We start from the raw sequence: 121896 nt of genomic DNA, 5'->3' as shown, positions 1-121896 counted from the left end.
CTTATATCACCATCTATGTCTCTTGGGTGCAGAAGCTGCTTACATGTCTGTTTGTGTGGCCCTGATTTACATGTGGTAGCTTGCTTACCCAGAGAAAGGTACTGAAGATTGAATTGGATGCAGTTTGGCTGTGGCTCAATAGAGGGAGTCGAGGAGCCGAGAGAGGCTCTCTTCTCAGCACAGGAACGTGTCTGGTGAAGTGTGCGCGCACCGGGCCCCAGCCAGCCAGGAGGAGGAGGGGCGGGATGGGGGTGGTTGCCTCTAGCTGCTCCACCCTCACTTTGTGTCAGCAGGTAGAGAGCGTGATTGCAGTCCCAGGGGAGGGAGTCAGAGCTAGAACACCAGTTACAAACCACAGGCTTCCTCCTCTAGGGAGCTGATCCAGAATTGTCTTTCTGGAAGGGAAGCACTCGAATCCTTCCGAACTTTCCAAGTCTATCCATGATGCAGAGACATTGCCCTCTGGGATTTTCTATGTTCCTGGTAGTGAATTGTTGCTGATGTATTTGCTACTTTGCTTCTTTTCTCTTTCAAGATTTGATCATTTTTATATGCTGTTCGGGGAGAAAAAGGACTTTTGTTAGAAAAGAGATTTCAGAGATGGTTTTGGATCCTCTAGAAGTGTTTTTAGAGTTCTTGGGGACAGTAGCTCTAACCTTGGAGTAAGTTTCTGCCTTTGACCTGCATGGATTATTTTTTCGGGCTGCGGAATTTCTCGGCACCTAGCTGCAGTGTGGGGCACTTGGTTTGGTTGCAGAGTAAGAAGGTGGAAGAATGAGCTGTACTTGGTTAAGCAGTTGAAACCTTTTTTTTTGAGCAGGATCTATAAAAGCATAATTGAATTTGTTTCACCCCCGTGGATTCCAGTGGGCCTGACAGCACAACAGGTTTGCAGATTTCTTTCGAAATTCTTTTTTTTTTCTCCCTCTGCCTCAGCGAAAGAAAAGAATCTATATCACAGGTTCATGTTCCATTGCTTGGCTTTTCAGCACTTATTCTGAAGACTTAATAAGATTTTTTAACTTGACCTCTGAACACAGTGGGCTTTGTGGTTGAAGTGCATTTGTATTTACTTAAGGGTGCACATTTTGAAATCTTAGAATAAGACTTTGTTTGTACAAAGACCCAGATTCTCAAGTGTGCCTAGAAATAGCACAGATCTACTCTACTCAGGTTTATTTTTACTTTTTCAGGGTGTTCTACTTAGAGCTTGTAGACTAATCACCTCCTTACTCCCCCTTTTATTCCCCACCCCCTCAAGGAATTTGAAAGCGTGTTAGGAATAGTCCTTTGTTTTACTTATGAACCTAGAAAATTACAGATTATAAGATCTGGATAATAAAGTAGTTTCCAAAAGCATCTCATGGGAAATCAAAGTGCTTGGCATTCTCAAGCAGGAGCATAAAAGCTGGAATCCCTAAGAGAGAAGGGAAAATAAAGATAGAAATATGAATGTCAACTGGGAAAAATAATTGGAAAGCCAACCTTTTCAAATATTCTTCTAATTATGAAAGTTGGAAAAGCTTGTGATGCTCAGGTTTATCCTGTGACTATGTGAAGACATATAAATTCGCACCTAGTTTACAGGCAAATCTAGGTAGAAAATCTAAAAATCGTAGTATATTTAAGTTCATGAAAAGTATTGTGAGTTCAGTGGGCCTGGAACTTTGGCTACAATGAAATACAGTTTAATGTTGAAACTTTTATGAATACATGTTGTAGCATCTTTGGACATCTCTCAAGGTGTGGCCTGAAATATTATTTCCTCTCCTTCCCCATTTTTTAAGAAAAAATTCTCCTGTGATCTTTAGTCTTTTACCGTTGACGAATTTTGTGGCTTTAAAGGACCATCTCTTCGTTTTCTGAGCTGGAGTTTTTCACTCTCACCTTTGATGCATGGCCTTAGTCGTTTACTTTGCCTTGTTTTGTTCATTAACATTGGGTTTAGTGGCTCGAGAACTTGATGCATATGGAAGACCAGCACCAAGTGGTCTGACATAATTAAAATTCAGGATGTGACATTCACCCTCAAGCAAAATTGAAAATTCCAAAGAGAAGCGGCAATATCTTTACTAATCATAGTGAAGATGGGAGAAAATGACATACCTGAAGCAGAAGTAGGCTGAAAATACCTTCTTCCCTGCCAGATCAGGAATACCACCTGTTCTTGGGAATATACTTTAGAGAAAGGAAGGGCCAAAACCACGACTCAGCTTTCTGGAACTGAAGCATAAGTTTCTTCTCCTCCGTTTGTCTGGATCTAGGAACCTGTGTTCGGTGTTAGCTAGTGGAAGCAGTATGTATGGCCGAAGTGCATTGCTGCAGCTGGTAGCATGAGTGGTGGCCACCAGCTACAGCTGGCTGCCCTCTGGCCCTGGCTGCTGATGGCTACCCTGCAGGCAGGCTTTGGACGCACAGGACTGGTCCTGGCAGCAGCAGTGGAGTCTGAAAGATCAGCTGAGCAGAAAGCTATTATCAGAGTGATCCCCTTGAAAATGGACCCCACAGGAAAACTGAATCTCACTTTGGAAGGTGTGTTTGCTGGTGTTGCTGACATAACTCCAGCAGAAGGAAAATTAATGCAGGTAAGGATGACTTTATTATTTTTCACTTTCCATCTGTTTGAAATATGCCTTTCTTCTTTTGTCTGCCAAACCAAATTCCATACAAGGGCTCTGCTGCTTAGCTTTCTGTTTGTTTCATCTTGTTAAGCATATTACCTTATTGGCCTTCTAAAGCAAATTCTTATTTTAAACTAGAGAAGAAACATATAAATCCTGTATTTTGTAAGATCATCTGCTTATTTTTAACTCTCGTACTACACTGCATTACATAATAAGACCTTTCTTTGCAAGTGATATATTCTGGACACTATTTTTTTTATAGATGAAATATATGGACTTGTATTTAATTAACTCGAGGATTGTACTTTACATCATGTTTAGATTTGAAGTGAGCACCGAGGAGGTTGATTTTAATGGTCCGTAGCACCCTGAAATTCTAGAATGTCCTTGGAACAGATTTGATCAGTGTGTCACTTTTAAAATTCAGTCAAGCTTGAATGCTACGGCTGGCCTTATACCACGTGTGGCACCCTATTGCTAAACCCAAAATGGAGAGGGCTAGATTACAAAATGGACACAAGGTGTAAACTTGCCTCCTGATCACTTTGGTCTTGTCTACACATAATTTTATTATTTTCAAAAATTTTAAATTTAACATCTGTTTTTTATTGACCCACAAAGTTTTTCAGACACAGTTTCTTAGGCTTTCAGGTTGTGAATTTTGCCTATAACTCATTCATAGCCTACTCTTTATGTGTTTAGTGTATGAACTGACTGAGGCCATAGCATTTCATAGATGACTTGCTCATTCCCCATGGTGAAGATAGAGCCTTGAGGGTTCTACCTTTTTCATGTGGCATTCTAGTATCTTACTCTATAAAATTATGTTGCTTATTGATTAAAATTCATTTTATAAAAGGACATTTCTTGCTGTAGCTCTTAGTCACAGGTGAAAAATGTTAAATATCATTCATCTCAGCATCTAAGCTCAGATTTTTATTTTGTGACATAAACAGAACCAAAATATTGTATGAATTTTAATTTTTGTCCACTGAGAGGAAAAAGATGAGAAAATTTAACAAATTATAGAACTCTCTTTGCCAAACACGGATTTTTACATATATGACTTAGTGGCTCTTCATGATCACTTCTTAGGCAATGTTTTGAAGCTGGGATAAGTGAAGTGGAAGAAGAATTGGGTGAAAAGGAAGGCTCTGCTATTTAGAAAAATAAACAGGCAAAAAGAGTATATCTGGAAAAAATAGTGTAAGAATTTTTGGATAAGAGTCTATTCACTTAATTTGAACTTTAGGATAGAATTAGGAATATTTAAAAGTTGAAACCATAAATCATTTTGAATACAACAATTGGAAAGGAAACTTCCATCCTGACCTTGCCTAGTTTATACCTTGAGGCATGAGGTACGTGCTCCATTGTAATTTTTTGCCCTAAGTAATTTTACTATAGAACCATATTCTGGAGGCTCTGAGGTCTTTGGGAACCATGCTAAGCTTTGTGTCTTATTAATGTCCTGTGGCAGCATGTTCAATGGGTTAATTATATGCTGCATAAAATAGTGTCTTTTATTTTAAATGTTTTGTCTTCTATTATCATAAAACTCCACATAAAGTTTCTGTGTATTCATAAAGGAAAAGGTATATAAGAGATACTAGCTGGCATTCTCTGCCATTTATTACCTTGTCAGTCTGTATCATATCTTCTCTTATTTTGCCCTTTTTCTCACTCTGGTAAGTGTTGCTTAATCTTTTTTTTTTTTTTTTAACCTATTAACTTTGAATCTATCAGTGTACTTTAAGTATTGATTCTTTACTTTGTGAAGAGGGAATTTCATTGTATCTATTATTTAGCAAGGCCTTTCCAGGCTTTCCAATAGATAGTTTGCATCATTGGCAATTTTCAGTCTTTCTTCACCTTTTCTCTCCATACAAGCTTCTTCTAGGTCATTAATAAATTTGTACACTAGCCTAGTATTAATCTCTGGAGACTTTCAGTATTGGTCCTGGTTTATTTTCTATTAATCAATTTTTAATTTACAGTAATTACTAAATTTTCTTAATAACCTCTTATGAGAGACTCTATTTAAAAAAAACAAAAAACTTTTGGCTGCTTTGTCTCAGTTCATTTTTATCCACTATTTGATTAACTCTTTCAAAGAAGTCTAGCATGTTAGGGACACATGGTTTACACTTCTAGAATCCATGCTGTTTGTTCCTTATCAGATTACACTGCAACACAGGTTTACTCAACTGTGGTTAACCAAGCCTTCCACTCAACTGAAGTTCTGTTTAAATGTCCTAGAGCTGTGCTTTGCTGCACTTTAGCTTTCTTGATGGATATCTGTCCCCTGGTGTCACAGAACTAAAGGCAATCTTCTCTGTTGGCTTTGCAGAATTTTGGATAATTCTGTGTATCCTTCTACCTATGAATTATTCTAGCTGCCTGTTAAGTTTGATTATCTTCAAAGATGCAATCAGGTCTTTGTAAAATTGGGCATGCTATGCATTGGGAAATGTAAAGTTATGAGAACAGCGATTTAAAAAAATCATAATGACCTTGTTGTGGTTTCTGGAATTTCCAGAGAGTTTCAGAAAATCTGACATTTCTTTACACTTTGTTCAACTATTTCAGGGTATGTACTTTTTCATAAGGACCAAATTAACTGGATTTTCATTTGTATTACAATTTTAATTTTCCATAGACAAAGAGAAACATCCTATGACAATGTGCCCCGAATTTGCTTAATAATAAAATAGGCCATAGAAGTGTCTCTAAAATAATTTTGCTTGTCTCAGCTTCATCTGATGGCTGTATATACAAGGCCAGGCCTTGGTGAATTTTTGTCCTGATTCTTATTCCTCACTCCTTGTACTTAGGTTTCTCTTTACCAACAGTTACATCCATTGTACAAGATATGTTCAGAGTCTTAAATTATAATATTCTCTTTAAAGTACTAGAAGAAAGTCAAAATAGAAGAGGAAATGTTGCCTTGGCTGTATTCCTTTCATTTCTCAAGTCTTCTCTTTTCCATTTCAAAACTCCCCATCTTAGCCCTGACCAAATTATATTTCTTTCCTTTCTATTTTGCCCAAGAGCTGCTTCTTTGCACTACCATATCATTTCAAATCCCTGTGTGGCTTTGCCATTGTCTTTAAAGTGTCTACTTCTTAGGTTTCCCCTACATTTGCCAAAATCCTGTCTCTCCCTCTCCTCTGATTTCTTTCTACTTTTTAAATCTTTGTTTCCCATTGAATTTTTATATTTAGGATAACCTTCCACCACTATTCTGCCTCAGTATTTCCCTAACTAGCCCTCAAAAATCCATGTCCAAAAATTTTTTTTGTAATTATGAGTAATGATGGATGTTAACTAAGCTTATTGTGGTGATCATTTCACTATATATATAGTATATATATATCAAATCATGTTATATACCTAAAACTACTACAGTGTTATATGTCAATTATATCTCAATAAGAAAAAAAAGAGAGAATGTGGGAGACACACACAAAAAAATCCATGTCAAGGAAACTTTCAGGGATCTCCTAATTACTTGGCAGTGACTGATAAAGAGGACTAAATGATAGTGATTTTACTATTATTCTTACTATTTTGACTGTTCATTTGACTAATTCTTCTTCTCCTGGTTTATACCATTGTAGAAGGAAAATGAGCTGGAGCTTATGCATTGTCTCATTGTCCAGTTTTCTGGTTTGTTTACCTCTTATCAACATTTGTTTATATTATTTCTAAGTGATATTGTTGCTACCACTTCTAAAAATGATTACAGTCCTATTTTCTTTCTCAATTCTTGTTCTTTATTAATAAATGTTACTTAGAGGGACAACTCAAATTAATCTTCCTTCTTCTCAAAGCAAAAGAGCAAGAGGATCTTTGCGTAGCGCAGGAGAGGTCACCGATTCTTTAACTATCACACTCTTCCTGCTCAGCTGGTTGTCCTGGATTTTCTTAGACTCCAGGTTAAAGTTATGATCAAGATTAGAATGTGCTGCCCTGAGGCTTCAGACCTACAATGGGAGCTGTGGTAGTGCAGCGTTTGGCCAGTAGCAGTGAACACCTCCTGGACAAATTCCCCCTTGCACAGTGTCTCTGCTTGCCCCTTCATTTACCTATTAGTCAACACATAGTTATCCCATCTTTCCATTTTCACTTTATTTGTAGTCAGGGCCTGAAATTAATTATTTCGGGAGGAAGAGAAAACTTTATAATTAAAGTGTTGGCCAAAGCCAGAGAGACAATGCTTTATAGCAAACTGCAGTTGACAAAGTGACTACACTGTGACTAAAGGGACTTGACTTTGAGCTTTGACTCTGCCACTAAGTAGTTGGGTGATTTGGGACAAAATAGTTTTTTACCTTTCTAGGCTTTAGATTTCCCATCTGTAAAACTGAACTTGTGCTATGCACTTCACACGTATTAACTCATTGAATCCTTGTAATACCTTCATGAGAGAAATACAGTACTTTTTTTTTTTAAGATTAGGGCAGATGTTTTTTAATTGAAGTATAGTTAATGTACAATATTATATAAGTTACAAGTATACAATATAGTGATTCACAATTTTTGAAGGTTATACTCCATTTATAGTTATTATAAAATATTGGCTATATTCCCTGTGTTGTACAATATATCCTTGTAGCTTATTTTATAATACATAGCAGTTTGTACCTCTTAATCCCCTACCCCTATTCTGCCCCTCCCCCCTTCCCTCTCCCCACTGGTAGCCACTAGTTTGTTCTCTGTATCTGTGAGTCTGCTTCTTTTTTTTTTGTTATATTCACTAGTTTGTTGTATTTTTTAGATTCCACATATAAGTGATATCATACAGTAGAAATACAGTACTTTTATTTTTACATATTATAGGTAAAGAAACTGAGGCTCAAAGTGAGGCTCAAAGCTATTTTCCAAGATCTAATAGTAGGGGGCATAGCTGGAACTTGAACCCCAGAGCTCATGCTTTTCTAACTCTAAAATTCTGTACAGGGACTTCCCTGGTGGTCTAGTGGTTAAGACTTTGCCTTCCAACGAAGTTGGTGTGGGTTTGATCCCTGGTCGGGGAGCTAAGATCCCACATGCCTCGTGGCCAAAAAAACCAGAACATAAAACAGAAGCAATATTGTAATAAATTCAATAAAGACTTTAAAAAAATAAAATTCTGTACATCTACAAATGCCAAAGATGAACAAAACACCAGTGTAGGCTTTGTCTAAATGATGAATTTATTTCCAGAATAGAAAGGAATGAAACTGATGAGTACTATTCTCTGCAATTGATCCAAACTATATAATATATAGTTAACTTCTAATAATCTGCTAACTTCTAATAATCTCTGTTTCTTCTGTTTCTCTCATTTGTGTTTCATTTACGAAGATATTTACAAATCAGAATGTTTATTTACTTAGTATTTCCCTTTGAGTGGAACAACTTTCATTACCTTTCTTTTCATTTTATAACAGTCTGTGGTAAGTTATCTTATATGGGAACCTGAAATAATAAACTTTGAAATAGTATGCATCTAACTGTCATAGTATGCATCTAACTGTTAGAGTTCCTTGGAAGCAGAGATTTCAAAGATTTTGTGATTTTGCTTTGAGGCCAGCCTTTAAAAGAAGTATAAATATTCAAGGTACAGTCAACCCTTGGTTATTTATGTTAATGGCGGTGCAGAAAATTCAGCTAATTTATAATTGACTTTGGAATGTAGTCAGAAGTACACAATCAGATGTAAATCCTCTGTGCACACAAGCAATCTTAGGTGCTTGCCTTCTACGATCCCAGCTCAGAGCCTTCTTGATATGGCTTTGTTGTTAGAAGCATGGCACCCAGAAGAGAGGAGGAAGCTGCAGAATATTTTTAATGATAATTTTTCAAGTTAAGGAGATATCTCATTTATATAAAAGTACCTATCAGACAAATTTGTATATATAATAGTTCCATACTTCATGTGGAAATCCAGCAAAATTGTTGTAAGTTCAAATTCATTAATCTCTGTGGTTAATAGGAGGTAATGAATGAGCTGTGCCCTTGGTTATTGCCCCTATCAGGCTATTTAGTGTCCTTTGAGCTGATTCTAGGGGTATGCATTTCCTTGGTTTTTGTGGTAAACTCTGTGTGTGTGTGTGTGTGTGTGTGTGTGTGTTGTGTTGTAATTTTCTTTATCTACAAATTAGCCATAGTTAGCTTTTTATACAGTTTTAAAGATATCCCTGGGGCTCAAGGTTTTGTTTTTGTTTTTAATAAAAAGGCTTTACATTTCATTCACTGGAAAGTGTTTATTGGAACTTTTGTGTGCTTTTTTTCCCCTCCTCTTAACTCCCTTCAAATTACAAAGTACAGCAGAGGAAAAAGATGTTATAAATGAGCAATGTACTATTATAAATGTTCTGTCAGGAACCAGAATTGGTAGCAGGGTATTGTCAGAGAAGTGTGTGATGATGATGTTCCATCGAATTTATGTAGCAATGTTCTTCCAAGAAGCTTAAAATGATTCACAAATACTTGCAAACCAAATACAGGTGATACTCCATTTTATAGGAAAGGAAACTTAATGGGAGAGAGAAAGCAAGTTAATTATCTTAGAAGAAAGTTGCATAGAGATGGACCCAGTGTGCTTTGCAGGAGATAGACTAGTAATCCACTTTTTAAGTTATCCAAGGATGTGGATTTCTCAGGGAAATCCTCAAAAGCTAAAATATTGTCAGTGGCTGAGATATCCTCTATTTGGACCAATGTTGCTCAGTTTGACAATTCAGTTTAAAAGCTATTGGTGAAGCAGTTTGCCAACTTTATGTCTCAAAAAGCCCTCTGAGCTAACTTTCTGACCTGCATTCATTGTTCTTTTGAGAATTGTTAGAGAACAAGCCAGGGTCTTTACAGTGACCTATAACGCCCTTCAGGATCTGGCCTGGCACCTGCACCTTTTACCTCCTCTCCCCTCACTCTACTCCAGTCACCCTGACCTCCTTGCTGTCCTTCAGTTAAACCAAGACTATTACCACCTCAGGGCCTTTCCACTTACTAGTCCCACTTATACCCTGGGTATTTTCTTCTCTCAGTCTCAAATGTCAACCCCGTGTCAAATATACCTTCTCAGTGAGGCCTTCTTAGACCATCCAATTCCGAAGGACCCTTCCTATTCCCCCTAGGGCTCATATTCTCCTTCCCTGCTTTATTTTTCTTTATAAACTTACTGCCATGTGACATACTTTTATAGTTGTCTGCCTCCCCTCAGTAGACTATGAGCTCTGTGAAAGCAGGGATTTTGTCTCTTTAGTTCAGAGCTTTTTGGGAATAGGGCTTTAGTATTACTTAGATAGTGCCTTTGACACAGTAGGTACTCAATAAATATTTATAGAATGAATATAAGGAACATTATGGTGGTGCTGAGTGGCTGTGATAGGTTGGACATAACTCTAGGATGAAGCAGATTTATTTATATCTCATCACATTTTTTAAAGTATATTGTGAAGTCAATTATTTTGAGTGCTTTGGGTTTGATAGAGCATGCTGTATTCCTTTCTTTCTCTGACTTACTGACAGCATAGTGTCTCCTTGATTGTCATTTTCAAATTGTAAATATGGCTATAATCAATATGTTTGAGGCGCTCCTTTACCGAGCACTTAATTAGTTTAATAACTAGCCCAACCCCTACTTTTTAGAAAATTCTAAAGACGCAGACATAGAGAATGGACTTGAGGACACAGGGATGGGGAAGGGTAAGCTGGGACGAAGTGAGAGAGTGGCATGGACATATATACACTACCAAATGTAAAATAGACAGCTAGTGGGAAGCAGCCACGTAGCACAGGGAGATCAGCTTGGTGCTTTGTGTCCACCAAGAAGGGTGGGATAGGGAGGGTGGGAGGGAGAAGCAAGAGGGAGGAGATATGGGGATATATGTATATGCTGATTCACTTTGTTATACAGCAGAAACTAACACACCATTGCAAAGCAATTATACTCCAATAAAGATGTTAAAAAACAAAGAAAATTCTGATTTTCCAAGAAAAATGGATTGGGGTACCGATTTAAAATCTGTGATTATAAGATATTAGCATGTATCCAAAGGACCTCACCTTCTTAGTCCTTAGGCCTGTGATTCCCAATTCTAATTTTGAGATACCCTAACACAGTGGTTTTCAATCTTTTTTTTTCCATTCTTTTTTCCCCTAAACTATTTGGTGGGGCGGGGGGGGGGGGGTGGTCACTGGCCCCTTTGAGAATGTGCTGAACGTTATTGACCATATGTACTTAATGTACAATTTTGCATAAAATCTCAGTGAGTTGAGAGAATCTCTGAGACACATGTAGGAATCTAAGGACTCCAGATTAAGAGCTGTTATCCTAGAATAATCCCAATTATTTCAAGAAATGAAACCAAATTCTCAAAACTAATTTACCCTCAGTTTACTTAATTTAAAAAGTATGTGTGTACATTACTAGAAGTCAAACAGACAACAATATTACAGTGCAATTACAAGAAGGTTAGCCTGACCTTAGATGACCTTAGATATAAAAATTGGTATCTGACAAAGCTCTGCTTATATATAGTGTAGTAAAGGGATTGTGCTCTCCAAATATTAGGTGAAACTGCATCAACTCAAGAAATGCTTACAGCCCTTCATCATGGTGGTTTCACTGAAAGGCCCACAAGAATAAAAGATATTTTCCTAATTTGTTTTGACGTAAGTAGAACAATTGTGGCTTTATGTGTTTATATGGTTACTGAAGTCAGAGAACAGAGGCTGTAAAATGAGCTAACTTTGGTTACTTTCCATCAGTTTGTCTTCTGTCCTTTAGACTCCATTGCTTCTCCTAAGGTGTAGGAGTCCTTGGGCCCTTCAACTTCTATTTGCTATAATAGAAAACTTTGAATCTCTTTTAAAAAGTTTATTGTTTGTTTTTAAATAACAGATAAGCTACTTTACATACTCTTATTTTTATCTGGGTTTTAAACATTAGAGTTCATTTTGTTTTGTTTGATACTTTTTAATATATTAGAGTTTGTGTTTAAATTGCATATTCAAAAACATCAAAATAATCAAAGTGATTTAAATTAGGGTTTTTAAAATTGTAAACACAATGTATCACATTTTTCCTGGATAATAATTAGATTATTTAGATACTCTGATCCCTAAATCTAAAGCAGTGGTCCTTGTTCAAGATGGCAGCGTAACTATCTTCAAGACCCCTGTTCGTTTTTTAAAAATTTAGAGTACTTCTGTTATGATGGAAATCAACCATATACTACTGTAATTTTAAATAGCATATTCAGTTATCATGTACCTATCAATTTTGTGCATGCTATTATATCAAAAGGGTACTATTGTGCATATATAAATATATGATAATTGAGAAGCACTGTTGCTATTGTTATTTCTGTAGAATAATTTGGATGAGACTGAAGGCCTTATGTTTTATGCCTACTGATCTTGCTATTTCCTAAAAAATGATTACAGATTTCCATTCTTTTTTCACCTAAACTATTTTCTACAGTCTTATGAATTATCCACTCTTAAAAAGAAATCTTTTACATGGTTCAGGTTTCATGTTCTTTCACTTTTATATCTTCTACTTAGAATCATATTGGTTATCTGACTTTAAGAATCTTGTGGCCAAGTTCTTTTTAATTTTGTGAAGGACTTTATTGGCCTTTTACTGGAATTAGGTCCTCTTCAGTTTTCCATACCTGGGGTAAAATATAGTTTTGGGTGGGAGGGCAGAGGCACAGGCTATTCCGTTTGTAAAATATAATCATCAAGTTTCAAGCTAGGAAAAACACCTAATCCAATCATTTCATTTTACAGATGAAGAAGTAAACTCAGAGAGATTAGTGGTTTGCCAGTCAAAGAACTGCCAATCTACTACCATATCTTACTGGCCAGCATTTTTAGCAAACCTTATTTATTTATTTTAAATTTTTTTTGGTCATTGCAGGAAGATTAAAAAGATGTTGGCAGAGATTTTCCCCCTGAACATTCCATTAAGAAGATATGGAGTGCCGTAGGGTCTCTCTCCTCTTTGATCCCTAGTCAACTAGAAGGCATACTTTAAAACAAAGGAACAAACAAAAAAATACCTTGCTGCAATTTAGCATTACTTTACATGGTGCATATGCATAAAGTAATTTACGCCATAGACTCACTGCACCAGGTGGCCTTTTGTCCTGGATTGTCTCCTCAAAGCAACAGAGGCTCTTTATAAAGTCTAGGCCAGGAAACTTACCGAGATTGGGGGGTGCACTGGAGTCTCTCCATGTCTTATACTGTGGGTCTCCTACTGTGTACCAAATGCTGTGGCAGGTCCTGTGGGAATACAAAGAACAGCATCCTAGCCTAGTCCAACTGAGGAGATATACCTTCAACAGCGGAAATCAGTATGTGATGAATGCCAAACAAGAAGTGCAGGCATAAATGCATTAGAGTGCCAATTTTCATTTTCTCAGGAGTCATTCAAATGACTGTGGTGATTCTGTCTCAAGATCCCCTATGACTGAAGAAAAAATAAACAAAAACCGTAAAATTTTAACCCAGGCAACTTCAAGGAGCTTAAATCTAGAGGACAACTACAACCCAAACAGTCATACCTTCTAATTTTCACTTTTATCCGTTAAGTATAGGTTATAATATTGCCTGTAAAAATATTCCTGTATGTATAATACTCATCAGTAGCATTTTCTGTAGAAGTCCAAATAACTAAACACCATGGCTTTCTTTTGAAATTGCAAACTGACTTTCTAAAATGTACGAGAAGTTTCTGTTAAGTTGTAGTAAAATTAAAACAGAAAATTTAGCTTTAAACAGAGTTGAACACATTGGGAGTTCTGTTTGAATTGATAATCTAACTGGCTTGTTTTAATTCTTTGTAAACTGCATAAAGGAAGAAATAAATACTAAGACTATGTAGAAGGTGAAAAGTATTTGAATATCTTCTCTATTTAGAAAACTTACTTCAGTACCAAGGTTTTTATTATTATTATTATTATTGACTTTAGTCATTATTATCTGTTGTTCCCATTCTCTTGGGTTGGTTATAGTATAATATGAGGGCTATAGAGACCAACTCAAGAAGAATATACCTGTCTGCTATGACAAAAACATTAGATTATTACCTGCTGTGAAGTTAGTAAACTGTATGGTATACGTCACATATTTTTATTGTCATTGGACATTATTTGAAATTTAGTTGTCTCCCTTTGGATATATGAAAAGTCCATAGGTGCCTCATGACCATTTAAAAGGTAAAAGCAAGTCACTTAACCTTTCATCTGTTGGGGTAGGGTTGGTGGGGTAAGTAAATGATCTTTAAGTTCCTTTCCAGCTGTAGACATTTAGAGGTTATACTTATTTCAGAAATAGACTTATTATACAAAAGGGACATGTAACTTGCTTATTTATTTCTTTTCCCTGAGATAAAATTGATTTGGTAGGTGGTACAAAAAATCTGGCCAAATTCCTTCAAGTCACACAACAAATTAGTAGGAAAACTAAGCACCAGACTCAGTTGCACTTCTAGTCCTTTGGTCCTATACTATGTTTACATTCGATTAACACACACAAAAAGGACTTTTTCTCTGGAGTTTTATATTTTAAAATATGTGTAGTGGATTGAGGACCCTTATTCTAAATCCTTCATCAAGGCTGTCCGTCCCAGTGACCAAACTGCACTGACTTCCATCACGAACCTACGTCTAAGTGACTCTGAGCCTTTGGAAAGGCTTGAAGAAGCGAGAGGTAACCTAGAGCTGTAGTAGTAGAAGGAGGAGGATGAATCTGGTCCTAAAATAATTTGTAAAGTTGAATTATGAGAAATAAGTTGAATAGTTACGTTAGAACTAAGATTTCAGAAAAGCTGATAGGTGTTCATGTGTGGAGTTGAGGGTTAGAGCTTCAGTAAGTAAGCATCTGGAGGCATCTGGGAAGAGTGGAAATGGGGCCATCTGATTAGTAACTGTGCCTTGTTATTAAACCGTGACTTTCTGCATTGTGTATCCCCAGAGTTGGAAAACTTCCGCTGGCAAAAAAAAAGAGAAGGGCTGCCGTGCTGTTGCTGAGGGCCATACAGTTAGACACAAAAGCGCCTTCTTAGAGGCCTGCAGCAGAGGCAGCTTGTACAGGCAGGCCCATTCCTCTCAAAGACTGGGAATCAGATTCTTTCCCCAGGGGGTTTCCAACTAGTTTGCACTTCAGAAAAATCTTTTCTTTCTCCTGCTGTTCACGCCCTGCAAAGAATTTTCTTCCAACCAAAGAAATTGTTTTATAATCAAAGATCCTTGTCCTTAGTTGTTGGACATCAAAGAAAGTTTGGAGGAGACTGGGGGATTATGTGAGTGCCTAGAATTTATTTTGAATGCAAACTTGCAACATTAGCAAGTCCCCCAAAGAATATACTTATTTCAGAGCTGGGAGAGAGCCTAATATAACTAAGTCTCTATTTTTCCTTGGTTGCATATACCCCAGTAAGATACAAATGAGTTGAGCAGCTCTATCTGGACTTAACTCCTGTTATGTTTGGTTCTTGAGGTTCTTACCAAGGGAAGAGGTACCTGTACTCCACCTACCCTTTTAAAACCTGATATTAGGGAACATCAAAATCTATTGAAACAAACAAAAAACCTCTTTTTTAACCTTCAATACTTCAACTCTTGGGAATTTGGGGCTTCTCCCAGGGCAGTTGATAATATATAACCAATGTTGGGAACCACATTCCCTACATTCCCTACTGTCTCCGAGGTGCTGTTGGTGTCATTTTCTCCCACAAAGGAAACCCTCAGCACCCTGAGGGCCTGAACTCAGGTCTTGGCAGGTAAATGAAGGAGGAACTTACTTCTGGATTTAAACTGTTTGGTTGAGTCAGGCGTAAAAAGGCACAACCATGTTAAGTACCAGCTTCATAGTCTTATCTCTTGGGCCTGAATAGCAAGAATTTATCAGTTAGGGAGAATTAAGACTGTAACTTCAAAAAATTATTTTCTGGGTAAGAACAATGATTCACTTGATATTTTGGTTCTTGCACTTCGGGACATTTATAGGGCCTTGTTCTCAGATTATGGCTCCTTCTTAAATATCCTTCTCTGAATCCACGAATTTTTTCAAGTTTTTCTGGAATCCATTTATACATTAACTTTCCTTCCTAGGGCAGACTAACAACAACAAAAACAAGAATTAGGAAAAATAAAGTGATGGATAGGGCAGATTTAGGCAGAATTATGCCCTGGGCAAAGAACATTCTTGTTATTTTGATCTTGGCTCTGTGGTTATGAACAGAAAAGAGTATGTGCTCTAGAAGACTTCCAATCTCTTTCTATCCCTTCATAGCAACCACAAAGTAGTGGTTGGAAATACAATTCCAGGAACACCAAAAATGCTCATAGTTTCAATAGTGGCAGCTACAGCGCCCCCGCAAGGATTCTCTGAGTACTCTTCCTCGGAGCCTTCCTGTGGTGTCCTTGCGGTTAGGAGCCTACATCATCAATCACAAAGGCTGGTCCTGAAGACAAACCTGGTAAAAATGTCAGTTCTCTGTCCTTGCCACCAGAAACAATCCTTTATATTTGACCGTGTTCTGAACTAACACGCTATAGTTTTTTTAGAGAAATACAGTCTCTTTGATGGACTCATCAACGGGTGATGCTCACAAAACTTTAAGTGCACTTGTTTATAGTGCTAGGAAAGTAAGTCAGGATCGTGTGGGGTAGGCAGGATTTGCCAAAGGTTTTTATTCCACTCAGTAGTACTAACTTGCCTGTGCTACTCCTATGCAAATATTAGATTGTAATTTTCAGGTTTTTTAAACACTAAGAGTATATGGAGAAAATTCACTGAAATGTAAGCGTGTCCCTTTAACTTATATACGGGAATAAATAGGAACTTGAACTATAAGGGAAGAGCACAACCTGAAACTGACCTTTCATTCTAGTCATCTCCTTTCTCCTGAGTTGGTGTATGCTTGAACCAAATTAACATTATTAAAGAAAATGCCCTAGTTTTTCAAGCAAGAGCAATCTTCAAGGTATGGAACAGGATTTGGCATTTTGCTTCCATTTTTATTGTTTTGTTTTCTAAAGGGAATTTTGAATTGGAGCCTGTCTGGCAGGATTCCATACTTCTACCAAACCACCTGTCCTGACAGAGACAATGGAATCCAAAGTCAAGTTCTTTATGACTGCACCTGCCTTGTAAGTGCTGCCAGAAGATCTGATTTTCTCCTGTTGCCAGCCTCTACCCTGAAACTATAGTAGTTGGCACCCGAACAGTGGGTGCATACAACCCAAATTGGGACTTGGATGTCCCAATTCAGTACTAGTTCAGTACTAGTACTAGTTCTCCCATTGACTTTTTTTTTTTTTAATTTATAAATTTATTTATTTATTTATTTTTGGCTGCCTTGGGTCTTTGTTGCTGCACGCGGGCTTTCTCTAGTTGCGGTGCACGGACTTCTCATTGCAGTGGCTTCTCTTGTTGCAGAGCGTGGGCTCTAGGCCCACGGGCTTCAGTAGTTGTGGCATGCAGGCTCAGTAGTTGTGGCTCGTGGGCCCTAGAGAGCAGGCTCAGTAGTGGTGGCGCATGGGCTTAGTTGCTCCATGGCATGTGAGATCTTCACAGACCAGGGCTCGAACCCGTGTCCCCTGCATTGGCAGGCGGATTCTTAACCACTGTGCCACCAGGGAAACCCTCCCATTGACTTCAAAGATAGCCTTTTGCATCGCATTCAGTGATTATTTTACTATTTATCAAATGGAGGAGATGAAACTTTCTGGTCCACTTGGTTATCAAGATTTTTGTGATACCCTGTTAATGATGATGAATCATTTGGTATTTTATTATTTGGAAATTGTCCTGTGCAGTTATGCACCTAGTATGCATGAAGGAGAGCATGATCTACCTAAAGGAGATCAGGAGCACGTCTCTGAAGTCAGAACACCAGGCAGCGTTTCCAGGAGTGAGAAGCCACCGTTGTTCCTCCTTCTTTTTCCTTTTCCCAGAAATGTAAGTTACCCTATGGGCTACCAGTTGAATGCTCTCTGATTAGGCAGCTGTTGTGGAAGCAGTCTAACTTCCTGGATGAGGACTTTTCTCCTTTTGAATTATCAGAGTGTTTCTTGGGTTCCCTTAGGGTAGAGTTACTTCATTATCTTCTAACTTTATGTATAGCTGGAGGCCTTCTGGCCTAAGCACATAATTTTTATCACCAATCAGGTAATTGAAGATAATATGCCCACCAAATAGTGCTCTCTGTACAGTATCCACATATGATGATATGATAATAAGGCACAAAATGCATTCTAAAATGAGTGGCAGCATCCTACAGTGAAAAGAGCTCTCAGTAGTCCTGTGTTTCAGTCTCAGCTCTGATCCTTCTTAGCTTTGTGACCTTAAGGAAAATTGCTTAACCTCTTTGAGTCTGTGTCCTCATGAGTAAAATGGGGATAATAGTAATAAATAGCCTGCCTACCTGAAATGAAATAATGTATGAGAACTGTCTTTGAAAATTGCAAACGTAAGGTAGTATTGTTATTAATGGTAATTGGACTTGAGCTCTTTCTTTTTTTTTTTTTTTAAATATTTTTTTTGATGTGGACCACTTTTAATGTCTTTATTGAATTTGTTACAATATTGCTTCTGTTTTATGTTTTGGTTTTTTGGCCACGAGGCATGTGGGATCTTAGCTCCCCGACCAGGGTTAAAACCCGCACCCCTGCATTGGAAGGCGAAGTCTTAACCACTGGATGGCCAGGAAAGTCCCTTACGCTCTTTCTTTTTTATTTATTTATTTATTTGTTTGTTTGTTTACGGCTGTGTTGGGTCTTCGTTGCTGCATATGGGCTTTCTCTAGTTGCAGTGAGCGGGGGCTACTCTTCGTTTCAGTGAGCCGACTTCTCATTGCGGTGGCTTCTCTTGTTGCGGAGCATGGGCTCTGGGCGCGTGGGCTCAGTAGTTGTGGCTCGCTGGCTCTAAAGCCTGGGCTCAGTAGTTGTGGCACACGGACTTAGTTGCTCTGCGGCATGTGGAATCTTCCCAGACCAGGGCTCAAAACCATGTCCCCTCCAGTGGCAGGCAGATTCTTAACCACTGTACCACCAGGGAAGTCCCAAGCTCTTTCTTATTCACCTAATTACTGTAAGAAATATTATTAGGTTTGAGGGTTGTTGATTTAGGCTCAGTTAACCTGTTTGAATTCAATTTGGCATTATCCTAAAATAACTAAGCAAGGCTATTTGTTTTTTTATGTAGCTAAGAAGACAAAGCTTTAGATTAAAAATTTTGTGGGCCAAAAAAGCTGATTAAATTAACCATAATGTAATAACAGGTAGCCTTGGTGACTTAGAGAATGACTAACAGTGTAGAGGTTCTAGGGTGGGAACTTAAGTTCTGTAACTGCCTTGTTTGTGCTGTGGTGAATCACTTGCCCTCCCTGGACCTTTGCACATTGGTAAGCCCATTACCTTCCTTCCATGGTCAATGAGGTAATAATCACCGACACAGCGCAAAACAGCTACTTTCTAAGTTTTTACTTCTCAGAGTCAGAGGGATCCTAGAGCCATGTTACACATCACTTTTACATTTTCATTTTTTGAAATTTTGGAGTGTTTCTTTAATGGCTGCTACTCTGAAACAATTGCTCAGAATGCTGAAGCTTCAGCTGTCCAGCTTTGCAGCAATTTTCCAAGGGCTAGAAGGGAAGGAGTTCGGGATTATCAGGGAAACTAATTCACCCAGTTCATTATACTTGTATTGTGCTGGTCTCAACATGTTGTTCTTTGAAGCTCAGCAGATGAGGTTCTGTAGCCTGCTTGGAAATTATCCCACAAGTCCCCGAGACTCCCAGTTCCCCATCTGAGAAGTATTAGATCAAAATGAGAATAAATAGTTTCAGTCATAGCACCTATCAAATATTTGTGGCCTGGGAATCATTTTCAGGTAAAGATCATCATTGAGTCATCTCAGGGACTAATATTATGCTGTATGGAAAATCTGTATTCCATACTGTAACTTTACCAATTTGAAGCCTTCCCCCAAAAAAGGTAAATAATGGGATAAAGGTAATTATGGGTTTTCTCATCTTTTCTACTTACCTGTTCCCTGTTATGATTAAACACACATAGCTTATAACTCTTTTAGAAACAAACTCAATTACCATTATTATCCTTTCAACACTTGCGTGGTATTATAATCCATTTCAGTCACAGTGGGACATAGTGGGAGTCAGGAGGCAAGTGCGTATGGGGGAAGATGGAGAGAGGCAAATGTTTTCCCTTCTATTGGTTTTGGGAAACATCCTTCTTCTCTGAAGGTACTTCTTGGGGAAAACTATTTTCTTCTCAAGGCCTAATAAAAATTAGTGAGAGATGTCTGCAAAGCATTTGAAGCTCTTTGAAATAAAGACATGGATAAACATTCAGTATCACTGTCATTATCATTAAAAAGGAAAGCCCAGCATGTGATGTTTTGGGTCACTTCCAGCGGTCTTGTTTGATGTTCTTAGTTCCTTTTTTGACCTTTACCTCTTGATATCTTTATACATTTATTGAGGCTGTTGGACAAAGTCTTGAGATCCTAAGCAATATGGTGTTAAGAATGAATGACTGCTAGCCTCCATTTTTCATGGATGGAATGCCTGAAAATGTGTTTAAAATGAACAGATGAGGTTTCTATCTTTGGATACCTGTTGTTCAAGTTTGGCAATGTTGGTGGCAAACTTAATTTAGTATCTGATCATTTGATTTTTTTTTTTTCCAATTCTATTCCCTACCTTGGAACCAGAGTTTTAAAGGAAATTTTTCATTAAATAGAATAAATGCCAAATTAACTAGGATTTTTTTCTGTACTGTGCTTATGAATTAGAGATAAATTGAAAGAATGAAGCAGATATAAAGGATCTAAAAAACAAATACTGTAAGAACTTCTGGAAATAATATAGGTACTTCCTGGGGACACGATAAGTTCCAGCTTCTTGTACATCAGAATGTAAATTATTTCATGCTAAAAATGACCATAATGATATCCTTGTAGTGTTGCAAGATACCAAAGATACTAAATAAAGGCTAAGTTATGTTCAGTATAATGTATTTAAGTGATAGTGTGTACCAATACATTTTACTTATGTGCACCTTGGCCTGCAGGATCTTAGTTCCCCAACCAGGGATTAAACCTGGGCCCCGGCTGTGAAAGCGCCGAGTCCTAACCACGGACCACCAGGGAATTCCCAGTACCAATACATTTTAGAAAGGGTTTCAATAGTACAGATTGAATTTAAAAGGACTTCCTTCTGGTCTTTGGAAGTCTGAATAAATCACAACGTTTTATTTTGTGCCTTCTATATTCAAGGACTTGTGCTAATCAGAATATCCTGTCCCCTGACTGGCAGTTCTATTTGAGAATTGAGTAGAATTATCACTCTTTTTTTTTTTTTTTTTGAGTTTGTGGGGTTACTGTGCTGTTTTGTAAAAAAAAAAAAGTGGGCACATTCTTCATAACTCTAGTTAATGAATTGTTTATTTGTTTTAGATTTTAAATGCTTATCCTACAGTCAAATTTGCTCATACACACATATATTTTTCCCCTCTAGGTTTTCAATTGAGTTTGTTTTTTTCAGTTCCTACCCCAATTTCAGCATCTATACGTAGACACACAGATTTTTTAATTTCTCAGCTTAGATGTCACCAAATAAATGTAAAGTAGGAAAAAAAATTGAAATTTTCCATCAGAACCAAAGGAACTCAACAGAAATTGAAGATGAGGGTGGTATATATCATGTTAACCATGAATAGAAAATTATTTGACATTAACATCATGTTTAGCTTTATGCAAAAGCAACCACCCTGAAACTACTATGGTAATGTATATGTTTGTATGATATACACATAAACACTCATTTTCAGTCCTTTAGGGGAAACTACTTCCTTTAAGCAAACCTTGGATCAATCTCTGAAAACAGCTGCCTTTGGAGACCCTTAAGCCAAATTAATTATCTGGCCTTTGAAATTTTGCCTATTGCGAGGACGGTCACATGCAAAATGCATAACTTTAGGACAGTCCCCCCTCTGTATTCTCTTCCCAGAAGCTTCCTCTTCCACTTATAATTTTAGTTAATATCACTTAGCAGAAAAAAATTAGGTCTGATCTCTTCACAAACTTTCTGTTTCAGACTTGTCTCAAATTTAGCATGTTGGAGCTGAGTTTCTTCTCTTTTGTGTTCTGCTCACTCATCTCACCTCAGTTGTGTTGGCTGTCTCTCTCCTTAAGAATTTTAACCTACATGATGTTCCTTCTGTTTTCTTTCTCTCATTTTCATTTTGGGACCACCAAAAAAATCTGTGCCCACTGTCAGATAAAATGCCTCTTCTCACTATGAAAGGTTACCACTTTTGTATCCTCCATATTACGTTGGTCTTATTCAGTTGGGATTTTGATGACCAGGTCTGTTCCCTTCTATGTCATGTACTGCACCAGGTTCACTGTATGTGTTCAGTGAATGCCATCAAATAGCCATCATTTCATTGAACAAGTTGGTGTGTTGCTGCCATTGTTCATCTGTTTTCTGCAGGCTGCATTAACAGGCAACTGCATGCCAGATTACATGCTGACAGCTGTGTCTTCCCATCAGAAAATGATCCTTTTTCCCTGCCTATCAAACGAAAGCTTAGTTTTTAGAGAAAATTACAAAATACAGAAAATGAAAGAGAAGAACTGAAATCACAGCATCTGCGGTTTTCTCTATCCTTCATGGTAAGGCAGCTTCCTAGACGATTTTATTGTAATATGTTGATGAAATGTTTATAGTCATCCCTTTGCAGTTTGTTTAGAAAGTAGTTTCTAAGCAGCAGTTCCTGCATCATCTAGAAAACTTTTAGCTAGAGAAACCACATTTCTTTTCTTTCTCAAGCTGCAAAACCAGTCTCATCTTTTTATTTTTTGAGTTTAACACTTGGTCTTTATGGTGAGAGACTAGTTACATGATCTTCCTTGCAAAAGGATGTTTCTCAGATTTTTGTGTTTTATAGCTTTCTGATTTCACTGCCATGGTCGATTTACTTATCAGGGAACTGTGACTATGTAGAAGTTCAAGTGTACACTGTAATAAACTGTCCCTCAAAAGGAGAAATAATTTCATAGCTGTTGCTATGATAGTAGGTTTGGATGCATCTTACCATGGATCCAGACCTCTGAAATAACTGAGTCATGTGTATGTTTAAAGCTAGGGAACTTACTATCACGTATTGCCTCACATTGACAATACCCTTTCCATAATCTTTGGATAGGTAGGTCATGCCCTGACAGACTATTTGGTTCCCTCAGAGCCATTACTTTATATTTTTCCCCAAAGGAATTTCAGTTCCTGTTTAATATTTGCTAGTTTTACTAGGTACTGAGGCAGAGAGGTAGTAGTAGTATTCTCATGAAGAAGGAAATCAGTGTTTCTTATCTATTTTCCATATATTGTCAGTCTGTCCAAACAAACCTACTATATGGAAACCTGATAAGGAACATTGTTTTCCTCTTGCTATACTTGCCTGCTCAGCACCGTGCCCCACTTTGGAGAACCCTGTGGTAGAGTTTCAGCTCTCTAGATAAGGTGGAATATCTGTAAAATAGCTGAACCGTTGAGCCTCCATAGATTTTCAAAACCCTGAAGGCGAGAGGAATTGGGAAGATGAAAGGGGGCCATTTCCTCAAAGAGTCCTAAAGTTCAAAGATGCAGCTGGGGTTCCATGGAACCAGTGCATCTGGAGCGGCCCAGTTACTGGGGAGGTGACTGTTGCACTGTAGCCTTCCTGTTGTTACCCTCTAAGGTATTCATCTAGGTGGCCCTGGCCCTTCCACTGTGAATCATCTCCTCAAGTCCTTCTCTCCTTTTGTTGGCTGCTTTGAACTTCTTGTGTATTAATCTCCTTTACGAAGTAAGGGCTCTAAGCAGGGGATAGTAAACACTCTAGGTAGACTTTCACCTGTGCTGTGTGAGAAGGATTTTTGAACTGTCGTGTTCTGCATATTTCAAAACTGCAAAAGAACTCTAAGTTCTTGCTCACTTGATTTCTTCTGTTTCTCTAATAACTTTGTAAATGATTTCTCTCCATTTGTATAATATCCGATGCATTATTTTTCTTCATTCTAGCTGATGTCAAGTCTTTGATAACCATCAATACAGAGAGGCTAGAGACATGTTTTCTTCTCTCTTGAAGCTATTTTTCTAGAAGTGTTTGGGGCTAGATTCTAAGGGATTGTCTGGAGTTTCTTCATAAAATTCACCATCAATTGAGAGGATATACTTTTGTCGTGTTACCTCTCAAGGTTACTACTGACTCATATTCTTTCTACAATTTCAGTGCAACCAAGATTTCGATTTGTATTTTAAAAGTCAAAATGAACTCTAATCTTTCCCTAGGAGAGAAGGGTATCCCCAGTAGGTAGGAGCAACCCAACAATATCCAATTGTGTTTCTATTCAAGGCCTGGTGCCAGTAAATGCACATGGGTTGTGGTCTTGTAGAAAATGTAAAACGTTACAATGAATCTCAAAAATCAAATCAGTCAGTTTCCTGACCTACACTGTAATCAAAATAGTAATGTCAAGTTTATCTCCACCTCAAGGTAGGTAGTCTGAAGAATAGTCTTTGAACATGAAGGCCTGTCCTCCACTACACAGGGCGGGTCACTCGTTGCTCCATAATAGCAACATTACCAGCAAGTTAGGACAGAAGAAGAAAACAGCCATAGCCAACAGAAGCAGCAAAGGAATTCAAGGAAACACAATGTAATAATGATTTCATATATATACGTGTATATATATATGTATATATAATATTGTTATAATATTATACATGGAAAAAAGAGCACGAATTGCATCCACTGTCCCCAAATTTTCTCGTGAGAGCATTTTGTGATAAGTTTTATGTTGTCTGTTCCCTCAGTGTCAGACCACGTATGGAAATAAAAAACCCATATAACCCCTCCTTAGATTTTGAAGACAGGTATTCCTCTTTGAGAGAGTTGTAGTAATGATAATAGGTTTGGGGTGAATGGGCAACTATCATATATTGGCTTTAGACTTCTAGGTCTTAGTTGCCATTTATTCTACTTTCAAATGTATTCAGAGGCCAACAGGTACTTAATAAAGAAATAGGGACTTCCCTGGTGGCGCAGTAGTTAAGAATCCGCCTGCCAATGCAGGGGACACGGGTTCAGGCCCTGGTCCGGGAAGATCCCACATGCAGCGGAGCAACTAAGCCCGTGAGCCACAACTACTGAGCCTACACTCTAGAGCCCGCAAACCACAACTACTGAGCCCTCGAGCCACAACTACTGAGCCCACGTGCCACAACTCCTGAAGCCCGTGCGCCTAGAGCCTGTGCTCCGCAACAAGAGAAGCCACTGCAGTAAGAAGCCTATGCACCGCAACGAAGAGTAGCCCCTGCTCACCGCAACTAGAGAAAGCCCTCACGCAGCAACGAAGACCCAACACAGCCATAAATAAATTAAAAAAAAAAAAAAAAGTCAAGGGGCTTCCCTGGTGGAGCAGTGGTTAAGAATCCGCCTGCCAATGCAGGAGACACAGGTTTGAGCCCTGGTCCGGGAAGATCCCACATGCCGCAGAGCAACTAAGCCCGTGCGCCACAACTACCGAGCCTGTGCTCTAGAGCCTGCGAGCCACAACTACTGAGCCCACGTGCCACAACTACTGAAGCTCATGCACCTAGAGCCTGTGCTCCGCAACAAAAGAAGCCACCACAATGAGAAGTCCGTGCAACACAACTAGAGAAAGCCCGCGCGCAGCAGCGAAGACCCAACGCAGCCAAAAATAAATAAATAAATAAATTTATTTATAATAAAAAAAGAAATAGTCAAAACTTCTACTCTCTTCCTTTGGAATCCATAAGTTAACATATAATTAAATAATAATTAGACTCAATGTTCCCTGGTTTGAGTGCTCTTTAATATATGCTGACCCCAGAAATCTTTTCTGGCATTATTGGTGTTAAGTCTATTTCTCTATCGTAAGCTAGCTGGTTTCCCATTGTATTTTATGATTAATACTCATATTGAAACTCATACGTACTTGTGTGAAAAACATTTTGATAATGTTCAAACAGACGCCAGTCTCTTGGGAGTCACCCTAATAACGAGGGTCACCCTTAGCTCCCCCTAACTTTATTTACTATCATTTTTGAAGTCTCTCATTCTATCTTAGTCTCTAGGTGATGTTCTTTTTCAAGTTGTACATTGCTCTCAGAAAACAACAATATATTGTCCTCCCTCCTCTGCGTGCTACCCCATAATAATAAATCCAGCCTTATAGATCTTCTGTCTTCGAGGCTTCTGTATCGTGTGGTAGTGCAGATTTCTGCTTCATCTCAAGGCCTTGTTTCCCTACGGCATTATCCTCTAGCTGTCAGCTGTACACCTCCTAAACTGCTTAGAAAAGAATCTGTTTCTCCTGGCCCCAGAGCTGACCTTGACCCTTTCCCAGTCCTGAGCACTCCTGGAAACTCAGCCCCCTCAGTACCTAATTCATGTCTGATACTCTTAACTTTCTTGCTCTGGCCTCAGGAGAGAGAGCACATTCTGAACACTCCTGCTTTTGTGTCGGCATCTCTGTGAGGTGATTTGGAAGGACTCCAACCAGGCATGGAAGGGCTCTTTGATAATATCTGATGGGTGGGTAACAAATTCGGGCACCTAGCCAAGACACACATTGCCTGTAATCGTTAACTCAGTCTGTAAACAGTTCAAACGGCACTGAGAGGCCGTCAGTTATTATATTAGAAGAAGCCTTTCATCTCTCTTGCTTAGCAGCCAGGCGTCCAGCACCGGCCCCCACTGGGGCCACTGGAGCCACGGTGCTCTGTGCACAGCCACCGAGGCCTAAGCCACACCGGGATGGACAGTGGAACCTGCTCCAGTGACTGCCTTTCAAACTTTCAGCATTGGAGCAATAACTAAATCATTCATTTCCTTTTGTTCCGCACCTGGAAGATGCTGGAAGGAAAAAAAAAGAAGAAAACCCAACAAACCTTGACCAGGAATAAATAGTGGGGAAGGAATTATATCACCTGGGATCGGAAATTTCATTTTTCAGCTCAATTTTCCTACCCACATTCATGTTTTGAAAGCTTTACAGCCTAACCATTCACCTTTTTGTTGTCCCTTTACTCCAAATTGATTTTAAGATTGGTCCTCAGTGTACCTCATGCCTCCAACTAGCTTTAAAGTTATTCAGTATTACTAGACCCTAAGTGCAAGACACAATGCTGAGCCCAAAGGAACGTAAAGATTACAAACATTCCTGCCCTCAAGGTACTTACTAATTGAGACTTTTAAGATAATACCAGGCATATACTAGAGATAAGTACCACCATGAGCATTTATAAGTGCCAAATATGGTATACACTGAGTTTCTACTGGAGTTCACAGCAGTGTGGACAAGGCTGATCAGGGAAACTCCTTTCCAATTCTGTGAGAAAACTTTTTTCAGTAACTTTTTAAAAAATTGACCTCTTTTCCTTCATGTTTCTCATCCATTGTCTTTTGCCTTTTTCATTCAATTGCTAATTTTGCTAGGCACATACTGAGTGTTCTAGGTGTTTGGTGAATGAAATCAGTAAGTCTCTTTTAGAATTATTCTGGTAAGTAGAATTTTGCAGAGGTGGAGATATGGACCTGTCTTTCCTTTGAGCGTTCTGGTACCAGAAGATGGTGCAGGAAAACCAAGCACAACTTATTCTAAGCATCTTAATTGCAGAGGACCCTTTATTGACGAATATATTTTAAGTTGTTCAGATTAGTTTTAAGGCTACTATTGCTGAAGTGGTTTATTCCACATAGCACTGGAGCAAAATTTAGATTAGGCTGTAGTTTTAAATAAACAAGTGAAATAAAATCCTATACTCACCATAATCAAGGTGAGCATCAAAGCCCCAGGTTATGCCCCTTACACCAGAATCCTAAGTATAAAGGAGCTAGATTCTTTTCCTCTACAAAGCAATATCTTAACACTTGCCCCACTTCCTTCAACTGAAGGAAAATGATAGAGCCATAAGACATTCTTCCAGAAAAAGAAAAGGGGTTTTGAGGGGTGAGAGGGAGCTGTCTTATATAATTAACTTGACTGGGGTCCTCATGACTTATGAGAAAGCTCTGATCTCATGCCTCTTATTTTCTTTGTTTCGTTTTCCATTTTGCTCAGCTTTCTGGGTCAGTTTTCATCCCCTTTTCATATTTTGGATTTGGGGTTTGCCTCTGTCCTACCATCCAAGTTTTCTGTGCTGATTCTGAATGTAGCTTTGGAAGAGCATGGATAAAATAAAAAAGAAGGCATGGCTTGAGGGTGTGCAAGCTTGAACTCCATCCTGTGTTCTGCTTCTGATTTACCAGTCTGCTGAGGATGAACTCCACTAAATCCTTTCTTTTACCTAGGATGACAATACTTTCCCATACTTCATAGAAAAAAGCAGCTCAATCTTAAAGAAAGAAATGAAATCCTTTAGAAGAAAAGAGGCACTAGAGCAAACAAAATCAAGTTTTTTTACCAATTGCTCAGCATTGTTATTTGTTCATGGTAAACATAGTGGTTATTTGAAAGGATGTGTTAAATCACATTTATACAGTAGAATTGCAGAAGTGCAGAATTTAGAAGGTACTTATACAAGGAAGCTTTGAGGCATGCTATCTGATCCACTCAATTCAATGCCTTGGTTCATTCTGAGGTCGTTTACAGGTTTAATATGATGGAGAATAATAGAGGAAGCCCCTGCTCTTCCACCTGAATATAGCCTGTCTTTTGGGAAATGATCAGTCTTAAATTCTGGCTCCCCACCCTCATTCCTTTCCTTGTACCTGTTAGTAAGGAAGCTGCCTACAATTATTTTGGTCCCTCTAGATCAATGGTTCACAAATTTTAATGTGTATCAGAATCAGTTTTAGAAAGCTTCCTAAGACACAGATTGCTGGGCCCTGTCCCCAGAGTTTCTGATACAGTGTGACTGAGGTGAGCCCTGAATATTTGAATTTTTAACAAATTCCCAGGTGATGTTGATGTAGCTGGGTCTTTGGGACCACATTTTGAGATCCAGTGCTTGAGGTTACTGCCTACTTTATAACCATGATGACTTTAACAGGTACCGACCATCTTCACAGGGCCAGAGCATCCAACTTGTTTTGAAGTGACTGAGGCTTTACTGTCTGAAAGTGGACAGTTAGGTACAAGAGATTTTGTCCTACTTGCAGGGATTAAATGGCCAGAAGGCTAGGTCATCTACCTACAGGCACCTGGCAAATGGCTTACGAACTCTTTTAAGCAGCAGGTAGCAGGTAGCAGGTGGGAGCTCGCTTTTGGAAAACCTATTAGCTGGGCTACAGAACTAATAATATGACATAAGGAGAGTAAAACCAATGCTTTTGATTAGTTTCTGTGTCATCCTCAAAGAGAAGATCCAAGGTTGCCTTGCCTTTAGGAATTCTCATTTTTCTTCCTTCCACTTCCCTGAACTACAGAACCTCTTAGGTTGTACATTAGATCATTTTAGCAGCTAAGTGATTCGAGTTTCACTCTAGTGTAGCAGCCTGCACAGCTCCTTCCCTTCTGGGTTTATTGCAGTGGGACCTGCTCAAGTGAACCAACAGCCACAAACTCTACTTTTAATAGGATTCATTTATGCAGCCATTTTAACCTTAAGTATTTTCATGCATCAAACTTAACATTTAATGTGTTACATCAATAGTACTATATCTGAAGATATAAACAGTGTTTGGCAAATCTGTAGCTCCAGCCCTGTCTTTTCACTCAAACTCCAATTCTTATTTCAAATTGCCTATAGGATTTAAATGTTCATCTTGAATTCGGCCTTCCCAAGACTGAATTAAATTTTCCCTGCTCAAAATTAACATCTTTTTCCTATATTCCTCTTTTGGTTGATGCAACATTTCCCCCCAGTTCTCCAGGTTTAGAAACTTTAACTCCTTCATCCCTATAGTTCAATCTGTCAGCAAGTACTTTCAACACTTCCTTCATAATTTCTGTGATTCATCCCTTTGCCTTTTAACTGTTACCACCAGAGTTCACGCTCTCATCATGCCAGTAATAGGTTACTGGAACAGCTCTCGTATTGGTTTTCCTACCCCCAGTTTTCCTTTCATTCCACTGTAGTTTTTACTCTGATACTATATTGTTCTGCTTAAAATACTGTTTTGATCATGAGCTCCCCTTGCTTCGGAATTTAGGATGATTCCTTTTTCACAGATGGCCAAAAAGGTCTAACTCCTATCCTGTCATTCAGTGGCCTTCACAGGTACACCCTACCTCAGCTATCCAAACTATCTCTGCAGATCTGTTTTTTAGTCATACAAGTCATGTACCTTGAAGACTTGAGAAAAACTGGTCAGGAACCCCACTTTTCCTCTCACTTGGGCCCTTGTTTTTTTCTCAGGGCTGTAGCTGGGAAGTTCCCCAAATCCATTTGACAGATGCGAATGGACCAGATCCTGCTTATTTTACTTACGTAGTTATTTTTCTCCTATTCGAAGGGCTGGCTTAAGATCTGTCTCCTCCGCAAAGCCCACAGGACCTATTGGCTGTACCACACCATGTGACACTCGATAATAAATCATTTTTTACCACCATTTAGTTTGTGTATATGTGTGTATTATCTCCCCAATAAAACTGTGACTCCTGGGAAGGACCTAACACAATTTTGGGAGGGAGATAGGTGTTTACAAATACTTGCCAACTAAGAGGCCGTATTTCAGGCCCATTCTGAAGTGCCCATGGGGAAAATCTCCATGAGTCCCCATCTAGCCTCCTACTCAATAGTGACATCGCGTGACTCTCTATATCTTGACAAGGAACATTGGGGAGCTATTGATCTTCCCTGTTATAAAGGGTTTTGGGGGAAATTGTAGCAGTTGCTATATTTTAGGGAGAAAGATGGCTCCAGAAACAGGCTTGATAATGTCCAGGCTAAGAATAAACTCAGTGACAGACAGCAACTCCGCTAGTTAGGTATTTGGCTAGGAAGGGAGTTCAGCATCTGAAACGTTTCGGGTGGGTGTGGGCTTAGCAATTAGATATGCTGCTACTTTCTGAGGTAAGCCTACCTAAGGGCAAAAGCATGGCCCGATGACTGGGGGCCCGATGACTCCTGCACTGTAAGAACTCATTTATAGGCATCTGCCCAGAGGTACCCACCCGAGCAGACACTAAGAAGAAGCAAAGGAAAGTGCCCAGGACCTCAGTGTAGTCACTGTGTCAACAGCAATATCAGATAAGGTGGGTTTTTTATGTGGGGGGGGGGGTGGTGAGGGGAAGAGCTGATGCACCTGTGGTTAGTGATTCAGAAACTTGGTGCCACATTATATGGCATCGTGAAGCCACCTTATGTTCCAGCCACCCCATGGTGGCTGATGTTTTATAATTACCTATTTACTAACTGAGCCAAGAGGAAATGGACTGGATGAAAGCCAGAGTAAGGTATAGTTATCTCTTAGCTGAGCCACATTCGAAACCTATGAAGCCAAATGGCTCTTTGGGACTCCTTTCTATACCAGTGGAGCGATTGTCATTGTCAACCTAAGAGTGTTTGCTTTTTATAGGTATCACACATTTTTGCTTGCCTCTTCCTAAAACAAATGTATGTTTTCATTTAAATGTATTCAAATGAGCCCCTATGGCTCACACGGGTTGCCAAATTATGATATCTCAAGCAGGAACAGGGTCCAGACAATTCCTGTTGGCTGAACTAGGACTGAACTTAATCCTAGACTGACTCAGCTTCTCTGTTAAAGTTGTTTGGAATTCTGATATCCCGCCAGAGATTGTTTCTAAAGAGTTCTCAGTGTGAAGTATGAATCACAGATGAATGGAGTCTCGGGAGACCAAAAGCTCAAGCTCAAGTAATAATTCAATACACATTTATTGATTGCCTGTTATGTTAGGGGACTGGGTTATGTGGGATATAAAGAAACCCCTTGACCTCAATGTAGTAGATGAGAATATAAAGCAGAAGATGAAAAGTGCCTTACAATAAATACAAACAAGTTGATTGGGATATTTCAGTTGAAGAAGAGATTCTTCATGAAAGAGGTGGCGTATAAACTTGTCCTTGAAAGATAAGTAGGATGTTTTAAAGTGACAGGATAGGAGTAAGAGGCATTCCAAGAGAATGTAAGAGAATAGTGAGTAATACAGTTTGGTTGGACAAGTAGTATAGTATATTTAGGAGGGAAATGGAGATAAAGCTGAAAAGGGAGAGGGGAAGAGAAAGGAATTAGTACTTTTTGAGTGCCTACTATGTGCAGGAATGGCTGGTACTTTAATTGCGTTTATTTCATTTAATCTGTACAATGATTTTCTTGGGTGGGTGGTGGTACCCTCATTTTTTTACCCATAAGGAAACCAAGACTCAAGAGGTTAGGCCACCCTTCAAAGTCACACACATCTTGTACGTGACAGAGTTGAAATGTGAAACCAAGTTGTCTGATTCCAAAGCCCTGATTTGATAGGCTGAGTTTGAGTTTTAATTCAGAAGGCAGTGGAGAGTCATGGTATTTGAACAGGACAGTGATATGATCAGTGCTATCTTTAGGAGATTGTTCTTGCAGAGATATACAGAGATTTAGAATAGTGAGAGATTGGAGGCTAGTTAGAAGCCTATTGTAATTGTTCAGACTCCAGAGACATAGAGAAGGTTGGTTTCCAAATATGAGTTTAAGTGATTGGATACAGGGAGGAGGAATCATAATGACTCTGAGATGCTCAGGCTAGATCTCTAGGAAAATGATGTCCCCATTAACAAAAATGGGTAAGGTAAGAGGGCTTATTGGTTTAGGGTAGAGTAGAAGATGAAGATGGTCTATAGGTTTGCAATATTTGAGTTTGAGGTACCAGTAAGATGACAAAGAAATAATGTCCAATAGGCCTTTTGAAGTGCAGGAGAATTTGACTTTGGAGACAAATTTGGGAATTATCATCAAAGATATTGGGGTGATAAGAATACCAGAGAGAAATAATAGAAATCAGAGAATACGTCTTTATATTTAAATGAGAGGAAGAAGAGAAGAAAAAGAAAGAGGCAACAGATGAGGGACAGTCAGAGAAGTAGCATTATGTCATGAACCGCAGGTGAGGAGGGTGTCAAGAATGGGTATTCAACAAATCAGAAGGAATTTAGGAATATTTGTCTTCCTTTAGCCTCAGTCCCTTTTCTTAGGAAACAACTGGCACCATTAAGTTCAGATATGTCCTTTTTTTTTTCCCCCCTGCTTTTAACTCTGTTATGGAGGAAATCAGGAAATCAAGAGAACTGTCTGTTAGAAATGTGTTTGGTGGTCACATTTTTTAATTTAAGCTAGTGAAAGCTCTCAATTTTTGTGCTAGCAAAATAAAGTAAAAATTTTCAAGTCTTGCGCTAAATCATTGGAGGTTTAGTTCCCAAGGAGGCTCTTATAATTTTGGTGCTTCTGTTCTTTGACTCTGTGATTCTTCCTGTGGTCCATGCAGTCTCCTTTCATTATATTTAGTACATGAAATCCACGCCCAGAATTCAGGATTCCTGGTTGCAAGCCCAATATGCATTGCGTTGTTTCTTCAACCTAATGTGTGATATGGGTGGTACTAATAAAGGAGAATAAAATAGCTAATGAAGGATTATAAAGCACTTTGCTAATATAAACTGCAACATCAAAGCTGAATAGTAGTCTTAATTTAGGGTGAAGGGTTCCATTAGCAGAGTAAAAATAAAAAGGACAAAGGGTAGTGTTGCTTTGTACCTTGATAACAGTGTACAAATCAAAAGTGCTGCTATTGATCCTTATTGCCCTGTGAACTCTCAACCCAGGAATTTGGCTCCTCTCCCTAACTCTCTAAGTACTTCCCTCACCCACTAAGTCTGATGATGACACCTCCCTGAATCTCCTGACAAATGCAAACAGGAACTTCTATTCAGCAGAACTAACTTGGTAACTGAGAAGATTCCTCTTCCATTTATCAGCACTTTGATTATCTTTTGGTATCTCTTACCATCTGCGCTTAGCAAGAAAAATAAAGGGGTTTGGGCAATTAGGAAGTAACAAAGAACAAGTCAAGGGATGTTTGGAATATTTGAGCATACAGTCACATTTGGCGTGAGGTAGCCTCCCTACGGTCCTACTCAGGGCAGAGTGAGCTGGCGAGCTGATCAGGCTGCCGGGGAACCTGAAACAAAGGCAAGGGGATGATATCAAATGGCCCCTCAACTGAAGTCTTTAAATTCTGGGCTTCAGACACATCAACTTTTTAGGGTATAAAGCATGGAGAAAAGAAATATAATTCATCACTCACTCCACTAAAGGTAAGTTAAAAGAACACACTCAGAAAAAGCATGGAATACTGTTGGGAGTAAATCAGCTCTGAATTGTTCCGTGCAGATCACTGGTCCAAGTCCTCATAACATCTTGGTAGGGACTGAAGTTCACCTGAGACACTCAGCCAACACTATGGCCTAAAGCCAGTGGGGAGCAAGACTTTCTTTGAGTCAATTCTATAGGGATGATAAATAAATAAAATTGTTTTAATAGTCTCTAAATGACTCCTGCCCTGAAGGAGCTCCCCATCAGATCTAGGAGATAGACTAAAGGACCCAAAGTGACAAGAGAGCACTTCCAAAGCGACATAGCAAGAGTAAGTTAGTCTACCCGTTCATTCCATGTTCTCCTAGTATGTATGTGCTGTGCTTTGTGAATTTGCATTCCCCATGTCTTGTTTCACAGATGGTCTTAGGACTGTTTTACATGAGTGGGTGTATGCATGACTATAGATCTACTGTTAGATTCTAGTCTCTTGAGAGCAGGAGCTATTCCCTTTTTTTTTTGGCAGGGAAATGTGTTATGGATTATGCTCGACTCTGCACATTGATACTGAGGAAAGACAACAAATAAGAGTATCTGGGGATGGGTTATTAAGTAGGAAGTTCCTCCTAAAATAAGTGAGTTTTGTTCAGGGTTGTGGAGAAGATTTAGGCGTCATGTAAAAGGGAAGGAAGAGACCTCTCCCTTGCTAAGAGGTCAAAACACTATAAAGCTGACTTTAAAACTTATAGGGAATATACAGGTTTCTGAAGAGAAAGCAGAAATCTGAAAATATTCATATCCTGATCAAATAACAAGGCAACCACCAAACTTATTTATCTCAGATCTGTTCATTAAAACAGATAAGTCAACATGCATATTTTTCTTAACATCTACCATGTACTAAGGGATGAATAGTACCTAGTCCCTGACTTGAAGGAGCTCAGGATCTACTTTACAGGAAGGAGGAAAGGACTAGTGTTTTGTTGAACATCTATTAAGAACCAGGCGTTCTCCTGCAGGAAATGGGTAAGAGAGTGGGTCACAGTGGAACACTGAAACAACTAACTGTAAAAGGTAAGTGGCATCTAAGGCTTTTGAATATATCACTTTAAGAGACTATATGGGGGAAAGCATTTAATTTGGGGGACTGAAGGCTGGTGAGAGGATTAGAAAAGGACCCAGTTCGGGCTGGGCTGGGAGGTCAAGGGCAAAAAGGGGTGGGGAGCTGTAGGAGTTAGATCTTGGAGTCTCTGGCTCACAGGGGAAGGGGAGGTGCCACTTTTATCTCTGTAGAGCCAAGGAGATAGGGGAAAGGTTCATAGGAAGAGAAAGTAAAAGGAATATAGCAGCGAACCAAACTAGCTTCCCATCTTATACACTTCCTGTAAAAGATTTCTTAAGAGCAAAGACAGTGTTTTTCTGGTCTCATTCTCTTTAATGCCTAGAACTCTGCCATAGGAGGCCACTTCGATGTCTTACTTTTTAGTTCCTAGGAGCTCAAGAGTTGCTGCTATTAGGAATTGCTAAAGTATTCAGAGGATGGAAATAGCAATGGCACAAATGCCAAGATATCCAGGCACCATCCACAGAGAGCCAGTGAAATGCTGAGCCCAAAATGGTAGTACCTCCTAGGTTCTCACAACACCAACTCTTACTTTTTCTTTTATCCCCTGCCTAGAAGGCTGCACCATGGGTGGGAATAAAAATCTACTCTCCTGTTGCATCCAGGCAGCTGCCAGCAGTCTGTTTGCCTTGTTCTTTGCTGGCAAATCATTAAACAGCCCCCCCAAAGCAGGCCTCTTCCCCAGGGCCACCCCATGGACAGGGGTTCAGACCTGTGGTCAAAGGGCTGTCAGCAGTCAGGCTGGAGCCCTTGGGCCGTCTCCAGCACAAGCCTCCCCTGACAGTTGCCTCTTCCGAACAGAAGCCTCCTTGGCCTGATCTCAAACCCCAGTGGCTTTTGAGGAGACACTCTGGGCATCTGTGTTGGCTGTGGCTTGAATCATTTTGTCCTCCTCCTCCTGATGTAATTTCTAAGTGCAACTATCCCTGTATTTCCTCCGTTGTTTCTGTATTGAAGCACAGGCCCATGCTCCATATTTTTTTCCACTTTGCAATGTAAATGGAATAGTATGTTACTGCCCAGGAGCTGGGGATTGTGATCAGCCAAGCAAACTCTATAGCTTCACCCCATCCCCACTCACAATGTGACGGTTAAAACCTGGGCATCGATTTGGTTGCGCTGGCCCATTTGGATACAGTGTCTGCCCTCCAAGGGCTTCTGAGCCAGTCGTGGAAGACAGCAGTATGGAGCCGAGTTTGCAGGGCAACTTGAAATCCCTACAGCCTCTGAGCAGGAGACTAGGCCAGAAAGACATGGAATGCGTGTGTGAAACCACCAGGTTAATGTAGCCATTTCACACTCTTGCACTGAAATCACCAAACTTAGCAATGCTTGAGTAGCTCTGCTGATAGTCCTGATACACCTCTGGCATATTTAAGTGAAAAATCTGATTTCCTCAAGTTTCATTTCTTTGGTCTTTTTCACAAGGACTGTCTGGTTTTAGTCTTTGGCCTTTTCAGCATTAAAATCTGAACCTAAATAATTACTTAAAAACAAACAGTCCCTGCTTCCAGCAGGTTTCTAAATTCCTACCATCTCTGGCATGAGTTTGGCTAGAACAAGAATAACAAAATAATAAAGCAAACTGTGTCAAGGCTGTTTGCAAACAGCACATTGGGTTAAATGTGAGAGTTCAGTGAACTCTGTCACTGTGGTAAGAGTGAAGGCCATGCCTGGGAAGGGCCCTGTCCAAAGCCTCCTTAGACCCTTAGCCTGGAAGTGTGAGGAGCAGGTATCACCCCTCGCGATTCTGCCACCTGTGTGAAGACCTCAGCCTTTCTGCAGGGGCCTCTTTGAACGAGACCCGGCTAAATGAGGGGCCTCAAAAGTGGTGCCTCCAATAGGATGGAGGTCAGGGCGGGCGTCAGAATCTCCCACGACAGTGGTCACTAACTGAGGGCAGAACTCAGCTGACATTTCAGGACCTCTTGGTAGGATTCTTAGCAGTTTGAGGCAAGGTGAATGCCTCACCTGGTGGAGGGAGAGAGTCCAAACCACGTGACTGGCGTGTCTTCTAAGGTCTTGACGTTTGTGGGCCTCAGAGCCTTGGTATTCTATTTCACAGCCTTCCTTCCAAAGTGTGCTGATGTAACTAAAATGGTATTTGATGGGCTCCTCCCTCTCCTTTGCTCCTAACTTCATGAGTAGCTTCTTGGTGCCCCTGTAACTAGAGGTCATTCTGGACTGAGTCAGGGCAAAACCTGTTTCTATATGGGAAGATAGTGGACAAAAGGTCTACCTCTTGGGTAGTTGTGATTTTTCTCCTTCTCTCTCTCTGGTTACTGCCAAATAAGGTTTCTTCTCTGATATCAATTTATTTCAAAAACAGCTCAGATGGTTAGCTTTCTCTTCTTTCTCCACCCTTTCTTCTTCCTGCTTGTGGCTCTGCTTATGACCCTGTGACCCACCCTTACAAAGACGCCAGGCAGAGTGTGCGGTCAGGAAAGCCCCACCACGGGGCCATCATAGGGTAAAGAGGCCCAGTTCCATCACGGAGCCTGGACACAATCTGAGACAAGCAGAGGTGAATTTTTAACTTGAAGAATGGAGGCTCTAATGTGGGGGGGAGACAGTGAGGGAGATGGCAGTCTAGCTGAATGTCCATTATCTGGGTCTGAGCTTCTGTGACCTCTAATTTTAGGACACACCTTTCTTATCCTAGACAAACACAGACTATTCACTGGGAAAGCGCCTCTGAGTAGTGTCTGGGTCTGGCTGCCTTGCTGTGGCTAGAAGAGATGAGATAAGCCCTAGGGGAGAGGAAGGGAGCTGAGGATGCCGGGCAGAGAGAGCCTAGGCCCAGAGGGAGAAGGAGCAGACAGACTTGGCTCTGTCTTGTTGCTAAGACTGATTCAAGTTTGAAAATTCTAGAAATGTAGGCCCTCCTGAAGCCTTCTGTTCAGGCATTGTAGTACTCGGCTGATGTTTGCTGTACCACACAGAACACTTCCCGACACGTAGACCTGGAGGTGGCGTGGTGGTGTAGTCAGGGAGCTGGGATTGAATTTAGGAGAACTCAGCTTCCTTTGAGTGCCTCCGTATGTAACCATGGTCCATCTGTAAGGTGAGGCTCGCGTTCCTCATCTGTGTAAAGCAAGTTTTAAAGGTCCCTTACAGGTCTGGACCAGGCTCAGCTGTTAGCAATTCACATCTCTTTTATAAACTGTATGACAATTGGATTCAAGTTGAGTCTTATTCATTCTTTCACCAAACACTAAGGGCCTACAACATGCAAAGCCCCCTGACTGGACCCTTGGTGGGCTCAGCTCCTCCACTCAGACGGTTGCCCTGCCTTCTCTTGGAAGCTGGCGGGTCCTTTCAGCTCTTCTGTTAACAGCCCTCTTGCTCACCAGCGCCCCTGCCCCCAGGAAGCTTTTCCGGATCAAGTTAGAAATACTGGAGGCCTCTGTCATCCATCCTCTCTCTTGCTAGTCCCTTTCCATCAGGGTTATGCTTCTCTCATCCCACCAACATTATTTTCTTTTGTACCTTAAAAAAATTACACAGTTAAGCAGGAACATATTTTCCTTGTAAAAGCATTTTAACAAAATCGATAAAGGGAAACTTTTCTTGACAATTCCCCAGCCTCCCGACTTAATTGATTAAGAAACTCAGCCATCCCAAAGAGGTAGAGATGCAGGCTAAGGTATGGATGGGAATGAGGTCTAGAAGCTTCCAAATCCTAAACAATTCCAAAGCCTAAACAATTGCCATTAGGATCTAACCTGTAGATGTGAGCATTGACCTCTTTAACTAAAGGGCAAGATGACCAAACTGGACCTCAGAGACTGTTCTGGTACTGGGAGCCAGAAGCAGCAACTCCAGGCCTGTCTGCTTTTCCCAACCCTCCAGCTACAGGAGCTTGACTTTATGAAGCTGGTGTGTCCTGCCGCCTGAGATAAAAGTCAGGTAGTTCCAAGTTCAGGTAATAGAGGTTGCACAGGAGAGGATGATTATAAAATCTGAAAAGAGGAAATGGGTAGAAGGTGCCTTTGATGCCTGGCCAATGTTCCTGATTACAAAAGCAAAATTGTAGCAGGCAGTAAAGTTACCTGTCCAAGGCCTGGGTGAAGGTCTGTAAGTGGAATCAGAGAAGTGAGAGATTACTGCGGCAGAGCTGGGCTGGGAAACAGGAGACAGTAAAGAATTGCTTGCAAATGCACACACCCCAAGAGGAGGAGATGCCACGGATAAAATAAGACCAGCGTTAAGTTCGGGGCTCAGTTGAGCCCTGGAATGCCCTTTGTGAGGAGGTAATGAGATCACATGGCCTCCTTCATGGGAAGGAGGCAGGCTGAGAACTGGAAGAGCTTGTTCAGTGGGGTTTGGAGGGCTGAGCCCAGGAGGGAAGTGACCGTGGATAATGAGCTGTCCCAGACTGTGCCTTGTGGAACACTGGCATTCAGAGGCGCTGTGACGACTGCCAAGGGAGAAGTAGTCAGAAAGGGCTTTGTCCCTTCCAGGAATAAGGAGGGATTTTACCATTGCAGATGCAATAATAAAAACAGCTACCATTTTAATGAGCACCTACTGAGTGTCGGGCTCTGGGCTAGGCGCTTATGGCCATTATCTCTAGTCTTCGTGATAATCAGGAGGCATTTTTTTAATCCCATTCTGAAGATGAGGAGTATGAGGCTGAGAAAAGCTAAGTAACAACCTGCCCCAGGTCACACGGGTAAATGATGGAGTCAGAAAATGTACGTAAGGTCTGTTTGGGGAGGGAAGGGAAAAATCAGAACAAATAAGTTTAAGGAGGAGGACAGAGACATAGAGAACAGACACAAGAGCGTGAAATACAACACACACCACTAAAGACCTACATCTTTACATAGGTATTTAAAATGTGTGTGCAAAGCGGAGTTCTCAGCCAGAGTGGCCTGGACACTGTGAGCAAGTCCTCTTAATCTGCTTCTCATAGCAGCATCTGGAACAGGGTGTCGGGGTGTCGCATCTCCTGGCCTTTTAGGAATATGCAAATAACCAATCCTTAAGCTCACCAATTTTCCAGGAACGCTCCCCAGCCACATCCACCCCGAATCCTGCAAGCCCATTTCTCTTGGCCCTCTCCTAGTGTCACTGAGAGGACGGGTGGCCGATGTAGAAATCATGTTTGCACCTTTGTTATTAGGACACCTTGCATCCCAAGGAGGCAGATGCATTTAGATCTGTTTTCTTCTCAGGAGCGCTCTTTCCAGCTGAAAACTCCCTGGAGGAGGGGGCAAAGACAGCCCCTGTGTTACACCCCAGGGAGACTAACACTGCCTTGCTAGGTAATGAACAGCACCCTGGTTCAATGGCCTTTTCTTGGCTTTTGCTTTTAATCTGAGAATATGTACTTGAGAAACTCTCATTGTAAAAGAAACCATACAGAAGTATAGTGAGCATGATTTTCATGCCACAAATATGACTATACAAGAAATACCATGGTACTTTATTATTTTTTTAATTGAATTAAACCTGACTTCAAGGTCCTATCCCACTAGGTCAATGGAAATTTGTTTTCATGGGAACTCCCCTCATAGAGCAGCCAAACTGAAATAGCTAAGGGACATCTCTGATACTTGTTCACACTGGTCTCCACAAATATGCCCATTGTCCGAGCACAATCCAGGTGGACACAGCATCTTTGCCGGGGTCCAGCCTCCTGGGGTCCACCCCTTTTGGGGCACAGGCTGTAGCTTCTGACAGCTTGGCACATCTCCAGGCTCCTCCCACCCCCACCCCCCTCAAGATTCCAGGGACTCTGACCACCTGCGCCGCTCCCCACCCCCAACCCCAAGCCACCTCTCCTTTCTGCCTTCAGGACACTCATATTTCCTCAATGAGTTCAGTCTTTCATGGAAGTCAGGAAGATAGGTCTTTAGCAACATTTGCTTTTGGCCAATGCCCCTGAGGCAAGGAAATAGAAGGCGAGCCTCTCTTCTTGGAATGGGAGGAGGGAAAAGACAGGAACAACATATAAATAGCTGTCATTCTTTTTTAGTCTTCCACAACAGCACAAAATGAAACTCAAATTAATATCTCCACATATTAGCCTATGATCGAAGTACTCAAAGCAAAACACCAAAGTCTCTTCACCATTTCCTCTGTAATTCCTCTCCCAAAGCCACGGTTGTCGGGATTTGGTGGGCATTGTGCTGTCTTTATAGGTATTTGGTTGTAGACATTCAATATTTAATTTTAAAACCTATGTAGCAGGCACTGGAGGGGCAGTGGAGGTCTGTCAAGGCTGGGGGAGAGAGGGAGGGATGTACACAGACAACTGAAACACGCTGGGGTGAGTATAGGACTGGGGAAATACAGCGTACTAAGGGGGGCCCAGATGAGGGCCTCCAACCCACGCTGACAGAGCAGCAAGCACCAGAGTGTTTGGGGACATGAAACAAGGTCTTTCTGGAGCGTGGGTTGCCGGGGGAAGAGGTATTGACAGGGATGGTAAGCCGTGAGGCGGGGCGTGAAGGCACTGGAGCAGGCAGGGCCTTTTAAGCTGTGTTTAAAAGTGCGGACTTCACTCTAAGAGCTATGAGGAGCCTTTTCAGTGCTTAGAGAGGAAGAGTGACACTCCCAAATTAGCATCTTAGACCACTCTGGCTTCAGTGTAGGGAACTGGGGGCGGGGGTGGGGGGGGAGGCTGGGGAGTGAGTTGACCCTAGTTAAGCGGTTATTTCAGTAAACTGGGATAGCAGTGATGGTGACCTGTGTCAGAGTAGCCGTGGTGGGAATGGCAGAAGGAGGACAAATAAGAGAAATGTTTAGGAGATAGAATTGTTAGAATTTGGTGCTTGGTTGTTGGTGGTAGTGGTAGGGCGTGAAGGAGATAGAGGAGAGGAGGAAGGTAACATCTGACTTGGGTGATAGGTGGGTGGTGGTTCCAGCCCCTCAAACAGGGAACACTGGAGGAACAGTTTTGAGGGATAAAATGATTAGTTCAGTTTTGAACATGCTGAGTTTGAGGCGTCTCATTTAAGGTTCTTCAGGCAGAAGCATCCAGGCCCCTCCTGGGGTCTGGAACTCAAGAGAGGTCTGGGCTGCACATATGTAATTAACCACCTCTACGTGGAAACCAAAGCCATGGGATTGGCTGGGGTCACCCGGGGGACCATGGAAAGTAAAAAGAGAAGAGGGCCTAGGACATTCCTGGAAGTTACCACCGATATTTCGGGGACTTGTGTTTGGGCCTGTATGCTTTAGGAATGTATAATTAAGAAGGCAAATTTTCTTGGTTATGAATTGGGGGAAGGTATCATGTTTTCAAAGTCAAATGGAGATTGTTCTTAATTTTTTATTTATTTATTTATTTATTTATTTATTTATTTATTTTTAAAGTTTTAATTTATTGATTGATTGATTGATTGCTTGACTGCTATGTTGGGTCTTCGTTTCTGTGCTAGGGCTTTCTCTAGTTGCGGCAAGCGGGGGCCACTCTTCATCGCGGTGCGCAGGCCTCTCACTATCGTGGCCTCTCTTGTTGCGGAGCACGGGCTCCAGACGCGCAGGCTCAGTAGTTGTGGCTCACGGGTCTAGTTGCTCCGCGGCATGTGGGATCTTCCCAGACCAGGGCGCGAACCCGTGTCCCCTGAATTAGCAGGCAGACTCTCAACCACTGCGCCACCAGGGAAGCCCTATTTATTTATTTTTATTTTATCCTACTTCTTTCCATTTCCTCTGATCTTCTGCTCTCAGCTGTGTAATCCTGGGCGTGTTACTTAACTGTTCAGTGCCTCAGTTTCCTCTTTTTTAAAATGAAGACAATTATAGGGTTGTTATGAGGATAAAAAGAGGTAGTACACAAAAGCGCTTAGAACGCTCACTGGCCCACCATATTTACTCAATAAATGTACACGCTTATCGTCATCATCAGCATTAGCATGGACAGTGGCGGGTTTGCTGTGTGTTTCATTTGGAGTTGCATAACTCCAGAGGGTGGAGTCAGAGCTGGGTTCTAATCTTGTGTGACCTTAATTTCTCTGAGGCTCAAGCTTCTTCCTCTTCTTTAAGTGGGGATGAGCACACCTACCTCACAGTGAGATAACATCTACAGGCTCTGGCCTGCCAAAGGCATTTACTAATGGTTCATTTCCTCCTCTTCCTTCTTCCACAGTAGTTAGTTCAGGACCACGGAAGTCTGGTGACTCTGCACCACGTTTTTTCCCCTCTATCTCAGCATCCTACCATGTGGCACTACAGCACAGTACACGTTGGTTCCCCCGCGAAGGCCTGGGGGCAGCGTGGTGGTTAAGTATTTGAAAATCCTTCTCTAAAGACTACTCTTCTCCAAAGTGACTTTCTCCTGTCTCCATTGACCCTCTGGTCAGTGAGAGGCATCTTGGAGTTATCTTGAGAAAGCTGGACCATGGGTAGGGTGTGGGAGCAAGCAAAGCAGTGGACTTCTGTGGCTGCTCCTGAAGGGAGGTCTCACATCTTTTGTTCTGCTGGAGCAGCTGCCTCCTGACTTCTCACCACACCGGTCTGTCCTCTGCCGTCACCAGGAGATCCTTCTCAAACACAGATCTGTGGTCCCTGCTCTTGCCGACTTTTCATGCCGGACCTAACTGCCCCTCCCAACCCTCAGCACAGGCCGCTTCCTCTGCCAGGAACCTACCCTCCCCCCTGGTTGTGGGTCCACTGGGTGAACACACACCTATTTAGTCCCCAAGGAAGCACTGAGGTCACTCTGCCCTCCTGCATGGGATTGTTGGGCACCCTCCTCAGGCCCTCCCCCAAGCTCTTGAATGAACCTGCATTGTAACATCACAATACACAGTGTTTGCACGCTTGTCTTCTGAGCTTCTTTAAGGCAAGGAGCCTGTCTTATTCATTGTTGATTCCTTGTTGCATTGAACAGTGCCTGGCACCAAGAGAGCCTTCAGTGTTGGTAGAATGAAGAAATGAATGGGCAGATGGACAGACTAATGGAGCTTGTTGAGATGGGGGCTACAGCTTCACTACAGCCCCCAACCTCATGCCCCAGCCCATTTCTGGGGGTTAGGGGGATATATAACCTTTCTCCCACACTAAACCTCGATCACCACCAGACTAATAGTCCTTAATTTCTGTGAGCAAGAATGGACATCCCTCCCATCTCATCACCCCCTGCCCAAAGATTTTTATTCACAAGGATACAATTCAAAGTGAGGTAGTGCATATGTATTGAGAACCTACTATGTTCAAGGGACTGCAGTGATACAGTGAGAGGAAATAGCCTGAAAGTGCCTTCAAAAAGTGACCGTGCTTTTATTTATTTTATTTTATTTTTTTGGCTGCGTTGGGTCTTCGTTGCTGTGTGCCGGCTTTCTCTAGCTGTGACGAGCAGGAGCTACTCTTCGTTGCGGTGCGCGGGCTTCTCATTGCGGTGGCTTCTCTTGTTGCGGAGCACGGGCTCTAGAGCGCAGGCTCAGTAGTTGTGGCGAACGGGCTTAGCTGCTCCACGGCATGTGGGATCTTCCCGGACCAGGGCTCGAACCTGTGTCCCCTGCATTGGCAGGTGGATTCTTAACCACTGCGCCACAAGGGAAGCCCTGACTGTGCTTTTAAGTCCATCATCGACATTATCATGTTCATAAACATCTTCATAAATTCAAAATTCTCTCTGGTTCCTCTGATGGTTCTTTCTGGAAGTCCTTTAGTCTAACAGCAGTAGCCAGGGAATCATGGGCAGCTCCCTAGTAGGAAGTTCCCTTTCTTGCCAGAATACACTGGGTTTTCACCATGTGGGAACCCCTGGCCCATAGGATTATCCTTTGTTCTCACAGTACTCTAGGAAAATTAGATTCACGGGGGTATTAGAATCACCCTGAAGGAGAAGAGCGTGTATAGAAGGGCAGTCTCATCCCTTTGATGAGGGGCCCTCTGGTCCCTGTTAGCGTGGATAAGGCCCACTTCCCCTTAGTCGTTGCTCAGCACCAGCCGGGCTAGAGGCGCAGGGTCTCGGACTGGACCTGCCGTACCCTCAGAGCAGGTGGGCTGAGCAGGCCGCATCATTCCTGGGGACAGAACGAGCTCCTAGGAGTTGTGCTTTTCAAGGCTTAACTCTTAGCCAAGCCCCATCCCAAAACAGTTCTTCTCCCTATCAGCACCCTGCTTAATCCCAGGATAAGCAAAGGGGGATGTTGAGAGGAGCAAGATGGCACCAAGTGAGAAGACCCAAGCCACAGGAGAGATGGGAATCTCCATGGCAACAGCTGCCGAGGAGACAGGAGGCTCCAGCAGCACCCAGCACTGCCCTGGGGGAGCAAGGAGGGAAGGCAGGATTCTGAAGGCACTGATATAGGCTCGCAGCCTGGGATTTTTGGAGCAGAATTAGGAGGTGAGAGAGGCTGGCGCCAGGAGAAGAGCCCTTTGCAGCTGACCAGTTTGGAAAAGCAGGGCTTGAGGACTGTTGGAACGGCTTTGCAGCAGGCTCTTCATTTACACACCCCTTGCTCCTATCTGCCCCCACCGCCATGTGTCCTTGGCCCTGGCACCCCTGAAATGACAGCTGGTGGCTTCTAGCTTACCATGAGGCCATCTGATAAGAAGGCCCCCTCTTTCATGGCACCAGGAGACCTGCCAGGTACCTGTGAGAACAGTGGGGACGTGCTTGGCTCTCCCAGCTATGCCTTCTGCCCCCTAGAGCCCCCTAACCTGTCTCTCTCTCTCTCTCTCTGCAGTCCCACCCCCTGTACCTGTGCAACGCCAGCGACGACGACAATCTGGAGCCTGGATTCATCAGCATTGTCAAGCTGGAGAGTCCCCAGCGGGCCCCCCGCCCCTGCCTGTCACTGGCCAGCAAGGTAGATTCGCACTTGACCCCCGCACACCCTGAACCCCTGTGCGCCCAGCTTTGGGCTGTGAGAGGTCCTGTGCTCTGTGTCTGCTTGTTTCCTGAGAGTGATGTGCTCAATTCAGGCTTTTATAACCCATGACTGGTCTGAGAGACATGGAAATTCAGGCTGCTGTCCTCTCCCCACCAGCCATGTGCCAGCAGAACGTTTTGGCTGTCATCTAGGGCATGTGCCCCATCCTAGCTCTTCCCCCATCACCTGGAAATTCCTACACCCCTTCCCCTGCCTAGCATCAGAGCAAAGAGGGGGTCAGCTGGAGGGCTTTTCCATCTTTCAGAAATATTCTCTGAGCACTATGCAAGAAGAGTGGAAACAGAAGCCATTAAAACACTCTTCCTCCGAGATTGCAAACCGTCAGCCCCGCACTTCCTCAGGGCGCCTTGGGCTGGACCTGGCAGCAGCTGCCACCTTTCCACTGTCATGGGCTTTCTGGTTTGCCGTGCTCCCCACCGGCCTGCTACCTCATAGAGCCTGTAAACATTTGCATTCGTGACCCCTGCTTTAACATTAGTTACTATTTTCTTTGTGCTTGTCATGTGCCAGGTGGGACATGGGATAGATACTTCTTCTATATATTAATTCTCATTTGCTTTTCACAACAATCAGGAAAACTAGACATTGTTATTCTCTATTTGACATATAAGACAAATGAGGATCAGAAAACTTAAGTAGCTTGCCAGGGTGGCAGGGGTAGGGAGGGGCGGAGCTGAGATCTGAACCGAGGCTTGTCCACTTCTCAAACCTGAGCTTTTAATCTCTGTGCTCTGTTACCTCCCATTCTGGCTGGAAAAACTGAACATACGTGAAAAGAGTCTCGTGGTGAGCCAAGCCAGAGTGTAGTTAGACTGTGGGTGGCACGGTCAGGCAGACTTGGGGGAGGGGGTCCTGCTCCCAGGGGTGGTGGGAGAGGACGGTGACAGTCCCGCCCTATGCGCCTGCTCCTTGAACTCTGGCCCAGGGGATTTGTGATCCTCCCGAGGGCTGTTTCCTGGGCCATGAGTCTCAAGGAAACAGCCTGGGTTCTTACGTGATCCCCCAGGGGGCAGGGACTCGGGCAGGACTCGGAATGTGGTGCCCACAGATAGGGGAAGATATTCTCCCAGCCTGGTGCTGATGCAGAAGGGGCCCTGGGGAGGTGGGAGATGGGGTCCAGGACACACCTGAGGAGCTGGAGGGTGTGGTGTCTCTGCAGGACGGTAAGTGTGCTACTGGCAGCAGCATTTCGTTAGGCTGAAGCTACCCTACCTCTGACTATTTCATTTCCATTGCTTGACAAAATATGGGCAAATGCCATTCATTTATTCATTTGGTAGATGAGTGCCCAGTGTGAGGTAGGTGAGTGTGAGTTAGAGAGAGGGGAGGGAGACAGACAGATGGAGGAGGACGGGTTCTGAGAGCTCTGCTGTCCCTCTGAAGCAGCGTATGATTTCACATGCGTGTGGGCCCTCGGCAACCCGCCGGGATGTGTCCACATAGGAGGTTTTCTTCTCGCCCCTAGAGGACCACTCTCCTGTAGGAGAAATGAGCCATGTGAACAGACACTGGGTGACAAGGAACATGTGGTCAGTGCTCTTTGAGGTACTTAATTAACCTTGCTGGGCCTTTGTTTCCACTACCATAAAATGGGACTTTTATTTCCTACCCCAGTGATCATCGTGAGGATGAAAACAGTGTACGTCAAGTGCCAGATAGTCCCTGAGCTAAATAAAACACAAAATCAAAAAACCATTAGGAGTTCAGAAGAAGCACCTTGGCTGCTGCCCTGTGACCTTTTTTCTTTCTGAGGTCACTGCCTGAGCTTCCCGTGCCCACCCCCCCGCCCCCCGCACCATACTCACCCCGCTTCCCCTCGCCCGTCTTCTCCCCCCATCACTCTGCGGAACTGCTCTGGCCCCAAGCTCTCCCGCGGGTCAGGTCCAAGGCATCCCTCGGATCTCTTATCCTTTGACCTGACCAAGTAGCTCCTACCTGGGATCCCCTGGCCCAAAGGAGGTCTGCGAAGGTAGTAATGTGGATCTTTGGGCTACTTCCAATATTTTAGACTTCCCACAGGCTTAACTAAACTCTTCATTTTTTTTTTGCTTTTGGTTGAATTCTATCAGTTCAATGTGTTAATACAAGTTATCTCATAGGAAAATGAATTGTGCATAATAAATGCAGTTAGTTTGGTAAAACATATTTAAATATAGGGCTTGTGGGAGGCATAAGGGAAAGGTGGGTCTTTGGTGAGGAAATTCGAAAACCACTGACCTCAGTCAGCTCTGCTCTGGCAAATCAATTAGTGTCAGTGGTGCTGTCCCCATCCCCGGAACTGGGGCTCTTGAGCCAGGCAGCCCCAGGTCTGGGGCCTGGCTTCTCCACTGCCCCTCAGTGTGACCTGGACATGTGCGCTCAGCTGTCTGAGCCTCTGTTTCCCCATCTGTGAAAGGGGAACAATAACAGGGCTCATATCTTATGGTAGTTATGAGGAGTTGAGGAGACAGTACAGATGCCAAGCGCACAGCAATCACTCAATAAATGACTGCAGCTGTCACTGCTGTCCTTGTCATTGGCATCATCATCCTATGCTTTCATAGTTAACAAGGTTGGCCTTTTTCTGTCACGGTTCTCTCTTTTGATCTCTGACCCTCACTGTAGTTCTTCTGGACTCTCATTCTTGTCAGCATACCACCTTCCTCCCCCTACCCAGTCACCCAGATTGGTTTCTGTTTCTTTATTAGCACCTCCACAGCCATCCTTGTGATCCCCCAGGCCCTTAGCACCTCATGCCTGGACTGGAGCAGTGGCCTTTTGCCTGGTGGAAGGAGCTGGCTCTGGAGGCAAAAAAGTTGGGTACAAGGCCTGCCTCTCTTACCACAGAGAACACTCCCTGCTAACCAGGTACTCGGAAGGCTGAAGTCCTGGGTGGGAATTCTGCCTCCACTGCTTATCAGCTGTGTGACCCCAGGCAAGTTGTTCAGCCTCTCTGAGCCTCTGTCTTTTCCTCAATTCAAAAGTGGAGCTGATGCCTGTCTTATAGAATTGTTGTGAGGAGTAAATGAAATCATGTACGCAAAGCACATGGCGATAGATGTTATGATAATAACTAATACTTAAGAGTGGCTTAATGACAGATACAAATAAATAAATAAATAAATAAATAAATAAATAAATAAATACTTAAGGAACACTTACTATGTTCCAGGCGCATATTACAAGGCTTTACATGGAGTAACTTATATAGTCCTCAGAACAACCCTGTGAAGTAGGTCCTGTTATTATCCCTAGTTTACAGAAAGGAAAACTGTGGCACAGAGCAGTTAAGTGACTTGCCCAAAGTCTCACAGCTAATGGTTGATGGCAGATTTAGTACTCAAACCTAAACAGTCTGGGCAGAGTTGGTCTCAATAACGGTTATATCCCCTCTCCTTCCTCCTCCCCTTGCTTTCAAGCCTAGGTGAATCCCACCTCTTGTATTGAATCTTTCCTAACTGGCTCAGCCCAGCTAGGCTACTAGGAGCAGAAATCCTTCCCTCCTGGCATGCTGCCAGGGTCTCTGGCCATGCTTTTCACACCAGGTTTCATGGAGATGCCTTGGCAGGGGCTGGGGTTGAGGGGAAGCCAAGGGTCCTTCTTACCCCTAATCCCACCCTCAACCTCAGCTCACTTTTATCTGTTTTGTATTGAAGATTTGTATCAGTCTGTGTGTGTGTGTGTGTGTGTGTGTGTGTGTGTGTGTGTGTGCGTGTGTGTGTACTGTGGGGGGCACAATGGAGGGAAGGGCTTTCTGCAGTGAAAAAAGGGTTTGGAAACGACTGGTCTATTTCATTCATTTGTACTCTAGAATGTTATCAGCATTATAATCGTACGTATATGCTTTGTCTCCGCAGCTAGATTGAGTTGTTCTGGAGGGCTTGGCCTTCCCTGGCTTGGTGCCCTGAGCACAGTGGGTGCTCAGTCAACCTTTGATGAGGAGGAGATACACAGTGACTGTCACTGTGTCTGGAGAGGAAAATCTAAGGTGCAGGGAAGTGCAGAGTGTAGAAGTGCAGAAGTCCTGGAACGTATTGGCTTCCACTGCTAAAGGCCATGGGCAGCCTGCTCGCTGTTCTTAGAGGGCTGGCTGAATCTTTGCAGCTCCCAAAGAGGTCTCTGGGTTGTCTTTCTAAAGCCCATTCTTCCTGTCTGGAGGGCCTGCCCGTCCTCTCTGTCTTCCAGGTTCTGGTCTGGAAGAAGTGCTTCTCTCTCTCCCTCCCTCCCTCTTGCTTGGGTGCGGGCGGACTGCAGGGCAGCATGGGTAGCCCCTGAGTGGGCTGCCATCTGGCCCCAAATCTTGCCTTTTGAGTCCTAGAACTCTGCACACAGGCACCCACTGTCTGAAAGGCCTGTTTGTTTCCCCTGTTGGCCAACCCTCTCTCTTTGATCACTTTTACAACTTTGTAATTATGGGCTGTAATCGGCTGGGGTGTTTGAACGTCAGGGTAATTACTTTCCACCGTTCCTACCCCAACCCTTCAAAAAGAGAGGGGTAGGGAAGTAAGAACATCTCCAGAGAAGGAAGTCTCTGCCCTTCCCTCTTGCTCTTCCAGGCTGGGCTGGGTTCAAGGTCTCATTCTGGGGATGAGAAACATGAGGCCCTGGTAGCACTGAGGATCCAGGAGTCTCAGTTCTGTGACTACTGGGGTGACCTCCCCACCCCTTGGTTAAGTCAGGGACTATGAGATTAGCAGAAGGAGTCCTTCTCCTTTTCCCCTAGGGCTGCTCCCATGCCCTGGTTTGGAGGGCTCTGAAGACTGGACAACTTCTTTTTGCCTGGGGTCGCCTCGGTGGGGGAGACTTCCTGGGAATAAGCAGGCTAGAGGAGGATGAAGGCTGTGACCTCCACTTCTTCAGCAGTTCCATTCTCGAGTCCTGTGAATTTCCAGTCAATTAGCCTGGCGAGCCTGGGCCTGGGCTGGGCCTGGGTGCTGGTAGAGGGCCTAGCCCAGCTCCTCAGGGAAGGAGGAAGGGAAGAGGGAAGGTGCCCTCCTGGCCGCAAAGGCCCCACTTGAGGGTCTCCACCACCCTCCCGGGGCTCTCCTGCCTGCAGGCTGCCTGTTCTGAGGGGCCCCCTGCCCCCTGCGGCCGCCTGGGGAGTAGGGATCTGGGAGGGGAGCAGGAGCCGCTCCCCTGGCCTGCCTGGCAGGAGACCTGCCCCAACAGGCTCTCGCCAGGAAGGGAAGCAGAGATCAAAGCGCTCGGAGTGTAAGCCCCAGCACGGGCTGCTCTTCCTGACTGCACTACTTGCAGAAGGGTTAACTCCTTCAGTGCCTGCAGGAAGGCCCGAAAGGATCACCAGTCCCCAGGGGCCTGAGGTCCCAGCCCGATGCCTTCCGCAAGGTGAGCCTTTGCTCTAGGGAGGAGCGCTGGAGAGCATCGGCGCCCGGGAGAGAGGCGACAGTGAGGCCGGAACAGGGTCTGTCTGTCGGTCCTTTGCCCTTGTGCCTCAACCCCCCCTCAGCTCTTATCTCCCTGGTCTTACCCCACACCCAGAGCCCCTAGATTCCTGCTTTTTGTTCTCTTTCTGGCTCTGCTCTCTGCTTTGCCTGGTTGGCTAGATCCTCTCAGAGCCTTGGCGAACACGCATGTGCATGTGCTTGTGCACGTGTGCACACTTGCATCCTTGTGGGAACAGCCCTTTGGGTCCCTCCCAACCCGAGTCTCTACTGCCACCCTCAGGGAGGGGGTGAAGGGATAAAGCACCAGACAGGGACTCCAGTAAGTCCTTGAATTGGAGCCAGAGAAAGAGTTGGCAGACTAGAGTGTGGCAGGGAGAGAGAGCCGCGAGATGGGCTGAGCCTGGGGCTGTCATAGACGCCTTGGGTGAGAGCAGCGTCCCAGGCTCCTGGAACTTGGCCTGAGGCGGGGGGCGGGAGGCTCTGCAGGCTCCTCTTGTCAGGCAGGGCTGGCCCCTGGAAAGCCCAGTTCTGTTCTGCCGGAGCTGTCCCCCTCTCTGTACTGGGGACTGGTCACCCCCCCGGGCCCTGGGGGTGCTGGTCGCTCCCTGCTCTCGGTCCTCACACTTCTTAGTGAAGGCGGACTGGGGGCACCCTGACGGCGGGGGCTGTGTCTTATTTGTCCTTAGGCCAGGAGCCTAGTCTACCCCCTGGCACCTACTAAGCCCTGTTAGGGGTTTGTCCCATTACGAAAGGAAGGACTGAAGGTTGTCCTGGAAGGCAGCAGACCTGGGTGAGCCTGGGGCGGGGCAGGGGATCCTAACCCCACTGACCCCTTGCATGTGTTATATGTGGGAGTGTACAGAGGTGTGGTGTGTGCAAGATCCTAGGAAGGGATGTGAGGGGGCGAGGCCAGGGCGTGGATGGGCTGTGTGTCTGACCCCTGTGGGACCTCTGCTGTGTGTCTCTGCAGGCCCGGATGGCGGGGGAGCGGGGAGCCAGCGCCGTCCTCTTTGACATCACGGAGGATCGCGCTGCTGCTGAACAGGTACCCGGGACGTGGGGTGTTTGAGGAGGGGGCTGGACGCAGGAAGAGAAATGTGCCGGGGAAGAAGTCAGGACACAGCCACCCTTGTGGGCACTTTCCCTCCTGCAGCTGCAGCAGCCCCTGGGGCTGACGCGGCCAGTGGTGTTGATCTGGGGTAATGATGCCGAGAAGCTGATGGAGTTTGTGTACAAGAACCGAAAGGCCTACGTGAGGATTGAGCTGAAGGAGCCCCCGACGTGGGTAAGCACGCCAGGTCTCCAGCCCCGGCCCCAGCACCTGCTGTCACCCGCACCTTTTCCTGTGGTGTCTCTCACCAAAAGCCCTTAGACTCCTGGAGCTAAAGAGACCTTGGAAACCCTCTAGTGCAACTCTGTCCACCAGCTGTGCACCTCTAGGCAAGTTTCTTCCCCTCTCTGAGCTTCATCTGCAGAATGAACAGATTGGGCCAGCTGAGCTCTAAAGTTGTTTTTCAGCATCGTGGTTTCATGGCACAGAGTAGCAGAGCCAGAATGAAACCCTGGTCCCCAGGCCCCCTGACGCCTGGCTGGTATCTCTCCATCGACTGGGAAGCTCGGCCAGCTGCTCGCTGGGTAGCTTCTGCCTTGTAGAGGGGTCCCTGTCCCCTTTTTCCCAAGCACACGGGTCTCGAGATAGTACCTCTCACAGCAGACGTTTGGAGGAGTGCCCGTGGGCAGAGGGACCACCTCAGCCCACCTGCAACCTCATCCCCTCTGCTGGAAGACTCAAGGGGCCCTCCAGTTCTCCATGTGTCTCCTGGGCTCCTGTGTTTCTCCCGGGTTGGCCCCACTCCTTCCAGAAGTGTGACACTTTCCCTCTCTGCTCGCTCCCCCAGCCAGATTATGACGTGTGGATCCTCCTGACGGTGGTGGGCACCATCTTTGTGGTCATCCTGGCCTCGGTGCTGCGCATCCGGTGCCGCCCCCGTCACAGCAGACCGGTGAGCCGGGTGGGCTCCCTGGTGGAGGTGGGCGAGTGCATGTGTGGGGGAAGATGGGGAGCAAGAAGGGAAAAGTGAGGAAAGAAGGTGCTCTTACGCCTGTGAAACAGTTTACACCTAAATCCCCCGGCAAATGACTTTGTTGATTTCCAGCAGCCTCTCTCCACAAGAGTCCTCATTTGTTAATTCATTCAACAAATAAAGTGAGCTCCTGTTCTGTGCCAGGCACTGTTCCAGGTGTTGGGGATAGTGCAGTGAACAAAAAGACAAAAGATTCCTCCCTTCGGGGAACTTTCATTCTCGTAGAAAGAGACAGACAATAAATAGGTAAAATGAATGAGTAAATAAATAAGTAAAATATACAATAATTTAGATGGTGGCATGTGCCAGGGAGAAAAATAAAATAGAAAAGGGGAGGGAATGGAAAGGGGACAGGGTTAATTTTTAAAAGCAAGGCCAGGGAAGGCCTCATTGAGAGGATGACATTACAGGTAAGACCCTCAATGGGTGAGGGGGTGATCTGTGCAGATACCTGGGGAGAAAGTGATTGAGGCGAGAAAACAGGAAGTGCCAAGGCCTTGAGGCAGAAGTGTGCCCGGTATGTCTGAGGAACAGCAAGACGGTCCTGTGGCTGGAATCCAGTGAGTGAGAGGGCAGAGCAGGAGGTGGGGACAGAGAGTTCATGGGGGCCCAGTGGTATGGGACTGTTAAGGCCGTTGTCAGGATTTTTTTTTCACTCATGGGAGGGTTTTGAGCAGAAGGAGAGCCATGATCTGACCTCACCTGATCTGTGGTGAGAAACCAGCTCAGAGGCTATTACAGGAATCCAGGGGACAGTAGTGGTAGCTTGGATTAGGGAGGTAGCAGTGAAAGTGGTGAGGATTAGTTGGACTCTCCATACACTTTGAAGGCAAAGCTGACAGGTTTCTAATAGACTGATCATGGAGTGCAAGAGAAGGGTCAAGAATGGCAACAAGATTTTTGGCCTGAGCAATTAAAAGAATGGAATTGCCTTTACTGAGGTGGGGAAGACTGCGGGAGGACAGGTGTGCGGTTGGGCGGTTCATGGGATTAGGAGTTCAGCGTGGGGCCTGTCAAGTTTGACATGCCTGTTAGATATCCAAGTTGAGATGTCAAGCAGGCAGTTGGATAAAAAGTTGCTCTCATGGGTCATCGAGGGAAGGAAAATCAGTAGTATGAGTGGGGAACGGGATCAGTAGTGTGAGTGGGGAATGGGATCAGTAGTGTGAGTGGGGAATGGGATCAGTAGTGTGAGTGGGGAATGGGATCAATAGTGTGAGTGGAGGAATGGGATCAATGGTATGAGTGGGGAAGGGGATCAGTCGTATGAGTGGGGGAATGGGATGGGAGGGCTTAGCCTGCTTGGCAGAGCCATGTATGAACTCCGAGGATACAGACGCCTCAGAGTGGTCAAGTGGTCACGGGATCTAACTGGGTGGCTGGGAACCGAGTACAAGCTGGAGTCCAGGGCTGAGGGAAGAGGAGCCCTTGCCCCATTCTGGCCCCACGCCTCTTCCCAGGATCCCCTTCAGCAGCGAACAGCCTGGGCCATCAGCCAGCTGGCCACCAGGAGGTACCAGCCCGGCTGCAGGAGGGCCCGGGCCGAGTGGCCAGACTCAGGTAGCAGCTGCAGTTCAGCCCCTGTGTGCGCCATCTGCCTGGAGGAGTTCTCGGAGGGCCAGGTAAGGCAGGGCCGTGGTTCGCCTCCGTGACCAGGCTGGGGAGGGAGGCTGGAGCTTGGGGGAGGAAGCACTTAAGGCTGGTGTGAGTGCTCGAGCTGCATCTATGTCTTGTGTATCCTGCACAGACAGCCCTGAGGTTGGGTTATTTTCCTGGCTTTCCAGGGAAAGAGAACTACTGTTTGTTGAGTGTGTACCACGTGCCAGGCTCTGCAGTGGGTGCTTTAGAGGCATCGTCTCGTTTTAGTCTCGTGACAGTGAGGGGTGGGGGTAGATTAGTTTTTTAGCCTCATTTTACAGCAGAAAACTGTCTGTTAAGAAACTTGCCCAAGGTCATGCAGCTAAGTGGCAAAAGCCAGGTCTACTTGATATCAAAGCCCATACCGTTTCTGTCCTACTGTGAGGTCTTTGAAAGCAGATGGCGGCAGTAAGGAGAGGCCAGAGGGAGTCGGGGATGCCCTGCTTCCTGGCCACGGCTGTAGCTACAGACAGCTCTGGTTCAGACCCCTTGTTTTCTCCAGGAGCTACGGGTCATTTCCTGCCTCCATGAGTTCCATCGTACCTGTGTGGACCCCTGGCTGCATCAGCATCGCACTTGCCCCCTCTGCATGTTCAACATCGTAGGTAGGAGGTGGGCCAAGGACTCCCCTGTGTGCAGGCAGATGGGTCTAGAAGGGGCTTCCCTCTGGGCAAATGTTTTGCCTTGAAGCTGAGGAGAAGGCAGGACTGCCTCAGTTGTTCTTTAAGCTGTGCACTGCTCGAAGGGGCCTCATCTGAGGGGGCGGCCATTCCATTGCAGGCATCTTTATGATGTATTTTCATGACAACTTTGTTGATTTTAAATCTGACTGATTTGTTTGTTTGTTTGTTTATCTATTTATTTATTTTTGGCTGCGTTGGGTCTTTGTTGCTGCGCGCGAGCTTTTCTCTACTTGCGTTGAGCGGGAGCTACTCTTCGTTGCGCTGCGCGGGCTTCTCGTTGCGGTGCGTGGGCTTCTCACTGCGGTGGCTTCTCTTGTTGCGGAGCACAGGCTCTAGGTGCACGGGCTTCAGTAGTTGCGGCGCGAGCTCAGTAGTTGTGGCTCGCGGGCTCTAGAGCTCAGGCTCAGTAGTTGTGGTGCACGGGCTTAGTTGCTCCGTGGCATGTGGGATCTTCCCAGAACAGGGCTCAAACCCGTGTCCCCTGCATTGTCAGGCGGATTCTTAACCACTGTGCCACCTGGGAAGTCCAAGATTTGTATATTTATTATTTCATTTTTCTGGCAATAAAGTATCCTGTTTGAACAAAACCAGGATATTATGACAATCTTCTAAAAGATGAAAGTGAAGTATCTTGAGGAAAGAGAGCCTTTTTCTAATTCACCCAAAGGTGCAGTGTGGGCTAGCAGTGGCCCTGGGTGAAAGTCCCCAAAGGGCTGCTGGGAGGAGCAGGGCTTGCCCTGCACAGTGGGACTCCCAAGGAGACAACTGGCTGGAGGGAGCAAGGGCATCCCAGGGCCCAGGCAGGGTAGGAGCATCCTTGGTCGTCCAAACTCTGATGGAGCTTGCGGGCGATTCAGGCTCAGTAAGTAGGCTACAGCCTCTCTTTTCTGAATGTACCTCCTTCCGTTTGTGGAGTCGAACACCTGTGCTCTTGGTTCTCTCTTCCAGAGGGAGACTCGCTTTCTCAGTCCCTGGGACCGTCTAGATCTTACCAAGAACCAGGCCGAAGACTTCACCTCATTCGCCAGCATCCCGGCCATGCCCACTACCACCTGCCTGCTGCCTACCTGTCGGGCCCTTCCCGGAGTGCAGCGGCTCGGCCCACACGGCCTGGTCCCTTCCTACCATCCCAGGAGCCAGGCGTGGGCCCTCGGCACCACCGCCTCCCCAGAAGCGCACATCCCCGGGCTCCAGGTGAGCCACAGCGCCTGGCAGTGGCCCAGAGCCCCTCTGCGCAGGGCTGGGGGCTGAGCCACCTGCGGTGCACTTTGCAGCACCCTGCCACCTGCCCCATGCCCCCACGCCGGGCCAGGCCTCACGACAGCAGCGGGTCTGGAGAAAGCTACTGCACAGAACACAGCGGCTACCTGGCAGACGGGCCAGCCAGTGACTCCAGTTCAGGGCCCTGTCACGGCTCTTCGAGTGACTCAGTGGTCAACTGCACGGACATCAGCCTGCAGGGCATCCACGGCAGCAGTTCTACCTTCCGCAGCTCCCTGAGCAGTGACTTTGACCCCCTGGTGTACTGCAGCCCTGAAGGGGAGCGCCGGGGGGAGGAGGCTCAGCCTAGCATGGCCTCTCGGCCTCGTTCTTTGGACTCAGTGGTGCCCACAGGGGAAACCCAGGTTTCCAGCCATGTCCACTACCACCGCCACCGGCACCACCACTACAAAAAGCGTTTCCAGTGGCACGGCAGGAAGTCTGGCCCAGAAACTGGAGTCCCGCAGTCCAGGCCTGCCATTCCTCGGACACAACTCCAGCCAGAGCTGCCTTCACCCGATCCGCAAGCAGCCAGACCCAACCCAGCAGCCCCGTCAGGACAGCTCCCCAACCCACAACGGCCCAGGGCCCTCACCGAGCCAGCCCCTGGGCCAGCTGACGCCTCCAGCCCCAGCCCTGGTCCCAGCAGCCTCTTCCACTTGCAGAAGTCCAGCCTCTCTGTCCGACACACACAGAGGAAACGGCGGGGGAGTCCCTCAGAGCCCTCCCCAGCCTCTCGACCCCAGGACTTGACTGCACACCGAGTGTGCCAGAGTCTTCCCCATTATGGCCCCAGCCTGGCATATCCTTGGTCCCCAGAGGCCCACCCATTGATCTTTGGACCTCCGGGCCCGGACAGGAGGCTGCTACCAGAAACCTCAGGCCCTACTTACCCAAGTTCACAGCCGGTGTGGTTGTGTCTGACTACACGCCAGCCCCCAGGACCATACCCATCTGGGGAGGGGCCTTCCGAATGGAGTTCTGGCACCCCAGAGGGTAGGCCATGCCCTTACCCACACTGCCAGGTGCTGCCAGCCCAGCCTGGTGAGTTTTCAGGGGAAATGGGTCTGGTGGGGACAGGAGACTAGAGCTGGATATGGCAGAACGGGTGAAGTCATCCAAAGGGTTGATGGAAGCTGAGAAGGGTCCAACAGGGGTGACATTCAAAATAGTGGACAAGTGGCATAGTGTGGGATGCTGGCCCTGCCAGGTGTTGATCCTTTAGTTGCCAGGTCCTAGGGAGGTCTCAGGTGAGGTACCAGTGTGGCTGAGACACCAGAAAGTACTTGGGGTGGCTTGGGGCAGCAGCTCAATCGTGAGCGTTTCAATATTTTAAAAATTGGTACAGCTGAGCATATAGCTCAGTATTAGCTGTAAATACAAAGAAGACCAAGAACTGTTCCTTGCTCTTGAGGAAAGCATGGACAAATAGTTACTGAAAACCATAATCCCAGGCCACATGAGATCTTATAGGAGAAATAACTACAGATAACCATAATTCTGGGCTATATGAGAAGAGCTATGTGAATGATGCAAAAAGTTGTTCCCTTCTATGCATCTTTGTTAATAAGACTGACTTCATTTTCTTGGGGACTCAGTGCATCCCTATTACTGTATTGCAGCCAATGGTGATAATGTAAATCCTTGACTTTAACTGGGTGTTTATTTGCTCAAATCCTCCTCTTCCTCTTCCGGATCCCCCAACCCCTACTCTTCCCCATCTTTTCCCATTGGGTGGATGACACAGCTCTTTGCCTACAGCCATCACTAGGAGGACCCCTCTCTCTTCAAAGGTCCTGAAATATAAGACTTCGGGGTCTGGGAATCCTACAGGCAGGACCTGAGAGCTGCTATCATCCATCCATTCATTTCTTCCTTCCATTTTTCTTTCTGCGTTGTATGCTTGCTGTGTGCTAGGTTCCAGGCTCTGAGGACATGGAACTTGTCAACCAGGAGACCCAGGTCTGTGGAGAGATAGGCATGCAAGCTGTTATAGTATAGAAAACAATTGCTTCCATAGGGCCATGTAATGCAGATCTGGCCACGTGTTTTATGGTTCCTTTTGAATCCTGTCATGTGTATACTTCCATTGCTGCCGGTGCCAGACTGCTACCTCCCCTCTCTCTCTCAAACTCGTAACTGGTTTCAGTGCCTCCCTTTCCCCTGCTCTTCAGATCTAATCCACGCCAGGTTCTGTTAACCATGTCTCCACTAGCTTTACCATATTCTCCTCCAGTACTGATGGCCCCTGTCCATGTCTTAGGTGCAGCCTACAGATCGGGGCGGAAGCCTCCTGGCTCCTCCCTTCCCTCTCACAGGGCCTGAAGGCCGCGCACTGCACGTCAGGGTCGTGTCCTGCAGGGCCACGCAGCACCGTGATCCTGCTCACCTACCCTCCATTCTGCTGCCGGCGTCATCCTCCTCAAACAAACTCTCTAGACATCTTCAAATGTTCTGTTTTGTTCAGAGTAAAGAAAAATCCAACCTGGTTTGGCCTTCAAGGCCCTAGTACCAGCTAGCCCCCATCTTCCTTCCCAACCTTATTTTCCATTCTTCACCTTCCCTTCCCCTGCTCCAAGCTTTAGCCAAACTAGGTAAACACTTCCTGCAGTTTCTGCAGCCCAGAAGGTTCTGCTGCCTTCCTGTTCCCATAAATCTAATTCTTCCCTATTCCTGCAGGACCAGCTCATTTGTCTCCACTTTCAGGAAGCCCTTCTTGATGCTCCACTTGGACATGATCTTTCTCCTTCCGTGATTCATCTCTTATGACCCCAGGCCTGCCCCCAGTGGCATAATTGCCACTTACGTGCACACCTTTTCTCCTACAAGGTTGTCAGGTCCCTGCTTAGTCTTTTTGGTCTTCTGTTTGGCACATGGTAGCAGGCCAGATCCACAAGTGCTTAATAAATATTTACTGGGCGAATGAATGAATAGTAAGTATTGGTAACACACTGGTTGCTATCTATGTATCTCTTTCTCTAGATTCGTTTTTCTCTCCCCTGTGTCCCAACGGGGGCCCCTCTCAGCTTTCAGTCTGATCACCCTTCTGGACCCATTCCCTGCTCCTGCCTCTCTGTAGTTCCCTCCCAGCCATACTCTCTTGCCAGTGGAACAAGCAGAAGACTGGCCTGACCCTCAGTGACCTCTTTCCTCCTCTCTCTCTAAATGCAGGCTCAGAAGAGGAGCTCGAGGAGCTGTGTGAACAGGCCGTGTGAGGTGTTCAGGTCAAGCTCCAACCAAGAGTGCTCGCCAGACGACTCAGGGCCCTACCTGGCACAGAGTCCTGCTCCGGAGAAAAGAAAGGACCTCAGAAAACACCCCTCTTCTTTGCCATACTTCCTGGAGCCACTGGCAGAGGGGTGGTGATGGTGGGCGGCAGGAGGTGCTGTCTTCTGCTCCCAGCTCCAGACCTTGTCTGCAGAACCATCTGCAGTGCAGCAAGCCTGTGTCCAGCCAGGCAACCAGCTACCACTTGTGCGGGTTGGCCCCCCTGCAGGCTGGGACTTTTTGAGAGCAGGAAGCTAGGTACGGGTACATAGGTGTTATAAAGGTGGTGCTCCTTCCCCAGCCCCAGCAGGTCTCCTCTCCCTCATTCCAAGCCTCATGTTCATACCAGCAAACGGGTCCAGCTGAATGCATGACCCTTCTCACCTCCTTCCTTGGGAGAGTCCTGCACACCGGCTTTGGCTCCTCCTTGGTAAGGCTGCTGCATCAGCGGCAACCCTGGTTTTTATCATTTTCCTTCTTTGCGAAAAGATCAGGAGCATAGGTGAGCCCTGAGCGCTAAAAAGGGGGGCTTTGCAGCTTCACCAGGCAGGGCCTCCCCTGGTGCATAAGGGAGGATGTTTTTCCCTCCTTGTCCGTACTTGTCAGATCCACTATATTAAGTCAGAGGGGAAGCCAGGGTGTGCAGTTCTGTCCCTGAGGTGGTACAGCACCTTGAAGAAACTGGGTCGAAGCCTCTGATCGTCAAACTCCCTTGTCACTCCAGCAGCCTCAGTTCCTCTGGGGGTCGGGGTGAGGGTAGTGGGAAGGGAATAGCTCTTCCTTGGGGACGGCCTATCTCAAAGTCCCAAAGTAGGCGGAAAGAAGAGGATTTCTGCTGGACTTTATTTAGGAAGAGGAAGGAAGGAATGAAGGTAGAAAAGGCAAAATTACAGCTGAACAAGGAAGTTTTCTCTGGGCGTTTTCTCTCAGACCAGGGATAGGGAACGGGAGAACAAAGGAGAGGTAATATGGGGCCCTTGGGATTAGATGGCCCAGAGGCCCGGCTTCCCAGTATAAGCCATGCAGGCCAGAGACACACAGGAAGGAGTGGAGTTGGAGCAGGAAGCCTGGCCTGGGCAGCTGGTATCGAGTGGGCAAGGGCTGAGGGGCCTCCTCAGGGTGACATGCACCCCAGGGCAGTTGGACCATTGCTGGCCCCTCAGGCATTATCCCATTTGGAATGTGAATGTGGGAGCAAAGTGGGCACAGGACCCCACCTGGGAATCTTCTTCCCTCAAAGTCAGTGGGGAACTAGCACCTAGGCACCCACGTGGGTATTTATATCTAAACAGACAGAAAGACGCTTGAATCAGGCACTATGTTGAGAAATGTATTTATTTGCTAATATATTTATCCATAAATTCGATCTGGTCTCGTCGTTTTCTTCTGTCATGACTGTCACTCAGGTAACAACTTTGTGTTCTACGTGGGCAAAGATAAATTATTCCTGATATCAGAGGCTAGGCTCTGATTTATGAAAGGACAGAGTACAGTGGTGGGCTTGGCTTGTAAGCCCCTAAAAGTGTGGTTTAGTGAGATCAGGGAAAGAGAAAGCATGACTGGATTCTCATTGTGGTTCAGTGCGTTATCTGTACTATTATTGTACTGTTTACTTCACACTCTATAATGCTTCAGTGACTTTCTTTGTGACCCTGGGCAAATACTCAGATATATTTGAGTATACTCAAATACCCTGGTGCCTTTTTCCACCCATGAAATGGGCCCACTTCACGGAGTTGTTAGAGAGCTCCCGTGAGACAACAGAGTGAACTGTGTTCCAAGGTAGAAAGTATGCAGTGATAGAGAACATGCTAACCCCAGTCACAGAGCCCATCTGAGCACGACATGGCACGGGCACCAGCAGCAGACCGGTCTTGAAGAAGCTCAGTTTCAATTTAGGAGGCCTGCTTGGGAAGATAGAGCAGCAGGGCCTGGAACTATTTATATCCCAAAGCTCCAATTCAGATAAACACAAATGACTGTCCTCTGCCTACACACGAGGCTATTGTGAGGATCAACAGACCTGGTGCTACTGTAGGTATGAAGAATTCCACAGGGCCTGGAGAGGCCTTTGCTCTCCTCCTCACAAAGCACATTTTCCCTTTCTGCTTCTCCAGGAAAGGTATGTTAGAGGTGGTCGTTGTCTGGTGCCCAGTTCTGAACCAGAGAGAAAGGCATTTAGCATCCCATAGGGTGAAATTTAAAAAAAAACCAAAAACGACACAATCTCCTACAGATGATCTGAAGTAAAGGAACTGTATCTAAATGCTAAAAGCTGCACAAAGCGTAAATTATCAGCTGGAACGTGGAAACATACATAAAGAGCTTTTAGAAATAATTAAATATGCATTTTTCTGGCCTTCCGCTCACCGGCCAGCGTTCCTGTGGACGCAAATGGAAACCCAATCACGTTCCCTCCCTGTTAAGGAGGGGGGCGGCCCCTGGATTTCTTTTCGTCTCTGCAGAGATAATCCACAGGGAGACAGTGGACTCGCTGGCCCTGCGCTTTTGAGACGGGAAGACAAAAAAGAATCTCCGCTGTCATCCAGGATCCTTCAGGGGACCGGCAGCCCGGTGCCAGCGGCCTAGATCAAATGGTCCGCGCGCCGTGATTCCGCCCGGGTCGCGGCGCGCTCCCGCGCAGGCGCCAACCGCGCCGCACCTCCCCCACGGGCCCCGCCCACAGGCCCAACGGCCGCCCAGCCTCGCCCTCGCGCCGGCCCAGGTGGCGGGGGCGCGCGCCGGCCCAGGTGACTCCCGGCCGGCCCCGCCTCCTGGCGGGAGAAACCATCTCCTAAGGCGGGGGGAGAGGCGGGGCCGGCGGCCTCCCGCGCCGGAAGAGGAAGTCTGGGGCACCGGAAGTGCGGGCATTCTGGGTAATTTGCTATTTACTTCCTGCGAGAGAAGGTTGTGGCTCTTTCATTCGCTGTTCTTCCGTGGGAGAAGATGGCCCTGGAGACGGTGCCGAAAGACCTGCGGCATCTGCGGGCTTGTTTGCTGTGTTCGCTGGTCAAGGTGTCTGTGGGCGACCTGGTTGTACGGGCGATGGGGGACCAAGCTGGGGGAAAGTTGGGTGGAACAGGGCTACGGGAACAGTGAAGAGAGAAGTCAGGTCCAGGACACAGGAGGTGGCAGGGGAACGTGGGAAGCAGCAGGAGGCCATCGTTTAAGTCGGTAGGAACGCAGGCAAGTCTTGCAGCCGTGGGCATGGGCGTTCTCACATGCCTTTGCAACTTCAGCTCTCAGCACAGGCCTGACCCTTTACAGACGTTCAGTGAACTTCTGTTGGAGCCGAAGGACATTAGGAATTGGAGGAGGGTGGGGATCTGCAGCTGAGGGAAGGACATTAGGAATTGGAGGAGGGTGGGGATCTGCAGCTGAGGGAGTAGTCGGAGAAGGTACCTGACCCCAAGGAGATTTAGGGAAAGGAATAGGTAAAACGCAATTGGGAACAAGAGAAGGATTGTGAGAGTGGAACTTAGGAAAGGGGCTGTAGGAATGGTGGGTGGGGGACCTGATGAGACAGAACCAACATAGGGAGTCTTGTACTTGACCAGGTAAAAGTATGGAGAAAGCTGTTTTTTCTTTTCGCCTTGTTCATGCTCACCTCTCTCCTTTTTTCCCCCTCCCAGACTATAGACCAGTTTGAATATGATGGCTGTGACAATTGTGATGCATACCTTCAGATGAAGGGTAACCGAGAGATGGTATATGACTGCACCAGCTCTTCCTTTGATGGGTAAGCCCTTTAGATTGCTGCATTCATTCTTTTACATTACCCGCATCCCACCAAGTAAATGTGGACAGACTCTTGAGACCCTAATCCTAGTTGGTCTCAAAGTTATTTTGAGACACACTAGTCCTATGCTGTCCAGTACAGTAGCCACTAGCCATGTGTGGCATTGAGTACCTGAAATGTGGCTAGTCCAAATTGAGATATGCTTACCTGTAATATGTACACTGGATTTCAAAGACTCAGCACAAGGAAAAAGAATGTAAAATGTCTTGACTTTTTTTGTTTTAATCACATGCCAGAATAATAATACTTTGAATATGTTGGGTTAAATGAAATATATTATTGAAGTTAATTTCACCTTTTGTCTTTACTCCTTTAACATGGCTACAGAAAATTTTAAAAATGACTTGCATGGCTTTCATTATATTTCCACTGGACAGGTCTTCACTAGACTATTAGCTCATTGCTGATAGGGACTGTTTATGTCATGCACCATGACCTGGCATAGGGCCTGGAAGGTGGTGGATACTTAATACACATTTGTTGAATGTATGAAGATCCTTTTTGAAAATGAAGGGTAAATTTTGGCCCCAAAGCTGATGCTTTTAGATATCTCTAAGAGGCCCTAAGAGAAAAGTTTTCCCTTGGTGAGATTGCCCAGTGGGGGGAAGGGGAATGAGAGAAGTGTAAGTGGCTAGGTCTCAATTTTCCTTCCCCAAGGGAGGAGCTAGAGGGCAGTATTCTTTGGGGGTTAAGTTTCTTTTGGTTTCTAGGCCAATTAAGGGTCTACATGCAAACTGGGCCCAAACCAGTGCTTGCTAAAGTTCCTTCAAGGTGGACCAACTTCATTCCTCCTTTGTTTGCCTTTAAGGAAGAGTAAAGGATTGAGCAAAACAGATGTTGTCATGGAACCTTTACTTCGTACATATGTACACATGCGTGTGCACACTCAGATACTCCAGTTCTTTCATTCGTTAGCACTGTTACCATCCAGTGCTAACAAATGAATGGACTCCCATCTGTGGCTGCTGTGAGAGACAGCAAGAGTTACACAATGAGATACTTAAAAGTAAGAGAGACACTGTGTAAAGTTTCATATGTTAGGATTTTGGGTTTTTTTTGTTTAAAATCTGGTAAAATATACATAAAATTTTTTTGCCATTTTTAAGTGTAGAATTCATTCAACGGCATTAAATATATTCATATTTTTGTGCAACTATTACCACCATCTATCTCCAGAACTTTTTTTTTTTTCTTTTGCCACACTAGGGATCAAACTTGCGCCCCCTGCATTGGAAGGGTGGAATGTTAACCACTGGACCGCCAGGGAAGTCCCTCTGGAACTTTTTTCATCTTCTCATTTCCTCCTCCCCGCAGCCCCTGGCAACCACCATTTTACTTTCCCTGTGAATTTGATTAGTCTAGGTACTTCCTGTAAGTGGAATCGTACAATATTTGTCCTTTTGTGATTGGCTCATTTCACGTAGCATAATGTCTTAAAGGTTTATCCATATTGTAGCATGTGTCAGAATTTCCTTTTTAAGCTTAATAATATCCCATTTTATGTATATACCAAATTTTATTTATCTGTGCATCTATTGATGGACACGTGGATTGCTTCTACCTTTTGGCTGTTAGGAATAATGCTACCATGAACATGGCTTTACAAATACCTGTTCAGGTCCCTGCTTTCACGTCTTTGGGGTATATATCCAGAAGTGGAATTGCTGGATTATTCTATGTTTAACATTTTGAGGAACTGCGATACTGTTTTCTATAGCAGCAGCATTTTACATTCCCACCAGCAGAGTACAAGGGTTCCAGTTTCGCCACATCCTTGTCAGCACTTGTTACTTTCTTTTTTGTTTTGTTTTTGATAATAGCTGTCCTGTTGGGTGTGAAGTGGTATCTTATTATGGTTTTGATTTGCATTTCCTTAATGATTAATGATGTTGAGCATTTTTTCATGTGCTTATTGGCCATTTATATATCTTCTTTGGCAAAAAGTCTCTTCAAATATAATTCAGTTATAAAAACTTGGAAATAACTACAGCTTCTAAGCAAGAAGTGTCTGAGGACTCCATCTTTGGGCCACGGTTCTGGGTTTTACGTTAAGTGACAACTCTGATATTGTTAGTGTCTTACTAAAGGATTGTCAGAGAGTTCTGAAGCATGCTATGTTCAATTAAAAAACAAAAGGTTATGACCATTTATCAGAGCCTGGGCATAATAGCTGCACGTGTCCAGGTTAAGCTGTCATTGTCTTCGAGTTCCTTAAGAGTTGAGTTGATGATGAGAACTGAGCAAGTAGAGTTTTTTTCCCATTTTTGAATGAGGTTTTTGGTTTTTTGTTGTTGAGCTGTAGGAGTTATTTATGTATTCTGGGGCATATTAGGATTTGAAGAGTGAGTATATCAAAGGCTAAAGGAGATCAGAGGAGGGCTTGATGAACTCAGCCAGAAGTGGAGGAGATAGCATATGAGTCAGGCTCTTAATTAAGGAAAGAAGTACAGGATTTTTGAGGAGGTTGAGATGAGAGAAAGGTAGAAAAAGCATTCTAAACAAAGGGACTGACCTGAGCAAAGGCATGGGGTGGGAAAACCAGGGTATGTTTGGAGAATGGTGGGAATTCTGTTTAGGTTAAATCATAAGGTTGGATAACAGACACTGTAAGGCTGGAAGGATAGATTGTGAAGGACAGAGGAGAATATACTTTTGGTGAGGAGAACAGCCTGCATACGTGCCTACCCCAGGTTGGTCTGCCAGGCCAGGGCAAGTATTACCCTACCTGCCACCCCTGGAGGTGGGGTCAGTTCCACTCAAAGCATATGGCTGAGAATGTAGGATTTGGATGGGGAGGGAGGCTTCCCAAATAAGAATCCAGGATTGCTACCAAGAGAAGGGGGAATGGATACTGAGGAGGCAGTCAACAAACACCAGTGCCTAGTACAGATCTGTCACAGGAGGCAATCAGTAAGTATTTGATCGAATGGGGGAATGACAAAAGTGACCTCTGTAGCTTCTTTTTTTTTTTTTTTAATTGGGATATAGTGACCTCTGTAGCTTCTGAAAGCACCTGAAGCTTACCTGTCATGCTCAGTAGCAGGCTCTGGCCCTTGCTTAGCCTCTGTTGCCTGTGCTCTGGGATTAGAGCTACCCTGAGAAGAATGATTAGGATAATAAAGGAGAGCTAATGTTTACTTAGCACCTACTCTGTGCTAGGGTTTTTCATGTATTAGCTCAACCTTCTAGTTTCACCTTATTGATGAAATTCTGAGGGAGGTCTCCATACGTGTGTCAGGCTGTACAGCTCATTAAAGGCAGAGCTTGCTTAAGTCTAACTTGTTTCTAGTAAGAGGACCCATTGTTTTGACTCACCCTCCCCTTTGCACTAGGCTCCAGTGCTCAGTGGTTGTGTTGGTTGTAATCAGTAATGCTATCTACCTCAAAAGCTGTCCCATTTCCCAGGGAATCGGTAGGCGAAGGATGCTTTTGAGCATGGCGAGATAGTCTTTGGGGGATGATGACTGACCTGTGAGTGGTGGGCCAGGGACATAAGTGCAAAGGACCTTTGTCAGTACTAGCTCTGAGTCAGTCCCTTCCCAGCACTAGAAGTTAGTTTCCCCAGCTTTCTGGTAGAAACTCAATACTTGGCTTTTTCCTAGGTTTCCTCTCCCAGAACTGTTGTGCTGGCTGGGAACAGAGTAAAGCAGGGGAGGGGGCAGTTCCCTTGGTCTCTCTGTTCTCTAGTAGAGGCAACTCAGGCTGACTCTCTGTTTCTTTCCCCTTTCTAGAATCATTGCGATGATGAGTCCAGAGGACAGCTGGGTCTCCAAGTGGCAGCGAGTCAGTAAGTGTCTCCCTTTCTCTTTATCTTGGCCTGGTTGTGTTGTCAGGGCCAGGGTGCGGGTGGGGGAGTCTTCAATCAGTGGGTAGGTGGCCCCAGAGTGAGAACGATGGGGTTGGAGGAAAGCCAAGGAAAGTGTCCTGTGTCCTGTCATTTAACACTTAGAGCCAAAAGAAGTGATTGCTCTTCTCTGGGAGTTGGCGGCATTTCTTTCATTTTTAGCTTAAGCTTCCATTTGGTCTTTAGTTGTAACTCACTCTTAAACTGCAGTCTCTTTTCTTCTCTTTCAGGTAACTTTAAGCCAGGTGTGTATGCAGTGTCAGTCACTGGTCGCCTGCCCCAAGGTAATAATAATCATAGTAATGGCCAGTGTTCATTTACTGCGCCAAGCTCTATGGAAGTTTCTTATGTGAATTAATGCCAGTCCTCACAACTCTATGAGGGAAAGCAAATCTCAGAGAGGCTAAATAACTTGTCCAAGGTCACCCAGCTAGTAAGTAACAAGCCAGAATTTGGGGACCCAGGCATCCTGGCTCTAGAACCCTTGCTTTTGACAACTACAATGTGTCTCTCTTTTTCTTCTCATTCTTAACCAAGTCATTGCCAAGCACTTGCCTGGATCTTCAAGGGTGACAAGTCAACCACGCAGTTCGGTTGATGAGCAGTCCAGGAACTCCAGTTTGCTTAGAGCACGCCACCCCTTCCCCTCACCAAGTGGTACCCGAGGGACCTTTCTTATCTTCTGGAGTCTTCTTCCCTCACAGAGCTGTTTCTTTTCATGCTGCAGGAATTGTGCGGGAGCTGAAGAGTCGAGGAGTGGCCTACAAATCCAGAGACACAGCCATAAAGACCTAGCAAGATGCACGGCCGCCAGCGTCTTTGCTCCTCGTCTCTGCCTCTGCTTATTTTTTGTTGTGAAACTAAATGGGCAGAACTTCAAATATGTGCCGCCCTCCGATTCTGAGATTCAGCAGACTGTTGAGAGAGCAGCACAGTGTGTCCCTGGGCCATTTTACCTTCTCTGGACTGCTGTGGGGTGGGAGTGGTTTGGGTTGGTGGATTAGCGGAGACTGAATTCACGGGGAGTAGGATGCTGGCCTTGCTACCCACAGCCCGGGGCTGCGCCCTTGCGCATGGGCAGGACTCTTGGTCAGATGCCAGCAAACATGAACCCCTAGGAATGCTCTGAAGCCCGTAACAGATGCCTTGCCTCCCTCTTCCTTTGTCTTAACTGGGCACAGTAAGAACTCGTTGCCCAGTAAGCATCTTCCCAGAGCAGCAGAGGCCCTTCTGCTCCTCTTTATCTGTCTCTGAGCCTCCAGGATTGTAGCCTTTCTAGTGAGCTTCCCTGGGTCTCAGCGGTCTGCTGTCCTGAGTCTAGGCAACCCCGTCAGCCTGGTAGTCCTGGTGTCTGGTGGTTGCAGCCTGCTGCCCTCTAGACCTGGCGCAGCAGGTGTCCCTTGAAGAAATCCTGAGGCTTCTTCGTATTACTTGCCCTTGACCATGTTTAAAACCTTTTTTTTCCTTCTTTGTTTTCTTCTTTTTTCTATTCTTCCTATACCTTAGGCCCGCCAGTGACGCCCATGACCCGCCCCTCCCCTACTTTCCTGCGTTTCCCTAACTGGAGACCCTCAGGTTGCTGCTGGGTCTTGGTCTGGCAAGTTCGTGCCTCTCCTTTTCTCTCTGGCCTAGTAAGAGGGCCTTGAGTGATGTCACGGTATTGGCCAAGGTGAGTTATTTGTTTTGGAATTAAATATTTACCATAAATTCTCATTTACTTAAATTTCCACAGAAATTCCTGTTAAGTGTCCCCATTTTTATTTCCCTAAGTTTCTTGTTCCCCATCTGCAAAACGAAAGTGATTACATCCTGTTTACCTCAGGATTTTTGTGATTATAAAAATAAAGCAATGTGAAAATTCTGTAACTTAAGTTTTATAAAAGGTAAAACTCATTTGCTCTCCTTTATCAGTCATTCTTCAGTATATGCAGCACGTATACATACAATCCGCCAAAACAGTGGGGGAAGTGCCTGGAACGGCGCGCAGGCGGAGCTCTGACTCGGGCACGGGCGCCTGCGCTGGGGCTTTTGGCGTCTTAGCCGCCTGGTGTTGCTAGCGAGTCAGTGTCTCCTGTTACCTGTGACCTGCACGGTGTGGGAAGGAGGCAGAGATGCTCTGCCCCTCCGGTGACCCTCCCAGGCCCAGGGGAGGAAGCTGGGACTGGCGCAGGCGCTCGTGTCACCACTCACGGGTCCTGTCAAACCAGAACCGTTGTCTCTGACGCCTTCAAGCCCAGGGAGGGTCTGTTAACCCCAGTCCCAACTGAGCTTTTCCAGGACTTTCCCAGCGCGGCACGCTGAGCTCCAGGGGTGGCGGTTTGTGTCGTTCAGTTTCAATCCGAAAGAAGCCTTGGGAAACAACCCCACCGGGCCAGAGTTTACGTCCCGGAGGGAAGACGTGGGTGTTAGCAAGAGTGCCGGGGCCCCGCAGCCGACACCCAACTTTCACTGGCTTCCTCAGAAAGCCCCTTGGAAATCCCCAGCCGCCGTCCCGCGCGTCTGACCCGGACGTGGCTGCTCGGCGACAATGGAAACAGTTGCGGGGGGCGGGGACAAGAGGGGCTGTGCGCAGATAACCACACTCAGGCCGCCTCAGCCCCACACCCGGCGGCGCCCCAACTGTCAGCCTCGCCGGAAGCGGAAGACAGGCTCTGGCGGCTGTGGGGGAGGGCGGCCGGCCGCAGTGCCCGGGTCTCAGGCTCCGTGCGCCCCGCCGCCTCTGCCGGGCGCTTGGCGGTCCAGACGGCCGCCGAGGCGCTGGAGTCCTGTCCCCTGCGGGGAACCCCGAGAAGCTGAAGCACGGACCGTTGCCTCTCTCCCCGCGAGTGAGCGGCGCTGTGGGCGAGGGGAGGTTTCGGGCGCCGGCGTCCCCGTGCATGAGGGCTGCGCCCCGCCTGGAAGCCCGTCGAAGTCTCAGCCCCATTGTGACTGCTGAGGTCCCACATCTGCCCGAAGCTCTCAGTCTCCTGCGTAGTAGTCTGGCTTCTCTCGTTGAGCAAGGCGAGGCTCTCCCCGGTTCAACAAGGGCAGACTCAGGTCACAAACAGTAGTGGCCCGGCTGCCTTCCCCCTGCCTGCCTGTTCCTCATTCTTCACCCGCTGCCCCCCACAGGCCGTGGGGTTAGGGTCTCCCCCAAACGGAGGGGCTAAGCGGCAGTGCGTGCAGCCTCCAGCCCAAAGCAGGGGTTGGTAGCTGATAGAACAAGGGTCAGAACATTCTGGTCTTGGAGGGAGCGGTTCTCCCAAGAGTAATGGGACGGGCTGGTGAGGGCCTAAACTCAGGCTGGGCTCTTCAGGTTTAGGGACTGAGGCCTCACTCCTCCGGCATGGCCATTGCCTTCATGGTGCCAGCCTGTCTATAACCTGCTGTTAATTCTCAAGTCCCCTTCCTGACACCTGGGGTGTGTGTGTGTAAAAGAGACAGGTAGAAAATGTTTAAGAACAGACTAATAACATCTCACTTTGTCTGGAAGTCTGGTTCATGCTTGGTATCCGTAAAGCCTTTCATTTAAATAGCATTTTACAAGTCGACAAGGGGGCTTTCACATCCATTATCTTATTTGATCCCCAAAAGCCCCTGTGCCAAAGTTAACATCCTTAGGTAATGATGCAGAGGCTGAGGCTCAAAGAGTTAAAGCGACTTGGCCATGATCAAGTAGTGGAGGCTTAGCTCAAGACATGCCTTGCCCACCTCCGGTTTAGGGCTGCGTTCTGACATAGTTCTCCCCAAACGCAGCAGCTTTGCTCCCTTCATGATTTTTCCACAGAACCAGCAAGCTGCATGTGCCTGCGCACTGAGCCGCCCCAACCCCCCTACTCCCACCACCTACAATCGCTAGGTCTCAAGTCTAAAACTAGCCGGAGAGGGGGAGGCAGAGTGGGGAAATGGCCAGAGAGGAGAAACTCGGGATTTACTCAAGGATCCCTGTGCAGAGCATCGGGAAACTGGTCCAGTCCTCCAATTCCTGCCTGGCTGCATCTTCTGTTCCATTCCATCAGCTCTTGGGTACCTGCTGGCCTGTGCCAGGTCTCTCCAACCTCTCCTGCTTTTTTTCTACTCGCCACCTTCCTCCACCTGCAGCCCAGCTATGGCCCCTTCACACTCCACTGGAACTAGCGGCAGTGTCCCTGTCTCTCAGCCCTGCTGCTTCCACCACCCACTAGCCCTGACTTTTCTAAGTCACTTTACTTCTCTAAAAGAAGTTTCCTCTTCAAAAAAAATGCAGTTGACAAAACTCTGGTGTTAGTTGACAGGATAGTGGTTACTTGTGAAAGGTGGGGTGGAGAAGGGCATGAGGGGCCCCTGGTTATGGTCTGCTTTTGATCTGGATGCTAGTTACATAGGTCGATTCACTTTCTGGAGATTTACTGAGTTATACACTCACGATTTGTTCCCTTTTCTGTTTGTCCGTTATACCTGAAATAAAAAGTTCGCTTAAAAATGCAGTTGGCAGTTCTTGTCTTAGGATAGTTTTGAGAATCAAATACAGTCATTTAGGTAAAAGCAGTTTGAAAGCTGTAAACTACTAAGTCTATCTAAGAGATTGTCATTCAAAGTTGTCCCCCTCTAGATAAGTTCTAGGTAAGAAGGTCATCACTCTAGCCTTCTTGGGCAATAGATGTTCAAATATATCTATCATTGGCAAATATATCAAAACTGAAACATTTTTCTTCAAGCACCATGGCTTTTTATCTTAATCTCTCTTTCTGTTCTTTCATTTTTATGACCTAAGTTTTATTTATTTTTTTAATATATACTTCCTTTCTATTCGGCTATGAGATAGTGAATGCGATTTAACCTCTACTTGGCTTAAAGTCATTGTTATAAAACCTCCATTTTTGTATCATGTGGTGAAATGGTTCTGGGACTAATTATTTCTCTACCTCTTAGATTCATGTCAGCCTGTCAGCTGTCACTTCTGCTGCTCATGTGTGGCTGTCCCCCTTCCGGTCTTGTCTGAACCAGGAGATTAGCGATGCTGGTAAAAACTGCTGTTGGGTGAGCCAGTAAGTCTTGGACTGAGGAAGAAAGCACATGGCTGTCTGCCTGGGCCTTGGGGCTCAGAGGCCTTCACCATTGGGAAGGGGAGGTCTGGAGTGTCGGGGCAGAGGAAAGAGTGAAGGCAGACCCTGCAGAGAATGCAAGGGCTGGGAGAGTCATGACTTAGGCCAGCCCCTCACTTGATGGGTGAGAAAACTGAGCCCCAGAGTCAGGGGTCAGCCTGCCCTCAAGAGGGGGTCACTGCTACTTTGTATGTCCTCCACTGCCTGGCTTAGCGCCTTTTGCCTACAGATGCTTGTGTTTCTCTTCGCTTTTAGACCCCAGGAAGCGGGAACTGAGTGCAGAGAAAACTCTGCCCTGGGCTGCTGGCTCCTACATGCCAGATCCTCTGAGAATATGAGAGAAAACGTCTCCCCTCTAGACCTTGGCATTCCTAGTCTCAACACTCCCCCCGAAGTGGAGGGCAGGCATTACGGGGTCACGGACAGAGGACTTGAGGCCCAGGGGTCCGTCCCACAGCAGAGGGAGGCTTGTGCCTCTTAGAAGTCAGGGAGCCGGAAGGCCCCGTTTCAAGACCCTGTGCTGCTTCCTGCCTGTGCTCTCTCCTTCCTCCATACTGAGTCTCGTGCTCCAGAGAGAACTTGGGGGAAGATAAGGAACAGCTTCAGATGCCAGGGTGGGGAGACCCCAGCTTCCATCCAAAATGGAGCCCTCATTCCTTCGTCCCCAAACCCAGCAACTGCCACCCTTTCAACCCCTCCCCCAAGCCCGGAAAATACCTGGAAGGAAGTGAGTGCTCTGGGCCACTAGCCGGAAGAGGGGGTTTAACTGTCACCTGGTCCCTGGGGGCTTGAGTGGCGGAGGGCAGAGGGGAAAATGCAAATCCATGCTTGGGAGAGAGAAGAACTGCACGGAGAGGAAGAGGGTGGCAGCCAAGGCCCAGCCTTCCTCTGGGGCTTGTGGGCCCAGCAGGCGCTGGGGAGGCCTGAGGCAAGGGAGTGATCACAGGCCCTGGGAGAAGCCAGCAGCTGCCCCCACCCCCACCCCCGCCCCATGCAGGCAGCTGCCGTCGTCGTCGGGGCACTGGCACTTTCTCTGGGCAGCCGAGTAGACTCACTTCCTCAGCCCTGCACCTCCGGGGAGCAGGGAGATGGGGCGGGGTCTGGAGTTCCATGGAGCCAGGCGGGAAGATGAGAAGATGGGGGAAGTCGAGGTGGGCGCTTTGCATCACATTTCCCTGACTGAGTCTGAGGAAAGCGTGTCTGTTGCTTCTGCAGCAGGAGGGACTAAGCTTAGACTGGAAGGACCCCTCTGGCCTCCGCACCACTCCTCCCCCTACCAGAGGCCAGAACTGGGAACCACGTGGTGTCCCTGCAAAGGGATCTTTCACAGCCACTGGGAGGCAAGAGTAGAGCGAGAAGCAGCCCTTGGGCTAGTGCTTCCACGATAATAATTTGTTATATCAGTATGACAATTACCAGGTTCAAAAACTGGCCACCTCCATTATTGCATCTGATCCTCAGTGCCATCCTGTGGGGCATTATTTCCCTTTCACAGATGAGAAAACTGAGTTTCAGTTACATCATTTGCCCAAGGTCAGCGGCCAGGCAAGTCTGGACTGGTGTTTCGGCCCAGCCATCCCTTATGGCGTCCCTTCGGTTCCGCTGTGGCAGCTGGGGATCCAGGGCCCATAACTGGGGCAGGGGTGAGAGCTAGTTCTTCCTTTTGCCCCCTTGACCCCCGCCTGCAGGTGGGGCTCTTGGGGGTCGGGTCTGCCATCTGCAGCGCTAAGGACTTTGGGGATGAAGGTCTCAGCAACTCCTCGTGCTCACTCACCCTTGGACCCTTCCTGGAGGACCTGGGCCTCTGGCCCCGTCCCCTCTCCCGTTTTGCCCCCGGACTCTCACCAGCACCACCCCCCCCAGCCGCGGCCCCAGGACGCAGCTGCCCGTGCCCCATTGGCCGGCCTGGGAGCATTTGCCCTTATTTGGCCAGGCCGCTCCAGGCCGCCTCCACCCCCAGCCCAGCCCAGGCAGGCTTGTCTCTCTCACTTCGTCTTTTTGAGGTTTGGCTATGGGGCCCTGGCGGGCATCGCTTCAAACGCACTTTCTGGTTGAGTCACTTTTTAACGGCTCCAGTGCTGGGAGCTGCTGTGGCTGCTGCTGCACAAGTGGCCCCCAGCCTTCGTGGCCCCAGCCTTCGTGGCCCCAGCCTTCGTGGCCTTCAGCCTTCCTGGCCACCTCCCCCACCTGACTGCCTTAATGGGCTCCGAGGGAAGGAGCTGGGGCGGCCCTTCACTGCTGGGTTCTGCAGACCACTTGGTTACCCATTTAGACACCTCTGCTGCCCCCACCCACAAGCCTGGGGCCTGGGAAGTCTGCCCTGAGCTCCTCCCACTGCTTTTTCCAACCCCCTTCTCCAACTGGGCTTGTGAGCAGACAAGGCTGCATCTCCACTGTCTGCTGAGTATCCACAATGAGGTCCGCCAGGCCTGGTCCTCTGGGGGACTTTGGACTGAGTCCCTTAGGGAAAAAGAAATGGGTTGCAGGCTGTTGGCTGATTTTCAGGAGGGTGAAACTTAACCTCACTGAGTTTCCGTTTCCTCATCTCTGAGATGGGGATACCATCGTTTACATCACTGGGTCAGCATGATGATCAAACGAGGTTTCATAAAGTCCTCTAGACGCCTTGGCTTCTGTCCTTCCCCACCCCACCCCAGCTCAGCATGTAGAACATGGAGGTGAATAAAGAAACAGCTCAGGGTAGTTCACGGAGCAGTCCTCACATTGCTCTCTGTTCTTTCCACCCCTCACCTTCTGCTTTTCCAGGTGCCCCTGGGATGTGAGGACTGCTGTGGAGGGCAGGATGCAGCAGGATGCTGGCAGATAGACAGAGGCATCCCCCAGCCCTTTGTCCCTGTTCCCAGCCAAGATGAGGGGCAGATTCTACTGGAGATCTCTTCCCAGCCACCTGCCTTCTCTGAGCTATGGGAGGTCTGCCCTTGAGCCCGCTGGGGAAATCCATGGGAAGGTCTTGGAACATAGGCCTTGCTGCTTCCTCCTCCAAGATCCTTGGGGCCCCTTGCTCTTGGGGACTTCCTGACTACAAACAGGTCCTTTGGTCAAACTCCTCTTCAGTTTTATAGATGAAGAAGTAAGGGCTGGGAGCTGGGGGAGCAGATCCAAAGTTACACTGTAAATAGCTGTAGGGTGGGGACTGGACTCCTAGTCTCCTACCTCCTAGTTTTGCCCTCTGTTTCGTGGTCCTGATGTTGGGGGTAGGTGGTTAGGCTGATGAGAGATCATAGTGGGTTCCAGGCAGGGATGACCTGACTTGGTCCCACTCTTGGGGGACACACACATACACACACACGAGTTTATTTGTAGCATTAAAACTGGAGCAGGTGCAGCTCTGCAACTTAAACCAGGCAAATTTGTACCTTTGTGTGGAGGGAGCCAAGAGGGAGTTTTCTCTCATTTCCTTCCTGTGTCCCTAGGAGATCCCAGTGGAGGACGCCTCTGGTTTCATGGCCACTCCCACAGCAGTGGTCGGGGTGGTCTTCTTCCTCACACCCACACCCCCTTTCCTACCCAGCCCACCCTGCCTCTTTCTAGATGCTGTGGACAAAACCCTGAACCTGGCCCTAACTTGCTTTGTGACCTCAGGCTGCCTTGTGCCTCTCTCTGGTCTTGCAGCTCAGCTTCCTGACTCAGGTCAGTTTGCTGCCTGATCTTGCTGCTTAAAAGGCCTTGGATACTATGAACCAGAGAGCTGAGCCAGACCCCGTGCCAGAGCAGAGCTGGCCTCCCAGGGTGCGCTGCAGCTGCCTCTTGCCGGGGTAGCACAGGAGAGCATGAGGTTCAACTTGGAGCGTGTCTGGGCAGTGCAGGCAGGACTGAGGGCAGAGCGTGCCCACCCTCCTTGTCTGGAGGCCTCTCAGCATTCCTGGGGCCCACCCCACAACCACCCCCCAGGCTCTGGGATGAGGCAGGGGCCTTCCTCGGTGCCGACATGACCTCTGCCAGGGACACGGGCTGTCTTAGGTTCTTGAGACGCTTCCATTTCTCAGCACCTGCTTCCCTCGGTGGCCCCCCCTCCCAGGGAGGGCGGCCAAAGGTCCTAACGTTTGGGGCTATCGACTCCCATTGTCCTTAGCCCCGTTGTGTAGTGCTGGGGGCTCAATTTACCTCCTTTGTGGCCAGGCCCGTCCCCCAGCCTTGCTCGCTGCAGGGCGGGCCGCTCTGCCTCTGACTTCCTGTTTGTGCGCGGTGGGCCCTGCGGCTTCTCTCTTGTTGTCTCCACACCAGGCAGGTTATCTGGGCTGCCATCTTCGCCTGCCTGCCGAGTACGGGCCCCAGGCCTGTGCAGCTGGAGGGGAGGCTTCGTTTTCTTCTCCACCTTCCTGTGCAGACGAGACCCTCGCCTTTCTCCCACCCTCTGGGCCTGCTCTCCCTTGCAGGTGTCAGGCCTTCAAAAGACCATTTGCTCCCCGTTTCTCCTCCTTGCCCGGTCAGCTTCCGCCCTCTTTATCTCCTCTCCTTCAAAACCCTCTTCCATCCGTACTCCAGGAAGCCCTCTCTGATGGACCCCTGTGACTCTGAGGCCGCCACTGCAGCATCTGTTAGTCTAGCCCCATAGGCCCCTCAACCCCACCCAGGACTACTATGCTCTTATTGCTACAGTTTTGTGAGCTGTCGGGATGTGTGGAGGCGTAGGCATGTGCTCTGCATCACCTGTCTGATCCAGGGCTCGCTCCAGTAAGAACCCCCGTCCCCATTAGGCCTGAAGCCTTGCACCTGCTTTAGGTATGCGCTGCTCACTCACACCAGCCAACGAAGCTCCCATGCCCTGCACGTGTATCTGTGTCTTGCCTATCCGACTGGGGGGCCCTGAAGACAGGGCTGTGTCCTTTTCTCCTCAGGTTCACCTTTACCTGCCCACAACCCCAGCTTGGCACACAAAGGTGGCTGTCTCCAAGGTCGGTGAGGTGGGGTGAGGCTGGGGATTAGGAGCCCGGAGCCCTCCCGGAGGCCAAGCCCAGGCCCAGCAGCCTCAGCCCCCTGCTCTGGTCCCACTTTGTTTCTGACGCCAGCTGCCCCACCGCTACTCCTTCTTAGTGTGGCCCCTACCGCTTCTCCCCTTTGGCTGTCTCTGAGCAGCTACAGGGAGTGTCAGAACTGGAAAGGACCACGGCGGACACTTTCTAGCAGAGTCCAAGTGAGCCCAGGCTGCCCACTGAGTGCCTGGCTGAGCCCAGACCTGCCACCAAGGGGCAGAGTTTGAAGAATGGACTTGAACTCCTCTCTCCTCCGCAAAGAGAGGCCTCCTGTCTCAGGCGCCTCCTTGCTCAGTGACCGGCCATCATCAAGGTTTAGTTTCTCTCATCCTGGGGAACTCTGGAAGCAGGAGTGGGAGCCGTGTCTCTCTCAGAGGCGCCTGTGTTCCGAAGCCACTCCCACCTGCCCCCAGTCACCCTCCCAAGCACGGGCCTCAGATTCCCAAGTGAGCCTTCCTGGGCGTTTCCGGGGAAGAGGCAGGGGTGTCCAGGAGTGTGCAGCGGGCCTTCCTCAAAGTGTATCTGTAGGCCTGAGCTGGGGCGTCGCCCCCAGTGTGTGTGTATGGCTCTGGGCCTGCTGTGCCTGTCTAGAATGGGGACTGTGAGTCCTCTGGGCTCGTCACGCTGCGTGTGTGTGTGTGTGTATGTGTGTGTATGTGTGTGTGTGTATGTGTATCTGTGTGTATGTATGTGTGTGTGTCTGTGTGTATGTATGTGTGTGTGTATGTGTGTCTGTGTGTATGTGTGTCTGTGTGTATGTGTGTGTCTGTGTGTGTATGTGTGTCTGTGTGTATGTGTGTGTGTATCTGTGTGTATGTGTGTGTGTCTGTGTGTTTGTGTGTCTGTGTGTGTGTCTGTGTGTATGTATGTCTGTGTGTGTGTCTGTGTGTATGTATGTCTGTGTGTGTATGTGTGTGTCTGTGTGTATGTATGTGTGTGTATGTGTATCTGTGTGTATGTATGTGTGTGTATGTATGTGTGTATGTGTGTCTGTGTGTGTGTGTCTGTGTGTATGTGTGTGTGTGAGTGTATGTGTGTCTGTGTACGTGTGTATGTATGTGTGTGTGTCTGTGTGTATGCACGTGTGTGTGTATGTGTGTATGCACGTGTGTGTGTCTGTGTGTATGCACGTGTGTATGTGTGTGTGTGAGTGTATGTGTGTCTGTGTGGGTGTACGTGTGTATGTATGTGTGTGTGTCTGTGTGTATGTGTATCTGTGTGTCTGTGTGTCTGTGTGTATGCACATGTGTGTATGTGTGTGTGTGTCTGTGTGTACGCACGTGTGTGTGTCTGTGTGTATGCACCTGTGTGTCTGTGTGTCTGCACATGTGTGTATGTGTGTGTGTGTCTGTGTGTGTGTGTCTGTGTGTACGCACCTGTGTGTGTCTGTGTGTATGCACGTGCGTGTGGGGGGGCATGCCCGCGCACAGGCATCCACTGCTCGTCCCTCAGGTTCCCGCTGCTCAGTCACCCAGGCCACGCCTATGGGTCATGCAGCCCCGAGCAGGGCTTCTAGTCCAGTGCTCCTGTTCCACTCACCTGGTGGTTCTTACTGTCTCTGCGTCCTTATCTCAGACCCTTCCCCTTCCTCGTCCTTGATTTTGTTTCTGGTGTCCCTGTTCTCTTGGTTTGAGGCCCAGCAGGGCTGGGGGACAAGTCCAGGGTACGGAGGCCCTGACCCGCCCCCCTCCCCCCCCCCTCCCCCCGGCCCCTGGTCCCCGGTCCCTGCCCCAGTTCCACCCTTCCTCAACCCCAGCGTCAGGGTGGAACGAGTGAAAGCCCCAGCCCTTCCAGAAACCGCCTGACCCTGGAAGCTCTGTGGATGGAGAGGCTGGGCCTCAATCTCTCTCCTAGGGGGGAAAAAAAAAAATCAGTGTTGGTCTTGGCCTAGGGCATTGAGGACAAACAGAGGAAAAGCAGCCTGTGATGTCACAGAGGAGCAGGCCTCATGGATGGCCCCACCCTGCTCAGGACAGGAGAGAGGCCTGGTTGGGGCTGGGGACTGTTGAGGGACAAGTGTGTCTCTCAGAAGGAAGCTCAGGTCTGACTTGCCGCAGGTCACATGCTGAGGGAGGCTGTGGCAGAGTTGGGCCCCAAAGCCAGGCCCCCTGGCTCCCAGCCTGTGACTCTTGTTTGCTGGGACAAAACACGTCTGCGGTGGTGACTCTAGGGGTGCTTTAGACAGAAGGTCGGGGTGGGGAGGGCGGGCAAGATGCTCACGGAGGAGGGGCCCTGAAGGGTGAGGGTCCAGGAACCCAGGTTACTGCACGACTTTGATATCCTTATCTTCTTATCGCCTAGGGCAGCCACTTCCCCTGCACCCAGGGTCTGGAGCAGTGGTCTGTTAAAGGAGCACTGTCCCATTTCTGGCCAGCTCGCCTTCCTCACCACTGTCTCTTCAGACCCTGCAGGCGAAGGACCCTGTTCCCCGTTCTCTGTCCCATTTAGGGGCCGGGAGATGGATAACAATTTTCCAGGTTGAGGGCTGCCGGTCCTGAAGGAAAGGATGCAGGGAGATTTTCCTCCCTGCTGCTTCCCCCCGATGCCAATCGTCTTCTGGGCCTCTGGATCTGAGAGTTCCCACAGTCTCTGTGGGCCTGACCCGGAATGGGGGACCCAGAGAAGATGCCCGTGGCCTTCTGGGAAGGAGTCACTGGGTGATTCTCGTCCACTCCTCGCCGCTTCCCCACCTCCTTACCCCTGGCTCAATCCATTCGTCTTGATTCCAGAGCCAAGCCCACTGAGGGGCTTGGAGAGCCTTGGGGAAAATGTGTGACCCGGACCCAGTTCACCCCAGCCCCCCACCCAGGCCCACACCCTGTTTCCCACCCCCCCAGCCAGGGGCCCTGGGATGGGCAGCTTCCTGCCTTCCCCATGGGGAAAGCGGGGGCGGCATGCAGGTGGGCGGGCCCCGTGCCCACATCCGGTAGCTGCTTAGAACCCCACCTCGGAGCCTCCTTCCCTCCAGTCCTCCAAGCCCCATGGCACCCAGGCCCTGCCCGAGACCCTAGATCTCACCACTGCTCTGCCCTGCCCCCGTATCCCTACAGGCCCTGAGGGAAGCATGAACACCGAGTCTAGTGCCAATGGGCCCACCGGGCCCAAGTGTGACCCCCTGACCATGCTGAGGGCGCAGGCCTGGTCTCCTGCAGGTGGTGCTGGGCGGAGGGGTGGCTTTGCGGGGTGCTGAGGACAACCGACTGCCTGGAGGGTACCGTGATGTGCTGGCCCAGAGCCCCGTCAAACATCTGCACCTCTGTGGCCTCTCTGGGCAGCACATTTAGAGGAGCCACAGCCTGGTCTGAATGCCACTGCTGTCCCGAAGGGAAGGGAGTCTTCTGGGCTGGGGTCAGCAGGGTAGGGCTCCGAGAGAGGGTTCTTTTCTTGTGCTGGAATTCAGGCCTCTGTCTTGGGTCCTCACCAAAGGAGCCCTTACGTCCTGGGGTCACCCCTGTGGCAGTCCCAGACTCCTAAACTATCCCTGGAGCTGGTGCCATGGGGGAAGGGCAGGCCTGGGGTCCCGGAAGCCACCTGCCCAGGGTGTGTGCGATGTCTCTTCAGCCCCCCTCCCGCCAATACCCAGCCTCGTCTCTGGTTTCCTGTCGGTCTGTCCTCCCCAGGGAGGGGAGGGGCGGCTAATCGGCACCGCGGTGTGGAGGCGGGCTCCAGGACCGTTGGGCGCCCTGAGATCTGACCCACGTGGCCTCGGGGTTATAAGCCCTGCCCGCCCTGAAGGGAACCCCACTTGGGAGCCTGGAGCACAGGGCTTGCTCCCTTCAGCCCGGCAGCGTCAGGTAAGGATCTGAACCTTCACTTCAGCCCCAGCTGGGGCTCCTTGACTCTGGGCCTCAACGGCCGATGAGGGGCTGGGGCCGCAGGCCCTGGGTGGAGATGTGCTCGGGAGGGGCTTCGGAAGCTTGGGTGCCAAGGCTTACTAGCAGAGCTCTAGGCAAAGAGGTGCAAGAGCCCTCAGCTCTATGACTTCTGTGGTGGGCCAGCCCCTCAGGATGCCGGGCCTTGACTTCCCTCTAGACAAGGAGGGTAAAAAGGGCTCCTGGTCCCCAGTGAAGAAAGAGGGGTCCAAGGTTTCAAGGGACAAGGGCCGGAGAGTAGGGTGGGGATGGCAGAGGGGGGGCAGAGGCTGAAAAGTGGGACTCGCTGTCATTGAGAGGTGCTAAGCGCCTCCCTCCACTCAACGTGGTCTCCATCTCTGTCAGGAGAGCCTTGGGCTCCTGGCTGGGGAGCCTCGGGGGTGGGTGGTGAGGGAGTCGGGCCCTGGGCTGCGGAGGAGGCTGGGGCCCCGGGCCTCGGGTCTGACTCTGGAGCGCAGGGCGGGTATGGCTGGAAGCGGTCACCCAGGGGGTCAGAACTGGGGACTAGGGTGAGGCCTCCAGAGTAGCCGTGGTCTCTACCTGATCGTCCCCGAAAGTGGGGGGATGGGGTGGAGCCCGGGGTGGAGCCCGGGGTGGGGGGGGAGGGGAGGGAAGAGGGAACCAAAGAGGAAGTGGGGGGAGGGAGGTAGAGGAGGCCGGGTCTGGCGCCATGCTGAGTCACCGCCCACAGGGCCCAGGGCGGGCCCTCGGGGCCACGGGCCGGGCGGGCGGGGCGGCGGGGTCTCAGGGAGCCACGGGCAGGGCTGGGGGCCCTCGAAGCAGGAGTCAGGAGGAGGAGCGGGCGGCCTGAAGAGTACCTGCCGACGGACAGACAGACAGTGCAGTCACCCATAAAGTAGAAAGCACTACTAACAGCACTGGAGGGTGTAGTGTTTCCTACTTTATGGATGAGTGTACTGTGGGCTTCAGAGACCACGCCGCCGCCGCCCGCCACCGAATTCCTCCGCGGGACCGCGTGTGACAGGTGAGCCCCTCAGGTGCCCTCCCCACCCTGCCCAGACCCCCGAAAGGTCGCCACTGCCCCCCATGGCCTGCCCCTCCTGGTTCCGGCCAACCCGGGAAATGCCGCGTCAGCTCCTCGACTGCCCCGAGGGCTGGCAGGGTGGACGTCTGGACCTGATGCAGCTGGGGAGAGGCCCCAGTGCAGGCCCAGCCACCAGAGGACAGATGCCAGGATGAGGAAGAGGCGGGAAAGGAGGGGAGATGGAGGGGAGCGGGGGGGGGCGTGCCTGGGACCCCAACACTAATAAAGAATGGACTCTGCTGCTGTTTTGTCTGAGACTCTGTTGCTGGAGTTGCGGGTGGGATGAATGGGCTTAGCAGGCACATGGATGCAGTGGGTACACAGAAGGGCTGGGGGCGGGAAACCACTCTCTCTCCTGAGAGAAATGGGTTTGGCTCTGCCTATGAGACCAGAAGAGGGCTCTGGGCCTGGTGGGGCCTCAGCCTGAGGAGGAAGGGCATGCCTGGGCCGAGGACCTCCCTGCAAACCGAGGAAAGTGGGCAGGACTTCGAGGGGCAGGGCTATGAGGGGCCCTCCTGCCTTTTACCCTAGCTCTGGCCCTGCCCTGCTCTCCCCCTGCTTTTCACACCCCCAAACTGAAGGCTGCCTACCTCTAAGTTCTAATCTTAGAAAGTCTAGGGGGTCCTGTTTTTTTTTTTTTTTTAAACATCTTTATTGGAGTGTAATTGCTTTACAACGGTGTGTTAGTTTCTGCTGTATAACAAAGTGAATCAGCTATACATATACATACATCCCCACATCTCCTCCCTCCTGTGTCTCCCGCCCCCCCTCCCTATCCCTAGGGGGTCCTGTTAGTATAAGAATTGGGCACAAACTCACCGTGGCTCGCACAAAAAGCATCTTATATGTAGACAAGGGCACAGCTGCTAATACGCAAAGCATACACCAGCACATGAGTGCATTTACACAGAGGACCCCATACACATAAGCTATCAACACATGTATAGGGAATTCCCTGGTGGTCTGTTGGTTAGGACTCTGCGCTTCCACTGCTGGGGGCCCGGGTTCGATCCCCAGTCGGAGAACTAAGATCCCACAGGCTGCGTGGTGTGGCCAAGAGAAAACACACACACACACACACACACACACATTTACAGTGGTATATATACACGTGACATGGCCGGCATGTCACACAATGACACCCAGGATATACCCACACTCAGGACACATACATCTTCAATAGTACACACACACGCAGTGATATAAACACATATGATGTGTGTCACAGATAAAAGAGCATACGAATACACACATGGTGACATTCACATGATAAACACATTGGTTCCGTACACATATGCATATAATGACACGTTCATACACGATAAATATACAATAGAGACATGGTGATATATATATCTAGATATATAGATATCAGTAAAACCATGTCATTTATGTCATTACATACTCTCATGACTGTATGAGAGTGTGCCATTATATATTGTGTAATGTCATCCATATACATTTATCATGACATACGTGTTGTAATTTATACACTCACACAATCATAGCCTCACATATACATCCCAGCGCATGACACTGTGGCAAGGAGATATATACACAATGGCACATACACAGAAACATGCATACCTATATACCCAATGAGACCCATAGACACATAATAGCACACACGCATACATACATATATCTGTGTGAGTATGTATATAAAATAATACAGTGTCCCCCCACATATATAGAGACAAATTTATGTCTATCCTGTATATGTGTCCTATACACACACATGCACCCTGACATAAACATCAGCGACACACATCATGCAGTGGTGCACATATTGATCTGTACACTGATTTAGGGAAGTGAGGAGGTCACCTCTTTCTCATGCCCCGCCCCCCTGCCCCCCAACGGTTCCATCAGCTCTGGCCTGGGTGGAGCCCACCGTCCGCAGCTCTGTGGCTCAGTGTGGCTGGTGCTATTCCACAGGGGCACCACACGGGGGCCCCCGACCTTAGGCAAGACTGGCTTGAGTCTCAGGTTCAGGTGGACTGAGTCTCAGGTTCAGAGGCCTGAGACCCTTGCCGACATCCGTGTCTCTGGGGACTCCACCTAGGCCTCTGCCCCCATATAGAGGCTGGCTTACGGGTCTGGGAGTTCCACATCCTTGTCCCCAAATGCCATTTTCCCATAGCAAAAAGGCCCAAGACTAGACAGAAGATGAGCTTCCTGACAGTCTGGGGCTAAGCCAGCCCAACAGGCCGCGTGGCCTTCCCTGCTGGCCCGAGATGGCCAGGTTGCCCCCAAAATGCAACCTACCAGGAGGAAGCGAAAGCAATTCCCTCAGCCTATTTCCACCTCTGTCTCTTTGCTCCTATCTTCTTGTTGTCATTACCTTGATTTCCCTGTCTCTCTCTTTGTTTCATCTCAAATCCCATCTTTTCTATTCCTGCCATTCTCCATGGCTGGATCCCTTGTCTATCTGTCATACCAACTCCTGTCTCTGTCTCTACCTGGCTTGGGCTGGGACTGATGTGGGGAGAATTGTCTGCAGCCCCCCTGTCTCTGTACCCTGGAAAATGTGGGTGTGTGTGTGGGAGGGGTGGGAGGTCACATGTTGGGGGCACTGGGCCGAGATCCTGTAAGGAACCTGCTCTTCCCTCTGTCCGACACTGCCTGCCGGTCCAGCCCACCAGTCCAGCGCCATCACCATGGAAACCAGCAGCCGACTTCCTATTGGTGGGCAGGAGGGGAGGGGGGAGGGGAGGGCTGGCTCTCCCTCGCTCACCCCCTTATTCTGAGGCTCAGCCCTCCTCGGCGCCCACCATTTCGGGGCTCCGGGACTGTAGGGGACCCTTCCAGTCCCCAGAGCCGAGGCCAGCAGGAACAGAGACTATGAGGCAAGCAGCCCACCGACCCAGGCCTCCTTAAGACCAGCCCAGCCGCCTAGCAAGCTGGCGAGCAGCAGCGGGGAGAGGAGCAGGAGATAAAGGACCACGGCAGACCTTTGGGGATCACCCCAGCAGCTCCTGTGGACCCTAGCCAGGCTGAGGGGTCGTGATGGGTGGTCAGACTCACAGACGCTGACGGACACACCATGACAGCGATGCACCCAGCAGCACAGCACTGAGACACTCAGATACAACCGGTGACAGCATCACACACTGCCACAGCCCTGCAATACAGACAGCCACACACAGAGAAACAACTGGTAACTCTGAAACAGGCACACACAGTGACACACAGAACCACTACCCCCGGCACGCACAAGTGGGGGCACCCATCCTCCAAACACACACACAGCAGCGCTGACCGGCACAGGCAGACCTGGAGACACACGCACACCCTCACCCGGGCACTGCTGCCGGTGGCCTCCGCACATCCTCCCCACCCCCACGGGGACACCCTTGCTCCTCCACACACTTGCGCGCACACACAGCCACGAACAAACACAGCTCGCATACCCCCAGCTCAGCTCTGGCAGCCCCGACTCCTGCAGCCTCCTTTGTGGGTGAGGAAGAACTCAGTCAACCTTGGATGGAGCTGCGGTGAAGCCAAGAGCTCAGAGAGGAAAGGGTCTGGCCTGGCGTGACCCTCACCAGCCCCTCCACCTGGCTGGGTGATGTCCCCCTGCCCGGGTCCTGGGGACCCTTGGCAGAACCATGGAGCAACTGACACCCCTCCCACGGCCGGGGGACCCCGGAAACATGGAGCCATGGGCACTGCCCGCCTGGCAGAGCTGGACTCCAGGCCAGGGGGGCGAACCTGGAGGTGCATCCCCGAGCATGGCCGATACTCTGGCAGCTCTGCGTGTTGGAGAACCGAGGCCTGAGGAGAGCTCCGAGCCCGAGGGAGCCCGAAGCCCCGGGCCTGTGGGTGGAATCCAGCCTGAAAGAACAGAAACTGGGCTGCCCAGCCCCGGGCCGGGAGCATTGAGCTCTGGACCCAGCTGCCAGAGGCTGGAGGACAAGGAGGTGGAGGCTTTCTCTAAGGTAAGGGCGCTGTGGACGGTTGGGGTCTGCGAGGTCGGGGATCTCACCATGCCCTCCAGCCTGGGCATGACACGCAACTTCATGGCCCACCTCTCTTCTCCGGGCCCATCTCTGTCTGTGGGCTCGTCTCTGTGACTGTCTGTCCTCCCTTTGGTCAGGAATCTCACTGGCTCCGTTTTTCGCCATCTGTCTGTCCTTCTGACTCTGCCTTCTCTGTCTACCTCTGGCCCTCCCCCTTCCCTCTCCCTCTGTGAGTCTCTCTCTGACCGTCTGTCTGTCTATGTCTGTCTGTCTCCTCTGCAAGTCTCTGTCCTTGGGGGCTGGAGGATACTGGGGGTGTGTGGAGGTGTGTGATGGAATCAGACTCCAGAGGAAGCAGATTCAGGGGAGGGGGCTCAGTGCTGGGCTGAGCCAGGGAGGACAAGTTTTGGGGTCGGTACAAGCAGTCTCCTGTAGAAGATGGAGGGACCAGGACTTTGGGGGACTCAGGGGTCCTGAGGAGCCTGGAGGAGTGGGGATGGGAGCTCGAGCTGGCATTTCCCAAGAGGGGAAGATGGGCAGGGATGGGAAGAATTGAGGACTAGCAGACAGGGTCCCAGGGTTGGGGGATGCTAGTGCCGGCAGGCAGGACTAAACAAGCCCTTCTCCTGGGCCTCCTGTGCTCCCCCCGAAGGCCTGAACTGTGTGGGAGAACCTTCTCGTCTCCATGTCTCCTTGGACTGTGGAGGGGGAATGCTTCCCTATGGAGGGCTCTGATTTCCACAGGTAGGGTGGGTTCCTGAGTCGCTGTGCCCTGTCCTTTCCCATGCCAGGGCAAGCTGAAAATGGGCTTTGGGGACAGGCCCAATCTGGAGCTGCTGAGGGCCGTGGGGGAGCTGCAGCAGCGCTGTGCCATCCTTAAGGAGGAGAACCAGATGCTGGTGAGGCTTGGAAAGCGAGTCCTGGGTCCCGGTTGGCGCTGGGGGGAGGCAGACTCAGACACCCCGGGCCTCTGCCTCGGCGTCCTTCTCGTCCCATGAGCATCGCTCCAAGTGGGAGCTCCGTGGAGCTGATATGACCCCAAGACCCGGAAAGGGTGAAACCCCTACCTAGAGTTGCCAAGGATCCCACTGTGAGCCCAGGACTCTAGCCCAAGGCCCAGGCTGTTTAGGATTGGGTCTGGGGGGTGCTCCCCACATGCCCCAATTCTGGCTGACCCCTTGTCAGAGGAAGAGCAGCTTCCCCGAGACGGAGGAGAAGGTGCGGAGGCTGAAGCGGAAGAACGCAGAGCTGGCGGTCATTGCCAAGCGCCTGGAGGAGAGAGCCCGGAAGCTGCAGGAGACTAACCTGCGGGTGGTGAGGATGGGAGGCCACTGGATGGAGGCTGGGCGACCAGGGAAGAGGGGCGCCAGGGCTGGGCCGGAGGGGGTGAGGCTTGGGAGTCACGGACTCTTAGCGCCTAGGAAAGCAGGAACCCAGGGGCTGAGGTGTAGGAAGGGCAAATGCCAGCCAGGCTAGGAGCTACAGGAGGGAGGGAAGGGCTGGGCGGGGAGCTCCTGAGCAGGCAGGGAGCGAGATTCTGGATTACCACGTGCTGGTGCTGGCTGCAGCCTCCGGCTGAGCTCATCTCTGGGTGCAGATCTGGCGGGGGCAGGGGTGAAAACCCGTCACAGTGGCGGCCCTCAACTAGCAGCATGCTTCGGGCCTAAACTAGGAGGTGCAGTTAACCCTTTCACTCCCGCTTGAGGATTGCAGGGATTGGGTCAAAGGGAGGCTGTTGGTCTCCTGAGGGTAGATCCAGGGTAGAAGCAGGAGGCCACACTTCTAGGTTTTCATCCTAACCCCTCCTGTGAGAGGAGCTGAGGATTGGGAGGAGGGCCCCAGCCCTCAGATGACCGTTGGCCTTACCCCTCCTCTGGCCAGGTGAGTGCTCCCATGCCCAGTCCAGGGGCCAGCTTGGAGTTGTGCCGGAAGGCCCTGGCCCGCCAGCGAGCCCGGGACCTCAGTGAGACAGCCAGTGCCCTGCTGGCCAAGGACAAGCAGATTGCTGCCTTGCAGCGGGAGTGCAGGGAGCTGCAGGCCAGGCTCACCCTGGCTGGCAAGGTGCGAGGAGGCCTTGGTCACCCCTTCCAGCTCAGCCCTACACAAGGCCGCCTGCTCGGCAGTGTGGGATGTGGACTGAGATGTTAATGAGATGCAAATAAAGCGAGAAGGTGGAGGCTGCTGGGGAGTAGGTTCCCCTGGCAACGGCCCAGGTGGGAGCGGGGAGAAGGAGCCTGAACCGAAGGGGGTGGAGCCATGAGTCCCAGACCTGGGAATGTCTGTGCTCCAGCCTTCAGGCTGCATGCCAGTGGGTCTGACTGTATGAATCCACACATACCTCACACTGGTGTGAAGAGATGTTCTCAAGGCATTTAGCACAGTGCCGGGTACGCCGTGAGTGCCCAGTAAACGAGTTCCTGGGAATATTTGCACACGGGCTAGCGGAAGCATGTGGCTCTGTAAGCATGCATCTGTGACCAGGCATGTATGCATGGGGGGATATGTACTTTCCCCCGCGCCGGAGCCTCTCCAGTCAGGCGCAGGGCGGGCTCTGCTGGGCATGGCGTGGGGCGGGCAGGGGTTAGGCCCGACTCCCCTCCTTGTCCCGCGACTCCAGGAGGGCCCCCAGTGGCTCCACGTGCGGGACTTCGACCGGCTGCTGCGGGAGTCCCAACGGGAGGTGCTGCGGCTGCAGAGGCAGATCGCCCTGCGCAACCAAAGGGAGCCGCCCCCGCCGCCTCGGCCCCCAGGCCGGGCCGCCCCGGCCAGAGCAGGGGCGCCCGCCCCCGGGGCCCCGGGAGAGGTGAGCGCCGGCGCATGGGCAGGTGTGTGGGTGTGCGGAGATGGGGGTGGGAGCGGCTCGGGGGATCTCCCCCTGTACCGCGCTCAGGGCCCCGACGACGCGGTGGTGGCGTGCGCACTGCAAGGGCTTGGGGGACTGTCCCCAGCTGGGAGCAGGGTCCTCTGCCCGGCCTCCCGGGGCTCGTACCTGCGCCGCGGCCGCCCCCGGGGGCTCGGGGTCTGCCCTCCGCAGGCCTGAGGCCCGCGGCCCGCCCCGCCGCCCCTGCCGTGCCGCCAGTGGTACGGCCCGGCTGCAAATCCCCGGTTGCCCTGGCAGCCACCCGGGGCCCAACCCGCGCCGCTGCCTCCCGCCGCAGCCGCCGCAGCGCGGGGACGCCCCCTTCAGCGCCCGCCTGGTCCGTCCGGCCCGGCCCGGCTACTCGGGGGCGGCAGCGTGTCCGCCCCCAGCTCCAGGTACGGGCGGCCCTCACTGGGCGCCGGGCTGAGGTGGCCCCTGGTCCGAGGGCTAGGGACCCCGCTCCGGACCCCCAGAACTTAGAGGTCTGGCTCCTCTCCATCCTCTGTACTGGGCAGCACTTAGGTCCACCTCCTTCCGGGAAGAGGGGAGGGAGAAGGGACCTCCTGGCGACCAAGGCCTCAGGGTGTGGGATGCTTCTTGCTCAGATTTTGCCCCTCTGCCTGGCCCAGAGAGGGAGATGCATCGCCCATCAAGACCTGTCCTCCTCCGGAGTTTGCACGGATGACTGGGACGTGCAATAGGGTGGGCTTGGTGGAAGCTGGGAGGAGGGTCTGGCCAGGTCTGCAGGCTCTGGGCCGAGCCCAGATTCTATGGATCCATAACCCTTAGCTCTGGGGACACCACATCCCTGGGGGCCCAGGCAGCCTCCTACTTATCTGCCAGTTGCTGAAGGACACCCAGGACAGTTATTGAGTGCAGAGCAGGGCTGGAAGCTAAAAAGGGAAAGCTTTGGCCTGGATAAGGGACCCATCTCCCAGGGCACGCATGGGTCTCAGGATCTCAAAGCACTATGTCTGGAGGACACAGGGGTGCAGCCTCTGCTCTTCCACGTCAGCTGGAGATGAGGGGATGCGGTGGGGGGCAGACAGCACCCCTACTTCCTGGGCAGGGATCTCTTTGCTGAGCGTGAGATGGGGTGGGAACCTCCCTGAGACAGGCGGGGCTGGGGGTAGGCTGCCCTGAGGCCCTCTTCTCAGGTGCCAGCCCTCTGCCCCTGGCCATTTCCAGGCCACGCCCCAGGAGGATGTGGAAAACCCACCCGTGGTCCTAGGGGAGCCAGAGAAACAGCAGAGGGTGCAGCAGCTGGTAAGTCCCAGGTCGAGGGCTGGAGGAGACCCATTCTGGGTGGATCTGCCTTCCCACATGAGGAGCTCCATTCTGACCTCACAGGAATCAGAGCTCAGCAAGAAGCGGAAGAAATGCGAGAGCCTGGAGCAGGAAGCCCGGAAAAAGCAGAGGCGATGTGAGGAGCTGGTGAGCGCCCAGCCGGGCGGGCCTCCCGGGGGGCCAGCTCTTCCCTTCCCTCAGGCCAGCCAGGTGGTGGGCTCCCCTCAGCTCTGCTTCCTTCCCTCCTGCCCAGAGTGTGCTTTTCCTCCCATTCTGCGGGGCTCCCCTTTCCTGGCTGATGCAGGGTCCAGGTCGGGGAGGGCAGTGTCCTCTGTGTGGGGAGAGGAGGAAGGTGGGCTCTGGGACCCTCCCCAGAGGTCCTCTGGTCTCGCAGGAACTGCAGCTGAGGGAAGCCCAGAGTGAGAATGCCCGCCTCGTGGAGGAGAACTGTCGGCTCAGTGGGAGAGCCACGGAGAAGGAGCAGGTAGCAGCTCTGCCCAGGTCCTGCTAGGCCCCTGGTCTCCAGGCGAAGGGCTGTCTCCTCCACCTGCCCACCCCGGACCGGGCTAGAGTATGAAGCGTACTCTTACCCCTGGTGAGGATGCCGGGGGTTGAGGCTCACACCCTGAGCTCCCTGGTGCTGCCCGCTCTCCAGGTGGAATGGGAAAATGTGGAGCTGAGGGGCCAGCTCCTGGGAGTGACGCAGGAGAGGGACTCGGCCCTTCTCAAGAGCCGGGGCCTGCAGAGCAAGCTGGAGAGCCTGGAGCAGGTGCTGAAGGTGAGGGGACTGTCCGGGGCGGGGTGGGGGGGCATCGGTCCCTGGCACAGGGAGAGAGTGGGACAGTGGCACTCTGTGGGGCACTGGGGTGTAGGCCGAGTCCTGGTGCCGCTGGCCCTTCCCTTCTGTAGCCTCAGTTTCCTTTTCGACAGAGAGTATGTGGAACACACGGTGTCTGAGGCACCCTCATCTTAGATCTTCTGTAGGAACAGCAGAGCAGGGCTTGGGCCTTGACGCGGGCTCTTGCGTTTCAGCACATGCGGGAGGTGGCCCAGCGGAGGCAGCAGCTGGAGGTGGAGCACGAACAGGCCCGGCTGAGCCTGCAGGAGAAGCAGGAGGAGGTCCGGAGGCTGCAGCAGGTGTGGGCAGGGTTGGGGCGGGGACGGAGTGGGGGAAAGGTGGTAGGTTGCCGGACCCCAGCTTTATCGTCACTCATCCAGTGGGTGTTTACTGAGAACCCATTGTGTGCCAGGCACTGTGCCGGGCACTGGAGGGACCGGGAGGGGGCAAAGATCAGGTCCCTGACGGATCAGCAAGTAAACAGATCCAGGAGTGAGATGATCCCAGTCATGGGCAAGTGCCGCGGGGGAAGTGACCGGCATGATGTGACACAGAGTGGCTGGGATGGGGTGAGTGGCCTCTTTAGAGAGCTCGGCAAGGAAGGCCTCTAATACCTCAGGACCCAGAAGGAGCCAGCTGATGAGCACTCCAGGGAAGGGGAATAGAAGTGCCAATGCCCTGCGGCAGGAAGGAGCTTGGGGGTGCAGACCAGTGCGGCTAGAATGTAGTAGGATGGACAGAACAGCCGGAGTGGGCAAGAGCCAGATCACATCAGGCCTCAAAGGTCAGGGGAAGAGTTTGCATATTTTGCTCTCTGAGTAGTTAGAAGCTGTTGAAAGGTCCTGAGCAGGGGAGTGGCATGATCTGATTCATCATTTTAGAGGATCACGCTGGCAGCCCTGCGGAGGATGGACGGGGGAGTGGGCACGGAAGCAGGGCAGTCAGGTGTCGGGTGGCTGCAGGGGTCCAGGTGGGAGATGATGGCTGTCTGGATTAGGGTGTAGGCAACACAGCTGGAAAGAAGTGTATAGATTTGAAATATTATTTTGGGCATAGAACTGACAGGATTCACCATGGGATTCCAGTTGAATGCCCGTTCTTTCACCCATTTGCTGACTAAATGGAGGGCGAGGCTTTTCACTCCCCAGGAGTGAGGGATGAAGGGCCTCAGATTTGAGAGGCAGGGAATCCTGAGTTCTGTTTTGGCGAAGTTTGGGTTGTGTGTTAAACACTCAAGTGGAGATGTCCATAGACTGCTGGATTTATGAGTCTTGAGTCCTGGGGACGCTGGTCTTGGAGACAGGTTTTGGAGCATTCAGTGTGTCTAGTCGTGTGGCTAGAGGGGACCCTTTGGGAGAGAGTAAAAGCAGGCCCAGCACTGTGCCCTGCGGCGCCCTAACACTCCAGAGGGGTAGAAGATGAGCCGGCAGGAGAGGCTGAGAAAGAGCGTCAAGAGAGACAGGAGGGAAACCCTGAGGCAGGAGGTCCCTCTCCTTGACCCTGTTGCCTTCTGACTCCATTCAGGGTGGGAGTCAGAGGGAGGAACCCTCAGCCCCTTCCCAGCCCCCTTCCCTCTTTCTCCCCCCTCCTCTCCCCTCCTCCCCGCTCCTCCCCTTTCTTCTCTCCCTTCGCCCTCCCTACCCTCCTCCCTTCCATCACACTCTATCCCACCCCCATTCCTCATCCTTCTCCTCTAGCATTTTGCCTCCTCCCACCTGTAGGCCCAGGCAGAAGCCCAGAGGGAACACGAAGGGGCCGTGCAGCTGCTGGAGGTGGGTCCCTGGGGGCGGCCATGAGCTCTGCCCGCTTCGGGGAGGCTGGGGAGGTTCAGCGAGCGCTGGAATGGGTGGCGTGGGTGTGTGGGGAGTGGGCTCCCAGGAAGGGCCCTTAAGTGCTCTGGGGCCTGGGGGGATCCCCTCCCCCTTTGGCCCTGAAATATCCTTCCCTTTAGCAATTGCTTAGTCAGTCTAGGGGGCTGACTGGGCGGGGTCCGCTTGGGTCCCTCTTTCCTTCCCTCCCTCTCTGGGCAATGACCTACAGGGCAAGGGTTCTAACCTTTCCTCTGTGCTTTCCTCCTGCCACAGTCTACCCTGGATTCCATGCAGGTACGTCCTCCTGATTCCCCACCTCCCTGCGGGGGGGCCTCCCCAACACCTCTCCAGGCTGGCCGAGCTGCGTCTCCTCCCTTAGGTCTAAGTGGTTCCAACCCTCATGTCCAACGACGGGGGTGCGACTGGTAGCAGACCTGAGACTCTGTAGATGGGCTGGGATTCTCACAGGATATGTGGGCCACCCCCTCGTCCCAGATCTGCCACTGTGCTTGGCAGAAACAGGCCCTGCCCTCCTCTAAAACCTAGCCGCTGAGACCTTGAGGAAGTTCCTCACCAGTCTAACCCATGATCCCCTTGACGGGGACTCTCCTGATCCTTGAGAAAAATTCCTGGGAATTGGCTCATTCCTGTCACAAAGATGTCCCTGGCTCCTGTGTGGGAGCTCTCTGGGGACTTCTCTGAGGCCAGGGATTTGGGTCACTGACTGTGGCAGGGTGACAAGCCACGGAGCTGAGAAAACTCCTGAAGTGATACTGTGGTGGTGATGGGGGTAGGGCGACCCCTTTTGGCCTAGGAAGCAGCCACAAGCAGGAAGTGCCGCTGCCTGGGGCACGAGGCCTTGCTGCAAGAGGCAGGGCTGGGAGTGAAGCTGGCCCACAGCTCCCGGTCTTTACCCTCAGCAGCACACTATTCGGGGCAGTGGGGCAGCCAGGCTGAGGGTTGGTGCCCAGGCCTAGGGGCTGGGCAGATGTGATCTGAAGCCTAGTGCGGGGCTGTGTGGAGATGGCACAGTTTGGATCTGGCAGCTTTGGTGGGTCTTGTGGCTTATCGTGCGTCTTGGCCCAGGTCCGGGTTCGAGAACTGGAGGAGCAGTGCCGCAGCCAGACTGAGCGCTTCAGCCTCCTGGCGCAGGAGCTCCAGGCCTTCCGCCTGCACCCGGGCCCCTTGGATCTGCTCACCTCCGCCCTGGGCTACAGTACCCTTGGGGACCGCCCGCCACCCCCATGCTGCTGCTCTACCCCCCAGCCCTGCCGGGGATCTGGCCCCAAAGGTGAGGTAGACCCCAGTGACATTAGCCTGGAATCCCCAGGTCTGGGCTTTTTTGTATAGAGCAGAACTCAGGGTCAGAGAAGGCTAGCAACGCACCCAAAATCACACAGCAAGTTAGAGCCAGGTCTGGCTTGAACCAGGCTCCAATGGGGAAAAAAACAAGCCCGCAGGAGCATCTCGACCTGCTGCTCCTACCCCTTCAACAAGATCTCTGTGGCCATGGCTGGGAGGTGGGCACTAGGAGTCAGTAGCAGGCAGTATGGGCTGGTGAAGAGCCAGCTGGGCTTCAGTCAGATCTCGTGGTCCCAGCTCCACTCACTTAACAGTTCACGATGCTGCTAACGCTCTGTGGGCCGTGTGTTCTAAGCTGTAAGACAGGAGCACCCAATGCACCTCATCAAGCAGCTCTGAGGAGCCTATGAAATAATATATGTAAATCACCTCCACCTCCACTTAGTAAGTTCCCCCTCCACCCAGTATTTCCCTTCTTGTAAGGAAACTTGGCCGTGGAGGGCCTGACCCCTAGATCCAAGAGGACCCTTGGTCCCTGGTCGCTCCTCAGGCCACAGACCCCAAGGCTACATGTCATCTTTTCTTTAGACCTTGACCTCCCGCCAGGCTCCCCAGGGCGCTGCACCCCAAAGTCTTCCGAGCCTGCCCCTGCCACCCTTGCTGGGGGCCCTCGAAGGACGGCCAGGAAGGCAGAGTCTCTCTCCAACTCCTCTCGTTCCGAGTCCATCCACAACAGCCCCAAGTCATGCCCTACGCCCGAGGTCAGTGCTGGGGCGGGGCCTGGGGGGAGGGGGGTGGGGAGGTGACCCAGGAGTTGGGTGGCCGCTGGCCCGTGTGGGGTCCCAAGTGGAGCCAGGCTGCGGGAGAGAGGGGCCCGTGGATTCCTCCCGGTGGGCGGGGAGCTCAGGTGGGGCCCATCCCACCCTCCTGCAAGCCCTCCCTTGGGGCTGCCCAGCCCCACCCCTCTGGGGCCCAGAGAGGCCCTGGAGTCCTGGGCTGGATGGAGGCAGACACTTTGGCGCCAGGATCCACCTAATGAGGCTGGTCCTGAGTGTCTGTGGCTGAAGCAGGCGGTCGTGTGAGGAGGAGCACAGGTTCCGGGATTCAGGTCCCAGCTTTGTCCTAGGCAAGTCGCTGCCTCTTTCTTGGGCTTCGGTTTCCTTGTCTGCATTTGGAACTAATAACCCTGCCTCGTGAGGCTGCTGTGAGGATTACGTGAAAAAATACAAGGGTGGTACCTCTTTCAGTGCCGGGCACACCGTAGACGCTTAACGTGTGGCAGCTGTTATTACTACCAAATTCTTTGGTATCACTCACAACCCCTCCGATCACCTCATTCCTCTCTCTACCTTCCAAACCCCAGAAAGTGCGTGGGGTGGGAGGGTGGTCAGGAGCAGCCCTGCCGTCCCGGGTTGTTTCAAGGGGTAGAACCCGGCCACGGCCTCTACTGCCCCCTTGTGGGATGGAGCGGTGGTGCTGGCTTTGGATGCCCCAGTTTCCGCTCCCAGTACCCTCGTCACGGACTTCTCAGCCCCGTCTGCCTCCTGGCCTCCAGCTCTTCACCATCGGAGTGCTTGGCGGCGTTTTTTTTTTAAAAAAATTATTTATTTATTTATTTATGGCTGTATTGGGTCTTCGTTTCTGTGCGAGGGCTTTCTCTAGTTGAGGCAAGCGGGGGCCACTCTTCATCGCGGTGCACGGGCCTCTCACTATCGCGGCCTCTCTTGTTGCGGAGCACAGGCTCCAGACGCGCAGGCTCAGTAATTGTGGCTCACGGGCCCAGCTGCTCCGCGGCATGTGGGATCTTCCCAGACCAGGACTCGAACCCGTGTCCCCTGCGTTGGCAGGCAGATTCTTAACCACTGCACCACCAGGGAAGCCGTTGGCGGCGTTTTTACCTTAAAGAGACAGACTGTCGTGGGACACCCTCCCCCGCCCCTACCCCACCGGTGTGGCTGGCCCTCTCTCCGATGGGGAAAGTGGTCTTATTTACTGGGCTGGTGCAGAAAAGAGGCCGGGGCTCAGGGAGGGATCCAGTTTACCACCCCTGCCCCCGTCCCTTGAGCCAGGGCATCTGGGCTCCGCCAGGCCCTGCCGGCTCAGGTGCTGAGTTAGAAAACATCGGGGCCCGTCGCTGCCGGCCTTGCCCAGCATCTGCTCAGTTTCTCTTCTCAAAACGGTGGGTCCTCCTCTGCCTGCTTTGCCTTTGGCCCCTGGGTCCTGGAGGGGACTGGCCCTTTCTGCGTGTCCGCAGGTGGACACAGCCAGCGAGGTGGAGGAGCTGGAGGCAGACAGCGTCTCCCTGCCCCCAGCAGCACCGGAGGGCAGCCGGGGGGGATCCAGGATCCAGGTCTTCCTCGCTCGCTACAGGTGGGCCCTCACCCCTGCTCCGCATTTCCCCAGCACTTGGGCTGTAAGGGAGGAGGGGCCGGTGAAGAGCGCGGCCTCTGGAGACGATGGGGGTGGGGCAGGGACCCCAGCGGGACATGTCCTCTTAGCCTCGTTGGGCTGGGGTGGGCGCAGTGGGTGCTCCACGTGGTTAAAGGGGGACAACCAAGTCTCCGTAGAGGCCGAGTGCACTGGGGGAGAGGACACAGGACACGGAGAGGAACGTCAGTCGCTGTCCTTCTCTTTCTCCTCCTCTGCACCTCCCCCAACAGCTACAACCCCTTCGAGGGCCCCAATGAGAACCCAGAGGCAGAGCTTCCGCTTACCGCTGGCGAGTACATCTACATCTATGGCAACATGGACGAGGATGGCTTCTTTGAAGGTAGGAAGGTAGTGGGGAATCATTCTGTCCATTCGCCTGCTTTTAAGCTCCTCTTCCCGAAGACCTCCACCCATCTGTATCCTCTCAGCCCACTGTAACTTCTCAGACTCAGCTGAAAGGCATCCAGAGACCCGGCAGCCCACGGGGAGAGGGAAAGGGAAAGGAAGGGCTGTGGGAGCAGCTGGTCTGACTCCAGACCTGCCCAGAGCAAGACAGGGCCTATGACGGTCCAGGTGGCAGACAGAATGTCACAGGGAATTTCGGCTAAGTTCACTCTTGTGCTGGCAGACAGGGCATGGCAGCGCTTAGCACTAGTGACCTCGAGGTTAGCCATGTGGCATAGATCTGATGCTGGACCCCAATCAGTGTGGGGAGGAGGAATCAGGGTCCAGAGCCCAGGAAAGGGTGTTAACGAGTGGTTAGCAGGTGTCAGGGCCCAGGCAGGGCGTGAGCTTCAAGGCAGTTCTACAGTGCCCGTGGGATGGGGCAACCGCGGCAGATGCCCCATTACTGAGACTGGGCAACTCCTCCTTGGGCCCCACGCCTGCTGTTTGAGTAGGTGCTGGGGATGATGGTAAACAGCTAAATTCTCTATAAGGATGGATAATGGAGAGCAGGATTAAATAGCTCCTGGGGAAACGCTTTTTTTAATAAAAAAATAAAAATAAAAACAGCAACACCTTTTTTTGGAGGGGGGCAGCTAAAACATAAATATTAACTAACCACAGGTTACTAGAATTTGAACTATGCAATTTGGGATAGATTGAAAGGCATGTAGACAACTGGGTGTAGGATGCCCTATTCCTCCTCCCCATGCTTCAGCTAAGTGACTGCTTCATCTGTGTCTGGTCCCACCTGGGCTGCTCTCAGTGGCTCAAGCTTCAGGAGCACGAGACTGACTCTGGCCCAGGCTCCAGCACCAGCCTCTCAGGGCTGTGGATCTGCTTAGTGTGATGGTTCCTACCGTTAACCTCACACCCCATAAGTGTTAGTGCTTATATTAATCTCCTAGGGCTTCCGTAACAAATTTCCACCAACTGGGTGGCTTAAAACAACAGAAATGTGTTCTCTCACAATTCTGGAGGCCAGAAGTCCGAAATCAAGTTGTTGGCAGGGCCACACTCCCCCTGGAGGCTCTAGGGGAGAGTCTGTTCCTTGTCCCTTTCAGTTTCTGGTGGGTCCAGGTGTCCCTTGCTTGTGGCCACATCACTCCAGTCTCTGCATCTGTGGTCACATTTCCTCCTCTTCTTCTCTCAGTGTCTCTCCCTATGTGTCTCTTATAAGGACACTTGTCATTGGATTTAGGACCCACCCAGATAATCCGGGATGATCTCATCTCAAGCTCCTTCACTTAATTGCATTTGCAAAGACACTTTTCCCAAATATGGTCATATTCGTAGGATCCAGGGTTTAGGATGTGGACATATTTTGGGGAGGCCACCTTTCAACCCACTGCAGTGCTCATGTTATCTAATTTATTGAAAGTCCCTTTTGTTTCTTCTTCAAGTTTCCTTACTTTTTGTTTTTCCCTCCTAGCATAAGTAGAGAGAGAGGGTGTTGGGGAAACTTACACGCCTTCCTGCAGCTCAGGCCTGCCTACACCCCCCTAAACCCTGGCCCTTGCTCCTCCTTCCTCCCAGTAAGGCACACCAGCCTCCCGCTCATCTGTTCCCCAGGAATCTTTCTCCTTTTCCCAAATTAGCTGTGGCGCGACAAACTGTGTGTCCGATTTCTTGTTTTTCTGATGTCTCACAAACAAAAAACAAACGCTTTATGATACTCTGTTGCCAAGTGTTCAGGGGAACTGGCACAGGGTAACAGAACTTACCTTCAGTCGCTGTCTGAACTGACTGCCAGTATGCTTCTGGACCCAGGCCTGCTGTGGGTCTCAACCCCTTCTAGAACCCACAGGGGATTCTTTTCTCTGGCAGGTATGTCTTTTGTGTCTAAAGATTCCTTCCCTTACTCTGACCAGATGGGCGTCCCTCTCCCTTTGAGGATGTCTGTTTTCCACCCAGGGAAGTTGAGGGGCACCCCCGCCCTCACTCCTCAGGCCTGTGTAAAATGACAGTTTTCAAACATACGGAAAAATTAAATAGTACAGTGAATACCTATGTACTCACCACCTAGGTTCAACAGTTGTTAACATTTTGCCATAATTGCCTTTTCTGTATGCAGGTTAAAAAGATGATTGAAAAGCAAGTTGTAGACAGATGGTATTTTACCCAGACATACTTCAACATGCATCTCCTTCTAAGGACGTTCTTCTACATCCTTGCAGCATCACCTGGGAGCTCGTTAGAAATGCAAAATCTCAGCCCCATCCAGACCTAGCTGAGTTAGAATCCGTATTTTAACAAATCTCCAGGTGATTCATATGCACATTAAAATTTAAGATGCCTGTCCTATGTATCTACAATACTGTTATCACACCAGTGAGAATTAACAGTAACTCCCTAATCCAGATCTTGACTGCTCCTGTCTTTTAAAAAGCGGTGACAGGTAAATGTGGATCTGAATCAGATGCTTAAGATCACCCACTAACCATTGCTCAAATGCATTTATTGGACTGCTTTTTCTCTACCTCCTCTCTGTCTTCCCCTCCCCTGCCCTCCCTCCACCAGGGGAGCTCATGGATGGCCGAAGGGGCCTGGTCCCTTCCAATTTTGTAGAGCGTGTGTCCGACGACGACCTCCTGACCTCCCTGCCTCCAGAGCTGGCTGATCTGTCCCACAGTTCAGGCCCTGAACTCAGTTTCCTGAGTGGAGGCGCGGGCGGCAGCAGTAGCGGGGGCCAGAGCAGCGGGGGACGCAGCCAGCCCAGAGCAGAGGAAGAGGCTGCAGGGGACGAGCTCAGTCTGAGCCCCTCGCCCGAGGGCCTGGGTGAGCCCCCGGCCGCGCCTTACCCCCGCTGTCTGGCTGTCCTCAAGCAGCTGGCCCACAGCGTGGTGCTGGCCTGGGAGCCGCCTCCTGAACGCGTGCAGCTGTGCGGCTACCACGTCTGTGTGAATGGGGAGCTGCGGCAGGCCCTGGGGCCCGGGGCACCCCCCACGGCTGTGCTTGAGAATCTGGACTTGCAGACCGGGCCCCTCCGTGTCTCTGTTCAGGCCCTGACCAGCTGGGGCGGCTCTGACCCTCTGCGCTGTTGCTTGGTGCTAGGGGCCCGGGCCGGGGTGGCACCTAGCCAGCTGCGGGTCCATCGACTGACAGCCACGTCCGCTGAGATCACCTGGGCGCCCGGCAATAGCAACTTGGCCCATGCCATCTACCTCAATGGGGAAGAGTGCCCCTCTGCCTGCCCTAGCACCTACTGGGCCACCTTCTGCCACCTGCGACCTGGTACAGTCTATCAGGCCCGAGTGGAGGCTCAGCTCCCGTCTCGAGGGTCCTGGGAACCAGGCTTGGAGAGGCCAGAGCGGCGGGCTGCCACCCTGCAGTTCACCACACTCCCAGCAGGTAGGTGAGCTTGGGCACCTGGTGTCTTTAACACCTGGGAGGTCAGGCCACGGAGGGCGGCCGAAGGGGAGGCTGTTGCTACTTGCGTTTTTAGAGAAATGGCGAAGTGGTCTGTTACGTCTGGCAGTGAGTGTGCTGCATTATTGGGTCTTGTGCCCCCTCCCCCTAGGCCCACCTGATGCCCCCCTGGATGTGCAGATTGAGCCAGGGCCCTCCCCTGGAATCTTGATCATCAGCTGGCTCCCGGTAACAATTGATGCTGCTGGCACCTCCAACGGCGTCCGGGTCACAGGCTATGCCATTTATGCTGATGGGCAGAAGGTATGGCCTGGGGACTGCCCACCTGTACCCTGGGATCGAGATGTGGGTCTCTCCTCGCCACGCGCAGAGGCCTAGTCTCCCCAACCTGGCACAGAGGCTGCCTGGCCCTGGCATTTGGGCACTAAGTAGCAGATTGGTTAAGAGCATGGGCTCTTGTAGCAGATGACTGGGATTCCACCACTGAAAGCACGTGGCCAGGAGGCTTAGATGAGACGTGGCACGCCAAGGGCGCCGTGCCTGGCATGATGCCAGTCACTGTGGTAGTCGTGGAGTCCTCACACCTGGCCACCTCAGCCTCCCTTTCCTTTGCTGTGCTCCTTCCACCCTGCAGATCATGGAGGTGGCCTCCCCTACGGCAGGCAGCGTGCTGGTGGAGTTGTCGCAGCTGCAGCTGCTGCAGGCGTGCCGCGCGGTGGCCGTGCGCACCATGTCGCCCCACGGCGAGTCGGCTGACTCCATCCCGGCTCCCGTCGCCCCCGCCCTGGCTGCAGCCTCCTCGCCAGCCAGGGTCTCCTGCCCCTCCCCACAACTGGGCTCGGAGGCCAGACCGCCCCTTGCTCCAGCCTCCCCGGGGCCTGGAGACCCCAGCTCTCCCCTCCGGTGCCCCAACCCCCGTGGAACTCGAGAGCCCCCCGGGGGCTCCCCAGCAAGCTCTCCCGGAGAGACACCAAAAGGATCCTCAGAGGAGCCCCCAGTGCCTGGCTCTCAGGTACCCTGCTGGGGAGAAGGGGAGCAGGTGGAGACTGGGAGAAGGGTCTGGCGCTTGGGCCCTTCCTCAGTGCCTGCCGTTCCAGGAGGAGGCTGGGCCAGCTGTGCTGGGTGCCCCAGGGGACAGCAAGGCCAGTGAGCCAGCCTTGGGAGAGCGAGTTCCTGGCCCTGCAGCTTCCTCCCTGGCCGAGGAGGAGGCTGAGTGGACCGCGGGAGAGGCCCGCCCGGCCCCTGGCTCCACCCAGGTAACACTGGCCCAGAGGCTGCCCTGTGCTGAGGCCTGCCGTGGAGGAGACACAGGGCCTGGGCTGAGGCCCAGGGCTGAGGTACGGGGTTGGGGACACTGGGCCGCCTCAGGGAATCGAGGCCCCCCTCCCTGCCCTCTGCCAGCCCAGACCTGGCTGTCCTCTCTGCTTGTCCTCTGCTCTGCTCTGGCTCTGTGCTGCATGTCTGGCCAGCTCTCTGTCACTTTGTCTTCCAGGTTTCTTTCCTTTTTGGCTGCCATCCTTCTTCTTCCCCACCCCCTACTATGCACACCCCCCGTTTGGGGCATGACCCTGTCTCCCTCTGCCAAGGGACCCCGTTCATTCTGGCTGAGGCTGACCCTGCCAAAGCCCCCCCGCACCCCCCCACCCCCCGCATGCCCTCCCTCACCTCCCTGTTCTCCTCCTTTGTCTGGCCTCTTGCAGAGAGAGGACACGGCCGAGCTTGGGGTCCGTCTGGGGAACTCCCTTGTGGACCATGGCCGCAACTCAGATCTGTCAGACATCCAAGAGGAGGAGGAGGAAGAGGAAGAGGAGCTGGGTGTCAGGACTTGCTCTTTCCAGAAGCAGGTCGCTGGCAACAGCCTCAGGGACGATGGGGCCAAGGTAACGGGGTGAGGAGGGACTGGTGGGCCCTAGACCTCGGGTTCTGGGGGCCTCTGCCCCACGTGTCAGCAGCTGCTCCAATGCCACCGAGTGCCAGCAACATTCTAGGTGTGTGGCCTGGGCCCTGTCCTGAGCAGCAGATAGGAAGTGGCTCAGGCTTGGCCTCTGCCCTCCTGGAAAGAAAGGGAAGAATGAGGCGCTCTTTTCTGTAACTTCTCCCCATCAAACCCACCAGACGCAGCGCCCTGGCCATCTGAGAGCTCGTGATGGGAGCTTCCAAGGAGGGGGTGGGAGGCCTCCCTGCTGTTACAGGCATGGCCTGTTCCCTGACACTTCTGCCTCTCGGGATCCCAGCATCTGGGCAGCCCGTTCTTGGGTGCGCTCCCTAATCCTTCCTCTGGCTCTGCCCCGGACATGCTGTGTGGCTTTGGGCCAGCCTCTCTCTCTGGTCTTTCCTCTTGGAGGAAGCTGAGAGAGGGCTATGGGTTACCTGAAACCCCTGCCCTCATTTGAGGGCAAAGGTCACAACTCTGTCCTTTTCCCACGGACCTCTCTTCCCTGCCGCCCTCCCCCCCTCCCCCCAGCCCCAGCCCGACCCCTTCTGTGAGACTGACAGCGACGAGGAGATCTTGGAGCAGATCCTGGAGCTGCCTCTCCAGCAGTTCTGCAGCAAGAAGCTCTTTAGCATCCCTGAGGAGGAGGAAGGAGAGGACGAGGAGGACGAGGAGGACGGGAAGAGGCCAGGGGCGGGCTCTTCTTCCCGAGACCCCGACCCACCTGAGCCTGCCTTCCTGGGGCTGGGCTGTGACAGCGGTCGGCCCCGAGGACCTGGCCTTTGTCCTTTGTCTCCCGAGCCCTCCAGGGCTGGGGACCGCCTGGAGGACATGCCTGGACTAGTTGGCGGAAGCAGCTGGAGAAAAGGAAGTGGCTCCCCCGAGAAGCCCCCCAACCGCAGGCGGTCCCCAGATCCCCGTGAACACTGCAGCCGACTTCTCAGCAACGGCGGGTCCCAGGCCTCTGGACGACCAGGCCCCGCCCGGGAGAGGGGCGGCCCCCCCGTGGGCGAGGGCACCAGGGCTGGACCAGAGACTGGTGGGAGAGGGCGGCCGGCCCCTTCGAGGAGGTGCCCCCGTGGCCCAGCCCCAGAATCAGGCCTGGCCAGCTGCCTCTCCCCCAAGTGCTTGGAAATCAGCATCGAATATGATTCTGAGGATGAGCAAGAGACGGGCGGCGGGGGCATCAGCGTCACCAGCTCCTGCTACCTCGGAGATGGGGAGGCGTGGGGCGCAGCACCCACGGGAAGGCTCAGGGGGCCTCCGAAGGCCAATTCAGGCCCCAACCCCTACCCACGCCTCCCGGCCTGGGAGAAAGGGGAGCCAGAGCGGAGAGGCCGCAGTGCAACTGGCAGAGCCAAGGAGCCACCCTCCCGGGTCCGTGCCCTCTCCCCACCCTGGGCCGCCCCCTGCCTGCTGCCGCCTGGTGGCCCTGCTTGCTGCCCACCGGCCGCTCCCATTCCACGCTGCCGTCTCCATCAGCAGAGGTGGGGCTGGGCCTCCGGGCTCCCTCACCTGCCTCTTCCCACCCACATTCCACTGCTTTGCTGCTTCTGCCAGTCGGAACTGGGACGCACAATATTCTGTGGCCATAAGTCGCCAATTGCCGCCAGCCAGCCCCCTGCCTCTGGGCCGGGGGGCCCCTTCCTCTGCTTAGCTAGTTACATCTTCAGGACACTGACCGTGATGTCCGGCCTCATCCAGCCCTGCCACCGAGAAGAGGCACTCCTCTCCCACGCTCCTCGGCCAACTCTCAGATCTAACCTTAGTCCCTCTACTGCACTCCTCTACTAAGGTGGCCGGAGCTGGGCCTCCCCTCCTGCCCTTCCTCCCCACGTGGGGGTGTCTGATGCCTCCAGTGAGGTTGGGCCACGGCTCCAGGAGAGGAACGTGTGTCCCTGCTCTGCTGTGCCGCTTTCGCTGACGGGGCAGAGCTGGGGGAGCGCTTGCGGGGTCCTGCCCCTGCTGAGGTGCCCGCCAGAGGGGCGGTGTGTCACTTCTGCCGTCTGTTGCCCTCTCTTTGCAGGCAACAGAGACTGGGGAGCCCAGAGGGCAGGACGGCTCTGGGCGGAGGGGCCCCCAGCGGAGAGGGGGCCGGGCCCCCAGGCCAGGCTCCGCGGAGCTGGGTGAGCACCTGTGGGGGGCTGGGCCAGGCTGAGGGGGCTTTCCTGCCCCCTTGGCCAGAGCTTATTGCCACTGCTCTCCCCAACAGCCCCTCCGAGGAGCCCTCCAGAAGAAGCACTGGCTTACCAGGACCTACCTGTCAGGGTCTTTGTGGCTCTGTTTGACTATGACCCCGTGTCGATGTCTCCCAACCCTGATGCCGGGGAAGAGGAGCTCCCCTTCCAGGAGGGCCAGATCCTGAAGGTGACTGACTCACTGTCTGGTCCTCCTTCCTCCCTCCTTTCCTGCGCTGGGGGTATGGTAGCCGCGCGTGGGTGAGAACCAGGTGATGGTTCTAGAGCCAGGTGATGTGGGGTTGGGTCCTGATTCTGCCACATCTAGCTGTGAAACCTTGAGTAGATTAGCTAACTCCTCTGGGCCTCATTGGTAAAATGGGGATAATGTTAAGTGTCTACCTCACAGGGTTGTTTGAGGATGAAATGATTCAGTACCCATAGAGCCCTGAAACTGCCTGGCGCATATCACAATGTGACAACTGCTGCTGTTAGCATTGTAACTTTTATTGTGCCTCCAGGTATTTATTGAAGGCTTTCGGCTATTGCTCTGAGGTCAGGGAGATCTAGTCTGGGCCGGACTGGGGGGATGGATGTGCAGATAGTGGGTGACGACCACACGGAAAGGGCTATCTTCTGTCATCCCTCTGATCCGTATTCTTGGCTATTTCCCCCTATCTCCTGTTCCACAAAAGGTAGAGCATTCTTCTGCAGTCCCAAGTGTGGTGCTGTGAGCTCGGGGCCTCGGGTGCAGGGAGCAAGCTGAACTGGCCTCCTGACACAACGGGTCTTCTTCGCGTCCAGGTGTTTGGGGACAAGGATGCCGATGGCTTCTATCGGGGTGAAGGCGGGGGCCGGATGGGCTACATCCCCTGCAACATGGTGTCCGAGGTGACTGCGGACAGTCCTGCAGGGAGACAGCAGCTGCTCCAGCGGGGCTATTTGTCCCCAGATGTTCTCATTGAGGGTTCAGGTATGACCTGCTCCTGTCCCCCACCCACTTCCTGCCACCACAGTGCCAACTCCAACACCACCCGCGCCCAGAGCAGTTGGTATGTCTGGAGTGGCCGAGGTGCCTGCTTGGTCCAGAGTCTGGCAGAGCCACTGGGGCCCTCAGAGACCGAGGCCAGTGTGGCCGCGGCAGTGAGCTTGCCGCCTGGAATGGGGGTTCACTGCTGAGGGGACCGGCCCTGTATTTTGGATCCGGGAGGTGGGGGATGAGAGAGGAACGCGCTTAGACGCTCTAGTGCAGGAGCCCTGGTACAGCCCCGAGAGAAGACGGAAGTCTGTCCATCTCCCTCCCTCGCCTGGGTTTCTCTCTAACATCTGCTTGCCTTCCTGGACCAGGGAACGGTCCCTTTGTCTACTCCACAGCTCGCACAGCTGGGCCTCCCCCCAAGCCCCGCCGCTCCAAGAAAGGTGGGTGAGACCCCCTTCTCCCTCGGGGGCCTGTGAAGACGGGAGGGTGGGGACACTACGTGGCTCCCTGGGGAGACACATGGGAGGTCTTGAGCAGGTTCAGGAAATCGGGCCAGACCTTCATCCCCAGCCACCCCTCCAGTGGGCAGCTTCATTCTAATGGAGATGCGGAGTGGTTTGCTGGGACCGCTGTTCCAGAAAGCACTCGACTATAAATTCTATGCCAGCTGGAGCGAGTCACTTACCCTTTCTGGGCCTTAGTTCACTACGAAAACCAAAGGGCTGGGCTGATGTGCTCTCCGAGCGTCCTTCTCCTGCATCCCTTGTGTGAGGCTGAGCATCCTGCCTGCCCTGCGCCAGCACCCCCCTCCCCCGCCCCCAAAGAAGAGGGATGTGAGGGGCGGGGCTCACGGTCATATTCTCTCCACAGCTGAGTCGGAAGGCCCTGCCCAGCCCTGTGCAGGTGAGGGGCCATCCCTGTGCAGTGGAGACTGGGGAGAGAGGTGGGGTGGGGCAGCCCCTCTGACCTCTCCCCAGGGGCTACAACTAGCGGGGAGGTGGTGAATAGGGGTCAGCAGGCCTCCAGTGCCAAGGATAGTAGGGGGGTGGGGGAGGGTCTAGAGAGAGTCCTGAGCCTTCTCCCCCTCCCCCTCCAGGCGCCCCCCAGCCGGTCTCCTCTACTGGCCTGAAAGCTCCCCGCTCCATGGTGGCTGCATTTGACTACAACCCCCGGGAGAGCTCCCCCAACATGGACGTGGAGGTGAGGACCCTCAGATAGAGCCCAGCCAAGCTGGGTGGTGGCAGGGCCTCCCTGGGCCTGACACGTGCCTCTTGGTCTCTCCATAGGCAGAGCTGCCCTTCCGGGCAGGGGACGTCATCACTGTGTTCGGGGGCATGGACGATGATGGTTTCTACTATGTGAGAACATGGGGGTGGGGGGGTGTGCCCAAGAGGGCTCTCCCAGAGCCAGGGAGGGGGATGAGCAAGGGTTCCTGATCGAAGCCCGGAGGGATGGACCAGGTAGCCTCCCATGATAGTGACGTTGACCCCAGGCCGTCCCCTGGGGCTTCAGGGTCAAGGGGGTGGGGGTGAGGCCTCTCCTGGTCTTAGTCTCAGCATCTCCTCCCCAGGGGGAACTGAATGGACAGCGGGGCCTGGTTCCATCCAACTTCTTGGAGGGCCCTGGGCCTGAGGCAGGCGGCTCAGACAGGGAGCCCGGGACACCCCAGGCCGAGGGGCAGGTCAGTGAGGACCTGGGCTCCCGGTTCAGCAGCTGGGTCTCTATGCTGCTGGTGTGGTTGGAGGGGGGCAGGGGTGGGCAGGACGGCGTCATGCGAGGAGTGCAGCCGGGCAGTGGTCCATGTGCGCACTGCGCCCAGGGCGGGGCTGTGAGCCGCCGCCAGAGGGATCCCAGCCGGGGTGGCTCCCTCCCGGTGTGCGCCCCTCTGTGCAGTGGGGTGAGGCCGAGACCTTGATCCCAGCTGCCCACACCCCCGGCCAGTGCGGGTGAGGGGCCCTGTGGAAAAGGACCCTCAAGCCTCCCCTCAAGCCTCCCACACCTCTAGCCGTCATAGCCCCTGGTACAGGGACCCTCCCCACCCCTCTGCTGCATCTCTCTGTCTCCCAGGTGCCTTTTAAAGCCAGATGCTCAGCAAGGCCCAGCTTCCTGGGTGGGTGGAGTACAATTAAGCTCCAGGTTCACGGGGCAGGGAGAGGGTGAGGAGGCCAGGCGCCAACGGGAAAGCCCTGGGTCTCCATGTGCAATCGTTCCACAGGCAGGGGCTCTGCAAAGCAGGACCTGCCCCTAAGGCCTGGTGACCTGGGTGACCTGGTGACCAGGTGGAGAGCGTATGGTCTGGCCATAACCCATCTCCTCTGTTTGTTCCCTGTTCTTCAGAGAACGAGGAGGAGAAGAGTCCAGTGCTAGATGGAGATAGATATATGTAGAGAAAGCGACATGTAAGTGGGGACTGACCCCCTATGTCCATGTCACCCTACTCCTCGTGTCAACATAATCAGACGGCGCTCCTTTGTCTCAGACACCGGAGCTGACCTGGCTTTTCCACCTTCTTCCAGGGAACGGGGAGGGAGCTCTTGCCGTGAGCCAGATTTGGGCCTAGGATCAGGCCCTCCCCTTGCCTTACTCTGGGCAATGCCAGCTGCCACAGGAATACATGTCATCCTAGGATATAATGGATATTATATGGATAATATACTAGGATATTAGCTGAGTCCTCATATTCTATAGCACATGCAGCTTATAGAATATTATGTGACATTCATATGGCTCATCAGTATATTATGATACTATATGACTATGGTATTATAATATTGTGATTATTATTGGTGACAGAAGGATGACACTAACGCCACCAGTAATAACAGTCTCCCCCACACAGTCTCCTCTGTATCATGACCTGTTAGGGAATCAGATGCATGATTTTCTGTCCAACTCTCCATTTTCTCCGCTGGGGGGGGCATAAAATGGGAGGCTTAAACAGTTGGAGTCCGTAGATAACCCCAGACCGTTCATCTCTGGGGCTCAGACACTCCCTCCATTTGTTTCCCCAGCAACCCCTCCCTCCTGGGAGCCCTGGGAGCGGATGGGAAGGGCCTACCCCCCTCCGCCCCACCCCAGCCAGCCATCAGCCCTGGCTAGTTGGCAAGAGACTCTTTGACCTCTGCGTGCTAGCAGAGCTCTTTGTGGGCGGCCCTGCCACATCACCAGGGTCTTAGGTGAGGGCGGGCCCCAGGCTGGGCACCCAGCACCTGCCAGCAGACTGCCAGGCTCTGGTGGAAGAGGGGGTTTGAGGAAGGGAGTAGGGGGCAGGGGATGGAGAACACACAGGCTGGCGGGAGCTGGCGGGGCTGTACCAGACACAGGAGGTCGCAGAGTGGATGTGGGAATTTGGCGGGTAGCGGGGAGGCTTGCTCGTGGCTCTCTTGTTTGCCCAGCCGCTGTTCTTAGGCCACTAACAGCACAGTCTGGGTGGGCCTGTGGCAGAGGGAGCCACTCACGGTGGCAAAGAGAGCGAGGAGGAGATTCTGCCAGGGAGACGTGCTAAGGGAGGGGCAGCGGCATTCAGAGCTGTGGTGGGCGCTGAGCGCCGCCCGACCGTGAGTGCCCTCTGGCCCCGGGCTCCCTGCAGCCCTCTCGGGGCCATTCAAGGAAGAGTCTCCATCTCCTCCCCATGGGGTGGGCACTCCTCCACTCCCTGAAGGCCCTCGGACACCGCGTCTGCTGGCCTGTGCGGACCTGCTCCTTCCGTCTGTGCGCTGGTGCAGGAACCATCGTTCCTGGAGTGTATGGCTCCCTCCAGCGTCCCTGTCCCCGCTCTCCCTTCGGTTGGGAGGGGATGACGTGGGGGATTTGAAGCACCCAACCCGAGGGTCAAGTCCAAGGACTCTTGAGCCCAGCATCCTACAGAGAAACCCAGAGAAGGGGAGGGGCTTGCCCAGGTCCAAGTGAGCAGAGCAGAAATGAGACTCCACGTCTGTCCCTTCCGACTCCCAGCGAAGTGCTCCCTCAGCATCATCGCGCCCGTTTGCCTCTCTGTGCTCTGGGTGGGGCACTAGCCAGGCGGTGGGTTTTGGTTCGCGACTGTGGTTCCGTGACCTGGGGTCTGCAGGCCCCTGAGGTTGTGGCGGAACGGAGGCGGGTTGGGTTGGGGGTCAGGCCCTGACCTTGCCCCTTTTCTCTCCCATTCTAGCACTGGGCCAGCTCAACACAAGGGCCCCCAGCGCCCCCAGGCTGGCCCTGTGCTCCTGGCCCTGGCCGCTTCGCCGGGATTGAATGGGGGGTGCCACAGGTCCCGAGCAAGAAGGTGTGGGGTCTCCTCTCCAAGGGGAGGCAGCTCCTCAGGAAACTGGGCTCTGGGAAGAAGGAGTGACGCTGCGGCCCGTCCTGCAGGCCCGAGGCCCCGGCGCACTGTCCTGGCTGCTTGGGGAAGGCCCTGGACTCGTTCTCCCGAGCCAGCGCACTGGCACTCGGATGGGAATTATACTCGGTGAAGGTCAGAGCTAGATGAGCCCTTGCGGATGAATCCTCTGGATGGGCATCTTCCTCTGACAGGAGGGCAGCCTGAGCCGCAGCGTGCAGAAGCGAGTCGGCCACAGGGCTGAGCACCTGGGTCACAGAGCCAGGCCTGGGTGTGGACTCGTGACTCCTGGTTCTCCCACCTCCGCCTGGTGTCCAGCATGCAATGCTAGTCCCTTCTTGGCCTCCACACGCCTGGCCCGGGGACCCTGTTCCCTCCGATGGCGCTGGCCATCCTCATCAAGTCTTCCCTCCGTGTAGGAGAGTTTGCACTGGATTCTGCCGAGCCCCCCAGCCCCGGGGCGGGCAGGGGGGTGGAGCCGTGTATATATGTACATACTCAGTGCCTCAGCCCAGCTTCCTCCATCTCCCTTCCACTGCACAGGCCCAGGAAGGAGAAAGGCCAAGCCAAAGCGGGCCTGACCCCGCCCCATAGCGCTCCCCTCCTGCCAGCTGCCCTCCTGGCCTGAGACCCGGGCCAGCGGGCAGAAAGCAGGAGTTGGGTTTGCCTTATTTTGCTCATCAGATTCAACTTCTCTTTTGCATCGTTTTCCTCTGGCCCCTGTTGGAGTCGGGGGCCTGCGGAAGAGGACGGATTTATGCAGCTATTTTCATACATTCCCTGTTCAGATTGGGGTGGGGGGCTCTCCCCCCTTACCCTAGCCACCTCCCTCCCCCTCCCCCTCCGGCTGGGTGAGTGTCTCTGCATGTTTCCTTTGCTGTGGTGGGAGATTGTTCGACTGAATGCCCCCCCCACCTTGGTCCCCAGGGGTGTGGAATGGTGGGGGCATTTGTTTAAAGAGACATTTTATTATAATAAAGTCTATTTTCACAACACCCATGCTGGGCTCTACCTGGGATGAAGGACTCCTGAGGGGCGGGTCATGGTCGGCTTTGGACTCCACTTTAGAACCCAGAGGTTAACGTCTGAGGGTGACTGGGGTAAAACTAATGAACACCAAGAAGACCAAGCAGCTCTGGAATTCTCTTCCTAGGAAGGTTTGGCAGCTTCCTGAGTTCCTGGTTGCAGGGCCAGGTGTTTGGAGTTGGGTCAGGGTCCTGGAGGAGGAAAGTGACCTGGGAATGGGGTGGGGAGACAGGAAGAGAGAAGGCACCTGTTTCAAGGTGGTGGACTGAACTGATGACATACTGAAATCTTGATTCTCCTGGGGCAAATTCATAGGAATAATAGAGGTAAAAAAACCCAGCCAAACATGCAAATAAACAACATACATAGTTCTATCTGAAGAAGGGGGACACCCAATAGACCAGAAACAGCAGGATTTCAGAAAAGACAGAAAACAGATGGGAGATCGCACTCAGAAACATCAAAGCAGGACACCTGTGGGAGAATTCTGCACAGAGCTCCATGCCCAGAGGTGGCACAAACAGCAGAAGGACCACAGGGGCCGTGACAGCGTGATTAGTTGGGGTTCTATGTGGGGAACCACCAGGCCGATGGTTGCACATTCTCCTTTTCTCCATGGGCCAAGGGGCAAAGGTGAGGATGGCTGCCCTTAGATGAGAACAGTGGGAGTGGCAGCTTGGATCAGAGACCAGGTGGTACTTTAAATGGCTGGCAACACCTGGCAAAAGCAAAAAGCATCACTGCCCGGGTGAGGAGCCGTCAAAGTGCAACACAGCGTGCCCCCGTCCCTCTCTTACTGAAACCCTCCAAGTCAGCAGCAGTACCCACCCAGCTGTTTTGCAGGGACTCTCAACTACTAAGGCAAGGAGACAAGACTCAACAAACAGATCAATTGGGGAAGAATTGACATTTGAACCATGTGGACCTATGAACAAAGTCTATCTCTCCATTTACTTGTGTCTTTAATTTCTCTTAGCCATGTTTTGTAGTTTTCAGTACAGATCTTGTACATCTTTTGTCAGATTTATCCCTAACTAGTTCATATTTTTGATACTATTATAAATGGTATTATTACTTTAAATTTCAATTTCTGATTCTTTGTCATTAGAATATAGAAACACAACTGATTTTTTTTTCTTTTTTAAATTAATTAATTTTTGGCTGCGTTGGGTCTCTGTTGCTGTGCGCGGGCTTTCTCTAGTTGTGGTGAGCGGGGGCTACTCTTCGTTTCGGTGCGCGGGCTTATTGCGGTGGCTTCTCTTGTTGCAGATGGGCTCTAGGCGCAAGGGCTTCAGTAGTTGTGGCACGCAGGCTCAGTAGTTGTGGATCACGGGCTTAGTTGCTCCGCGGCATGTGGGATCTTCCCGGACCAGGGCTCGAACCCATGTCCCCTGCTCTGGCAGGCGGATTCTTAACCACTGTGCCACCAGGGAAGTCCCACAAACACAACTGTTTTTTGTATTTTGGCCTCGTATGCTGCAACCTTACTAAACTCACTTATTAGTTCTAGTAGCTTTTTTATGGATTCCTTAGAATTCTCTACGTATGTGGTCATATTGTATATGAACAAAGACAGTTTTACTTCTTCCTTTCAAATTTTGATGCCTTTAATTTCTTTTTCTTGCCTCACTGCACCAATAGAACTTCCAGTACAATGCTTAATAGAAATAACAGGAAAGGACACACTTGCCTTGTTCCTGGTCTTAGGGAGAAAGCATTCGGTCTTTCACTGTTATGATGTCAGTGATAGGGTTTTTTTGGTAGATGCCCTTTGCTGGGTTTGAGGAAGTTCTCTGCTATCCCTCGTTTGTAGAGAGGTTTTTTTGTTTTTTTGTTTTTTTAAAGAGAATCAGCATTAAATCAAAACTACAATGAAGTATCACCTTACATCGGTCAGACTGGCCATCAAAATGTCTGCAAATAATAAATGCTGCAGAGGGTGTGGAGAAAAGGGAACCTTCCTACACTGTCGGGAATGTAAATTGGTGCAGCCACTATGGAGAACAGTATGGAGGTTCCTTAAAAAACGAAAATAGAGTTACCATGTGATCCTGCAATCCCACTCCTGGGCATACATCCAGAGAAAACCATAATTCAAAAAGATACATGCACCCCAATGTTCACAGCAGCACTATTTACAGTAGCCAAGACATGGAAGCAACCTAAATGTCCATCAACAGATGAATGGATAAAGAAGATGGGGTACACATACACAATGGAATATTGGTCATAAAAATGAATGAAATAATGCCATTTGCAGCAACATGGATAGACGTAGAGATTATTATTCTAAGCCTGAAGTAAGTCAGACAAAGACAAATATCATATGGTATCACTTATATGCCGAATCTAAAATTTGATACAAATGAATTTATTTGCAAAACAGAAACAGACTCACAGACGTAGAAAACAAACTTATGGGGACTTCCCTGTTGGCGCAGTGGTTAAGAATCCGCCTGCCATGCAGGAGACACGAGTTCAAGCCATGGTCTGGGAAGATCCCACATGCCGCGGAACAACTAAGCCCGTGCACCACAACTACTGATCCTGCGCTCTAGAGCCCGCGAGCCACAACTACTGAAGTCTGCATGCCAAGAGCCTGTTCTCCGCGACAAGAGAAGCCACCGCAGTGAGAAGACCGCGCACTGCAATGAAGAGTAGCCCCCGCTCCTCGCAGCTAGAGAAAGCCCGTACGCAGCAACAAAGACCCAACGCAGCCAAAAATAAATAAATATATTTAAAAAAAAAACAAAGAAAGAAAACATACTTGTGGTTACCAAAGGGGAAAGGGGAGAGAAGGATAAATTAGGAGTTTGGGATTAACTTATACACACTACTATACATAAAATAGATAATCAATTACAACCTACTGTATAACACAGGGAACTCTACTCAATATTTTGTAATAACCTATAAGGGAAAAGAATCTGAAAAAAATAGATATATATGTATGTATAACTGAATCACTTTGCTGTACACCTGAAACTATTACGACATTGTAAATCAACTATACTTCAATAAAAATAAATAAATTTAAAAAAAGAATCAGCATTAATTTATTTTTAATTGAAGTATAGTTGATTTACAATGTCGTAATAGTTTCTGGTGTATAGCAAAGTGATTCAGTTACATATATATATACATATATATACACACATATATATACATTCTTTTTTGGATTCTTTTCCATTATGGTTTATTACAATATATTAAATATAGTTCCCTGTGCTATACAGTAAGACCTTGTTGGTTATCTATTTTATATATAGTAGTGTGTATAGGTTAATCCCAAACTCCTAATTTATCCCTCTCTTCCCTTTCCCCTTTGGTAACCATAAGTTTGTTTTCTATGTCTGTGGGTCTGTTTCTGTTTTGCAAATAAATTCATTTGTATCAGATTTTAGATTCAGCATATAAGTGATATCATATGATATTTGTCTTTCTCTGTCTGACTTACTTCAGGCTTAGTATGATAATCCCTAGATCTATCCATGTTGCTGCAAATGGCATTATTTCATTCTTTTTTATGACTAATATTCCGTGGTGTATTTATACCACATCATCTTTATCCATTCATCTGTCGATGGACATTTAGGTTGCTTCCATGTCTTGTCTATTGTAAATAGTGCTGCAATGTACATTGGGGTCCATGTAACTTTTTGAATTATGGTTTTCTCTGGATGTATGCCCAGGAGTGGAATTGCTGGATCATATGGTAACTCTATTTTTAGTTGCTGTTGTTGTTTTTGGCTGCACTTTGAGGCTCGCGGGATCTTAGTTCCCTGACCCAGGATTGAACTGGGCTCCGGCAGTGAAAGCGCCGAGTCCTAACCGCTGGACTGCCAGGGAATTCCCTATTCTTCGTTTTTTAAGGACCCTCCATACTGTTTTCCGTAGTGGCTGCACCAGTTTACATCCCCCTCACCCCCCAACAGTGTTGGAGGGTTCCCTTTTCTCCACATTTTTTTTTTTAAATAATCAATCAATAATGGAGGTTGGATTTTGTCAGATGATCTTTCTGCATGTAATGAGAGATCATACCATTTTTCTTAGTTATGGCAAATTTCATTGATTGATTTTGGAGTATTAAACCAACTTTACTTTCCTGGGATAAATTCTACTTGATCATGACCTGGGAGGAGGATGAAAGCCTATTCCCCAGGATGTGCCCCTTTTGTTGAGTTAAGGGGTGTGTACCGGCCAAAGATAAGGGGGCGGTGGGGATGGTGGGAGACTCATACCTTAGGGGAGAGAGACTCCGGCGTTAAAATCTGGACTCATCCATTCTCTGTTTCCTACCTACCCTCAACCGTGGGTCCTTACCCATTAGGGAGTCTCCATGTTCCTCTGTCAAGGCAGGAACTTCCCCTTAGGTCATAGTACTCTGGTCCTCAGGGCAGAGGAAAGAACCTGTTGTTTCCACTTCCGAACCTGGCCAGGGTCCAGCACCACTCTCGAAAACTTCTGTTGGCCTTGAGGGGCTGTTTTCCTGCCTGCAGTCCCTGCAGAGAGGACGGCATAAGTAGAAAATTCTCCCTAGCCCCACCCCCTACTGAAGATGCCTGGCCCTCATCCCCGCTTAGTCTGTCTTCCTGTCACCAGGTTCCAGGCTCTTTCTGTCTCACTGGGGGTTTCCCACAACTCTTGTTATTTTCTGCTCTCCAACAATTTCACTTCTATGTCTCAGTTCTGTGACATCCTCACCGTCGTTTGGCCGATGGATCCTATAGCCCATGTTAATTCTGCTTCGCCTGAAACCAGGATTAACGTCGTATTTCAGGAGCTGGAAGTCTACTTGTAACAGATAATTTAACTGTAATACTAGATGCATAAAAATAATAGAGCAATATCTTCCAAGTGCCGAAGAGAAAGAAATTTGGACTTGAATTCTATATTTAGCCAAATTATCGGTCACACTACTGAAGTCTCCCACAGGGGAAGCACTTAATCCTGAATGCCACGTGTGTCAAGGTCATCATTGCAATCTTTGGTAACGTTTGACCTCATATTAATAAATCGAAGTAAAAGTAATCCAAAACCACGGATTATGTAAAACAAATCAAAGTTTGCTACTTTGCGGGGGGGTTGAGGTGGAGGGAGAGATTATTAATTCTATTGTGAAAAAATTATATTTTCCTGGTAAAACTCTCAAACAGAGGGGCATTGATTTTAAAGTAAAGCCTCCACCTCCTCAGCCTTTTCCGTTCCATTCCTCAAAGGTAACCACTGTTAATAGGCTTCTGCGTCTGCTTCTAGAATGTTCTATGTATATTTAAAATACGCGTGTGCATGTGCGTGGTGTGTGTGTGTATGTGTGCTTTGCGCAAATTGCCTTATGCTGTATATAATGTTTTGTAACTAGCCCTTTTCCTTCAGCTACGTATTTTTCTTTATTGCTACATATAGACCTCCCTCCTTAGTCTTAAAGCCTGCATAAAACACCATTATGTGGATGTACCACAGTATGGCAAAAATTTTTGGATGGACATTTGGCTTGTTTCTACTCTTTTCGTTGTTGCAAATGAGGCTGAAATGAAGACCCTTGTGCTTTCTGTTTTCCTAAGAATGCATCTGAAGGATAAATTCCTTCCTGGAAGTAGAATTGCTGAGTCAGAGCAAGTGTACATTTTGGATTTTAACTGACATTGCCAAATTGCCATCCCATGGCATGGAGCCAATCTACATGTATCTTTTCACATGCTGACTGGCACTGGCTTTATCAGCCCTTTTAAATTTTAACTAGTCTTTCCGATGGATAAAGATGCTGTTGAATTCTTTTACTTTGAGTTTCATTGCTTCTTATTTTTAGTGTTATTTTGTAGAACTTTGACTCATGGAAGCTTACCACCCATACCACCCCCACCACCAATAACCACAAGTATAAAGGGGGTTAACTGAATAACCATTAAACATTTGCATAGTCATGTAACTTAACTGTCTTTACCTTTACCATACTACCCTAAACAAATTTGGGAACCATTATTTGAAACTAACAAAAGCTTGAATGTTCACTCTTTAAAATGTTTTAATCTTGTTCAGTAAATAGGAAGTGCAACCTCTCTAGAGCGGAGGGTTAAAAATGCCCAACGCTTTTCAGCTCTATGAATTTACCTTCTAAAGAGAACCAAAAGAAGCATACTAAATTTTTTTCTTTAAAAATACTTACCTTGGAACTTCCCTGGTGGCGCAGTGGTTAAGAATCCACCTGCCAATGCAGGGGACACGTGTTCGAGCCCTGGTCCGGGAAGATCCCACATGCTGTGGAGCAACTAAGCCCATGCACCGTAACTACTGAGCCTGCACTCTAGAGCCCGCGAGCCACAACTACTGAGCCCGAGTGCCACAACTACTGAAGCCTGTGCTCTAGAGCCCACGAGCCACAACTACTGAAGCCCGCACGCCTAGAGCCCATGCTCCGCAACAAGAGAAGCCACTACAATGAGAAGCCCGCACATCGCAACGAAGAGTAGCCCCCACCCACCACAACTAGAGAAAGCCGCGCGCAGCAATGAAGACCCAAAGCAGCCAAAAACAAATAAATAATTAATAATAATAAAAAAAATCCTTACCTTGAAAGCTTTTAAGGGAAAGAGAATATTTATAAGATTTTACAAGTTCTGTGGAGAAACTCAAAGGCTAAATGTATATACATTTTTCAAAAAGAAAGTACTTAGGAATAAACCTAACAAGAGGGTAAAACAATAACACTTCAATGAAGACTATAAAAGTAGACAAAACGGTATATTGTATTACTCAAGAATGTAAGCTCCGTGAGACCAAGTAATTTGTTAATTGCTATATCCCCAGTGCCAAGAACAGTGCTGGCACAGAGGTGCTCAGTAAATACATGTTGAATGGATGAATGTGCATGGATAGGAAGATTTAATATCATAAGATGCCAATTGTCACCAAATTTGTGTATAAATTGAATACAATATCAATAAAAATCTCAACTGGATTTCTCATGGAACTAGACACTCAAAAATTCACAAGAGAGAGAAAATATGTTAGAATGTTGAAGATTCTTTTGAAAAAGAAGAATGAGGAAGGAGAATTTATCTCACGAGAAATCAAAATATATTAGAAAGTTGTGGCAACTGCAATGATTAGGTATCGACATCGGAATTGATAGCTAGACTAGTAGATCAGTAGAATAGAATAATCTAGAAACACACACACATTTATGGTGAGTGATAAAAGTAACATCTCAGCTCAGTGCAGAAATGACAGATTATTCAGTTAAAGGCACTGGGACAACTGGTTTTCCATTTGGAAAGAAATGAAGGTAGCTTGCTTTCTTACACTGTTCACACACAAAAATTCCAGATGGTTTAGTGATCTAAATGTGAAAAATCAAAATATTAAGGTTTTAGAAGAATATACATATGATTTTTGAAAAAGGAAAGATCCTCTTAAACAAGTCTGAAAAGGAAGATCCATAGAGGAAAAGATTGATAAATTTGACCACCTCAAAATTAAGACCCTATAAAAAACATAAATGAAAAGTGACAAGACTGGAAAAAATTATTAGCAATATACATGACAGCTGACAGATGACTGTTCATCCAGAACATATAATAACTTTTGCACTTCAATAAAAAGAGTGATAATCAATAGGAAACTGGACAAAACCAAGCACAGGAAATTTACAGAGGAGGTAATATGCATACAATGATGAACAATCTCACTCTTAATCAAATAAGTAAAAATTGAACCAATAATGTGATTCTAATCTTTGCCTACGAGAATTTTACCATTTGGAGGACAGTTTGGTAATATCTATTAGAAATTTAAAATGCACAAAACCTATGACTGACTTCTTAATCTTTACCCAGGAGAACACGTGTGTGTGCACAAAGAGGCTCTTGCTGCATTGTTTTTAATAGTGAAAAATGGAAAAATGTCAGCTTCCATCAATAGAGGAAGGGTGGCGTAGTGGAGGTATACCTCATCTGAAGAATACTGGGTAACATTTAAAAAAGTGAGATAGTTCTCTAAGTAGCACATGATAACAGATCTGCGAGAGGTATTATTGAGTGAGAGAAGCACGCTGCTGAGCAATGTGTATAATGTGATAATCATTTATGGAAAAATAAGGAAGACTATTTCCCACAGATCCATATGTATAAATGAATGTAAAGTAAAAAGGTTTGGAAGGACAAACACAAAAATGACAACAGTGTTTATGTCTCAGGATTGGGGGAAAGGGACTGTAATTGGAAATGGTGTAATAACCTAATCTAGAGGGAGCTTGAAACTGACCTGTAATATTTTAACTTTATTCAAAAGATATCCAGGTATTAATTACCTGCCTAATTCTAAATTAACTTTTAAAACTTTAAAGAGAGAGAAGACAAGGACTTTGGACTGGGTGCAGTTGGGGTGTTTGAGGAGTCACTGCCCCCGTCCCCTCCCCAGCTTCCATAAGCCCCCTTCACTCCAACCACACACACACACACAGGAAATCTGGCTGTAATCCCAACTGAACTGTTTCCTAAACAGCATGAAGAAAGAACAAGCTGTTTTGCAAGCAGTAGCAGAGAGAGCCCGTTACCCCATAGACAGTTGGACTTCACCCTAGGAGTGGGGATGTTTGGGAAGGCAAATGGAGAGAAGGAGGGCAGTAAGTGTGGGTGGGTGGAGAGGTTCCCTCAAAGGACTATAGTCATGAGATGCAGCAGTCTCAGCAGTGCCCTCCAGAGGCCACCCCCGGGATAGGGAGCTAGGGGGTAAGTCGTGGGACAAGGCTTGTCTGAAATATCTCCTCTGGCAGACATATTCTCCTTCTGGTTATTCTGCATGCTGAGAAGCCCTCTGAGCCTCAATTACACCTGAGCCAGACAAATAGGGCCTAGATGAGGGATCAGCAGTGATACAGACTGGGCGGCCTTACAGGGATCCCACCTGGGCCATTATTAATTGGTTGGAAACATCATAAAGAGCATCTCACATCATCACAGAGCATCTCAAACCTCTGCACACAAATGGAGGCCCACAGCCCCTGCCCTGAGCCAAAGGCAGGTGGTTTGGGGATTATAAATCTTGAGAATTTTACCCCCTCCACATGGATAGAGAGTGAAGGGCATTTTAACGTCATCCTTTGAAAAGGCTTTAGTTTTTCATTCATTGCCTCATCACCGCCCGTGAGAAATCAGGGCAGGTCTCTTGACGCCCATGAATCACTGCAACGCCTCCTGCCTGGCACTTGGCCTCTGGGCCTGTCCCCTCAGTGCACCTTCCACTTGGCAGCCCAAGTGAGCTTTCTAAAATGAACTCTGACCATGCACTTCAGGGCCTTCATGGCTCCCTGGAGCCTTCAGGACAAGAACTTCTCAGGAGGTCAGCAAGAGCGTTGTGTCCTGGGCCTCTGCCTGCCTTATCAGCCTCATCCTGCCCCACCCTGTCGCCATGTTGGAACTGTCTGGATGAAGCCCACCTGTGTCAAGGCTTTTGCTGTGTCATCCTCTGGGTCCAGAATGCTCTTCCTCCCTGTGTCCAACTTATAAACATTCTTCAAGACAGTCTCAAGCACCAATTCCTCAAAAAAGCCTTCTTCGATTCTCCCAAAGAACCCTGCCCAAGGTTGTTGGGCTGCCATCGGTCTGCATCCCCCTGTGCTCACTGAGGAAAAGGCCTTTGCTCAATGGAGGGCACCCAATGGCCAGCACAGTACCTGTCATGTGCGGAGCTCGGTACCTACTCAGTGAATAAATACCTGAGCGAAAGGTCAGGAATAAACCTGCAGAGGCCACTGGGTAAAGAGCACTCATTTGTAAGTCAAGAGACCTGACAACTAGATTTTTCTGAGCTGTGCCACACTGCTGCCCTAAGCAAAGTTATTTCCTTCCCAGACCTCCATCTTTCTCATCTGTGCTATGAGGAACTTGTATTAAATGTCTCTTACCTCTTGGGCTCTGACAATTCCCTTAAAAGAGTAAAGGAACACTAATTGTCAGTTGATGAGGGCGATGGGAAACAGGTGCTCCCACGCATGGCTGATGGGAGGGTGAAAGCCTTAAAAATGTGGATACCCAAATATGCAGCAATTTTACTTCTAGGACTTTTTGCCTAAGGAAATAACTGAAGATGTGACTAGAGATTTAACTCCATGGAAAATGACCCTACTACTGCTTATAACAGTGAAAATAGGAAATGATCCAAGTATCTAACAAGAGAGGATTAGTGAATAAAACATAGTGTTTCATACCAAATATTATGCAGATATAGAAATGAAATAAATCTCTTTTTATTGACAGAGAGATGTCCAGGCTAAATTAAGTATTAAAAGTAGATTGTAGGGGCTTCCCTGGTGGCACAGTGGTTAAGAAT

The 121896-nt window shown here is 49.4% G+C and overlaps 3 protein-coding genes across 15 annotated transcripts; all 3 read left to right on the top strand.

The window, feature by feature from the left end:
* The first annotated feature begins 533 nt into the window (after positions 1-533).
* On the top strand, positions 534-61580 carry RNF43 (ring finger protein 43). Its single transcript, XM_036838259.1, has 9 exons — positions 534-2585; positions 45692-45814; positions 52253-52327; positions 52436-52567; positions 53181-53285; positions 54827-54988; positions 55507-55609; positions 56636-57991; positions 60119-61580. The coding sequence occupies exons 1-9, from the start codon at positions 2334-2336 to the stop codon at positions 60160-60162; spliced, it is 2352 nt and encodes a 783-aa protein (XP_036694154.1). The 5' UTR covers positions 534-2333; the 3' UTR covers positions 60163-61580.
* A 1531-nt stretch (positions 61581-63111) lies between these two features.
* Positions 63112-69718, top strand: SUPT4H1 (SPT4 homolog, DSIF elongation factor subunit). Of its 2 annotated transcripts, none has more exons than XM_036838216.1 (5): positions 63112-63229; positions 63847-63953; positions 67745-67800; positions 68088-68141; positions 68585-69718. In XM_036838216.1, the coding sequence occupies exons 1-5, from the start codon at positions 63161-63163 to the stop codon at positions 68650-68652; spliced, it is 354 nt and encodes a 117-aa protein (XP_036694111.1). In that variant the 5' UTR covers positions 63112-63160; the 3' UTR covers positions 68653-69718. The 2 variants fall into 2 exon arrangements, with proteins under 2 accessions (XP_036694111.1, XP_036694112.1); XM_036838217.1 differs by having other exon boundaries at positions 63118-63229; positions 68088-68102.
* Positions 69719-85608: 15890 nt separating this feature from the next.
* TSPOAP1 (TSPO associated protein 1) lies at positions 85609-111523 on the top strand. 12 transcript variants are annotated; one of them, XM_036837714.1, is made up of 32 exons: positions 85609-86772; positions 87585-87692; positions 87979-88107; positions 88675-88854; positions 89411-89596; positions 90842-90919; positions 91004-91087; positions 91335-91424; positions 91596-91718; positions 91973-92077; positions 93500-93550; positions 93863-93883; positions 94676-94880; positions 95480-95652; positions 97146-97261; positions 97552-97661; positions 100286-101116; positions 101286-101437; positions 101769-102146; positions 102232-102471; positions 102835-103014; positions 103599-104444; positions 105094-105193; positions 105280-105434; positions 106049-106217; positions 106619-106663; positions 107094-107126; positions 107320-107423; positions 107510-107581; positions 107794-107904; positions 108561-108622; positions 110374-110505. In XM_036837714.1, exons 1-31 carry the CDS (start codon positions 86443-86445, stop codon positions 108588-108590), a joined length of 5535 nt encoding a protein of 1844 aa, XP_036693609.1. In that variant the 5' UTR covers positions 85609-86442; the 3' UTR covers positions 108591-108622; positions 110374-110505. The 12 variants fall into 12 exon arrangements, with proteins under 12 accessions (XP_036693609.1, XP_036693606.1, XP_036693608.1 ...); XM_036837711.1 differs by having other exon boundaries at positions 106592-106663; XM_036837713.1 differs by lacking the exon at positions 110374-110505 and adding an exon at positions 108740-110366 and having other exon boundaries at positions 106592-106663.
* The last annotated feature ends 10373 nt before the right edge of the window (positions 111524-121896 follow it).

Source organism: Balaenoptera musculus, chromosome 20, assembly GCF_009873245.2.
Source record: "Balaenoptera musculus isolate JJ_BM4_2016_0621 chromosome 20, mBalMus1.pri.v3, whole genome shotgun sequence".
Lineage (NCBI taxonomy): Eukaryota > Metazoa > Chordata > Mammalia > Artiodactyla > Balaenopteridae > Balaenoptera > Balaenoptera musculus.
Note: the sequence above shows the minus strand (reverse complement) of the source record. Positions and strands in the feature narration are given on the sequence as shown.

Excerpts from the sequence above, each read along its gene's own strand:
- TSPOAP1 (XM_036837708.1), top strand. The coding sequence starts at position 86,443 with ATGGAGCAACTGACACCCCTCCCACGGCCGGGGGACCCCGGAAACATG. Across the intron at positions 86,773-87,584 it reads AGGTGGAGGCTTTCTCTAAG|GGCAAGCTGAAAATGGGCTT; the intron begins GTAAGGGCGCTG and ends TTCCCATGCCAG. Across the intron at positions 88,855-89,410 it reads GGCTCACCCTGGCTGGCAAG|GAGGGCCCCCAGTGGCTCCA; the intron begins GTGCGAGGAGGC and ends CCGCGACTCCAG.
- SUPT4H1 (XM_036838216.1), top strand. The coding sequence starts at position 63,161 with ATGGCCCTGGAGACGGTGCCGAAAGACCTGCGGCATCTGCGGGCTTGT. Across the intron at positions 67,801-68,087 it reads CTCCAAGTGGCAGCGAGTCA|GTAACTTTAAGCCAGGTGTG; the intron begins GTAAGTGTCTCC and ends CTTCTCTTTCAG. Across the intron at positions 68,142-68,584 it reads CACTGGTCGCCTGCCCCAAG|GAATTGTGCGGGAGCTGAAG; the intron begins GTAATAATAATC and ends TTCATGCTGCAG.
- RNF43 (XM_036838259.1), top strand. The coding sequence starts at position 2,334 with ATGAGTGGTGGCCACCAGCTACAGCTGGCTGCCCTCTGGCCCTGGCTG. Across the intron at positions 52,568-53,180 it reads TGAAGGAGCCCCCGACGTGG|CCAGATTATGACGTGTGGAT; the intron begins GTAAGCACGCCA and ends TCGCTCCCCCAG. Across the intron at positions 53,286-54,826 it reads GCCCCCGTCACAGCAGACCG|GATCCCCTTCAGCAGCGAAC; the intron begins GTGAGCCGGGTG and ends GCCTCTTCCCAG.